The sequence below is a fragment of the Castanea sativa genome, chromosome 1 (genome assembly GCF_040712315.1).
Source record: "Castanea sativa cultivar Marrone di Chiusa Pesio chromosome 1, ASM4071231v1".
Taxonomy (NCBI): Eukaryota; Viridiplantae; Streptophyta; class Magnoliopsida; order Fagales; family Fagaceae; genus Castanea; species Castanea sativa.
Window position 1 is genome coordinate 14,909,909 of NC_134013.1, and position 116,453 is coordinate 15,026,361.

Sequence of the window (116,453 nt, forward strand, 5' to 3'; positions counted from 1 at the left end):
AGCTACTTCTTGTTATGTCCATAACATTATTCATGACTAATACCAATACTATAAGGCATGTAGTGGGCTTTCTAACTAATGGCAACGGGTACATTGTTGCTGGCATTAATCATGAAAGAGGAAGATTACTAAATGAGTTGGTGGCCAATTATGAATGCATATTCACAAAAGGTAAAGCAGTTTTTTGAGGGGCTCCATAACTAGCTAAAGAAGAAATCCTGTGGGAAATGAGAACTCTTTAAAATTCAATCCACAAACTCTTTGGATTATAATAGGTTATGTTTCATTTTGTTGATATATTCTACAATTTTTTTTAGTAAATTCTAGAAAGTTGAAGATTATCTTTATCTCATTGAAAAAACTCTAGGATTAGAATAAGTTTTGTTAGGCATTTTTATGTGTCTTATTGTTATTAGTGTTCTTCCCCCTTAGAAACAAATACACAGATGTAAGTAGAGAAAATAAAGTTTTAATACAAAAGCACACAACAAACTTCTCCAAAGAAAAATAAATATATATAATAAAAACGTTCTACCTAATCTTACTTATTTGAATCAACCCTAACAAAAAAATTGCCCAGCAAATATTTTGCCTTGCCCAGCAAATATTGAACAGCAAATCTACTTTCCATGTTTTAACTTTTATCCCAACAAAACCTCATAGTTGGCATAGCTGAATGAATCTTTGGTTCTCTATTCACTAAGTTTGCAAATACTCTAATCTAACTACTAATTGACTAATAAGTACATATATTACACTATTGTCTAGCAGCTTAACAGGTCATTTCATACAACAAAATATTGCCTTGTTAATTGCAGGCAAACATGGTAGTGAACAAAAATGTAGGCAGAGCAGCAAATGAGATAATCTCAGGTGCTCCCTCTGGTATCATAATCACCACAGGTCCCAGACCCTTACAATGACTCATGGGTTTTAAGACTAAGCACAGACAAGCTTGTAGAATTTTACAATGATAAGCTACCTCTTTCTGAGTAACCAAGAAGGTGAAGGTCATAGACTCATAGCTTGATGTTTAAAGTGGTTTTTAGAGAGAAAAAAAAAATGACTTAAAATAAGCCATCCAAAGAAATCCTAGAATTGGGAATGTTTCCTAAGCTTCAGCTGTAAATGACTTTAACATTCAAGAATATCACAGACAAGATTCATAATCCCCCTTAGTATTAAGATAACTGAGGGAAAAGAAACAAAAAAGTAATACTTAACTTCTAATAACCCAGAAAATTCCAGAATGCAAGTTCGATGAGCAGAATCTGAACTTACCAGTTTGAATTTGACCCAAAACCTGAAGCAGAGAAATCAAATAAAGCACAGAACCAAAAAAAATTTGGACCATTTCTCAATTTATGCGTGTCATCCTTGCGCAGGGGCCATGCTAATCTTCTCTGTATCGTTCCAATTTTATCGGATGTCCCCGAAGGGACACTCTTTACTTCCCTCGTTTTGTCTTATAAACACATCTAATTTTGTGTAACTAGACGGTGTGGGACTAGTTGGAACCCAACTAGAACGCCTTTGCGTCTTTAGTTTTTTACCAACGTGGCAAACCACGCCTAAGGCGTCCCGTCTGTGGACGAATCTGAACCGCTAGTTTGTGCCTTGTGGGACCTAGAGGCAGTAGATCATCTGAGGAGGTGGTGGATTTCGTAGGGTCTAGGTTCTAACTTAGAATGATTAGATTACAGACAGCTGATTTGACACAATATTTATCACATATTTGTCATAAACCACACGTATAATATTGTCTTTGAATTGTATTCTGGGCTTTCATTTAGGTATGGACTAATGAGATATGACCCATCTAGTATAATTCTCGCGTGGACCATCCTTCTACTGGTCTCAACTAATGGACCTTTGGGTTTGTGATACACGCATTAAGTCGAAGGATCAGAGGCCCATTATACTTGGGTAGTCCATCTCCATGCCATCTTCCAAAAATGGACAAGGCCCAGATATAACGAGTAAATATATGTGTAATAAAAGCTATAATTGATAGATGAAACTGATGGATTCATTTGAACTAATCACAACTAAAAAAAAAAAAAAAATTGTACCCAAACTTTTTAAAGAGCTCTTTCCAATAATTTAGTGACGAAAATAAAAACGAACTTTTTATATTGAAAATTGATAATTGTAGCATTTTTAATTGTTTAAGGACGAATAAAAACTTTTTAAAGCTTAGGAATGAAAATAGAAATTTATGCAAAGTTTAGGGAAGAAAAAAAAGTATTTTAACCTTATAATAAATATGATGTAAGACATAGTTTATATATATATATATGTATACATTATGAAAGTTTCAACCTATGGCATCTGCTCCTGATGATTGATCTTTATCATCAGACCAAGATATCAATCAGTTTTTTGTGTAGGCAGGGATTAAACCATTGATCTCTTATATAACCATTAAAGATTTTACCAGTTGAACTAACTGAAACCCACTAGTTTATATATGTGTGTGTGTAGGAGAAAATAACATATGTTAAATTATATTATAGACATATTTTATATATACTATATTACAAGTATGGTATTTTAGGATTAAGTTTTTTTTTAATATAACTTAACTTAATCCTACCTAAATCCTTTTTGACTATGTCATAGTTGGTTGGTGACCCATTAGTTGAACAAAAAATCTAATGACCCAAAGCCTATATTGCATCAAGTTTTGCCTCAAATTTAATAATTATAATGATAGATTTCAATAAAACAATAATAAAAAGTATTATGATGATAAGTATTGCCAACATTAAATATTCCAAAATGTCCCATTTTAATAATTTTATTTTTGAGTTCTTCTACCGGTAAAATAAAATTTCACAAGAAGTTGAGCTGTTAGCTTACCATATATTAAAATAAAATAAAAATATTATAGTGGAATTCATTACAACTCGAAAACAATGGTGTTATGAAAATGTTGTGAAATTTTGTTGTGACCTTAAATCTTCTCTTGCTTACACGACATAGGTATCAAAGATTAAGCTTCTCACCAAAAATATTTTGAAAGATGTTTGAGAATTAATTAATTTAAACATGATACAGTGACGATTTGATATGAGGTGTTGAGGTCGACTTCACAACAATTTAATTAATTATAATTAAATAATTTTTTATTATTTAAAATGTGTTCTTACATAGTAGACTTGCTGGTTGCTTCCCATATTCGAAGTCCAACGTCAATTGTAGAAGCTTGCACGATTACCTTTTGCCAAACAAATGCAAAGGCATCATATGCCGCAAACCCATTGGTGCAACATATCATTATCAGCAAGGTTATCAAAATCGGGATCCTACGTACGATCGTGAAAGATAGGTAGGATCGTAGATTGTAAGATCCTACCTATCTTCAGATTTTAAACAAAAAACCTATTGATAATGACTTTGTATGTTATATAATCACTTAAAATATGAATCCATCCATTAAAAAAAAATTGCAACATAAAATGTAATTTGCATACACTATATCGTTCTTATGTCATTCTAACGAAACAAAATATATTTAACTTTTGACATAATGTATCTAAAAAGTTCAGTACATGTTTAATTAGCAACTAAGTACTAAAATATTATCTGCATATATTGAAAATGTTTTCCAAATTCTAAGTTCCAAATCCAAAATAAGTTAGGCTAGTTAGCATATAAAAACTAGCAAACTACAAATTTACAATATGTAATCCAAAAGAGAATTATCAATCTAAGGTAAACTAGCTAATTACAAATATGAAATCCAAAAGAGAATTCACATTCTAAGGTTCTTCTAATCTAATACTGTTATTATCATATCTCATTTCATCATCTATATCCTTCCTAGTATCAACATCCAAAACGTTAAACTTAAGTACTATAGGTTTTTGGAGATTTTATATTGACATAGGGGTAAATTTGAGACTTCAATTTATTATTGGGCTTTTGATAACCAATTGGGCTTGTGGGTTTAGGTGGATTATCTTATCCAAATGGATCCCACTTAAAAAAAAAATCAAGCCAAATGGTAGGATCGCTAGGATCTCATACGATCCTACGATCCTATATGATTCTACACGACCCTACATACGATCCTATCATTTTTGCGATCCTGCTACAATTTTAAACTTTTTGGTGAGGTGGGATTGTAAAATCGTGCGATTTTAAGACCCGAATCGCGATTTTGACAACCATGATTACTAGCTTATGTTATCGTATTGGTCAGCTTCTAAGACCTAATTATATATAATATATACATGCATGATACATGATACACCAATTTCGTTTCATGGTGTTGAATTATCGTTTATTATTAAATCATAGTCTCTCTTCAATAACGTTGTTGAAAACAAAGGTTGACAAAAATGAAAGGACAATAGTAGTGACATTTGGTTCTACCATATTTTTCTATCCAAAAAACCTTATTAAGTACTGGTCATATTGATTAGTTAAATTTCGATTTTTTATTTATTTATAAGTGAGGTAATATTATTAATGCAAAGAAGGATCAGGGCTCTCTACCATCCAAAGCATATTTTTCTATCTAAATTCCTTGTCAACTGGTATATATTACTATTTAGCGTAGTATATTCTTATATATTAAATTAAAACATTGGACTCATTCATAATAATAATAAAACATTGTAACAATATTGGACCTGCACAGAGAGAGATGATACTATCTGTGTCAAAATTTTGACCTAGGGTAATGCAGGGTTTTCCTTGTTTGATATAAACTTTGCATGAGCAGTGCACTTCATGTTGATCAACCCCAGAAATGTGTTGCATGCGTCAGATAAAATAAGGAAAACTGAGTACTTTTTTAATTCAAATATGTTTAAATTTATCTTATTTCTCGTGGACTTTTTTTTGTGCTATACTTTGTTTTATACTAGTTTCATTGATTTTTTGGAAATATATTTACATAGTTTTCCTTTCAAAGTAAAACTGACATGATATTATGCAAAGAAAAAAAAAAAGCAGAATTTAATTAATTTGGGTGACTTCCTTGATCAATTTAATTTTTCTAGGCACCTTTCTCGATCATCTAACAGCTTTTTTCATAAGAAAAAAAATATATCATATAGGAAACTGGATAAAGTTACGTCTATCACATCACACGTGAGTTAACTTTCGAAACAATTAAAGGATGTAATCCCTTTCGTGAAATAGGCATAAAGTTTTTTTGGAATAAAACTTTGTGTGCAGTGGAAGGAGAATTTGACAAACCTTTTGCTTAAGTCTAAGAGAGAATGTGCGAAGCTTAAAAGCTGTAAAGCCATGACCCACGCAGCTCTCACAGTCTCACCTCCCCTGATCGCTTGCTTGCTGCGTATTTGATGTGATTTTGTCCAACACACTTGACTCTTCTCTCGTTTGTTAGTACAAAATCCGGTTTATAATTCTGTATTGAGAATCAAGATTTAATAAATAACTATATATTTCTCATTGCATTTCTTTTGATTCTGCTACCCATTGGTTGGATCAGCAACCCCATATAGTGTTAATTATTATTTTTGTTATTGTTAATAATAATTTCTGGTACGCAAAGAAATTATATTTTTCCTATCAAGAACTTTGTAGTCTAACTAGTTAATGAAAACATTCAAGATTTATGTCTCTCATTTCCCAACTAGTATTGAATTATAAAAACAAAAAAGAAAATTATCTTTTTCCTGGACAAATTGTTCAATACTTTCCTCAATAAAGTGTCTTCCTCGTTTTTGTAAAAGTGACTTTGCTTCTTAAAACCTTTCCTCTCATTTCCTATCCTCTTAGCTGAACTCTAAATTAACCTCATGCTTTATAGGGAGAAATATATTGTCCAATTGCAAAACTAATTGAAATCCTCATTATCAGGCAGACTAGTTTTCTTATGAACCTTTATGATGACCTTGATTTATATATTTTTTGGTTAAAAAATTCGAATTGGTACATCAAAAAGCTCATAAATAATTGAAATCCTCAATGAACTTATGTTAAATTTAAATTTGAATATTTTATAAAAGAGATAATTATTGTATACTACATATTTTACTACAAAATCTTACAAATTATTGTATTATCACTAAAAAATATAATTTTTATTTTATATTATTGAAGTGATACAAAACACAAAATAAAATTGATTGTATATTTAACATTTTCTTTATAATATTCACTTATTAGTCTATTATATACTTATATTTACTCATTTGATATGATTGTCACAAGAGATGCACGCTTTCTCTCCTATCATTTTGGCGTGGTACAAGTCTACAAAAGGGAACATTACCAAAGGGATGGATCGATGTTATTGAAAGAAAATCAATAGTAGTATTTTATTTTATAATTTTTGGATAATAAAATTAATAACAGGACTCTTTTTTAGGAGTTTTAATATATTAAGAAATTTTATTAATTGAGCTAATTGAAATTCACAATTAATAACAGGACTTGATCTTATTAATTACTCTAGAATAGGCAATAATTATGATGCCAAATGCATAAATGCTGACCAATCATTTACAAACAACAATAGGGCTTACATCACCTAGTAGCATTTTCATATTAATTTAATATTTACATTAATATTTTATATAATGAATTATTCAATCTAATAAAAAAAATTTAAAATATTCATAATTCAATAGTTGGAGGAAGGATATTTAAAGAGAGGTGTTATATCTACAACATTTTTACAACAATTTTACAACAAATCATAGGTGGTTAGTTGTTATAGGTTCAAATTTGAATCTAACACTAAGATTACTTTTTTGTCCCAACAATAACAACTAGTAACAACTTGCCACTTAGGATTTGTTGTAAAAATGTTGTAAAAATGTTGTAGACATATCATTTCTCATATTTAAACCCTAAATATTTTCATTGAAAACACTAAAAGTAAAAGTGCCAACCAGCTAAGCTAAGACCCTTGACAATTAATAACATTTTTTAACATACATAATAACAGTTTTTTCTATAATAACACTCATATGATGAATCAAGCCAAAATAAAAAGTGCATATTATGAAGATATTAAATTTATCAATGTTCTAATAAAAAATTACTAAATTATATATTCATGCCACAATATATTTTAGTTCTTTTTTCTTGGTGAATACATTAGATATATTCATTGATGAGCACTGATCGTCATATTTAAGTGGATTTTACTTTAAGTTAGCTCAACAGACCAATTATAAATAATCATAAATAGTTATTAATTTTTTTTATAAGCTGTTATAAGCTATTAATTAAGTTAGATAATACCTTCTAAAAAAAAAGGTTCGATAATAGAGTAGGCTAAATTAACTTTGTTTTGTAGCTCTTGTTAACAACAAAAATAACCAAATTAGTAAGTAACAGGGTATGTGCGTAATTTGATTGTGACGCATTTTCAATGCTAAACTATTATTTATATTAATGATTAATCACACATAACATTACTCGCAAAAAAAATTCATATATAATATAAATAATTTAGTTTCTTTTCCCCCCTTGTGGGTTTAGGTGTTCTAAGAACTAAGTGCAAATTGGTAATTGACTAATTGTCAATTTGTCATATACTACTTCGGTAAATAATATAAGATGGTTTTTTTTTCTTCAAGAATCTAGTAAATAATATGATGGCATGGGTGTATTTTATTGGAGTTTGACTTACCTCCAGTACTTTTTTAACTTTAATATTTTTTTATTTTAATGAAAAACTATCACATCACCCATTAACTAAATAAAATGTGAAGATTAAAACTCACTACCACTTGCTATTATTATGTATTTAAAACAAAAGTAGACATCCAATTAAAAAAGTTGTGGAAATAAGCCAAACTCATTTCATTGATCTATGTTAAGAATTAAGTGGACTTTATTTTTTATAGCCTTCAAAGAGATTAAGATCCTTTCCATTTCAAATAAAGATTCAAATGCATTATAAATTGGGCAAGCTATAGTTTGATCTCATTCTCAAGGTCCTCCTTAGGACTTATTAACTTCTTATTTTTAAAGATAAAACTAGGCAGTAATTCTTGTAATGTATGAGAAAATTTAATAAAATATGGTTTTTACCTCTTTTTTTTTAAATTTTTGTCTAAATTCAAATTTTTTATGATTATTATAATTATTAATAGTCATATATTATGATTTTTTTATGTGTTGATATGGAAAGATTATAATGGGCGGTCTAATTATAAATAAAATTTAAAACCATACAAAATATATATATTAGAAGAAATGAACCATAGGTTGAAACTCTCTCACTCTCTCTCTCTGCATATATTCTAGTATTAGACATTTATTGTGTCTCTGTGTGTATGAAATCCTATCTAAAAAAATTATATAAATATGAAATTTGATAATAATGGTATTTATTATAAGGATTTGGCTTATCTTTAGTACTTTTTAAACTAAAATTTCTTTTTGTTTTAATAAGAAACTATCAAATCATTCACTAACTAAATAAAATGTGGAGATTAAAACTCACTGCCACTTGTCATTGTATATTTAAAACAAAATGACATGTCCAATTAAAAAAATACGGAGGTAAGTCAAATCCTTATTATAATTGTGTATATATACAGAACTATTAAATATATAATTATGATAATCATTAATAATTATGACATTTATTAATAGGTATTTATTATAATTTTGTTTCATATGAAACTATTAAATATATAATTATGATAGTTATTAATAGATATTTATTATGATTGATAGTATAAATATATATAAAATAATTTAAGTTTAAATAAAGAATAAATATTAGAATATTATTTTTTATGCAAAATATATTGTAAGTGCACAATTGCACCTGGACCCAAAGACAATCACGGGCTCAGGCCCAATAAGCCTTAAACAATGAAATTTGTAGAGTGTGGGCTTGAAATCTAGATTAGAAGTACTGAGAACTTGATAACAGGCTAAAAGTTACAAACACTTGTAAATAATAAACGATAATTGCAAATAGACCTCCTCGGACGTGAGCCGAGGACTACTTCTGTATTATTTCTCTTTCTTTTTTAAAGGTTACAATTCTTCTTTTCTTTCTTTTGTTTCTTGGACCCCCCATTTCTTTGGCGTTCATCCCCCTTAAATACTTCTTTCCTGATGCTTTATCCACATGTTGCTCCAACCCCCTCTTCCCTAGATATTTCTTTTCTTAGTGCCTTTGAATAGTGACCAGAAGTTTCAGTTCTACTGTTTAGGGGTCACTTCCCCATTAATGCGGCCAGGGAGGTAGGTGCAGAGTCTTTAATGTGGAGGTGGCAACCTTTTCTTTTGGTATTTTTCTAGCACCGGTGTTCCTCGAAGGTTCAGGGTTTCCCCCTTTCTACCAACAGTCTTTCCGGAATATTGCCTTGACCTTCATAGTGAAACTTCGAGTTCTCCTGGGTCTATCCGAGGAGAAACTTACCCTCGGATGTGTCCTCGGACCCTCGGCGTGTGGACCGATTTGCAGTACTAACAGATTCTTAGCTTAAGAGCAGGTCGGCCCTCCTTGCTACAGCCCAAGGCCCATATGCCCACTTGGGTCTTTTTACTCCCCCACATATATATTAGAATATTGGTGTGTAAAATTGTGAGGATATAAAAGCTTATGTGAGAAAATATTATGAGTTCAACAAAAAATATAGAGTAAAATTTAAATTTAATAAAAATATAAATTAGAATAAATACATGTGAAATTGAGAGGTTTCCAAAATTTATATAGCTAAACAACACAAGATCAACCAAAAGTTAAGCATGTGTTTTTTAAATCATAGTAGACTACAATAATTAAGAAATATGGTCCAAGTAGTTTCCTCTATTCTCCTACAAAAAAATAAAGGTAATTCCCTCTATAACTTGCTCTACTCTCTTTTGAGTGAAGTTTATAGTTTGTCTTTTGTCCAAGTAGTTTCCTCTACTCTCTTCAGTATTTTTGTTTCTTGAAAAAGAGAAAAAGAAAAAGTAGTGCCCTTTACATTGATATTTACTTAAACAATTAAGTTTTTGAACATTTAAAATGAACACAGAGATGGTAAATAGTCCCTTTTCCTAATCTGAACCAGCCGTGCAACTAACAAGAAGTACATGAAATGATGAAAGGAAGCAAATCAAGATTGAGATATGTTCTCTAAAGAGTCACTTTAAACGTGCAATGATCAAATCTCTTGAATAGTTAGATAAAATGGAAAGTTTTTTATTTTATTTTTTTCCTTTGACTTTAAACAACAAATAAGGGCAGGTATTCTATTATGATTTTTGAGTCTTATTGATTTTTTTTAGTGACTTTTCGAATATTTGAAAGGATAAGATAGAGGATAAATTATAGTAGTCGTTTTTATTGAACATGTCAAGAAGTAGTAGTGAAGTACTAATTGCACAATAATAATAATTATTATTATTTTTAGAAACTGCAAAATTTTATTGAAGAACGAATATAATAGCTATTGCCTAGCTATTAGTAAAAATTATCATTAAACGAGATTGAATTAATTTTTTTTAGAGAATATTATTGATTTTATTAAAATAAATTCTTATGCTTACTATAATATCATGTTCAATTTAGGACACCACCCACCCATAAAAACACGCAAAAAACGAATTGACCCTACGAAAAAAAAAAAAAAGTGCTAAATTTAGATGGCTGTCAATAAGTTACACTTGGATATTCTACGCATGTCAGAATCGAATTTGTTAAGCACTCATAGCCAACGGATACCAACAACCATCAAATTAGGAAGAGGAATCAACACTAAAACAAAACAAAATGTTTTATTCTAATACCATAAATAAACTCACAATTTTTGTTTGCAGACTGTAATTAGTTGTCTATTATTTTCACATATATCTATAACTTTTTTATAGCTGTCTGTTACTTCCACATATATCTATAACTTTTTTATACACCAATTACGATTAGCCACGTTGACTTTTGGCAAAAATTCTATATTTTTTGTGTGGTACTAATTATTTTTGAGAAAACAAAACCCTTCACTACATACAAGTATAGGGTTATTGTGAGTTGTGACACAATCACACAAACACTTCCCCTCTCAAACTCTTCTTTATATGTGTGTATATATATATATACCAATAATGAAGCCTTCCTTTACCACAAACAAACCTTGATCAATAGTAGAACTACTCAGTAATAAATACAAGCCTAAACGCAGAGATGTTCTCTTTAAAGAAAAGTTTCCAATCAACACAAAACCCAAATTTTTGTATAACCCACCTCCCAATCTTTCTATATAAATCCAATCCCAATTCTGATACTCCCACCGCTTTGTTTTTCTATCTCCAAGAAAAAATGCGGCGGAGGGTCCGTACGGCCTTCCTATTTGCTCTGCTCGTCGTTTTGCTCTTCACTTTCGTTTCTGTCTATTTCGCTCGAAACTCTATTACCAAGAAACACGTTCTTAATTCCACGTCGGATCTCCGGACCCGATCCAAGGACCCGAGTTTTCCCAACCTCGTGATCCGAGATGACCGTGAAAAACTCGGCGGCCAGCTCCGGACTCGCCCCGTGTCCTCCATCGGAAACTTGGTCTCCACCGTAGCGATTCTGTTTCCGGATTGGGAGGTATTCGTGATTGTTTCTCCGGAGGCGGCGTTACCGTCTACGGATTCCGGCGACGCGGAGTACAAGTGTATGTTCGAGAACGGAGCCAAGTCGCCGGCGATATTTTCCGGCGTGTTGGCGTCCACGAATCGAAGCACGTTCAAGTGCGTTTTTCCGAACAGCCTTCATAGCCGCCGGCCGTTTATTCAGCCAACTCTTATAAGATCGTGGGAGACTGACGTGTCGCCGGGAAATAAACAGGTTTCGCCGGAGCTCATCAGGTGGACTACCATTGCGTACGAGTCGTTTTCGACTGAGAACAACGTCGTTCTATTCGTCAAAGGCATAAACCGTCAATTATCGAACAAGCCTCCGAGCGAGTTCAACTGCGTATTCGGCGACGACGGAGAAGAAAACGCCGCCGTTAGAACCGCCGTCACCAGCTCCAACCAAGAAGTATTCAGATGCCACCACCCGAATTTAACAGCGGCCGTTACCTCCGAGCGAATCAAAATCTCCCTCGAAATAGTTCCTAAAAACACGGTAGTCCCCTCGGTAGCGTACTACACGCCTCGGCGGCGCACGTTAGCGAGGCAGGAGCCGAAGTCGCTACTGTGCGCATGTACAATGGTTTACAACGTGGCGAAGTTTTTACGAGAGTGGGTAATGTACCACTCGAGAATTGGAGTCGAAAAGTTCATATTGTACGATAACGGTAGCGACGATGAATTGGCTAAGGTGGTTGATGAGCTCAACCAAGAGGGTTTTAACGTAACGACGTTGTTTTGGATTTGGCCTAAGACTCAGGAAGCTGGGTTCTCCCACGCTGCTCTCTACGCGAACCAATCGTGCACCTGGATGATGTACGTTGATGTTGATGAATTTGTTTTCAGTCCCACGTGGCAGAGCCCCAGTTCATCAAAACTTCTTACCTCACTCTTGCCAATATCAGACCGTTCGATTGGCCAACTTCAAATTAGATGCAACGAGTTTGGACCGTCGAATCAGACATCGCACCCGGTCGAGGGTGTCACACAAGGGTACACGTGTCGGAGAAAGGTTGACGAGAGACACAAGTCTATTGTGTTACTTGATGCAGTTAATTCGTCTTTGGAGAATGCGATACATCATTTTGAAGTGAAGAAGAGTTTTTATAGATCTATACTTGTGAGCACGGAGGATGTGGTGGTGAACCATTATAAGTACCAAGCTTGGTCCGAGTTTCGAACCAAGTTTCGGAGGCGGGTCTCGGCTTATGTGGTGGATTGGACACAGGCAGTGAACCCCACGTCGAAGGATAGGACCCCGGGATTAGGGTTCGAGCCGATTGAACCGGAAGGTTGGGCTAAGAAGTTTTGCGAGGTTAGGGATGACCGGTTGAAGTTGTTGACACAAGATTGGTTCGGGTCTAACACGTCTCATGGGTACCAAATGGCGTGGCAAAGATGATTATTTCAAGGTTTCACCTTTAAACCCTAAGGATGATTTTTTTTTTTTTATATTTTACTTAGGGTTTTACATGTGAAACTGTTCTATTGGGTTCATTTGGTGACTTAGATTTGTAGACAGAGGCTGTATGTATGTACATTAAAGAGTTAGTTTTTTTCTAGTTTGTGATTTGTTTTTATTTTTAATAGCTTTATAGGTTAGTAAAGAAGGAATTTGTTTTGTTATATGGTGTTGTTTTTGTTTTTTTGTTTTAAAAATCAGCACTTCTTTCGTTGAATGGTTATGATATTCGCTCCTTTTTAGTCGCGAAATAGAAAGGATATGCTTCATTTTGAATAAACAAAGAAATTATTTGTTTGTTACGTATATTCAGCCAGAATTTGATGAGAATTGAAACACAGGAAAATTTGGAGAGATATGTGCTGACTTTTCGTGCTTCTAAAACCAAAAGGGATTGGCACGGTGAGAAAATAGTGATTTAATCTCAATTGTAGCATCTTTCTCGCAGGAGAAAAAAAAAAAAAAAAACCCTCAATTGTAGCATACAATTGGGTGCCCATATATTTGGGCGTAAAGCTTGGGTACAGTGTGACATGGGTTTATTTTTTATCACATGTCATTATTTAAATTGACTTAATATATATATATTGGATGCATTGGACCCAAACCAAGTCATGTATTCAAACTGGGTCTAGCTTCTAAAAAAAAAATTACTCTATATATAATGTTTGTTCTATTAATAGGATCAACCTCAAAACTAATAGTCTTGACTCGATGCACTAAATAAAGTCTCTACTAAAGAAGATATTCTTAAAAAAGTAACAATCTGAAAAATTATAGATGGAATACCTAATAACTACTTCATATAATTAAGCTAGTTCTATTGATAGGGTCAAGAAGACATTCTTAAAAATGTAACAAGTATGCATGTATTGGTTGTATTGGTTTAGCCTATTATTGCAGGAGCTTCACTGGGAATTAATATGCATGTATTGGTTGAGCCTTTCTACCGAATCGATGTTATCTGCTATATAGTTCACTGCTTTTGGTTTGAACGGGCAAGTATCATGTTTTAAGGAAAGACCATTGTAGGAGCGTTGCCCTTGGTTCTCTGGATTACAACACTAAGCAAAACACGTGTTACAGTTAATTTGTGATATGGGTTGGTATTGATCCACAATGGGAAGTTTGGACAAGAAAACATAAAAATACCATAATCTCTTCTATTAATTTCAATCTCATATGTTACATGCCCCCCTCTTTGAGTGTTCTTTCCTTCCTTTTATATGAGACATCTTTCTCTTCATCTTTTGTTCCAGTCCACTTGGATTGCTTTTGGTTTTATCGGACTCTTCTTTTTATGGTTTTTACATCATGAACAGAGATTTCTGAGATATTCTTCATTGTCTGAACATTTACCTGGACAACTGTTGATCTTCTTTGACTCTTCTTTTGCAGGCTTTTCGTCATGAACAAAGACTTCTGGAGCTTCTCTTACTGTTCAGGCTTGTCCTTCTGCTTTGAATGTGATGATGTCAGGCAAGTGACCTATATTGATGTGGAAGCAGTTATGGAATCACCAAAACCTTTAGAAGATTTCCTTGGAGAAGTTTGGTCTTTTTGCAACTTATCTCGGTAGCTCAGATATACCTCAGAGGTGATCTCGGCGTACTGCCTGGGTGGATGTTGGGCCTAATCGAGGATCCAAGGTTTTACGTTGATTAAGAAGTGGGCTGGCCATCACGGGACTTAACCCCATTGCTTGGGCTGATACTCCAATTGCGCCAAGTGTTTACATTTATTATAATTAGGCCCAATACTTGTTTAGCATTCGCCCCACTACAACCATAATAAGATAAAAACATCCCAATGATTCCTGCAACAGCAATTGCAAATATCATATAAGTAGTAGTTCAATGTAATCTATGAATTATATATATATATATATATATATATATATATATATATATATATATATATATGTTTCCAAATTAAGTTCCTTCTTATACAGAATAAAGCAGAATTAGCATACAAATGTGTAAAAAGGACTAGCTAGCATTTGACTAATGAATTGCTTAACCGCTAATCCAAAAAAGGACCATCCAGAGCTAAAAGTATGTTTGCAATACTTGACTAAGTACCATTCCCAGAGTTGTGGAGTAGTAGAAAGACATGGATGCATGAAAAAGGAGTTTAAGAGTCTTTCTAACATCAGTATTTAACTTTTATCTTTTATGTATAGCCGGTTAAAACTGTACTTTGTTTTTCACTTTTTCTCATTTTTTTAAAAAATACAACTATATTTTAGAATATTTTTAGCAAAAACTAGAAAAAATGTTCCCAAACGGACACTAAATATCTTTCTTTTTTTATTCATTTTTTAAAAAGACAACTATATTTTAGCATATTTTCAGTAGAAGTTAAAAAAAATATTCCTAAACGGACACTAAATATCTAATAGTTGTGAAAACAAGGATTCCAAAAATTGGATATGAACATTATAAGGGGCAACCCAATCAAACACAAGGATTATCAATGTAGTAGCTAGCCATTCCCATTCATGAGTCCCATTCATGAGTTCTGATAGTTCTGTAATATCTGACCAACCGCAAATATAAGTTGTGAGAGAAAGAGCATGATAATGTGCAAGAACCCTTCGTTTTGATTGATCCAGATATAAGATACTGCAAGTAAGGTTTGAAGCCCGTGCGTGTCGCCTACTTCTTTATCTTCTTGCTTAATCAATTGTTTACATTCATGTGCTTTCAATTCTCATGTTCTCATCTATAGGTAAAACTAACAAGAAACCCTTTTCTCACGCCTATTAACAACTGATGATAAGGAGCTTTTTGTAGGATCGGCCTATCTTCTTCAAAATCAACTAACACAAAATTTCAGGACCTTGTTAATATGTGAAGGTCTTTTCTCTCATACAGACACAGTTGATGTCAGATACAGAAATCTTACAAGAAGCTCATTATCATCGGTTGTTAAGAGGCGCAAGAAAAGGCCCTTTCATCTTCACAAAGATAGCAGTTTGTACAAAAAGCAAGTATGCCAATAAGAGAAACCAATTCGGCATTAACTTCTAACTGTTTAGAAATATAAGCAATGCCAACTTTCGTTAACCATAAATTTCTGTGTCAAATTAATTAGAAAATAATATCAAAAATAATGAGGAGGATGATGAGGATGGTGGTGACAATAGATCTGTATGGGATACGAGTGAATCATAGAGAACAGATGAAAAGAGCAAGCATACTTAAAAGGTTAAACAACTGACTGATCATAACATTGTGAGAGAATCTCAATATATATATAAAATTGTGTGTGGCAATTCATTCAGGTTTATTATATATGTATTTGTTCGCGCTCACCCTTTGCGTGATCTTGGTGCTGTATAGCATTGAAATAAAGAAAGGCAACAACAAAAGAATGAGCCCTAAAAAATGGAACTTATGTTTTCATGCATCACTCACGTCTCTTTTCTCCTTTTATTTTTTATTTTTTATAAGACGTCTCTCATCCTGTTGTACAAAATTTCCCCCCCTAATAAGAGAGTTATTGTGACATTTATCTCAATTACATAGATGACTCTTGCGTATTTTTTATTATTTAATTTTTTATAGAGAAATCTGCCTTTTATAAGGGAAATAGTACATCCACAATACTTTTAACATTTTATAACAAATTTTAGGACATAAATTTTTATTGATTCTGATTTAAATCCACTATTGAAATTACTTTTTTGTTCACTTGTCAATAATAGCCAATAATAACCTGCTATTCAAAATTTATTGTGAAAATGTGTAAACTTAGAGTGTTTGTTTAAAAAATATCTTTAGAAGTTTTTTATGGAAAAATAAAAAAGTAATTTTTTACAACCTTTTATATTTCTTATAAAAGGAATATCATAACTATCATAAAATAATTTATCAACAAATATCCTAAGTTACTTGTTAACCATACCCATAAATAAATCAAAATTTATTTAGGGTTGATTGCACTTTATATTTTTTCTCTTTGGGAAAGGCCCACTTAGGTATAAAAATTTTCTTTTCTTTTCTTTTCTTCTTTCCGGGCAGGTCCGTTTGGGCTTGACCTCTTTGCTTCAGACCAGGCCCATTTGGATTTGGTCTCTTTTTGTTCGGATCAGGTCCGGAATTAAACACAATTGGGCTTTGCTCTTCTTCTTCTTCTTCTACTTTTTTTCTTTTCCTAACCGGGTCGACCCGGCTTAGTGTTTCAAAATTTCAGTATTGTCTCTCTCCTTTTGGTTTGTTTCTCCTCCATTTCTCTTCTTACCCGCGACTTCTATAACAGAAATTTTGATATTTTCTTGTGTTCCCTTTGATTTTGAATGGAACGTAATTGGTTTTGGGAGGATTGTTGAGTTTAGATTTAGGATTTTGAGAGTTTCCATACTTGAATCTGTCAACGGAGTGGGCACAGGTTCATGAACTACCAAGTGTTTGACAAATTTCTTTTACGAGGGAAATTTCACATGGGTTTGTGTTTAGGTCCAATGTATGAGAGTGGGTCTCTTGAAATTTTACTTGTCTTGCCATTTGTTTGCTTTTAAAGTTTATGAGCTTGACTTTGTTAAGAGACAAAATCATTTGATTTTGTTAATGTGTAATAGGTTGTGAGCTTTAGCCCACCTTATTTACTTGTCTAGTACACATAATTATACTACATACTCTGCCTCCTATATAATATACTCATGTATATTTTTATTTTGAAAAATACAATATATTGATTCAATATTTCTAACATAGTATCAGACTCATTGCTCTAACTCTCTTGTGTCTTGCAGTTTTGTCTTTGTTGGTATTTTCCGTTGCCTCGACTTCTTCGGTTAATAAACATTTTCTGTGCACTCTCCTAACTGCTCCACCGCCGACAGAGGCAGGGGCGGAGTTAGGATTTATTTTTTGGGCCAAATTTTGATATTAATATATTAGTTTTGAGTCAAGATAAACCATCGTACACATGCATAAACGTACATACGTAAAAATAAACATTAATATTTTGATACTAGAGTGGGTCATAATTTATAAATATATTGTGTATAAAATTAAAAACTTTCAAATATGTATATTTGCAAGATAATTTTTTAGGGGAACTTATCATTTTTTAAACTCCAATGAGTATACAAAAGCTGTCTAGTTTGATATTAAACATTTACAAAAAACGAATTAGAGAAAACAAAAACTACATTGTTTCTATAACTACTAGACCAATTGACAAATTCTATTGGTTTTTAAGAGCATTATTGGACTACCTCAAACATTTGGGGGGGCCAACTTCTATTTTTGTAGCTAAATATTTAAAGTTTTAACACTTATACATAATATAAAATAAATTTTTAAAATTTTGGGGGGGCCAAGCCATGTTATAGCTCTGCCTTGGTCAGAGGTGCCCAAGGTTGAATCTCCATCGCCAGAAGCTTGATCTTCACCACCAAGACCATTGCCTCCGTCGAATCTTTCACAACAGACCCCCTGATTAGGACATAAGACATATCATTGTGTAGATTTTCAACTGCTTTACACAACACTTCCGGAATCATCATCATCTGACCATTCACGCGCCGGTCAAATTTTCGGCAGTTTCTTCCTCGCTCCTCACGCGCCTTAGGTATTGCTCTGATCCTCTCACTACTGCCGCTATCGGAATCGTCTTTCTTCAATCTACATCATCGAAAAAGAATCGGCCTCATCAGACTTCCCACGTGCTCTCATGCGTTGCCTGAATATTCTGCGACGTCGTCTACACACCTCACGCGTTGCCCCTGCTACTACTAACATCATCTGTTATGTCACTCTGCCATGTCAACCCTAGCTAACATCATCTTCCAAGTTGCTGATGACGTCATCCTGTCGTCATTTGCTTATGTCATCACCATACTTTGTTGACGTCATCTGCTTACATCATCAATGATAGTAACCGTTGACTTGTCCTTGGGTTGACTTTTCTAGGGTTTACCATTGACTTTTTTGAGGGTTAACCATTGATTTTTTGTTAGGTTTGACTTTTCTACAATCTAGGTGCTCCTTATCTAGTTTTTCACGTAGATTTCGTTTTAGCAGTCATTTTTTGCATATTTTGCTTCTAAATGAAAAATAAGGATAACTCTTCTTCTTTGTGCAACAATCGTCGTTGACAATCCAACAAACGTTTTTGCAATTTTTGTAAACGTTTTGACCATAATATTAGGACTTGCTATCAACGCAACAAATCAGCTGTTTCCATTTCTGCTGCTACTGTTGCTAACACTGAGAGTATCCAACCAATGACTCCTGTCTCCGTAAAGTCCAAGTCTTTTGGATCCACTATCACCATTTCCACAGTTGACCTACAAAAAATCATCGCTACTACCATTTGTATAGTTGGTTATGCATCTTATTATTCTTTTCTCTCAGTTTCATTTGGTATGTCTCTTTCTCTTAGATTATGGATTCTGCTTGCTGCAAACATATGACACCTTACTCATCCTTATTTTCTCAACTTGAACATGCATCACACTCTCTTAATATTCGCACAGCTAATGGTTCCACAATGTTTGGTCATAATATAGGTCTATCTCGACCTCCAACCTCTCAGTTCATGGGGTCTTGAATGTTCCTAACCTTTCTTACAATTTATTTTTTGTGGAACAATTAGCTAAATTGGGTTATTGCATTACCTTTGATTATTCTGGGTATATTATGCAGGATCCGATGATAGGACAGGAGCTTAAGACTGGTCCCAGAGTTGGGCGTATATTTCCTGTGGACAACCTTCGTCTTCCACCTGTTACTCCTGTTTCTGTTGTTGCTGCAGCTGCTGCAGTTTCTTCTATTTATTCCCTTGCACTTTGGCATGCTCGACTTGGTCACGCATTTTTCTCTTGGGTACAACACTTGGCTTCTAAAGATTTTTTAGGTTCAGTATCCACCAAAATTTTGATTGTGTTTTATGTCAGTTAGGAAAACAACCAGCTTTGCCTTTCAATACTAGTGAATCAATGTCCATTGATATCTTTGACCTAATTCATTCTAATATCTAGGGGTCTTCCTCTGTCTCTAATATTGGCGAATCTCGATATTTTTTTGTCTTTATTGATAATTATTCCCACTATAATTGGATTTTTCATATGACACACCGTTCTGAATTATTGCAAGTATATTCTAATTTTGCAAAAATTGTTGAAACTCAAATTTTCAAACGTATCAAAATTTTTCAATCTGATAATGCTCTTGAATATACTCAATATGCTTTCCAAACTGTTTTGCATTCTTATGGCAGTGTTCATCAACTAACTTGTCCAGGTACCTCTCAGCAAAATGGTAGAGCCGAACGAAAATTTCGTCATATTCTTGACAGTGTTCATGCTTTCCTTCTTTCTGCCAAAGTTCCATCTCCTTTTGGGGCGAAGTTGCTCTACTGTTCATGCTATTAATCGCATTCCTAGTCCTGTCATCCAAAACCAGACTCCATATAAGCATCTTTTTGGGTCACCTCCAGACTATCATCACCTTTGCTCCTTCGGTACTGTCTGTTGCGCTCTTCTTCAACCACATGAACATAACAAATTTGAGCCTCGGTCTAGACTTTAATGTTTTCTTGGTTATGGTGAAATTCAAAAGGGGTATTGATGTTATGATCTTGTCTCTCATCGTCTTCGCATCTCCCACAATGTTGTCTTTTGGTAACATCGCTCCTTTGTCGAGCTCTCTCACTTCCATGCCTCCCTATCTCCCTATCTACCTCCTCTATCTTAGATCTTTTTCCAGATGAGCCACATATTCCTTCTATAGTTACTCTTAATCCTCTTATAGACTTCTTTGTCCAACCATCAGATATTTTTTATGCATCTCCTAGATCACCCTCTAATGAATAGGTGGAAGATGAACATGTCGAAGATGAGCCGCCCAACCCTGAACTTGGTTCCCCTACTCCTACTCCACCTAAAGATGTTACACAAGACATTCCACCTCATCACTCAACTCGGGTAAGATCCAATCCTACACATTTACTTGATTATCACTGTTATACTGCCCTTGCTACATTGCACGAGCCTTACACTATTATACTGCCCTTCCTCCATTGACCCTTTATGGCAGATTGCAATAAAAGAGGAACTTGATGCATTATCTTAAAACCATACTTGAGAATTGGTGACTCTTCCTCCTTGGAAATTTGTGGTTGGTTATAAGTGGATCTACAAGATCAAGACTCACTCTGATGGATCCATTGAAAGATATAAAGCTCGTTTTGTTGTAAAAGGTTTTACATAGAAGTATGAGATTGATTATAAAGAGACATTTGCTTAGGCTGCTCGAATCTCATCTGTTTGTGCCCTCTTAGCTGTTATTGCTGCTAGTAAATGAGACATTTTTCAAATGGATGTCAAAAGTGTCTTCCTTAATGGAAATTTAAGTGAAGAAGTTTATATGCAAACTTCTTCTGGTCTTTCTATTGAACCGAACAAGGTTTGTCACATTCGACATGCACTTTATGGCCTTAAACAAGCTCCACAAGTTTAGTATGCCAAGTTCAGCTCTACCATTTTTTGCTTGGGTTACATTGCTAGTTATTATGATTCTACATTATTTTTTCGTCGCATTGAGAAAGGCACTGTTTTGCTTCTCCTATATGTGCATGATATGATCATAACTGGTGATGACCTTAATGGCATTCAAGAACTCAATGATTTTCTCAGTCAGCGGTTTGAGATGAAAGATCTTGGACATCTCAGCTACTTCTTAGGTCTTGAAATTACTAATTCCATAGATGGTCTTTATATTACTCAAGCCAGGTATGCTTTTGAACTTTTGTCTCAAGCTAGACTCATTGATAGTAAAACTATTGACACTCCAGTTGAACTTAATGCACATCTGATTCCCTCGGAGGGGGGGGGGGAAACCACTGTCTAATCCCTCTCTTTACAGTCGATTGGTTGGTAGCCTAGTTTATCTCACTATCACTCATCCAAACATTTCCTATGTTGTTCACCAGGTGAGCCAGTATCTGTCTGCTACACAATCGACTCATTATGTTGCTATTCTGCACATTCTTCGATACCTGAAAGGCACTCTCTTCCGTGGCATTTTTTACTTTGCTCAGTCTCCTCTTATTCTCCGTGCATTATCTTATGCTGATTAGGCAAGAGATCCCACTAATTGCAGGTTCACCATTGGTTATTGCTTTCTTCTTGGTTTTTCTCTGATTTCCTGGCGAAGCAAGAAACAAACCCTTGTAGCCCAGTCCAGTACTGAAGTAGAATATCGTGCCCTTGCTGATACCACATTTGAGCTCATTTGGCTAAGATGACTTCTTAAGGACTTAGGTGTGTCCACATTCTCTGCTACTTCTCTTTATTGTGACAATCAGAGTGTCATTTATATTGCTCACAATGATGTCTTTCATGAACGGACTAAACACATCGAAATTGATTGTCATTTTATCTGTTATCATCTTATCCATGGTGCTTTCAAGTTGTTCTCGGTCTCCTCTAAAAAGCAACTTGCAAATATCTTCTCCAAGTCACATCCTAAGGGACGCCTTCGTGTTTTGGTTGACAACCTCAAGTTAATCTCACACCAACCTTGAGTTCGAGGGGGGCTGTTAATGTACTATAGGTTGTGGGCTTTAGGCCCACCTTATTTACTTGTATATCGCACATACTTGTACTACACACTCTGCCTTCTATATAAGACACTCATGTATATTTTATTATTTTGAGAAATACAATACATTAATTCAGTATTTCTAACAGATCTATGAGTTGCTTTGATCAAAAGGGTTATGTTTTATTATCCTTGAATTTTGTTTGTTTGATGTCTTTTATTGCCTTGGTGAGTTGCATCAATGAAATAAATTCATCATTTTGAAAACTTTGAAGTTACTTCTTGAACTTGGAGAAAAATCTTGTGTACAGGATCCATTCTTGATCTTAAGAGCTTTGAAGTTCCTTCTTCAGATTATTGGTCCATTGTTTTTGGTTCATTGCCTTGAGAGTGAATGAAATGAACGTGGATTTGAAAATTTTCTTTTGATGATTAGAATCAAGGCATATGTTGGTGGTTTAAATTGTTTCATTCTAATAAGTGTTTCAAATTTCAACTAGATGATATCAAGAATTTTTCCATGTCGTTTGAGTTTGAATTTAATGGATATATTTCAACATTTTTTTGAATTCTGAATGAGATTTTGAAGAGTGTTATGTTGAATGTCTTGATCATGTGAGGGTGGGGGTTTATTTTCATGGGAGCTGTGAGCAGGGTGGTCGATACCGTACTGGTACCGGCCAGTGCACTGGTCCCGGTACACTTCTATTTTGTACCGAAAAAATACCGGCCGTACCGGCCATACCGGGCAATTTCGGGCAATACTGGCCGATACAGAAAAAAGCTTTTTTTTATTTATTTTAGTTTTGTACTTTTTGAATTTTTGTAAGGGCATAATGGTAACTTATTTACATTAACTTATTAGTATTATTTGTTTTCTTAGTATGCAATGAACAACTAAGCTTTCTATTTTTTATATTGTGTTTTTTTTTCTTTTTAATTGATACTAAAGTCTAAAACCATGAATAATTTGTTCTGAATTGAGGTAATGTTTTATGATAAACTTTTATATTTACTATAATATAAGTGAAATATTATATGCTTATAAACATGGTTCTAGAGATTTTGGTGTGTGTATATAATATATATATATATATAATAGCGGTAAACCCAAAACGGTACACCAGTATTGACCGGTATCTGAAATATATCGTACCAGTGACTAAACCGGTACAGCCTCCGATACAGTATTGACTTCCTTGGCTGTGAGGCTTTTGACTCTTTGAGTGGTTTTAGAACGAAAGCCCATAGCACGTGTGAGTGTGAGTTCCAAGTTGTTTGCATTGGTGCTTTATGTTTGAATGCAATTGGATGTGATTTGTGCGTTGATTGATGGTGAGAATGGAAATTTTAAATTCCTTGGGTTGGTTTTGGAAGTGATGTGTTGCGATGGCATTTGATTTTTGCCCAAACTTGCGGCGGATGTGTTTTGCAGCTTTTGCTTGATAAAAAGCTATAAGAGCCAACTCATTCATGATTTAGAGTTTTTGAATTTTGGAATTTCTTTGCTTGGAGACTTGTTTGGCTCATTTTGTGCTTAACAATTGTTCATTGATCTCACTTTGCCCCGAATTTTGATGCTAAGCTAGAATTTATTTGAGGCACTTGTGTGCATAGAATGCCTTGGAAGCCTTTTACCTTTTTTTTTTTTTTTTTTTTTTGAGAAAGAAAGCTTTTCACCTTCTTTTCGAGAAATTATACAGTCTTCTGGTGTACCATGTCACTTGTCCACCATTCCACTAAAAAACTCCCACTTGTTTAAAATTGCTAAGTCAGTAATCAGTTTCTAGTAAAAAAAAATTTCTAACTCAGCAATTTTAAACAATTGTAAGTTTTTTAATGGAATGGTAGACCACGTCACTTGTCTACTATGTGGACCTTATAATTTCTCCTTGTTTTTATGGTATGGTATTTCCAAATGTCATTAATTACATTCTTGACTTTAAGCTTCAATGTGTTCATATGAATAACTTTAGAATTAAGTACTCGATAAATTTATTCATCCTTTTTAAAAAATAATAAATAAATAAACAATGGCACCGTCCGTTCTTTTTCTTACATGAATGCGACCTTGATGTCGTGGAGATTTGGTGTATTCATGCATTTCTTCTTTTTCTTTATCTTTGCCAATTATGGCAGCTTTGGTATAAAAAGATATTAGTATATGGAAAGGCAAGAAATGCCATCTTGTTTAATAATGCAACAGTTGAACTTATGGAAGCCTCTCGTGGAGTGCAGAATGCCCTAATAGAATATTAGACACATACATACACTAGCATTGGCAAAGCCACACTTTTTTTTTTTTTGAAAAACTAGAGCCACTAATAAGTGTTGATATTTAAAGAAGAGGTAAAAATAAAAATAAAGCTAAACAAATGCCATGCCTATATGTCTGCCATAACCTGCTATTACTAATTGACTTGAGCCAATTCATGATAGGCAGGTTATGATATCAGTTTTTTTTTTTTTTTTTTAAAAATTAGAAGAGGTTATGATATAAGTGAAAAACGTATTATTACTAAATGGCATTATTCAACGTATGGATACTTGGGTAGCATCAAATAGGCAATGAATATACATTGATCATATATTCAATATTTAAAATAAAATAATATTTTTTATAAGAATACTCCAACACTTCACAACTAGCTGTGAATGATCAAAGAAGTAGTAAGCCAAATAAGGAAGTTGCATTTTGGCAACATATTATAAGCTAGTTTTTTACTTAAATTATCATCTCACATTATTTTTTATCCCAATTTTATTTTAAATAATCTAATTTTTTGCTTTTAAAAAATGAAATAGTTTTTAACCTCTTTTATATATATATATAGAAAATAATAAGCAAATTGTAACATACAAATATGTTTTCCATACATTCATCACTATTGCATTGACCGAGTCAGCACGCCTGACGAGGTTGCGAGTAAGACAGGGAGCATCAAGAAAGTCATCACAGTTTCCAACCAACACTCCCCTCAAGTTGTGCAAATTGATGAAATTCAAAGAATCCAACCATGGTTTAATGTCTTCCAAATCTTGTACCGTACTTTTTTTGGGTACAAAAAAATTAGTTAACAAAAGTGAAGTTTGTATGAACCAAAATAGTTGCTCAATGGCTCAGGAAATGGAATGGAAACTCTCCCTCAATGAGAAACTGCAAGAAATTCTCTTACCAAAAAGTCACTATAATATTAAACAGTTGATATGACGAAATCCATTGCTATGAAACAAAGATATAGAGCAAGAATTGCATAAATTAAATACCTATATGCATGAAGAAAAGGTGACATTTTTATATATTAAAAATAAGAAAAGGGTAGATAATAAGAGATTATTGAGAAGGTGATTATATTAGAAACCACCAACAAGAGGAAAATAATATGAGCAAAGACTAAAGAGATTCAAGCAAGGTCCAATCGAGCCGTTTTGTTACCATGTAGAAATCAAAATGAAATAGAGAATATTGTAGAGAAGGCGTAAGCAAAGAAAGGGACAAATAAAGTATGAAGGAATTATGTGGTTCGGCCTACATCCACATGACAAGAGCCCAAAGAGCTAGATTTTTTCATACACCTTTCTTGATAAAACATTACAATGAAATCCATATTTATAATGAAAATTATGTTGTATATATAGTATATACAAGGATAAGGTGTAATAATGATATAAGGTTGAAGAGTATTCATTTATACAATGAATAAAGTGAAAATTCAAGTTTTGGAATTTTCTAAGTGAAATTCGAAATTCAATATGTTTAATCGGTCGAAATTTTTGTTCAATCGATCGAAGTGGTAAGGGAAATTATCTTGGAGTCTTTGCCTGTTTTGATTGGTACTCAATTCATGTTTGATCGATCAAAAAGAGTTTTCAATCGATGCTCGATTCCTCTCGATCGATCGAGACTCATGAAAACTGAATATCTGCAAAATTTTCAGATAACTGTTCTGAACATTTGAAAATGTTTCAATCCTTGTGAATGGTTTTATGAAATATTATAACTCTCCATACATACATTTGGAAGGGTTATAACCCTATGAGTATAAATAGAGATTTATATTCAAGGAAACACAAGAAATACTGCGGGTATTCTCCAAAATTGTTATTTGTAGAACCCAATAACTTGATTGTATCCTGAGGACAAGTTTTAGAAACCTTTTAGCAATTTGTGTATGGGGAGAAATATTGTCTAAGGATAACATTCAATTATGCCTCTAAGTCAATCATTAATTTATATTTACTTGATGTGTTTATTTTGTTCTTTCACTATTACAGTATTACTCCTTGGTTTAGTGAAATCCCCAACAAATTATACTCGAAAATTTTATAAAAAAAAAAAAATTGAAATTGAACTGTATATTAATTATTTCAATCCCACGATTTTCTCTGGTAATTTTTTTAGAAGAATTTTATTTAGTAATCAATTTAATAATTTTATCTAGTAATTAATTCCATAATTTTCTCTTGAAATCAATTTCTTGATTTGGTATTCACTTTCGTAGAAACTAAAAAGTGAAACTATATTGTTGGTCTTTAAAGTTTGCTACATAAGCACTTTTGGTCTCTTATTCAAATGAGGACTATTAGTTCCCGAGGTTTTAAAAATGAGTACTATTGGTCTTTTTGTTAACTACTGTTAGTCTCAATGCCTATGTGACTAACGGAACATTGATTTTACATCTTTTCTAAGTGAAGTGTAAAAATTTTAATTAAAAAATTACACCTGTAACAGTTGAATGGACAACCCATCTTAATATGAGTTTTCCCAAATTATATTTGGTAGTTTGAATATGATGCTCAACCCAATGGAGAGTGATAGAGAGATAAGCCCTATTTCACACAGACTCCACTCCACTCGATGGCTCTACCTCACAAATCACATGTTCCAGTTGACTCTTTGAGTAATTAATATAACATATAGAAGCACATGTTAACTCAAAAGGCTAAGCTCAATGGGTATATATTCAATTATGTTATATTAACTACTTATTTTTTTCAACATTATTCAATGTGCGACTTTACTCACAAGTGTAACCCAACATAAGTAAGTCGAGTTGGTGGCTCTATTCACAACTCCAATTTAAGTCCAAGTTGCTACTTTTACTAAAGACTAGCCATCAAATCTATTGGACAAAGATCTTGGATCACAAGTCCAACATGATTGGAATCAAATCTATCACTAAAACCATCCATAATGAAATTGCAACTGAAGCCCACCATCTATGATTCTAAATAAATTGAAAAAAAATAGTCCCCATCGATCACACAAACACGTCAAGGTATAAAAAATGATACAAACCAACGTAATTTTTCTGTCTTTATACATAAATAGTGTAATCCTCAACTTCAGTTTTGAAATTATGGTTGTGTTTGTATAAATTGTTAGAAAATTATGTTTTGAGTTTAAAATGTTGTCTGTAAAAAAAAGTTATGAGGAGTTGTGGTTGCAAAACAAAGTTTTGGGTTTTAAAAACTTTCTTCTAAACTCTCAAAGCATCTAACCAATAGACCTTATATGTTCAACAAGGCCAAACGATTTGTGAGGTAGAGCTGTCATATGTATTAAGGCTCTCTCTCTCTCTCTCTCTGGGGGAAACCCAAATAGAAACGAGTTGCCCATTAGATCTAGTAGAGAATTGTAATTTTTCAATTAAAAAAATTTGTCACATCATTATTCTATTAGCAACATAGGCATAAAGGACAAACAATGCTCATTCTTGAAACCTCATGGATTAATAACGCTAATTTGAAACTTGAGAAACTAAAAGCATTCACATAGTACTTTCCAAAAAAGGAATTCTCTCAAAACTCAACATTGAACATTTCATCATCTCCTATGTTTTTGTGTTGTGGTGGGCATAATCAAATACTAGGTCAAATTCTTGTGAATGAAATGTGATTAATGTCGGTGATTTTTTTTTCTTGTGTCTCTAGCAGTAGAGTACTCGTTTTCGATTCCTTTCCAAGAATAAAGACATGCCATTAATTCAAGAAAATTGCAATATTCACAAAATTTTCACAACACTCTTACAACAAATCTTAGGTAGTAAGTTGTTACTAGTTCTAATTTGAATCCACAATTGAAATTACATTTTTACCTACCAATAACAACCAACCATATATTATTTGTTGCGAAAGTGTTAAAGACATAGAATTTCTCTTAATTGAAAAAAAAAAGAAAAAAAAGATACACTGTATCAATCATCCCTTAAAATAACGACAAATAAAAGTTTTTTTGAAATAAAAATGATTGTTCTTACAAAATTAAAATAAGGAAATATTTTTCTTGGGACTATAAAGAAATATATTCTTAGGGTTTCGTCAAGTGACTCCCATGAGATGACATGTGAATATATGTAATATAGAATACAAATAATCTACCCTAATTTTTTATGTTCAACTTTTGGCACTAGCTATTTAGCTTAGCTTTATGTTGAAATTAAAAGTGTACTAAAGTGAGATTTTAAAAAATTGTAAATAAAAGTTAAAAGCAAAAAAAAAACATAATTTTTTTTCTTCTTGTGTCTCTAGCAGCAGAGTACTCGTCTTAGATTCCTTTCCAAGAATAAAGACATGCCATTAATTCAAGAAAATCCACAACATTTTCACAACACTCTCACAATAAATTAATCTTAGGTAGTAAATTATAACTAGTTCTAATTTAAATCCACAATTGAAATTACTTTTTTACTCACCAATAACAACTAGCCATATTGTATTTGTTGTGAAAGTGTAATAGACATAGAATTTCTCTTAATTCGAAGAAGAAAAAAATGATACACTATATCAGTCATCCCTTAAAACAACGGCAAAAAAAAAAAAAAATTTGAAAGACTAATAAAAATTATTGTTCTTACAAAATTCAAATAAGGAAATATTTTTCTTGAGACAATAAAGAAATATATTCCTAAGGTTTTGTCAAGTGACTCCCACGAGATGCCGTGTGAATGTCTGTAATATAGAATACAAATTATTTGTACTATATTTTTATGTTCAACTTTTTGTGCATTCGGCACTAGCTATTTAGCTTAGCTTTATGTTGAAATTAAAAGTGAGCTAAAGTGGGTTATAAAAAAATTGTACATAAAAGCTAAAAACCAAAAAAAAAAAAAAAAAAACCTAACTTATAATCCAATGGCAAATAGAAACTTTATGTTCCACTAATCATAACTTGCCATATATTTGGTTTTTATTTTTCATTTTAAACTTTGGTTATTTTACATGGAATCATATTGGGATTTTTTAGGGTTATTTTACTAGCTCTAGGGTGCTTGGAGCCTAAAGAAAAGGCGTGATGGAAGGAGAGTGGAAGAAAAGTTGGATAGTGAATAGTATATATATATTGAAAGCTCGGATTTGTGTAAAAACCACAAGAGTTTGTTTAAACCCCCAATTTATAAAATACGGCTAGATTGCTTTTACTCTAACTTATCTAAGTGCGGAACAAGAGTAAATGAAGCGTAATAATTGATAACTACTTTAGTGCATAAACATGAATAACCAAACAATAAAAGTAAAGCACAAGAGTAAGAGAAGAGAGATGCAAACACAAGAAAACACGCCGATGTGTTATTGAAGAGGAAGCCGAAGAGCTCGGCGAAAAACCTCTCCGCCGCCCTCCAAGCGGTAAATTGATCCACTAGACAATAAGTTGAAATTTTGAACCACAAGAGCTTGTTTAGGCCCCTAATTTATAATATACGGCTAGATTGTTTTTACTCTAACTTATCTAACTGCGAAACAAGAGTAAATGAAGCACAATAATCGATAACTACTCTGTGCATAAACATGATTAACCAAACAATAAAAGTAAAGCACAAGAGTAAAGGAAGAGAGATGCAAACACAAGATAACACACCGATGTGTTATCAAAGAGGAAACTGAGGAACTCGGCGAAAAACCACTCCGTCGCCCTCCAAGCGGTAAATCAATCCACTAGACAATAAGTTAGGATACACGAATAGCAAGAGACCCTCGAAGCCTAATCTACCTAATGTACCTAAGCCCTCCAAGCTCCTACTCCAACAAGGCTTTACAGAACTGTGTCTTATCTAACTTTTCGGATCCTGCAATATGCCCGATTACACCCACCAAGCCTCACCAGCTTCTTTTGGCAAATCCCCAAAACTTCCTAAGCTCCAAAAAACTCTCTACACTCTGAAAATGTGTGGGTTGTGTTTGGGTACAAATCTCCTCTCAAGGTATGACAATGGAAGAGGGAAAGAGAAGAGGTTATAATGATTTCTCGCTAAAGATGAGTAGCTCTCTCTCTAAAAAATGGGTGTGTGTGTGTATTGTAAAAAACCTATCTAGGGTTTTACTCTCTGAATGGTCTCCTATACTTTTGTGGGTAATGAGGGTATATATAGTATGGGTGAAGGGTAAGAAAGTCACACTTAAAATTCCTCCAGGCAGAGAGTTTTGTGGGTATTTTGCGGGAAAGCCTTACCCGTGAGACACTCAAGAAATCCTCCAGGCTGGCATGACTCTTCAGCTTCCAACATGTGCTTCTCACGTGGCTCTTTCTCGGGTTAGCTTCTAGCAAGGCACTCGCGAAATCTACTAATTATTCATTTTATACTCGATTTTTCACTAACTTAATACTAAACCCAATATAATAAAATCCCACAAAATACAAGGAACAAATTAAAGCAAATACAACATTTTTTGTCATGGAATAAAGCCAACATAAAACATAGTTGTAAATCACAACTTTACATATATATATATTAGAACATTTTAATCGAATGCATAAAAAAAAGGGTGAGGTTTGGGTCCAGTGTCCAGTTGCACTGGACCCGTTGAGATTATAACAAGTGTCCACTTTTGAACACATGTCACCACCTACGTGCACTGGATCTAAACCTCACCCTAAAAAACTGATATTTAAAGAAAAGGTTAACCAAAATTAGAGTTTTTTTTTTTCTTTAAATTCAAGGTGTGGATCATAGCTGATTGATTTGTCTCCCCCAAGACAAATACACAAGACAAAATTATGGGATCTATGCATAATGCGTTTAGGAATGGCAACAGACTGGGTATCATTACTTTTTTGCAATGAAAGAGAAAATGAAACCCAAAAAGAAAAAGAGAAAAGATAAAGGATTAAAAAAAATCCAAGTTAGTGAGTCACAGTGAGTCAGTGACAAAGGGGGAGGAGAACATGTGGCGTTAACGGTCTGGTGGAGATTTGGCTGCTAAGAGTAAGAGTGAGGGAGGCAAAGGTGACTATTAATGCACTGAAAAGTTGAAAAGTGAAGAGTGAGACTAGGGTTTGGAATTTTAGAGAAAGTGTGATATATATATATATATATATAGAGAGAGAGAGAGAGAGAGAGAGAGAGAGAGAGAGAGAGAGAGAGAGGTACTTAGAGCATCACCATTATGGTGTGTTAAAATTATGCCATATTAACACATCAAAACACATACTGTATTATTTTACCACATCATTTTACAATACACCATTCATCACATGTTCTATTCTTTGATTCTAAACGTTAAAATAATATATTCAACACATTAAATAATATATTATCTCAAATCACAGCCAATATACAAACACCCAACTCAGTGGCAGTTGCCACCAACCAACCAACAACCATTGCTACAACCACCACCAACAGCAAATCAACCGCCACAAACTACAACCACAATCATTGGATCTTCTAACAAATTCCAAATCAAAAAACCTCAACAAAAAAAAAAAAAAAAAACTCAACCAACCAACAAAATAGAGAATAAAACGCCGACCCAAACTCAATCAACGATCGGTGACGGCTGTGGAGGTCGACGGCGTGGTCAGCGGCGAGGACTAGCGAGATTAGCGGCGAGGACTGGCGAGATCGGCGGCGGCACTGGTGAGACCCAAGGAGTAATCGACGGCAAGTTCAGAGGAGAGATCGATGGTGAAATTGGAGGCGAGATCAGACTTTAGGGGACGAGCAGGGAGGATGGTGGCGGAACTTGATTGGACGCTGGCATGGTTTTGGTTCTTGATTGTCAATGTCTGATTGGAAGGATTGATGGAGAGAATGAGAGGCTGAGAGAGTGAATCAGAGGTTGGGAGGATTGATGGAGAGGAAGAGAGGATGAGAGAGTGAATCAGATGTCACAAAAGTAATGCCTGCAGGGTTAATACCAGTGACCCTCCTCTTCATGCATAGTGAATAGTGACTTCTAGTAATGCCTGCAGGGTTGCATTTTAGTTTATAGTGACCTATACCAAATCACATTTAGATCTTACAGATAACAGAGGCAACTAAAATAAATTGATATCTTCAATATTCTTAAAAGGTATTGACAGAGGTACATGATGTCGTGAACCCAGAAATAATGCAGAATTGGAAAGTCATGGGGGCATAGCTATGAAATGCTTCCCTATCTCTGCTTGAATTGGTCCTCTCTCTTCTTTCTTTTTTCTTTTTTTTCATGTGGTCTGTAGTGCAATCTCATTAACTGCTGTGTTGGAAAATAGACAGGGAGTCATGCCCTGTGTTTTGAGGTTGTATTTTTTAGGTGTGGCAAGTGGCAACTGTCTGCTCTATTTTTGCAGCTTATATTACATGTCACTTTTTCTTATTAATAATATATTTCTAACCTTTTTATCCCAAAAAAGGGTTATCAGTCATATTGTTTTACTTAGAAAATTGTTAAATCCGATACAATTGTAAGGGACGAGAGTTGTAGTCATCCCACTGTAACGGTTTGTGTCCTGCTCAATGGCGATGGGATTTTCCGTGAGGCCCAGCAAAGTTGAAGGGAAAGAATGGACAAAGATCTTGAGGAATTGTGGTGAAAATAATCTAAAACAGCGGAAGAGCATGAAGAAATTAGGGGTGAGAAGAACCTGGTGGAAGAATTAAAACACAAACGCTAGTTGGCCAGTGTGCTTTACTGAAAAATTGCTCACGCAAAAGAATTTCAACGTTCAAGGCGTCAAGAAACTTCTCTTGCGTGGTCTTAGATAAGTGGAGGTCTCCCAGAACAGAAGATTATTAATACTATTACACCAATGTCTGTGTCCGTTGCCTCTCAGATCAAACTTGAATCAATGAGCACTCAATACCTCAACATTTTGCAGTATTATAACTAGTTAAAGTAAGCTAATCGGTTGCAAGGAGGTTTTTTTCCTTTTTCTTTTTTCTCCTCCCCTAAAAAAAATTGAGTACCTTGGCGTATTTACACACCAAACATAAGAATCAGCATAAAGAATCTTAAAAAAGTATCTCGACCTTGGATTAATTTGTCACAAATATGATCCCCTATCATTTAAACCTAAAAATTGGATATATTAATCTATACAAAAATTTCTCCATAGTCAATCTGTAATGACTCCTTGAGGCACCCATGATGGAACCACCCTCATCAGATAGCACCACAATTTATTTCTCTATATTTTTGGGAGCTCCAACTCCCAGAGCAATTGACAGAAAAAAAAAAAAAAAAAAAACCAGCCCATCCTCAGAGCTGCAATGCTAAATCTGGCTGCTGAGGTGAACCAATCTGGACAATAGAACTAGGTGAACCCATTTGCCGAAATCTTACATTTAGATCAGGAGAAAACGGAAAAGAATCATGCTTATGGTGCATTGACAATCTCTGCCAAGATGCTTGCCCATCAGGTACTTCTGATGTTCCATGTGTCTTGAGGCCAGAGCCCAGGCCTGATAGATTTCCAGAGTCTGTTCTCGCAATTTCAGAGAACCTGGCTTCATTCGATTCAATGTCATTTTGGGTCATTTGGTAGATGTTAGTCTCGCCACTTGAAATTATGCCACGCATTTGAGAACGCGCTGAAGTATAATCAGAATCAGACGTTCCAGTTAATGAGGCAAGTCTAACCATCCTAATTTGCGATGAAAAATCAGACCCAAAACCATCATTTAAGCCATTGATATCAGTGGTAATTATGGGTTTCTGCTGAACCCGAAAAGGAGACACGGATTTTAGTCCACCAACACTGCTGTTCAGTGAAATCAACTCACAATGGGAATCTATGTCTGTACTTTCAAGGTCTTCTTGACTTGCGACAAGAATCCATTTGCAACAACAGAGTTTAAGCTGGATGTGCGGTGATGTGATGCCTTGCTTGTATCATTATCTGGTATTGAGCCATCTGAAAATTTCTCCTCATTAAATAAAAACTGCTGCTGCTTTGATGCCTCATTTTCTACTACCCATCAGGACCAAACTTGAGTCCAGTGGGCAAAAGAGAAACCAATTTGGCATTAAGTTCAAACTGTTTAGAAATATAAGCAATGCCAACTTTCGTTAACCATAATTTTCTGTCACATTAATTAGAAAATAATAGCAAAAATAATGAGGATGATGAGAATGGTGGTGACAATAGATCTGTATGGGATACGATTGAATCATAGAGAACAGAAGAAAGAGCTATCTTACCTAGCTAAAAGGTTAAACAACTGACTGATCATAAAATTGTGAGAGAATCTCAATATATATTACAAGATTTGTAGGGAAATAGCGTAGTAGTAGAAATTCTAGAGAGAAAATTCTAAAGAAGAGAAGTATGCCTAAAGAAAGTTCTGGCTTTAGAGAATTTTGAGTTTAACATAAGGGACATCCCCTTAAATAGGCAGAAAAAGTGTAATGAACAATAAAAGTGAACAGTAAATTTTCATTTTTTTTACTTAAATCAACACGAGTAAGAGCAGAGTAGAACTTCAGTTTAGTCTTCATCATTTGACATTTTATGCCAAAAGTAACTAAGTGACATCATGAGGAATCCATTTCATCAAAAGCAACATCATCTATGGGGAGCAAGCAATACAATAATTGAAACTTTCACCAAGGGTAAACATTATAGCATTTTGGTCGTTGTGCAGGCCAGACAATCAGTAGAGCATAAGTCAATAAAGCATTAATATTAGCATTAATATATATATATATATATATATATATATATATATATATATATATATATTCCTAGCCAGATGAAGTTGTGTATGGCAATTCATTCAGGTTTATTATATATGTATTTGTTTTGCGCTCACCCTTTGCGTGATCTTGGTGCTGTATAGCATTGAAATAAAGAAAGGCAACAGCAAAAGAATGAGCCCTAAAAAATGGAACTTATGTTTTCATGCATCACTTACGTCTCTTTTTTCCTTTATTTTTCTTAGGCGTAAATGCATTATTAGTCCCTACATTTTGGCCCTATTTCTATTTTAGTTCCTACATTTTCATTTTACTACTTTTAGTTCCTAAACCAATTAACGCGTGATATTTAAGTCTTTACCGTCACCCAATTAACAGAAAATGCTGACGTGGCTAACGGCACAGTAAAATAATAATTAAAAAATCAAATTTGTTATTAAAAAATTGCCAAGTCACCCTCTAAATTAATTTTAATTAAATAAAAAAATTTAAAAACAAAAAACAATTCATCTAAGAACATAAGAACTTGTTCATCAATGTTCTCCTTAAATCAAGAAATAAACCCAGCAACAACATCAAACCCAGAATCAAAGAACACGAACATCAAACCTACAGGAAAAAAAATTGTGAAGAAGATCTGCAAGCCCAAAGAAAACCCACATAAGAAAATGAACCAAAAATACACAAAAAATCGAAAAAAGCTTAACCACACAGTACCACAAAGAACCCACATAAGAAAATGAATCAACAACACACAGAAAATTGAAAAAAGTGAAACAGCACGCAGTATCATATAAAAACCCACATAACAAAATGATCAACCAAACGGAGGCGCCACGAAGCATGAAGAAGATACCAGAGGAGCCCTTTGGGTAAGCGAAATCGGCCTTGCCGACGACATTGACGTTCTGGGCAGCTTTGAAAATGGGGATAGATTGGACCAAAAGAGCGAGACCATCACGCTCAGATTGTGGAGCAGTGAGGTCAAGGTGTAGGAGGTACTGGGTTTTGGGGGTGGTAGTTGGCTAAGAGAAGACGAAGGATCCGACCCGAGTCGCCGGCGGATCCGGAGATGAAGTAGGCGATGGAGGGAGGGGAAAGGTCAAACCCACCAACGAGAAAAAGAGATAGAGATAGAGATTTTGATCTGAGGGGAAGGGTCAAACCCACCCGAGTCACCGGCGGATCCAGAGACGAAGGATCTCTTTCTCTAAACCCAGATCTAAAGAGAAAGCCGAAAGAGAGATAGAGATAGAGATTTTGATCTGAGAGAGAGAGCTTTAGATGAAAGAGAACTTCATTTTAGACAAGAGAGAGCTTTAGTAAGTTGAATCTAGTGTATGAGCAATGACCAAAATGTTTTTTATTTGGATTTCAAATAAAGGAAAATGTCGTTGTTGGGTTTGCTCTTTGATTTTGGGTTTGATGTCGTGGTGGCTGTGATGTCGTTGCTGGATTTGATGTCCTTGATATTCGATCTGGGTTCTCTTTAATTCTGGGTTTGATGTCTTTGCTGGGTTTATTTCTTGATTTAAGAAGAACATTGAAGAACAAGTTTTAGATCTCAATTCATGTAATTTTTTGTTTTTTAATTTTGTTTTTAATTTTTTTATTTAATTAAAATTAATTTAGATGCTGACGTGGCAATTTTTTAATGACAAAATAGATTTTTTAATTATTATTTTACTGTGCCGTTAGCCACGTCAGCATTTTCTGTTAGTTGGGTGACGGTAAGGACTTAAATGTCACGCGTTAATTAGTTTAGGGACTAAAAGTGGTAAAATAAAAATGTAGAGACCAAAATAGAAATAGGGTCAAAATGTAGGGACTAAAAGTGTATTTACGCCTTTCTCTTAAAGACATCTCTCATCCTGATGCACACAATTTTTCCCCCTAATAAGTGAATTATTGTGACATTTATCTCAATTAGATAGATAACTTGTGGGTTTTTTTATTATTTAATTTTTATAGAGAAATCTGTCTTTTGTTTTAATGTTCTCTTAAACCATTTTTCAAAGGGAAGTGTTACATCCACAATACCTTTAGTGTTTTATAACAAATTTTAGGAGATATGTTATTATTAGTTCTAATTCAAACTCATTACTGAAGGTACATTTGGTACATTGAATGGAAATTACGACAGGAATTGTAATCTTTATTACTAGGAATAAAATGTGTTGTAATGTAATAACTAAACCTATTCAAAAATTATTTTTTTACCCACCTGTTAATAACAGCCAATAATAACTTGCTATTCAGGATTTGTTGTGAAAATGTGTAAACTTTTAGAGTATTGGTTTAAGAAATTTTTTTAGAAGTTTATTATGAGAAAAGAAAAAAGTAATTTTTTTTCAACTTTTTATATTTCTTATAAAAGAAATATGAACTATCATAAAATAAATTATAAACAAATATTTAAGGTTACCTGTTAACTAGACACATAAATAAATCAAAATTTATATTTTTCTTGTTGGAAAAGGCCCACTTACGTATAAGATTCTTTTTTTCTCTTCTTTTCTTCTTTCCGGGCACGTCCATTTGGGCTTGATCTCTTTGCTTCAGACCAGGCCCATTTGGATTTGGTCTCTTTTTATTCGGGTCAGTTCCGGAGTTAAACACTATTGGGCTTTCTTCTTCTTCTTCTTCTTCTTCTGCTTTTTTATTTTCTTTTCCTAACTGGGTCGACCCGGCTTAGTGTTTCAAAATTTCAGTTTGTTGTCTCTCTCCTTTTGGTTTGTTTCTTACCCGCGACTTCTATAACAGAAATTTTGATGTTTTCTTGTGTTCTCTTTGATTTTGAATGGAACGTAATTGGTTTTGTTAAGATTGTTTAGAGTCTAGATTTAGGATTTGGTGAGTTTCCATACTTGAATCTGTCAATGGCGTGGGCACAAGAAGTTCATGAACTACCAAGTGTTTGAAATTTTTTTTTTATGAGGGAAATTTCACACGGGTAAGTTTAGGTACAAAGTATGTGAGTGGGTCTCTTGAAATTTTACTTGTCTTGCCATTTCTTTGCTGTTTTTTTTTTTTTAATTTTTTTTTTTATAAGATAAAAATTCTATTTTAATATAATGTTAGGGTATATGTGTGTGAAGTTTTTTCTAGGAGACTTGAACTTTAGCTCTTACCCAAGAAGTTTATTTAGTTTCACTTGTTAGCATGTGTTCAAAAAAAAAAACTATTTTGACACATCAAAAACTTACTTTATTTATTTTAACACACCACTTTACAATATATTCTACATCACATCTTCTATTTTTTTACCATTTTATTATATAAATATTCTTTCTTAATTATTTCCTTTTGCTTTCCTAAGTCCAACGGTCATTAAAGACTACCAAAAAAAGAGAAATGATGACCATTTGACATAAGAAAGAGAAAAAAGAAAGTATTAACAAAATATAATCAAAATATTTATAGCATACTTGTCCATGCACTTCTATTATTTAGGATTCTATTGTAGCAAATGCCAAGTAAATTTGATATTTGACATATTAAATGAAAGTGATTTTTTGTGTTTAGTATGACAAATGCTAAATTTTAACATTTAGCAGACATGATGCATGATGCTAGTGCTCTTTTTAGAGGAAAAAATCATTTGGTTTATGGGTTGCTTTGATCAAGAGGATTTTTATTATTTTTCAATTTTGTTTGCTTGATGTCTTTTACTGTCTTGGTGAGTGGTGTCTAGTGTCAATGAAATTTCATGATTTTGAAAACTTTGAAGTAACTTCTTGAACTTTGAGAAAAAGATCTTGAGAGTGCAAGACCCATTCTTAAGACCCTAGGAGTACTAAAGTTCCTTCTTTGAAGTCATGGGTGATTATTGGTCCACGTTTTTCTTTGGTTCTTTGCCTTGAGTGTGAATGAAATGAACGTGGATTTGGAATTTTCTTTTGATGATTAGGTGTATGTATGTTGGTGGTTTAGATTATTGCATTCTAAAGTGTTCCAAATTTTAACAAAATGGTTTCAAGAATTTTCTAATAAAAATGTTGGAATTTTCTGAGAACAGTGTCGTTTTTTAAATATAAAAACTATTCTGATAATTGAGTACCTTTACGTATTTACACACCAAACATAAGATTCGGCGTAAGAATCTTAAAAAGTTATCTCAATGTCGGATTAATTTGTCACAAATATGATCCCCTATCACTTAAACCTAAAAATTGGATATATTAATCTATACAAAAATTCTCCATAGTCAACCTGTAATGACTCCTTGAGACACCCATGATGGAACCACCCTCATCAGATGGCACGACAATTTATTTCTCTATATTTTTGGGAGCTCCAACTCCCAGAGCAATTGACAGGAAAAAAATAACTAGTCCATCCTCAAAGCTGCAATGCTAAATCTGGCTGCTGAGGTGAACCAATCTGGACACTAGAACTAGGTGAACCCGTTTGCCGAAATCTTACATTTAGATCGGGAGGAAACGGAAAAGAATCATGCTTATGGTGCATTGACAATCTCTGCCAAGATGCTTGCCCATCAGGTACTTCTGATGTTCCATGCGACTTGAGGCTAGAGCCCAGGCCTAACAGATTTCCAGAGTCTGTTCTCGCAATTTCAGAGAATCTGGCTTCATTCGACTCAATACCATTTTGGGTCATTTGGTACATGGTAGTCTTGCCACTTGAATTTATGCCAGGCATTTGAGAACGCACATAAGTATAATCAGAATCAGACGTTCCAGTTAATGAGGCAAGTCTAACCATCCTAATTTGCGATGAAAAATCAGACCCAAAACCATCATTTAAACCATTGATATCAGTGGTAATTATGGGTTTCTGCTGAACCCGAAAAGGAGGCACGGATTTTAGCCCACCAACACTGCTGTTCACTGAAATCAACTCACAATGGGAATCTATGTTTGTACTTTCAAAGTCTTCTTTACCTTGCGACAAGAATCCATTTGCAACAACAGTGTTTAAGCTGGATGCGCGGTGATGTAATGCCTTGCTTGTATCATTATCTGGTATTGAGCCATCTGAAAATTTCTCCTCATTAAATAAAGACTGCTGCTGCTTTGATGCCTCATTTTCTCCTACCCATCCAGGACCAAACTTGAGTCCAGTGGGCAAAACCCTTTCAATTTTCTGAGAGGCAATCTTCCACACTACAGGCCCAAGACCTGCAGCAAATCGAGTTAGGCTTCTTGCATAACCATGCTCCAAGTGTAAACCTACCTGATTTAGACATTTACATTAGAAAAAATTGTTACAAACAGACAATGATATAAAGCAGGTCCACAAACAACAATCACACATTAAATTGAGACAAGTAAACATCATTCTTCTTATTGTTTTCTTTTTCTTTTTTTTGGGTACAAGTGGCAATCAGACCATCTTTGCAATATACAAAACCAAAAACTTGCCAACTTCATGCTCTTTTCAGCAATCAAATTTTGCTATAGCATTCAGAAAAAGACATTTGCACATATTACAAATCTTTGTTATAGCATTCGGCAAGCAAATCCTTTTACTTCTTTCTAATAAAAGCATCCCCCCCCCCTCCTCTCCCCAGCAGCAAGGACACGAAAAATAAAGAAAGAAAAAACAACAAACCCTTGTACATACCGCCATCAGTTGCTTCAATTCTCCTTCAAGGGTGGCCAAGACAGATGGCCCATGCCCAGAATCCAAGGAATGCTGATAGGTGTCACGCCTATTCTCATCTACTACAAATTGCTTCTTCCCGTACTTCAATACACTTTTCAAAACAGAAGCTGCAATCCAAGAGAAAATTAGCTTGGCAATTGACAGAGAAGCTAGAATTTTGAAACATTAGAGAAGTATAGATAGTATACCGTGTATATTTATAAACCAATAAAAACCAATTCAAAGCTTACCTGGAAATTCATTCTCCCATTCAGACCACCAACTAGTGCCTGTTTCACTGTTCAAAGACCCATGGGAGGCCCTGACCAATGCATCAACAGGAGGGGACTTGTATGGAGTCAGCCCTTTTCTTAAATTGTAAGTATTGGAACTCCCTGCATTACCTCCTCCTGATGCAAGAGTTGCATCTGGGGAAGGCTCTGGACAAACAAGCTCATAGGGAGATCCACTAAGGGACTTCTTCAGGTTCTTGCCTGGAGGCCTGCCTCTCCGAACAACTTTGGGTTGTGGCTCATTATCATCACTCTCTTGCCTCAAATTTTCAAAGTCCTTTTTTGCCAACTCTTGCATAGACCGTGCCTAAGAAAACAGTAAACTTTTAATAATGCAATAAAGAGAAACCCAAACCAGAAATGAGAATACAAGTTCAGACATGACCAAACCTGTCTAAAAAATACAGTATCTGGAGCATTGTACTGCATTGCATTTGTACAAATTAGGAGCACGTCTTTCTGCACAAATTAAATAGGAAAGAATTTCAGATTCTGCTGAGTTGACGAAGAAAACAAGTCTTCACTATAACCAAGAGTAAAAAAAATTAACTTCCCGTTGTACAGGATTAAGGTACAAGGACATTTCATTACATTTTTAATGTCTGGAATCACAAAACAGCAAAATACCATGTGGTCGATGCACTTTTGTTCACTGATACCAGACGAAAGCCATTTATAATCATAGTTCTGCACTAGAAAATACCACACAAAAACCACTAGCTACAACACTATAAGCCAGTTATCAGAGTTGTTGGACTATATGATCCATGATGTACAAGAACATTCGATTAAGACAGCCTGTGCAATCCATGGAGCCCGGACCATTTCATATATTAATCAGGTTTCACTTTATATTTTTCCAGTAGTTAGTGTAACGCAATACAGCAAGTTCTAATGAAATAACAATTGTGGGTTATCCTTAAGTTTCCTAGTTGCAGGTTCCTTTTGCCGTCTTTGCAGCCTAAAGTTGAATCAAATTAGTTCCTCCTTGTTTTTCCAGTTCTCAATCATACAAAAAAATATACAATAATTTGTTCCAAATAATGATTCTTGAAGACAATGAAATTAGCACATAATATATGTTACAGTGCATTTAAAACTACTACTAGAGAATTTTACAGGACCAATCAACACCTAAAGGCCAAAAGAACACAACTGAAAAATTAATCTAGAGAAAAACAAGATGAAGTATATTTGCAGTATTCCAATAATAATCAATGTCAAAATGACCGAGAAAACATGATATGTTGGCAAAGAATTAATTGACTGTTAAAGATCATTCAACCAATAGTGAAATGGGACAAAAAGCATTGAAGAGTTTGTGATGCGTAGTTGGATGGTTTAGGTGTTGCCATATCACATTCCCAGAAAAAACAGACAAATTCACATTGACAGTTTTTTTTTTTTTTTTTAAATCTCAATACATAACTTCTTTGCATTGGCAAGTCTAAGTCTTGGTCTCTACAATTCACATATAAATTTACCCTGGGGAGCTTTATGACACAAACTAATATAACTTTTAATCATTACACCCGAAAGTAGTCTTTCATGGGACAACTACAATCAACAGATCAATAAATTGATTCTTTCTTCCACCTCCTTAGCCTGTTTATTTGCTACTCCTTTCCCATTGCTTCTAAGATAATACAGTACAAAAGCAACACTTTCAAGACTCATGATAGGAAGCCCTGTTCTTGAAGTAATGATGTGTTTGACAATTCTTTCATGCTAGAAAATCCAAACTAGTCTTTATCAAAAAAATAAACAAATTTAAATAAATATATACAAAATTTCAAGTGAGCTGAATGCATGAAATTGAAGGTCATAATAGAGGATATTTTTGATAACTCGATGGTTAGGGGAGGGGGATTTGGACTTTGGATGTCTCAACCAGAAACACCCTACAAGGCATACTCGCAAGAAAAATCTTTTTTTTTTTTTGGGTTTTGTTAATTCATGACTTGATAAACAAACTGAGGAGCGAAGGCATGCAAGCCCATGCGTTCAGTGGACAAACACAGTCAAGAACATAAAATAACTTAAAGAAAATCTATGATCTATATAATAATCAAAACTGAATTATAAGTAAGGGATTAATTTTTATGCAACTCTGATAAAATGTCACCCAAAACCAAAAACAAAAAGAGTGAAGGTCAATAGTTCAAAATTTTAAAAATCTCCCCTTTCCCCTCCCCTTGGCACCAAAACTTACTTATCTGAAAAATAAACAACTTACACAAACGCACACATATTTGTGTGTGTGTTTGCAGAAAATGCTTTTCTAAAACCAACCTCAAACTGTTCCAAGTTGGCATAAGCTCCACCATCTAGTTTCTTCCTCACGGTTCCAAAATCCATTGGGTTCTCAATGATGTCATGGTAATCAGGAAGCTATAAAGAAACAAATTTACAACAAATCAACAAAAGGGTATTCAACTATCACACGGAACTCCCAAAATTACCCAATAAAAATGCATCACCTCTTCAGGATCCACAGGCTCCGAGAATACTCCATGAGTGTCCTTTCTACAACATAGTTAAAACAAACCCAGTTAGAAACTTAAACCAAAAAATTCAAAACTAAAAATAAAAAATAAAAAACACAGAAGCTATAGTAAAAACACACACTTTTGAAGCCTGTCAAGGATGAACACCAACAACTTTTTGTCTGGCAAAGGTGTCGTGGGACCAGACTCCACCTGCGACCCTGTCCATATAAAAAATCTGACCATTATTATTAAATTTACTCTCACTAGTTTTAACAAAAGACAAAAAAATAATAATAAAGAAAATTCAATCACTACAAAAAAAATTCCAAACAATGCCTTTTTAGCAAGGAACTAAGATTGATTGACAGTTCGATACCATGAATGGTGTCTGTCGCTTTCCAAACCTTTTCTTCCTGCAAAAAAACCAATCCCAATATCAATGGTGGAAAATACCCACAACAAGAAAATTAAACCCAAAATAAAAAATCATTGCATAAAATTGATAAATACTTTCTGTCATTATTACCAACAAAAAAAATTAATAATTGAATGGAAAGTTCAAAGTTACATAAAAAAGTTAACAAGTAGCAGAGAAAGTACAGGTGTGGAAAAAAAAAACTGAAATTAATTAAAGAAAAGACAAATTCAAGCTCTCTTTTTTTCTTTTCTTTTTTTCAGACATGGGTAGTGTTTGTATGTCTTTGTGTATTAATATTAATACAGACAATATATAAGAATATAAAATTAAATTAGGGAATGAAATTGAAAAAAAAGAAAAGGAAAAAAAAAAGTGAAAGGGCACCCAGATTTCAATAAAAATTAAAGAATAATAGTACTAAATAAATTTAGACCAAGTCAAACTCAAAAACTCATCTATCCACTCACCGATTCAAAGAGCCCACCAACCCACCAAAAAAGATAAATCTACGAATTTGCGCGCGGAATCCAAAAACAACAAACGGTAACAGAAACAAACAAACACTTGCTCTTTTTTTTTTTTTTTTTTTTGGTTTTTAAAAAACGTTTTTTGTTTTTGTTTTTTTGATTTTTGAGGTTTGAAATAAATAATAAAAATTGAAAATTGATTTATTAATATGCAAAATTGATCAATCACCATTGGATCAGATCCGAGATTGACGGCGGTGATCTTGCGGCGTTTGATGTCGGCCTCGAGATTGTCGTCGAAATTCGAATTCGGGAGATCAGAGCCGTAAGGGTTCAAAGTAAAGGACAAGGAGTTCGGCAACAATGTCGGGTATTGAGGATGAGAATTCAAACCGTGAAGGAGCTTGTGCTTCTTTTCTTTGCGCTCGTCGTCGTCGTCGTCGTTGTTGTTATCGTCGTCGTCGGAAACAGAATCAGAGTTAGGGTTCCGGCGAGAGGCGCGACGGCGAGGGTTAGAGCTTAAATTGAAGGAATTAGGGTTTCGTTGTTGTTGATGTTGATGTTGTTGTTGTTGTTTGAGAGAGCGCTTTTGGAGATCTAAGAGAGAAGGGCGACCCTTCTTCTTCTTCTTCGTCTGATTGTTCTGTTGTTGCTGTTGCATCGTCATCGTTGTTCCTGATGATACTTCGCCCATTTTCGTTGCTCTTCTTTTCTTTTCTTTCTTTTTCTTTTTTTTCTCTTTTGCTTTTTTTTTTCTTTATCCCCAAACAGACCGTTCAAATATTTTTTATTATTTTTTCGGTTTTTTTTTTAAAAATAATAATGATAAAAACTCAATAAGGTGTGTTTGGGGATATTGGGAATTGGGATTGGGATTTGGAAGACTCAGCATGTGTGAGTTACGCGACGTGGTGTGAAGGTCATGTGATATGAACGCTTTGGCACGTGTCGAGGTTTGCCTTACTATATACTGGTTAATAACAAACATGACCCTGGGCACCCTTAGTATAATAGTCAACCCACTTATACTGCTTGAAGGGTGTTACCGGCAAAGGTTAGGATTCAAGTCTTCAAAAGGAAATTTTACACATATATACACTTAAATAATTCTAGAGTAGAATTTCTATCTTGTATAAAAAATAAAAATAAAAAGCATTTTTTTTTTTTGAAAAAAAAAATTTTCATTACAAACTTAATTAGACTAACATAACCATATTTTGAAAGTTTGTTGGATTGCATGGTTTTTATGTTCTTGACAAGTGTATCAAATTTACTGTCAATCATATATTATTTACTATTTCATTTATAATTTTATGTTTATGTATAATTTTATACTATAACAGCTTGAAATTTAAATATTTTTTTAATTGATAACATAGCCGTTGGTTTTTTATGTTTTATAAATTTTGCAAGTACGGAGAATATTAAAAATAAAATTAATCCATGTATTTGTTAAATTCACATCTAATAAAAATATATTGAGCGAAACTGTAGGCTACAATCAAGTTTGTAGACAAACTTTTGTCCTTATATTTTTACTTCATTTTTTTTTTTATCAAAGTTTATTAGGACACTCTTCTGCCTTTGGATTTGTATAAATATAACAGTTAAAATCTATTCCTCTTTCTTAAAAAAAAAATGTTTATACTCTCTTTTATTAACAAAATATTCTATTTATAGAAAAATATATTACCCAAATTATAAAAAAAATAACACTCATTTTTTACTGTAATAGATATTGTAATGTAATATAGTTATTCCTGTGATTTAGCTATTTAGTAGTTTGGTTATATTTTTATTACAATGAATATACATTTTTTATGAATAGCTATTCTTTAATATGAGGAATAATTATTTATCTCTAAAAAAATGTAATTCGTGTATTTGTTTAATTCACATTCAATAAAAATATATTAAACGAAAACGTAGGCTACAATCAAATTTATAGACAAACTTTTGTCCTTATTTTTACTTCATTTTTTTTTATCAAAGTTTATTACGACACTCCTTTTCCTTTGGATTTGTATAAATATAATAGTTAAAATCTATTCCTCTTTCTTAAAAAAAAAAAAAGTTTATACTCTCTTTTACTAACAAAATATTCTATTTATAGAAAAATATATTACCCACTAAATGAGGATTACGACAGAAATTATAATCTTTATTACTAGTAATAAAGTGTGTTATACTATAATAACAAAACATATTCATTAGTTTGGTTGTGAGTTATAACATTAGAATGAAATTTAACATTTATTTTAGAAAATATCTTACTCATATAATTATATCTCCTTAAAAATTTTCATTTTTAAATTTAAGAGAGATATGTGTTATTTTTTATGATTTTTTATTTTTATAATTGTTAGACCTATATGGAAAGTTTGTTTATTTGGAAATATATTAAGTTTTGAAATTATTGCACTTACTAAAGAATAGCTAATACAACATTTTAAAGAGAAATAGTTATTCCTCATTTTAAAGAATAGTTTTTCATAAGGAATGACTAATTCTTGTAATAAAAATATAACCAAATTAAAGAATGATTAAACCATAAAAATAACTATTACATTATAGCGGCTGTTACAGTCTATCAACACATGCTCTCATTTTTTTACTGTAATAGACACTGTAATGTAATAGTTATTCATATAGTTTAGGATTTGTTTGGCATACTGAATAGGGATTACGAATGAATTTTAATATTTATTACTAATAATAAAATGTGTTGTAATGTAATAACTAAACATATTCATAAGTTTGGTTGTGAGTTATAATATTAGAATAAAACTTAAGATTTATTTTAATAAATATCTTACTCATACAATTATATCTCCTTTCAAATTGTTATTTTTTAAATTTAAGAGAGATATATGTTATTTTTTATAATTTATAATTTATAATTTTTAGATGTACATGGAAAGTTTATTTATTTAGAAATATATTAAATTTTGAAATTATTGCACTTACTAAGGAATAGCTAATACAGTCATTTTAAAGATGAATAGTTATTCCTCATTTTGAAAAATAACCATTCATAATTGAAGAATAAGCGAATAGCTATTCATAAGGACTGACTACTCCTTGTAATAAAAATATAACCAAATTAAAGAATAGTTAAACTATAAGAACAACTATTACATTACAGTACCTATTACAGTCTACCAAACATGTCATTAGTTATTCAGTAGTTTGGTTATATTTTTATTACAATAAATAGTAATTCCTTATGAATAAGAATAACTATTCTTTAAAATGAGGAATATTCATCTTTAAAAATGATGTAATAACTATTCCTTAGTAAGTGTATTAATTTCTAAAAATTTTATATTTATAAATAAAACAACTTTCCATATGCACATAATAATTATAAAAATAAAGAATCATAAAAATTAACTAATATCTCTTTCAAATTTAAAAAATATTATTTTTAGAAAATATAATTATATGTTTAAGATATTTCTTAAAATATATCTTAAGGTTGTTTCAAAATACTTTCATTACATTGTTTTTAGAGCTTTATTATTGTGTTGTCACTATACAAATTAATAATAATAAATATTATATTACAGCATCTTACGTTACATTAAAGATCGGCATAATATTTTGTGTTTAGGAGCGTGTATTTTCTTAAATGTGAAATCAAAAATATATTTAATTATTGTTAATTTTTCTTTCTCACACAAAAAAATTATTGTTAATTTTCAAAATTTTTTTTTATCATATAGTTTTAAGATCAAATCATAATATAAGAGGCCGAATTGATTGATTTGATGTCAAAATAAAAGACGTGTTGACCCGCACAAAAGTGGGCCGCTAATGGTAGCAATAACCCAAAATATCTACATAATTGATGGGCCTTTAAAAGGAAAGGGACAAAGCAACAATAAACGTGATAAGTGTGCTGGAGCATGCGTGGCCATTTGTTTTACCAATCTTACACTCTATCAGGCCACTTTCTTTTTTTCTTTTTTTAAGAAGACTATTATCAGCCCACTTTGACTTTCATTATGAGATTCTTCAAGATGGGAAGATTTGAAAACGTGGATATCTATCTTTTCAAAAAATAGAAAAAAAAAAAAAAAACGTGGATATCTATGAGAAAAAGAGATTATCCCATGTTGCTATCTTTTTTTTAAATTATATTGTGAGTTATAATTAATTTAATTGGTAAAGTTTCTGATAATTGAATAAGAGATCTAGGGTTAATAAATGAATTCACTGCTTATTGACTTGGGCGAGCATAACGGGGATAGAAATGACAATTTTTCCCCACCCTGCTTAACCCGCCCCTTCCCGCTCCGCCCCGCAAAGGTGGTGGGTGGGGGATGGGGCAAGATTTTAGCCCCGCATCACGGGGCAAGGCAGGGATGAGTTTAGACTTTTTAAACCCACTCCGCCCCGCCCCGCCCCGCGTTGCTAAGGGTTATAATTGTAAATTTTTCATACTTTAAAACCCTATTATTTAAACAAACATATCAATGTTAACTTATTTTATTCTACCTAATGTGGTTCTTTGTCTTTATTTTGTTATGTGTTATACTATGAGTTTTTATTTTTATTTTTTTGATTGTCTTGTTCAACACTTGGAAATATTATTCAATTTTTTCTAAAAATTGATTTGATTTGATGGGATAAATTTAGTTGTAATTTCATATTTTTTTAATGAAATAAATTTTATTAAAAAAATTGTACTAGTTGTAGGACAAATTAACAAAAAGTAGAGTTTTACGAGGTGAGACGGGGCTTTGCGGGGTCTCAAGGGGTGGGGATGGGGTGAGAAAGTTTTCCCCGTCATGCGGGGCGGGGCGGAGACAGAATAAGACAAAACTATGCGGGGCGCGGCGGAGACAGGATAAGGCCCCGCCCCACCCCATTGCCATCCCTAAACGGGGAATACAAATTAGGCCATAGTTGGTTGCCTTAATGTCCAAAATGATTTGCAAAATCGGCCCTATTTCAATATCACATTTTTAAGTCACCACCATAGTATACGCCCATTCTGCTTAGGAAAATAGATGAAAACTGTTTTAAAATATAATATATTTCTCCGTATGATTGTTTGTTACCCTGCATGATTTATATACAAAATAATAAGGTAAACCTAGCATGGTTATTAGAATGGTCATAGGTGGCTAACCTTTAAAAATAATAAGTGCTAAAGGAATAAGATATGAGTATAATAATTAAATAATAATTCACCTGGTGCAATATAACTGTAGGTTCCAACAACTAAAGTTTGGTTGGAGGAATTAAGATCAAGGAGTCTAGCTATGCCAAAATCAAAGACAAAAGCCTCTAGCTTAGAGTTCAATAGAATATTGTTGCTTGATATATCATGATGAAAAACTACTGGTATGCATTCATGATGCATGTAAGATAAGACATGTGCTATGCTTTTGATGATGTTCATCCTCTTAGTCCAATCCAATTCCATTGCTTCAACATCGTTGCTTAAGATACAAAATGAGCTTTCCCTTTTCACGTATTAATAAACCAAAAACATACATTGTTTATGCAAGCAATAACCATGAAGTTTCACAATATTTCGATGCCGAAGTTCTATTAACATCTTTACCTCGTTCTTGAAACTCTTGTCAAAAGTTGGGTTCTCAGCCTCTAAGCGATGAAGTTTTTTCAAAGCAACAACTTTTCCTCTAGGCAATTGTGCCTTGTAAACACTACCATAACCACCTATTCCAATGCAATATCTAATGTCAAAGTCCTTTGTGACCTTGATGATGTCTTCATATGCAATTTTTCCATCATAATTCCATATTAAGAACATGTCCCCATTTTTTGCACTCCTTGTCTCTGATTGTGTTTTCTTAACCCAATATCGAGAGTGAAAAATATACCCAATAAGTAAAAGTGCAAAGAAAATGGTAACAGGAACCAACATTTTTACTTGGAGCATGGTTTGAGAAGTTGAGGGCAATGAGTAAAACCTTTGATGTCACCACATAAATCCTTATTGCCAAAAAATCGTTCAAATGCATAATTTTGGAAAATATCTGGGATTCGAGTATTTGACCCTCCAAAGAATTGTATGACAAGTTAAATTGAGCTATGTTAATGAGAAAAAAGGGAATGTTGCCTGTAAGGTTATTGTAGCTAAGGTTAACATAAATTAGGAGGGACCAGTCTCTAATCCCAAAGGGAACAGTTCTAGTTAAGTAGTTATGGCTTAAAGATAAGAAGTTTAACAATGAGTGATTAGCCAAAGTGGAGGGGATTTGACCAACTATCTTGTCATTGCTAAGGTTCAACTCAATCAAACTCTTCATATTGCCTGATTCTAGACGAATGGAACAATTGATATGATTTGAATCAAGAAGCAAATATGACAAATTCTTTAGCAATCTTATTTTTGATACTATAAAACCACTAATCCCATTAAAAGAAAAATTCAAATACAAGAGATTTTTTGCGTCTATCCTATGGAGCACGCCTCTCAAATTGTCTCTCATATAACAGACCAGTTGATCTTTAAAAAAAAAAAATCTAAATCTAAATCCAAAAAGAAAATAAGAATTAAGTAAAACTATCCTCATCACCCAATTATTCTTCCGCAGTTCTTAAATCATAAAGGCCCAGCTCTATACAAATTTCAACTTTAATTGTTCAATTATGTCTAATACACTGGAAAAAAAAAAATCCTATTTTTGAACCAATTGTGAGAAGAGCGCAAAAAGTGGTTTGTTGAGACTAATATAAACAAGATCAAAGGGCCAAAATGGGCTTTTACCCATTTCTCACAAATTTTCCAACAAAATGCCCCATGTTTGAAACTAATTAGGGAAATGCCCCTATTTTGAAACTCAATTTTCTAAAAATCGAGTTCCAAATGTAAAACTCGATTTTTGGAATATCGAGTTATAGTAAACGTGGACTTAGGGGATTTTTTTTTTTTTTGAAACTTGAGTACCATGTAAAGTACTCAAATTCATGGAACTCGAGTACTTTATATGAAACTCAAGTTCCATGAACTCGAGTTCTAGAATTTTTTTTAAAATTTTTCAGTTTGCTATAATTCGATTGTCCAAAAATCTAAAATCCGAGTTTCAAAACAGGGACATTTTCCTAATTAGTTTCAGATATGGAGCATTTTGCTGAAAAGTTTTGGCGAAAGGGGCAAATGTCCATTTTCTCCATCTCAAAGTTTGAAACATGACAAATCCCTATCAATCATCCCGCAAAATTTCCTCAACAAAGGACATGTTAATCCAAACATTAGAAAAAGTACCTAAGGCCTAAGGGAACAAAGTTTTCCAATACATTACGAGACATTGCAAGCAATTTACAAGCCTCAAAATTGGTTACATATTCTTCATCACGTAAAATTATTGGTAGGAATTAAAGTTCGTGAGAGTATTACTACACAACAAATAGAGAATAAAGTTTACAGTTTGCTCTTGAAGTCTTGAACTATTTAGCCTCTAACCTAAACGACTATTAAATGGTTTCAACTATTAAGGTTCAAATTTTATGGATTAGATTTGGCCCCGTATTGATCTAACCTAAATTATTTAATGATAACGCATACACCTTTTATAGGCTTTATGCCCAGCAGCTAGGTTTGCGATTATAGTATATTTTTCTAAAACATGTGGCATTTGGTTTGAGTCAACCTAAAAATTAAAACTGAGATGTACTATTTGGCATTAGCAAATGTAATTATATGTCGCTTTGAATTGACAAACTACTATATTTGATTTAATTTTAAGCATGTTTTCGGCTTGGATATATAATTACATATTAGTTGTTGATATGGAATATTTGTTTTAACATGTAGAGTTATTATAAATGGCTTAGACAATTGATTCAAATATCCTAATTCGGTATATTTTTTCACAGAATGCAACAAGTCCATTTAAATTTATATTTTACAAATATGATATTTTTCTAGGCATTTATAAATATGTTAATATCAAGTGTTGTGATGAATTGGGAATGAAACTAATGGGGGACGTCTAGTTCCAATTTCGAGTTTGATATTATATGTGCTTGCTCCATTTCTTTTTTTTTTTTTTTTTTTTTTTGAATTGAAACCGTTTTTCAGGCCATTAGTTTGGACTTTGGATGGCTTGGATAGTTTTATATCACATCAAGATATAAAACAAGACGGTGAATCATCAAATCTAACCCTACTCCTATAAGATGGTCCTCTTCCTTTTCTTTTTTAACCAAGGAGGATACTATTTTATATATATATATATATATATATATATATAGAGAGAGAGAGAGAGAGAGAGAGAGAGAGAGAGAGTTTGCCTAATATAATTTTTTATGAATTTTTTTGCTAACCAATAAATTTTTTTTATGAATGTTACACCACTCAATATAACTTTTAATTAAATATCTCTCTCCTATCATTAGATTGCATATTTTCATTCTTCTTAATATATATGTCAAATTTTGTATTATTTTGAATACTATTTATGATTCGATAAATAAAATCATTTTTTGTGTATATTTTTTAAATTTCACAAGTACAAAGGGCATTTGGCAAAACGTAATATAATTGCAAACTTGTCAAAATACATATTAAAAAAAAAAATTCTATAGTTACAATGATGAAAGATGAGGTTTTGAACATTGATTCATTTAATTAAGGAAAACAGGTTATAGTATTACTAAGTGAAGACTCTTTATATCCAATAACATTAACAAAAGTTATATTAAGGATAACTTAGACTAAAACCTATTAGGTATAACTTAGACTAAAATCTATGTATATATATATATATATATATATATACTATTTTTTGATGAACTATTGTGTATATCTATGTAGGTATATATATACTATTGTTTTTTTTAAATAAAATATTAAAATGAAATGGATTTGCATGAACCATAGCAAAATGAAGTTGTCACATCACATCATGACGCAGTGCTGCATTTCATATGAAACCTTACCGATTGGCTTAGCTTGTACGTGTACGTGTAAATTTGCATCAACTATGTGCTTTGAACGTTCCCAAACAATTAATTAATTAAAGCAACCGTAGGTCCGTAGCACCGTTTAGTTGGGGAAGAAATTATTAGGATTTTGAACCAAATGAAGATGAGTGCATGGATGGATTTTTTAAAAAAAAATTTGAATGAATTTTTTGAAGTATTTTTTTTTGGATGTACTTAATTATAGTGAGTATGAATTAGTGATTTTATTTATTTATTAAGTTTAGTAGCTTCTTTATTTATGTATGTATTTTCTTAAAATTAAAATTTTTAAGTGCAATTTTTATCCCCGTGGATAATTAATTTTTTAAGTGCAATTTTTATCCAACTTTTATCAAATAATCAAATAAATTTTAATAAAAAAAATCCAAGTGCACACTTAACACGAGCACTTCAAAATTAAATGCATGGTGATGAAGGGTCATTAATTAATTAATAAATAGGATTAACTTTCTATGCTTAAATTTACTATAAGGGCTGTCGTGCCTATTAAGGATTTCAACTTAAGGACAAAGATAAATTAAAATTAATTAAGTCACGAGTGGAAGAAAAGTTAATTCTATAAATATTATCACCGTGCACCCTTGATGTGGTGGTCACTCTACAAGTATAAATGCTTATGGAACATAGGGGCAATGACCGGATTCAAGTTTCCAGGAGAGAGTTTCACACGCATATACACTTATATTATGCTAGAGTAGATATTCTATCTTATATATAAAAAAATTTATAAATATTAATATATACTGATAAATTATAAATTATAAATTATAATAAATAAATAAAAACCCAAATCATAGCATATCAATCAACTTAAGAAATTAATCTAAAAAACAAAAAATTAAACATGTAATTTGCTTACTCAAAATAAATTAGAAAATAAATCAATATAATGTGTTAAGAGTGTGGCAATTTACACAAGATGAATTAAAACAATGCAACATAAAATTAAAGAAAAGGAAAAATAGAAGAAGTTCCCCCTCACAAAAAAAAAAAAAAAATAGAAGAAAAGGAAAAATAGAAGAAGATAGAGAATTCAGTGGTTAACACCTAGTCTTGTTTGGTGTCAACGCCAAATGAAAGAAAACCACAATGTATCAGCACGTAAGGTTGGTATTGAGTTGGCATCATGACCATTGAGACGATATCGTTAAAAATAAAAACTTCCTTCAGCTTCCCACATCAATAATATATCCAGAAAGTTGCCTTGATTACATTTGTTAAAAGAATTATCTAGAATTCACTTTCTGGTCCGTTTGGGATCCTTCTATTTTGCTAAAATTAAATTTTTTTTATTAAAAATATTGTAAATAAAGATAAAAATTAGTTAAAATGGTACAATTAAACCTAAAAATAATACCAAAAAATTACAATGAGATTCATAAAAATTAATAAAAATAAACTAAATCATCAAGTAAGTTAACAAAAATAATTTTTGACAAACGGATAACTAGGAGGCAAATTTTTAACGCAAATCAAGGTTTTTTTTTGGGTTTAAGAATCACTTTATAATCGAGACAACCATTTCATCGCGTCCAAAAAACCATACATCAACACTCGGATTACAAAAATGGCAGCTTGGATAACTCTGGACGCATTAAATATTTTAGTGTCGGCGCCTCTGGTTTCTGAAAGTGAATGCCAACTTTACCCACCACGTCCATCACAAGTTTGGCGGTTTCCTTTAATGCTTATCACTTATCAGTTATCATTTAAAAACAAAAAAACAAAACTAGGTTAACCCCCGCTGGGGCAACCCTTTACCCTTATCTTAATAGGGCATTGAATTTGAGGATATATTAGTACTTTACACGAATAACATACGGAGTTAGTTTAGTACCATGGTTGTCGATCAAGTACCTTAGAAAATTGTTGTAAGTTTTCATTGCTATGGACCTCACTATATTCCCTACAAATCATTTAGCCACCAAAGGATTAATTTATCGCATCCTATGTTGTTAATTGCATTTAAGTATTAAATATTAAAAAAAACTCTTTTTTTTTAGAATACAATTTTTTAACACACGGAAAGATGAGAGAATGTCTTAAAAAAACTCACAATGGTGTATTACATCTTTTAAAACTTTATGCAATATTATACCATTAATATATTTTTTTTTTATTGAACACAAATTTTGACAAATCCACAATTTAGGCTACATTTTCCTCTTATTGATTATTGTCCATTTCAAGCTTGCAAAATTTCAAGATGATGGAAATTAATAACTATCTCATCTATGAAAGTTTAAATTTTTAAGTTTTTATATTTTAAAAATCTGCATAAAGGTTGAGTTTATAAATCAAATAGTAAATAACATTTTATTCATGTGATATTTGACATTCGTTTTACTAACGTAGAAAACATATAATTTAATAATGTGATTTTCAAAATATTAGTTCTTTAAAAGTTATCAAATGATAAAAAAAATGTTTAAAATTATACTAGATGTAACTTGATCTAACAAAAGTCAAATACTTGCCGTGTAGATGATTTCGGAGTATTTTTAATTTGTAGATTTTATTTTATAAACGGTAAAATGGTTTTAGACCGTCCCACGAATGAGAATTTTTTAACAGGCCATGGCCACTTGTTTTGTATAAAGTATAAGCCACGATAACTCAGAGATGCGGCAGTACCCAATTCAATAGCCTATAAAGTCAGTACAACGTGTAATTGTGGTTAAAGCCGAAACGCATGCAAAAGCAGTTGATGGTCAAGAGTGAACGTTCTTCTTCCACGTTCTTATAACACCATAAGGTTTCTTCAATTTCAGTAGTGAGTCTAGTGACTAAAGGCCAAGCTTTCAAACTCTATCAAAACTCAGAATAAGCTTCATAGTTTAGAACAATGTGTATAGCTGCGTTTGCTTGGCAAGCCCACCCGCTATACCCCTTTCTTCTCTTGCAAAATAGAGATGAATATCACAACAGGCAAGCTTATTAATTTTGATTTATCATTTATTTTTCTTTCTATACTTTGGTTTAAATATCAGTATAATGAGATCGGTATTTTATTTGTGCTTGAAGGCCTACAGAACCATTGGCTTGGTGGGAAGGTTGTGAGATACTAGGAGGCAGAGATGAGGTTGCAGGTGGCACATGGTTGGCTTGTTCAAGAGGAGGGAGGGTGGCTTTTATAACAAACGTGTTGGAGCTTCATACTCTCCCCGAGGCCAAGAGTCGTGGAGACCTGCCTGTGCTTTTCTTAGAGGTATACATGTGGCCGACCTTCGTTGTGACTCGTGATTAGTTTGTTAAGAATCCATAACATACTCCTAAGTTTTGGATTTAAGAGTTTTGGGTGTAATAAAACAAAAGATACTCCTACAGCTAAATAAACCTAATGACCAGTCATTTTATCTACTAATCTTGACTTTAAAAACAAGGAATCCTTATCCACTTCTTACAAAGGGAAATTGCTAAATAGTAAATTCTGACTTCTTGACATTCACTCGAGGGGAAAAAACTTGGCTGCCCCTTTGTTATTGACTCAATTTCGTAGTTGGTTCACTTTTTATTTCTAACATGTAATGATTGCAGAGCACAAAGACTCCCAAGGAGTTTGCAGCGGAACTGATTAAAGAGGCCCATCAATACAATGGATTTAACCTTATTGTGGCTGATATCTCTTCCAAAACCATGTTTTATGTCTCCAACAGGCCGAAAGGAGAACCCACTCTCATGCAGGAGGTTTCTCCGGGCATTCACGTGCTTTCAAATGCAAAGCTCGACTCCCCATGGCATAAGGTAAGAACAGAACATGCACTCTTTTTATTCAAAATAGAACAAACACAATGGAAAAAGAAAAATACATACTGCCAAATTGGCTACTAAGACTATCGTTTTTCATAATAACATTATAGGATGGACAAGACAAGGAGAAGAAAAAAAATTCAACGTAGTTTAGGCAAATTAAAACACAAGTTATATGCAGAAAATGAAGAATGATTTAAGAAGCCTCAATAAGTTAAACAACACAAAAAATGTAGCTTAAATATGAAGATATTTCTTCCCTACGTACCATGGATTGTTGCTTCTTATAGCATGGTTTGAAAATAAGATTTGCAACGTGTTTCATTCTTAATCTCCAACACACCAGAACAAAAGAACACTTCCTATATCTGGATCAGTATATGTCAGCAGATTCATCCAGCAGAGCCAGAGTATCACCCTGCACACTACATTGTTTAACCCTAAAATAACACGTATAACCAAATAAACAATCAAGTTTTGCCTTTTTCTTTTTTAAATTCTGCAGGCTCAACGCTTAGGGCTGAGTTTTAAGGAATGGCTAGCTAAGCATGGCAAAGGTGAGATACCTTTGAAGGAGATGGTTGAGAAGCTAATGAGGGACACAGTTAAAGCTGATGAAAGCAAATTACCTCATATTTGTTCCCTAGACTGGGAGTTCAACCTAAGCTCCATATTTGTTGAAGTTGACACCCCACTGGTAAATATTGTTAGCTTATATACAATTCCCACCCAGGGAATTTCTAAGTTTTACTCATCCCTCTATCTTCTGATGTACAGGGACCTTATGGCACTAGGAGCACTGCCGCATTTACCATAAAAGCCAGTGGGGAAGTTAGCTTTTATGAGATGCATCTTGACAAGGACACATGGAAGGAAAAAACTGTAAATTACCATATTCAGAGGCTGAAGTCATAAATGGAGAGAAAGCAACTGAAAGCCAGCGCCTGAATAAGAGATTGCCCATCTATTTACTCACATGTATGCAGTAAGCCACTTGGTTGATGTATTTTGTAAATGCATAAATAAAGGCCTAACATAGGCATATTTATATCATAACATACTCCCAAAACCAATAATCAAATTAAGAAGGCAATTAACTACTAACAATAATCAAATTAGAATACAATCAATCATGGATCTTGTGTTCAAAAACTTAGCTATGGAAGTGCCTTTTCCGTGGGGTGGGGGGGGGGGAGGGGTGGGAACCCTAGGGGAATTGCACATATGGAAACACTGAGTCAAGCAGACAAGTTGATTGATTGTGTCTATGGTAGGAATATTTTGCACCAAGAAACCAGAAACTTGAACAATGAAAATGAATTGCATAAATGCAGTAATCCAATTTAGCCATCACTGTTCTGGTGATACAAGCTGTTCCATAAGTGTGGGTGCATTTGATAGTCTCTGCCATTACTGACAAACTAATGATATGGGCACCATTTGATTGGAATATGAGAATCTGGAAGTTATTAGAGGTACCCAGTGTAACACAGAATATGAAGATAAAATAGAGAAAGAAAAGCAATAGTTTTTTTCCTTCCTGAGTAAAAGAAAAATTCCCATCTCTAAATTACCATTTTGAAAGATTAGACACCGTAATAAATATATAAATTATCAGAACATGTGTAGTAAATTGGTATAAAACAAAAGAAATTTTTAGAATTATCCAAATTTTATGAATACGGTTTAGGGGAAACTGAAGAAACTAAGCATTCCCTAGAAAGAAACAATTACTAGATATATATATTCCTCATAACAGTCAATGTAATTATAGAAACACAGGCGTTCATAAAAAAGCCAAAACATAAACTAGCAAATAGCAATCTACAATCCTACGTGTGCAATGAAACACGTAGTTGATAAACTCAACTTATATACTGTATGAAATTACAATGACATCGTTTTACTTCACCTTAGTTGTTCTTATATTGTAAACTATATGGTGTAAATGTAACTGTAGTTGTGTTCTTCTCATGCTTAAATGTGTTTATTGCATCAATTAATTAAATTGTAATTCTTAAATTAAGACTTTGTGATGTCTTATCTTTGAAAGAAAGATGCAAATATATATGGTATCATTCATCGAAAACAAAAATATCCATGGTCTCATTTTGATACAGATAACATCTCAACCCCTACCCCCTTCAAAACAAAGAAATTAAACCAAAAAACAAAAAAAACAAAAAAAGAAAAAGAAGAAGAAGAAGAAGAAGAAGAAGAGTGGATAAGGAGCATAAACAATTACAGTAGAAGCCACAGTGATTTTAAAAACCTAACCTTTTATCTCTTTCAAATTGCAAAAACCATGATGTTGTTTCTCTATCCAACTTGAATCCTGCCAGCTCAGCCTCCTTACAGACCTCCTTACACTTGGCCAGCCTCCCAGAAATCATGTAAATTTTAATCAAGTCCCGGTATATGTCATATGTGGGCGAGAAGCCAGCTTCCTTAAGCTTTGAAAAATATCTTACAGCTCTTGAGAGATCATTCAAAGCAACAAAAAGCCTAATTACCACACGATAAGCAGGAAGATCAATGGGACAGTTAGAAGCCTCCATTTCCCAAACCACAGCCAATGCCTCCCTGTACTTGTTCTCTGAATAACGGCTATGAATCAAAGTAGTGTACATAACGACACTTGGATCACGCCCAGATTGTTTGAACCAATTAAACAGACTCTCCACAATTTCAAATTTCCTAAGCCTAATGCAAACTTTCATGATAGCTGTACAGTCCTGTTGGCTTAAACTGAAATCCTCTCTTTCCCCAAGTTCATCCAGTAAGGCCACAACAAGCATTTTTTTATCCGGGTGCTTCCCAAGCTCCAATATTAACTTTGCATAAACACTAGAATCCAACATTCTTTTACCATCCTTGGCTACCAAAAGAACCTTCCTAGCAAGACGCAAGCTTCCTCCTCTAATGAACCCTCTCACCATTGCCTCAATCACACCCCGACTCGCCAAAGAAGTGAACTTTTCTAAATTGAATGGCATCTTCAGCTCATGATTCCTTGCCAGGACCTCAACTGTCGAAGCCAATACCCGATCATCCGGGAAAAGCTGAGGTTGTTTCTGAGCCCAACAGAATGTCTGTAAAGCTCTCTCAGGAAGACCCATGTGACCCAATTCCCGAATTGTTAATGACAAGGACCCTTTCCTTAAAAATCTAGCCCACTTGTTGAGAATGACAGACACATCTGCCTCTGAACTAAGGCTTCTAATTTCTCTGGCTACACCAATAAGAACAGCAGGATTTTTGTACACTTTGTTGGATAAAGATACACGTGAAGAAACTGCCATTGGAGAAACTAATTTAACATTATTCTTTGGTGTAGGAAGTCCCATAGGTCTAAGCTTATGGGGAAGTGGGAGTGGAAGTGGCCTTTCTCTATTCAACTTTCCAGGTTTCTGAGGTATTCTCCCTTGGAAAAGGGATGAAATAGCTTCAATCTCATCTGAATCCCAAACAATACCATCTTCTCCTTCTCCTTCTTGGTTCTGTTCTTCTTCTTCTTGGGTATCTTCTTCTATTGCCAAGTGAGGTTTTTGACTATTTATCAAATCAGTTAGAGATGGGTCAGTGGTGCTTTTGCTTTTGTTGGCCTTCTTCAAGAATAAATTAACACCAAAGTCCGGAGGAAGCTTGGTGCGCCGTGGATACTGAAGGTTCTTGGGCAATCTTCTCCTAGTACTTGAATGGGCAGAGGCCATCAAGGCTACCCTGCCATTTCTTCCCCATGGGATGGGATATAGACTAATGGTCGAGAATGAGCAATCCATTGTTTGGAAAGTTGGAGGTGTGTGTGTGCGTGAGAGTTTGAAGATGTGTTGGTGTTAAACTACTTAGACGCATTTCGATGTCACTGAGAAATTTCAGCAAACACCTGGTGTGCTTGGAGAGGTTTATCGTAAGCAAATACCAACAAGGGAATCATTCCAGTGCTTTTCTGTTTTCTCTTTCCTAAAACACTGTTGCTTGTTACTTTTTGTTTTGGGTACAGTGTTGCTTGTTTCTTATTTGTTACTGGATCGTCCCCAAATGCTAATTTCCTAACCACATCACATCAGGAAGCCCATAAAAGCCCATCAGGCTAATCACTTTTTGTTCATTTGTCAATCAGGTAAAGAAGGCCCTGAAGATTTAGTCTTACACTCCGCAAGCCCGATGGACCAAAATACAAAGTAAAATAAAGGTTATCCTGTCTCTTCTTTCTTAAGCGTTTAGGGTCACTATGACAATCTCACGTCCGTGAAAAAATGGAGTCCAAATTTTTTGTCTCATTTTTCCTGTTCCATTCTATACTCTACCAATAAAAACTTGCCACGTATTCACTTAATTAATTAAATACTACTATTAATTAATAACGGTAGAATTAATAAGTCAATAATGATATTATTTAATTACTTAAGTGAACACGTAGCAAGATTTTATTGGTGGAGTATAGAGTGGAGCAAGAAAAGTGGGACAGAAAATTTGGACTCGAAAAAATGTTGTAGGTTAAATAGTACGTGTATTATTTAAAAGAATATAATGTAAAATTTAGGGTCCAATTAATCCAAAATAGACTGAATTGACTTAAGTAGACCAAGCTAGATCAAATAGACTGAATTAGACCGATGTGGACCAAAATGTTACGCTGATGTGACTCAAATGAAGCATAACAATAATAAATATTACACTCCAGCTTTTAGGTTTGCCATACTTTATATTAAAATAAAAGTTAATTAAGAGAACACCATGATGAACACTAGATGCAGAGCACTCAAGCAATGGGGAAGTGCAATTGTACACAACTGTAACAATGTAATTAGTCATGCTTAAAGTTCATACTTCATAACACTCTTCACCTTCTCATTATTTCAGAATGGCAAAAAGTAAACTGTAGGAGTCAATCGTGTTTTCTCAAGCTCATGTTCATCAACCGAAAGGGCAAGAGGGGAGAAATATGCCTCATCTCTGTGTGCATTTCTTTATTTTCTGGGCTCTTATGACTTTGTAAAATTCATCAGCATCACCACCAAAGACCATCTATTAAATACAGACCATGACCCTCTAATTTGCCACAACACTAGTGCTAGTCACAACCATCACATCACGGTTGCAGCCATGACACATCCATCTTAAATGATGAGAAAGTTTATAAATTGCTCAACATTCTAATTCCTGGCAGGCTTATGCAGGTCATTACTTCTTATGGCGAGCAGACACATACAAATTCTCTGAAAATATGTTGTACTTGCCTGGTTTATAAATTAACATTCAACAAGAAATGGGAAGAAAATTTTATTAACAACCTCAACAACTGTGAACCCTGTTTATCATGATCACATTAAGCAGACAACACAAACCTCACCATCGATTCTTCTCATTGATCCCCCCAAGTAATCCTATTAGAAAAAAGAAGTTATAAGCACATTCAGCAATACATTTAATTTTATAAAGAAGAGGAAAACTTAAAGCAGTTTGACACCAGCTTCTGTCAAAGAATCAATGACAGCTTTGACCTTCCCATGATATCTCTGTTCTCTTTTCAAGTGGACAGCAACAGCTGGGATGTTTTTAAGCAGTAGGCGCTCCCCCAATATTTTTCCAATCTTTGCAGCAGCAGCCACATCCCGGGTAGTTTCCAAGCTTGGCCTCAAGGCCTTCTCCTGTGAGCTTGCAGCAGAGGCAACAGTGGCAGTTGGTGAATGTATCACCTGGGCACTCACGTACTTGTTTGTAAAGTGCATCTTCAGGACATAAGGCTTAAGATACTGTGTAATTCTTGGAGGCCTAACAGGTGGAGGAATAACCATTCTGTTTCACACATAAATCATAAGTTGAATCATAATATAGAACCGAGAACTTTTAATTACCTCAATTGCATACTCAAGAACATTATATAGATCCTTTAAAAAATGAACATCATATGGATAAAATATCACAAATGAATTTTTTTTTTTCCCTTTTGCTGGAATATATTACAACCAGTAACTTGATAAAACATGTTCAGAAAGCTAAAGAAGAATAACTTAAATCAAGAGAATAATAATTAAAAAAGTAAAAAAAGGTTACATTATCCAATTATATGACCAACCCAACTTACACGAAGTCAATGATCAACTGCTTTCCAGATTTAAGCCAAATAAATGGGAAAACATCTGAATTTTATATGGGAAGTGATTTAAGGGCCCTTAGACACCGCACTCCTGGTAACTGAGCCTAAAATCACTGGCTTGAGGTGGGGTATTAACATGATCTTAAAATGCCTCCTCATTCAGTGGAGAAACAAATGATTTCAGACCTAAGGAAACCATGATATTACATTCAGATACACTACTTCAATTTTCCTTCCTATTTTAAGTTTTATGAATTGTTTCTTCAATTTTGGACTAAAATGCTGATAGACTGTCTTTCCCTTTCTGTAGAACAGAACACCAGACATGAAAGCTTTTACATCTACTATACCCAGATTAAAGACAGGAACCTCCAGTGAAGAAAGGAAAACAATTTTAAGCAAAACTCACATGATGAACAAGAGAAGCCTATTGAGCTCTAAACTTACACACACAAACTCTCCCCCATCCAATATAATTGTTAAGAAGAGAAGGAAAATAAAAATAAGTACACTTCATGGCCTTATAGGCATTATATCTAGATAAGAGATTGCATGCCATTATACTCTAATGAACTTCACCTTATAGGAAAAACCTTCTCACCAAACCACATGCCAAATTCAATGCAATGTTCAAGCCCTTACACAATAATCCTTCTATCCAGATTCTTTTCTGTTACCACAATTCTCTTGCAGCAATCAAATAAAAATGCTTACTGCTACTGCAAAAGATAAATGAACAGCTGTTCTTGCCAAAATTACCAACATATTGTGAAACATGAAACATGATTTTTTTTTATAAGAATCAAACAATGAAATTTGAATGTGAGATCTTCTGACTTCATATCTCCAAAGTCCATAATCAAGACATTATACAAAGAACTGCCTTTTCCTCATAAATTTAAAAAACTCCTAAAGTATCAGTCTAATATAAAAGCTAACGTCTTCATCTTTTTTTCCATTTCTCACCAAACCCATACTATTTTTAACAACCAAACATCAATAATAGCCTTAGACTAACCCAAAGCTCTAAATATTTTTTCCTTTCTAAATATCATTTCCTATTTATAGTGTATAACAAAAGGTTATATCATAATTCACCAAAAAAAAAAAGTTATATCATACAGTCGATTGGCCCAAATTTTTTTTTTGAAAAACAAGATCTTTTAATCATTGCACATCAAGAAGACAAATTAAGGAAATGAATGTGCACAACCAGGGTTTTTTTTTAAAAGAAAAAGCTAATTAAAGATGGTGGGGATCCTAGTCCATCGAAGACCATGCCTAGGTGCGACCATAGCAGCAGCTTTCCGCTGATGACCAATGCCTAAGGGGCCGAAACGAGTGAGAAACTAATTGAGATGGGTTCAATTACAGTTTAACTTAAGTCCTAATGGGGTCCAAGTAACATCAGATAATACTCTTTCATGGGTTACTGTGAGTTTAAGAGATTTATATCTGTTGGATCCTATACTTCCTGTCATCAAAATTTTGAACCCTTTTCCCTACATTATCTCACAACCAAAAGGACAAGAGAGAATACTGAAATGGTGTATATCACAGAAAGTATATTAAATGCTAATTTTTTGTTGGTTGAGATTCAATACCCAAATCTCACTATTATGATTGATTTCTCACTATTAAAAAAAAACTTTTAATCATTCTTGTTGGGTTGCCACAGAGAACAAGCCCCCACATAATTCAACCAGTACGAAAAACATAAGATTTTCTCAAAAACATTTTCTAAACTAAAAACTTCCACCAACTAATATATTCTTATAGCATCAATTATCAATATTCATCAGAAACCAACAGCCAAAGAATAATGAAAAACACCTTGTTCTTTTCATATAGAATAAGAAGTTAAAATAAGAAAAAAACTTTGAAGAGTTTTTGTACCTGATGGGATGACAAAAAGGTAAGGAAGATCAGTTCAAACTTCAGAGTGAATACTGAGGCTGTAACCCGGTGCTTAGATCAATTCCTGGGGTTTTTCGTTGGACCCTGCTATAAGTTTTTACCTAAAAAAGAAAAAAGAGAAAAAAAATCTAAAACCTCGATTAGTAAGAATGCGAGATAATGGGTATGGGTATGGGTATGGCGGAATCTGAGTCTGGTCCATGTGTTTGAGTTGTTTGGGCTGGGAAACTAGTTACCTGGGCTTTATAGTTTATACGCTTTTGAGAAATGATTATGCTCACGAGAGGCTTTTTTTTATTTTTTATTTTTATTTTTTTAGTAGTCTTATTTTGTAGGAAAAAAATTATATTGTTTTTATTTTGAAAATTTAATTTATAAATGAATAAAGTAATTTGAAAATTAACAAGAAAGTAATCCTATTTTTTAGGCAATATTTTAGTAGGAGTTAGATACATTTTTACCAAATTGTTCTTGAGTTTTATCTCTACTTAGATATAGAGGTATAAATGCATTTTTGAGCTAAAAAAAATGAGAAATCCAAATAGAAGAAGCCTCTTAAATAATAATATAGATAACTAGCCTCATCCCACGCTTAAAACGCGTGTGATGAAGTTTTTTTTTTTTAGTGGTCTTATTTTGTAGGAAAAAAAACTGTATTTAGTTATTTTATATACATATAATTTTTACTTTAAAAATCTAATTTAAAAGTAAATAAATTAATTTAAAAATTAATAAGAGAATGGTCCTATTTTTTAGGCAATGTTTTAGTGGGAGTGAAGAGCTGCATTTTTACCGAATTGTTCTTTAATTTTATTTCTACTTAAACATAGGACTGTAAGGGCATTTTTGAACAAATAATGAAGAATCTAAACAAGAGGAACCCCTTAAATAGTAGTATAGATGACACAAATCAGTGTATTCAATGCTTCTGAGTTTGAATTTTTTTTAAATGTATTTTTAAATTGCACACAAATATTGTAAAAACAAATACAAGCACTTTGACCTTGTGGGAGCACAACCAGTGAATTTTTTACAATTAATTTGGGAGTGATTTGAAACAATACTTTGATTATTGGTAGACAGATTATTTCTAATTTTTTTACCATTGGTTTGAAGTTAATTGGTGAGACACTAAAAATGCTGAAGATTACATTGAATCACTATAAGTTTTTATTTGATAGGAAAAGTTTAATATTCTTTAATACCAGGAAATTTGAACCATATACATCTTACTAAAAGCACCAAAAATTACCAGTTGAGCTGCAAAGCTAACTAAAAGTACCGAATTATCTTCAATAACTGACAAGTTCTAAAGAAACGTATGTGAGTTCAAGATTCATCTATTTGCCCATATTACTATACTGTCACAATTTGCTTCAGCAGGCATATCACTACACCGTCACAATTTGCTTAACTTCTGCAGAATGAATATTTTTGGTACAAGGAATACCATAAACATACAGAGAGAGAGAGAGAGAGAGAGAGAGAGAGAAAGAGGTTTTAATTTATAGCGGACTTGATAAATAACATGCTTTAATTTTATCTAATCCAATGTCTGGTAGGGACATCATTTGAACATATAAACCAAAATACTACTTATGAACATATATTTCCACACTGAGAAATATAAACAAAAGACAACCCTAACCTATATTAGTGAGTTCTAAAGTCATCAAAGGCCATACACCAGCCATTCCAGTGCCTACAAAAGCCCCATCAACAACAATGAAAACTACCAAGATTATGGGGGACTATACATCAGCTGGAGCAAAAAATCCTTACGTTCCTCAGCTGGGCAACCAAAGAATGCCCTCACCCTTCCAGCATTTGCAACAAGGAAAGTGTAGGCCTTATAGCGCAATTGCACATCAACACCAATCTTCACCAATTCTGTGAAAACTTCTTGTTCTGAGTACACACGTGGTCGGCCTCTTTCTGCAATAACATTTCCCTCCCTAATTGCCCGTGCAACGTCTTTTATTGCTTCCCTTATACTTTCAAACTCCCTCTCAAAAACATCTGTTTTCCTTTGATAAACATTTCCCTCACATACATCCCTTGGAGCCTTTCGTTTCTTGCCTTTCAACGATGTAGCTGACTGAGAAGGTGGTTGAGAATCTGCCTGAGAATTTGCTTCAATAGGAGGAGGTAACTGATTAGTACCATCATTCATATCATTCAAGTCCTCCAGAGTAAGAGTAATTTCATTCTGTGACATCACTTGATTAATATCATAAGGTAAGCTTCCATTTCGTGAGGTACCATGCTGGTGCGCATCCACCTTTGAACCCCTTGCAAAATCCCTTTCTTTTGCAAAGAGCAACAACAGCTTATCGTAGTTGGCAATGGGTGTAGTCATCCACTTTTTTGCCCCAGGTTTTACCTATGAACAAAAAAAATAGTTCCTTTACATATGAATTTCATAGATTTTTAAGTTATCATGTTTTGATAAGCAAGTTTTGCCGACAGGGGGAGGGGGGAGGAGTTTCAAACTAGTGATCTTTGCCTCATGAGGCGTGGTCCCCAGTTGATTGTGCCACCCCTGAGGGTTTTCATACAAGTTAAATTATGACGAGGAAACAAACCTTTATCAATGCCTTCCACACCTCAGGTTTAGCAGTCCACATTTTTGTTTCTGAACTCCAGGTAAAACCATTTGTATCCTTAAAAAGGTCATAACACTCATTGAAATTATGTTTAAGAGTTTTCATTCGATTCTTCAAGTGATCTTTTTCAAATGGCTTGCCAATCTTTTCACGCAGTTCTTTCACTATATTATCATATGCTTTCGTAGTGAAAACCTTGTCAATTCTGTTTCCCATGCTTTGTTGGCGAACAAGTGCTTCAACAAAAAAGTCATCCCAACGTTCTGTCCACTTTACTATGTCCCTTTTATCAACATTAGTCCTTTTTTTGTTTCCCATTTGTATTGTCTGCATATCAAAAGAAATAGGAGATGAATAACAAATATTTATCAAAAGATAAGCAGGGATCATAATCAAACCCATTATGTATTACTTGATGGAAGGTAATGAAATGAAATAAAATAAAACACATTTGTAGGGAAGCATTTGGATGCTAGAAAAGAAACGAGAGGACGTAATTACTTCTATTTGATTAGCCAATTAGAAACAGAGACATGTTATATATGCTTGTCTCAAAAACAATGGTTGGAAGAATTTCACCACGCGGTGTCATTCTGTTTAAACATTTTCCATTATCGGCATCACCATAAATGAGTGCATGGTTTGAATTGAAACATTATGAAAGTGTAAGGTTTAATTTGAAACTTCTAAAAATCTGGGATTTGATTTGAAACTATCCCTAAATAATGGCTTTAAATTTAATTTGTCCAAACATAGTTGGAGAAATAGGAATGAACATAATGGGAAGACAAGGAATGAAGTAGAAATACAGAAGTCGATTATGCAGGATTTTAAGGGTAGGCTCACAGTGAAGAAGTTCAGAATTTTCACACAGAATTGAGTCCTTTGCATATTGCAGTATTTGTAGAATTCCTATAGACGTGATTGTTAAGTAGTCCCTAGTGTATTAAGTTACTGTTAGTGATTGTGAGGTCTGCTGTCTGGGTTTTTTTTTTTTTTTTTTTTGGGATAGGTAAGTTACACACACGCACACGCCTATGAAGCACGGGTGCAGGAGCGGGTGCGGGACTCGGCAATTTTTAAAAAAGTAGGGTGCGGGTGTGGCAGGGTGCGGCGATTAAAAAATTATTAAAAATATTTTTATTTATATTTTTAACATATTGCTAAACATACTTTTTTCACATTATATAAATATATACCAAATTTAAGAGTAATAGTAAATAATAACTAGAATACAGAGAATGGGAGAGAGCCTAACTGAAGAGCAATATATATTTTTTAAAATTTCAGCCGGTATCGGCCGATTTCGCCGCGCCCGATACGTACCGATTCGGGGCCGAATCGGCCCGATTTCGCATGCGTCGGCCTGAATCGACGCGAATCACGCTGAAAAAATTAGTTTTTTAATGCCCGACGCGGCACGGACGCGCAGGCAGCAGCGTTGCCTGCGCGTTGGGCCGCATCAGACGCGGGTGCGGCGGCCCAAACGCCGCACCCATGCTTCCCAGGCACACGCACATAATGGGTTTTGAATCCATGACCTCACCCTCCACACACACTTATAAGAGGAGGAAATGCCATCTGTACCACAACCCATTGTCCTTCTGTCTCTGGTTTTGTTCTTTTTGGATACTCTCACTCTAACCGCTTTCTTTATCATGGGCAGAATTGAGAATTAGACAAAATAACAGGACTAGTCTAACTTCAAAAAAAATTATGACATCTTCCTCCCTCCATTTCTCTTACCTTATCTTCAGTTTTATACATAGAACAGATATACAAATAAATGTGTGTGTGTAGAAATATTCAAACAAAAGGTACAAGGAGAGAGCATCAGCACATGTACTTGTCAACAAGAACTTACCTGAAGTTCAGAGATCAAGTGTAAACCATCATTTGCAATATCCAAAACAAATGCATACAAGTATTTGCATGTGTGTGTGTGCGTGTGTTCAAACACACGGTGCAAGGACAGAGCATCAGTACATGTATTTCTCAACAATTGAACTTACCTGAAGTTCAGAGATCAAGTGTAAACCATCATATGCAATATCTTTTTTGATAAGTATGCATACACGTATATGCATTCAAGTGTGCACGAGTGTGTGTATTCAAACAAAAGGCGCAAGGAAAGAGCATCAGTACATGAATTTCTCAACAAGCGAACTTACCTGAAGTTCAGAGATCAAGTGTAAACCATCATTGCAAAATCTTTGCACCAAAACAAATGCTTATGTGTATATGCATGCAAGTGTGTGTGTGCGTGTGAATTCAAACAAAAGGTGCAAAGGAAAGAGCATCAGTACATGAATTTCTCAACAAGTGAACTTAATTGAAATTCAGAGATCAAGTGTAAACCATCATTGCAATATCTTTGCACCAAAACAAATGCATATGTATATAAGTGTGCGCGTGGGTGCAGAAACAAAAGGTGCAGAGGAAGAGCATCAGTACATTTACTTGTCAACAAGCAAACTTACCTGAAGTTCAGAGATCAAGTGTAAACCATCATGCGCACTAACTTTGCACCAAAACAACAAAAACATTTAGAAACAGCATAGCAATTAGCAATGCCATTATGATATTAATTGTTAATAACTATCAAAACTACACATATATACCTATGTCTAATATATATATTATTGAACCTTAACATAAATAATAGTAAAATTTTAGAGCATAATGAGATACCAACAAAATAGTGATTAATTTTCACACAATCTTGGCATTAATCAACAAAGAAAGATGGCAAACATTTCAGACCCAGCCAAAAATAATAATAATAATAATAAAAAAAATAATAATAATAATAATAATAATCACATCATTAATAAAGAATATACTAATTATTTCGAATGTGAAAAAAAAATTAAATTTAAACACAAGCAGGATTTTTAGGGTAGTTGTGGTGTTACGCCTAAAATTAAAATTAAAACGAAACGTGCATATTATATATTTTTACCAAAGATTACTAGCAGGAATGGGGTAATTTACAAAACCCTAAGATAAAACAGCGAGAACGACGTCGCAGTGAACTAGTGAGGCTCTCGTGCTAATCGTACTGTAGGGAAACCCTAAATTCGAATTTGGAAACTGTTTGTAGGTCACGTATACATGTAGAGTAATCTAAGAAATAGAAGAAGAAAAAAAAGAAAGGAGTAGGAGAAATGAGAAATGAGAAATGGCTATACCTGATGATGAAACGGTATAAGCAAAAGTTGAGAAAGATGAAGGTTTTCCTTAGCAGCGAGTGGCAGCCATTCTGACTCTGATTCTGATTCTAGTAGCAGAGCGGTGAGTAGTAGTAGGAGTTAAGAGTCCGTAAACTCCCTTCTCCTCCAAAAGTTCTTTGGGGGTGGACCATAGTCCATGTTGTGTTTTTGTGTTTAGTTAGGAAAGAAGGAACAATGAACACAAGCTTTGGGCTTTTGACTGGTGTGAAATTTTGTGAATCCCTTCAACCCTAGCCTTCTCCTTCTTTCTTTCTGTCTATTTTACATTTTTGGGTTGTGGCCCAAGGTGACTTGAGTCCGACGGTAAACAGACCCGGTATTCGTTTGAAAATAATTTATTTAATTTTTTTCCTTTTTGACGAAAAGGACTTGACATTTTAAGGAAAAACCACAGAGTGAGACTCACAAATAGTTAATTGTTTTTTGACCTTTTGACCAAAAATGTTTGAGTGGGGACGAGCAAAGGTACCTATTTGGTTAAGCAATAAGCTAACCGAAGAAGCAGCAGCAGCAGTAGCAGCAGCAACCAAAACAAAAAAAAAAAGCTTTGTTTTTTTAGGACACAAAAAAAAAAAAACAAAAAACAAAAACAAAAACAAAAGGATCCCTTGTATCAGCTTATAATCATGTCACAAATGCACACCCAATCAAGTCAAATATTAAAAAGTTCAGAACTTAAATTATTTTATTTTATTTTATTTTAAATATGAGATGAGTTTGGGCTCATATTATTTTTTTTTTATTAAAGAAAAATGAGTAAAAGGGAGCGACCAGTGTGGCTTCCCTACATGTGCGTGACCATAGTAGCACCCTACCCGCTTCCGGGCGAGATCCCATACTCCCAGTCTGTGAGAAACTCACTTATTATCGTTTTGGATGGAATGAAGATGGGGTATAAGGAGCACCAACAACTAGTTGTTGAGGCTCGAACTCAAGTCCTGAGACTTGTTGGCTCGGTATCTAACCAACTAGGCCACCCAAATGTTGGCAATTTAAATGTATTAATTATTTGTTGGGATTTGTATCTAATCACTTTTTTTAATTAATAAAAGTGTTTTATTTTATGTGAATTACATGAACATTAGTCATCATTCATTTGATGAATAGTCTATGAGATGATTGTATGTGATTTGCCTATAGAAGATATAAATTTCAATTAATTATAAACTCATAAATCTTAGTTTGTAGTTTGTGATGAAATTAAGCATTTCATCTTTTAAGATTATGACATATCAATCTTGATGACCGTCTTAATCATAGAAGTGAAGATTTCTAATTGATATATTGGTGTATTTGGAAGGCATTGAATCAGACCATCGTACACAAATTTTCTATAACTACTATCACTTGAACAAATAATCTCATGAGAGGCGTACATTAATAATTTAGATAAAGGTGGAGACTTTGTAAATTGTAATTAAAAAAAACAGGGTTAAAATCAATTTGGCCCTTAGGAGTTTACAAAGGTTAGTATGTTTGACAATTATTTTTGTAGGGGGCAGATCTGGATACCAGGTCCAATCCGCTAAGAATGGGCTTGGATGGGGGCCCAATATAATTAATTTGTAGAGATGGGTAGTTAAAGCCAATACTTTGATTCCTAAGGACTACAACTTGTTAATTAAAGAGATGAATTAGCAAGAAAAACAACACTTGATAGAAATGAAGCAAGAAAAAGAGAGATTACTATTTAGTTCCTTCCTCGGGCTAGCCGAGGAATCATTGTTCTTAAGAAATACACTTCTTGGTATTACACTAATATCTTTCTCTCTCTATCTCGTTGTCTCTCTCTCTCTCTCTCTCCTTTTTCTGATCCCCCCTCAAGTATGACCTTCCTTCCTATTTATAATCGTTTAAATGCTGGTATCTATCTAAGAGTCAATATCTGTGAGAAGCTTCCTTCTCATACACATCCGAAGCAACGTTTGATCATCAGCACTATAGAGTTTTGCCGGTCCTTGAAAGAGCGTCATTAGTCTAGCTCGTCATGACTCAATCATGGCCTTAAGGTGGAATTGGTCCTGGCCGGAAGAATGAAAGATACCGACAAGCACAGAGCAGTCGTCCAAAGGGGTTTCGTAGAGTAGTCTAACCTCGGGTCAATCCTTGGAGCTTTCTCCATGTCCAACAGAGAAAACTTGGTGCGAATCGGGGTGATGTAATCCACTGCTTGTCTAACTAATGTACTTATGTAGTTCCACGCAAATATGGCAGCCTTCCACTTGGAGGGCTCTTATTCTTTCTTTGGATACTTATCACATCACTGCCTTGTTGGTGGTGGTAAAGTATGTTACAAGCTGCGAGGGCACTGTTCAGGAGTTATTCTGTCATTAATGCGGCAAAGTGAGTTATTATAGGGCATTTAATGCAAAGGTGATGGATGCTTGATCTGGAAGTTTCCTTTCTCTTTTGTTTGTGCATCATCATGGTCTTCCTCGGCCTCTCAAACTCTGCTCTTGTGGTCCTCTTCTTGTTTCCCAAAGAGCAGTTGTTCCTTGAACTCCTCGGGTGGGCTGAAACCCTCGGCCTTCCTAGTCTGCCAAGTACTTAAGTTGTCTAGATTGGGTGGGGCTAAATCTGATGAACAATTGGGCCCAATTATACCTTAGGTGGGTCTTGTTGGGCTTCCTCCCCCCCCCCCCCCACTTGTTTTTAAAGTTTTAGTTTGGTCCTCACGTTTACAAACACAATCAATTTAGTCCTTTTGTTGGTTGCCATTATAATTTTGCATCAAGTTCGTATAATGAACCCATTTTTAGTATTAAATTTAGGTTTTCTTTCCCTTTTCAATTTTTTTAATCTTTCTCTCTTCTCTGCTTTGGCACCACTCCTTTCTTTGGTTGCTACTACCACTCCTTTATCTGATGAAGTGCCAATTTAATTTAATGGGTTTAAGTTTGAAATTTACCATTGAAGGGTTTCTACTATAGAATTGGTTTACTCCTCTTGCGTTTTTTTGTTTTTTTTTTTGGTGGTGAATTTCGGTGAAGTGTGTTTGTTTCAGGATTTAATTGTAATTGTTTTGTTGGTAATTTTGATGAGCAATTTGGTTTATAATGTAAGGTATTAAGATATGAAATTTGGATGTAGGAGCGAATGTCTAATTCTCAATTGTCTATTTATTGTTTAGGAGTGGATCTATCATGCTCCAAACTCAGCTGTACGAGTCAATGACTTGAGAAAAGTTTCACATGCAGCACATTAATCGTCTATTTATTGTTTAGGAGTAGATCTATCATGCTCCAAACTCAACCGCATGAGTCAACCACTTGACAAAACCTGCACATCAATTGTCTATTGATTGTGTAGGAGTAGATGAGATCTATCATGCTCCAAATTCAACCGTATGAGTCAATCACTTGACAAAAGTTGCACATCAATTGTCTATGAAAGCTCAGATTTGTGTTAAAACACAAGAGCTTGTTTAGACCCCAAATTAAAAAATTACAGCTCAGTTAATTTTACTCTAACTTATCTAAGTGCGAAAACAAGAGTAAATGAAGTGCAATCAACCGATACTACTCTAGTGCATAAACATGAGCAACAAAAAATAAAAGTAAAGCACAAGAGTAAAGAAAGAGAGATGCAAACACAAGATAACACGGCGATGTGTTATTGAAGAAGAAATCGAAGGACTCGGTGAAAAACCTCTCCGCCGCTCTCCAAGCAGTAAATCGATCCACTAGACAATAAGTTGGGATACACGAATAGCAAGAGACCCTCCAAGCCTAATCTACTCAATGTACCTAAGCCCTCCAAGCTTCTACTCCAACAAGGCTTCTCGGAACCATGTCTTGTCTAGTTTTCCAGATCTCGCAATATGCCCGATTGCATCCACCAAGCCTCACCGACTTCTTTTGGTAAATCCCCAAAGTTTCTCAAGCTTCAAAACACTCTCTACACTCTGAAAATGTGTGGGTTGTATTTGGGTACAAATCTCCTCTCAAGGTATGACAATGGGAGAGGGAAAGAGAAGAGGCTACAATAATTTTTCACTAAGGATGAGTAGCGCTCTCTCTCTAAAAGATGAGTGTGTGTATGTTGTAGAAAACGTATCTAGGGTTTTTCTCTCTAAATAGCTTCTTTTACTTTTGTGGGTAATGAGGGTATATATAGTATGGGTGAAGAGTAAGAAAGTCATACTTAAAAATCTTTCAGGCAGAGAGTTTCACGGGTATCTCGTAGGAAGGCCTTACTTGCGAGACACTCGCAAAATCTTCCAGGCTGGCACGACTCTTCAACTTCTAGTATGTGCTTCTCACGTGGCTCTTTTGCGGATTAACTTCTCGCGAAATTTACTTGTTCTTTAATTCATGCTCGATTCTTTACCAACTTAATACTAAACCCAATACAATGAAATCCCATAAAATACAAAGAACAAAATAAAGCAATTACAATAGTGTGCAAGACCGTAGTAAAGGATTGTGTTTGTTTTACACAATGTTTTTTTTTAAAACTTGAATACGTGACTTTAAATGACATTTATAAATCACAGTTACACACATTGTCTTGTTGGGTGCTTGGCACCTAGCGTGTCCAACCCACTTGCTTGCCACTCTTGTCAAAGTTCATTTATGAGCATGTCTTCTCAAGCCCCCACAAAATCAGCTTTTGGTTTAATGCCAAGCTGATGCAAGGCATTTCTAACGCGCTGAAGGAAGAAAGAAAAGAAAGAATCCAAAGGCAAGGATCATTTGGCTAAGGGAGAGTTGAAGAAAAGAAATTGGTTGAAACAAAGTCAAGATAAGTTAGAATACACGAATAGCAAGAGACCCTCCAAGCCTAATCTACTCAATGTACCTAAGCCCTCCAAGCTCCTACTCCAACAAAGCTTCTCGAAACCGTGTTTTGTCTAGCTTTTCGAATCCCGCAATATACCCGATTGCATCCACCAAGTATCACCGGCTTCTTTTGGCAAATCCCCAAAGCTTTCCAAGCTCCAAAACACTCTCTACACTCTGAAAAGGTGTGAGTTGTGTTTAGATACAAATCTCCTCTCATGGCATGTCAATGGGAGAGGGAAAGAGAAGAGGCTACAATGATTTTTTACTAAGGATGAGTAGCTCTCTCTCTAAAAGATGGGTGTGTGTGTTGTAGAAAACTTATCTAGGGTTTTTCTCTCTGAATAGCTTCTCTTACTTTTGTGGGTAATGAGGGTATATATAGTATAGGTGAAGGGTAAGAAAGTCACTTAAAAATCCTCCAAGCAGAGAGTTTCGCGGGTGTCTCGCGAGAAGGCCTTACTCGCGAGACACTCGTGAAATCCTCCAGGCTGGCACGACTCTCTAGCTTCTAGTATGTTATTCTCACGTGGTTCTTTAGCGGGTTAACTTCTCGCGAGCTTCTCGCAAAATCCACTTGTTTTTCAATTCATACTCAATTCTTCACCAACTTAGTACTAAACTTAATACAATAAAATCTCACAAAATATAAGGAACAAAATAAAGCAATTACAACAGCGTGCAAGACCGTATTAAAGGATTGCATTTGTTTTACACAATGTTTTTTTTTAAACGTGAATATGCAACTTTAAATGACATTTATAAATCACAGTTACACACATTGTCTTGTTGGGTGCTTGGCACCTAGCGTGTCCAACCCACTTGCTTGCCACTCTTGTCAAAGTTCATTTATGAGCATGTCTTCTCAAGCCCCCACAAAATCAGCTTTTGGTTTAATGCCAAGCTGATGCAAGGCATTTCTAACGCGCTGAAGGAAGAAAGAAAAGAAAGAATCCAAAGGCAAGGATCATTTGGCTAAGGGAGAGTTGAAGAAAAGAAATTGGTTGAAACAAAGTCAAGATAAGTTGGCATGCATTTATTGTGATTTGATGTGAAGATGTGAAAGGGAGAAAAGAAAGAAAAGATGAAGAAATAAAGGAAGAGGCCATTCGGCCATTTGAAAGCATGAAGAAAAGAAGCGAAGTCCTAGAATGTGAGGACTGGTGTAGTCTTGAAGAACTGCGTGAGAGCACTTGTAACAGTGTAGGTAAAAATGTCTATAGTTATTTTAGTTCCACAAAAACACAAAAAATTACCATTCAGCAGTGAAGTTATAATTATTTTTTCTAGCTTCATTGCTACAGTGCACATCTATTTAAAGATGTGCACTGTAGCTTAGAGTTAAAAAAAACAATTTTTTATTCCCTGCCTGGTTGTGTGTGTAGCTGTGATGGTTGTGTGTAGTGAATATATTATTTAATTGTAGTAGATATCTTATTTTATTGTGATATTTATATTATTTTATTGTATTGAAAGGTAAAATAGATCCACTTCTGCAGCATGTATCGGTAAAATAGATAAAATAACTTTTTGTTGTGCTAAACAGCTAAATTTTTAGCTCCATTGCTATGGATACTCTAAGTGAGAGCAAGCAAAAGAGAAGAAAAAATATAGACAGTAAGAGAAAATTGTGAGAGATACACAGTGAAGAAGAGAGCAATGAGTAAAAAGAAAAAGAGAGTTTTTTTTTTTTGCTTAAGTTGTATCCCTCAGTGTTGTAATCTCTATTTAATATAGTGAAATTATTCTGAATTTGTCCCATGATTTTTCCCTTTCAAGGAGAAAGAGTTTCCACGGAAGTATTTGTGTTCTTATGTGGTTGTGCTTCTGCTGTAATTGCTGAAATTTATTTCCACTTATATAGAATTTTCCCAACATGTCTAGAATAAGTTTTTGTCATTCTAATTAAAAAGAGTCATAACTATCTCCAAAAATGGTGTAAATAATAGCTAATAAAATACCATTAACATTTCCAAGAATAATTCCATAATAAAAAAGATATATATATATATATATATATATATATATATATATATTTTGACATGATCCAGAGTACGTACTGTGATAAAGAATAATAAAGAAAAGTTGGTAGATTTAAGTTGCATTGGGTAATTTCAATAAATTTTACATGAAATAGCAAATTAGAATAGGGTTTTTCAATTTGTAAACTTCAATTCTACTGTGCAGATTTGTTTTCCTTGGAATTGATAGTTAAGCCGTCTCAGTGGTTTTTCCTTTAGTATAGTTTTTCATTGGATTTCTTCAGCTCACCATATTACGCATGCTTTTGGTTCTGATGTTATTCCTACTAGTACGTAACTCGTGCTACTGCACGGGAATAGATATAATTTAATAAAATAATAAAAAAATTACATTTTATTATTTAAGTGATGCTATTGGTTTTGTTTTATTTATTTATTAATCATGAGTTTATTCATGTTTAAAAGGCTTAGTTAAGTCTAAATTTATGTTTAAATATTAAACAGGAATGGATATCATTTAATAAAACAATGAAAAAAAATTATTGCATTTTATTATTTAAGTGATACTATTGGTTTTGTTTTTGTTTTTGTTTTTGTTTTTTATATTTATTAATCATGAGTTTATTCATGTTTAAAAGGCTTATTTAATTCTAAATTCATATTATTAACCAGAAAATTTCATTAACAAAACTTAGCATTATGTAATTTTTTTTACAATTGCATGGATATACTTAAAAAATACACCTTAAGATGCATAGTATAATTCTTATATATATATATATATATATATATATATATATATATATATATATATATATAATGTAAATACTATTGATAAATAGTCATTCTTATATTTTGTTAAGTCCTTAAAAAATGATGTAAGGATATTATTAGGTAGATTTATTCATGTTTAAAAGGTTTAGTTAAGTCTAAATTTATATTATTAACCAGAAAATTTTGATTAACAAAACTTTGCATTATGAAATTTTTTTACAATTGCATGGATATACTGAAAAATATACATTAAGATGCATAGTATAATTCTTATATATATAATTTAAATACTATTGATAACCACACGGGAAATGGTTAATTGTAGTGATAGTATTGATCAAATTTTTTTTTTTTTTTTTTTTGTCTTTTTGGGTTTATCACAAAGATGATAGAATTAGATAAAAAATTAAAAATATATATTGCATTTAACTACAAATTTTTGATAATCACAAGGATAAGGTTGATTACACTTTGAATTTTTCACAATCGATAATCATTGACGTGGGGGTAAAATGGTCAAAATATGCATTTGGGCCTTGAGCCTGATTTGGTGGTGTAAGCATGTTCGAGCAAAGCCTTCGAGGCCCACAAGTCGACTTGTGCTAGATAGATTGGTGAGGCTGTCTGAGGAGAGGCGTCTCCTCGGCCAGGTCAGCTAAAGATCGTGTGACGTGTCATGGTGTATAGGAAGAGAATTCTGGAAGGCCTGATGAGTAAAGATGTGTTCCATGCTGTTGTAAAGAGAAAAAACGTATTTGAAATATCGAGGAAAAAGGCTGCTACCACCGCATTAAAGACCCTACACCTACCTCCTTGGCCGCATTAAAGGAGAAATGACCCCTGAACAGTAATATTCAGTCTTCCAGCTATTGTTTGAAGACTTCAAGAAGGTGGTGGATTGGACAAGTATCTATTTGGAAGATTTGTGCTACACGTTGAAGAAAAAGGGGAGAAGAATATGGATATAAGAAAATGAGAGAGGTATGAAGAGGAAAAAAAATGAGAGGAAAGAGATCAAGAGAGAGAAGGAATTGAAGACTTTAACTTCAATTGTAATCTTTTGCTTAAAGAAAGAAAGACAATACAAGTGGTTCTCGGCTTACGTCCGATGAGAGTTTTTTGTCATATTCATCTTTTATTTTCATAAGATAGCAAGAATCTAGCCCATTTATTATTTCTTCAACATCCATGACCTATGTTTCAAATCCATACTCTACAAATTTCATTGTATAAGGCTCTATGGGCCTGAGTGCATCTAGTGATTGGACCGGGTACAAATTGTGCACTTACAATTGATTTTGGCAAACCATTAAGGAAATCATAATTGTAAAACTTTTGCAAAGCTTAACAAACAATTAACAATGGAACAAAATATTGCATCTTTTGCACATCACTACAAATTCTTCATAATCGTAAGGATAAGGTTCATCTCGGTTCCAATGTCCCATTTCAATTTTGTGGCATGCTTGAAAGTTTGGAATTTTATACATGTTGGTTCTTGCAGTAAGTAGTTGAAACATTTTTTGGCATTTGACAAGCCAATGCTTCCCATATTCATCATTTAAAATTTCCAAAAGGTTGTCAATGCCTTCATTATTTGACTTACAAAGTAGCATGATTCCATAAATATAAGGTGCAATAAAATTGTCACATGGAAGAGTTTTTTCAATTATTTTTTTTCCCTACAACGACTGATTCATTCAAAAAATATTGGTAGCTTCCCACTATCAGTAGCGCATAAGGATTTTCTGCTTCATAACATGAAAATATTAAGCTTTTTCTTTGTCATGTAGTAGAGATGGATGATTGAAATACGGAGTCAAGCTCAATTTGTTGAAGAACTAATTTCTTTTCTGTTAACTTCTTGAAGCATTTGCAACTAATTAAGACAAAAGAAAATTTTAAATTAATAGACTGAATTATTTATATAGAGGGAAATGAATAAGTAGATACAAATTGAAGAAATAGTTTTTTTTACCTTAACTTAATTTTTCCTAAGAGTGTTGCCTAATCTTTGCCCACTTTCGAAAAGATTTCAACCCATATGTCATTAGGAAGGTTTTTTAAAGTTTTCATATTGTTGTTTTGTTTGAAATAGTGTTATAACATTTCATCTACTATTTATAATAAAATCATTTTTTTAGGTTCATAGTATGATATTAAATAACAATACATAATAATCATGTGTTCAAGAATTTTGAAATGATTATACATGAATTTGATGATGAAATGGTTCAATTAATATAGAATTTTGTATTGCAGCTGGTTCTTAATGAATTTAATTGTTTCTATCCGTTAATATTAATACTTTACAGTTAATGTTAGTGGTTAATTAGGTTCATTGAATTGCCGTTTTAGTCCCCTAACGATTCATAGTATTAGAAAGTGGGCAATAATTTGGATCCCAGGAACATAACACAAACCAGTTCAATGAATCAACAAAAACGAAAATCAATGTAAAACATAAAGGAATTGAATTTTCTTAGAAGGAAAGGAAAAAAGTCATAACATAGAGAAGAAAATTGATCAAACTTATTAATTATTACTTATTGAACCGTACAATGAGAAGAATCCGGAAACAACTATAAAGATAGATTCAGAATTGGGTCACTGCTTTCTTCAAATTTATATTCAAATATTGGTAAATTATTAAAGAGTGACAAGAAATGTGATTCATTTAAATCACTCAACTTATTATGTATTTAATTTTAATTAGTATATATCTAGTCATTATGAGTTTAGTCATGGATGTTTATGTGTGATCTTATTATTATATGTTTAAAGTAACAAAAAAAATGAAAAAGACAATAAATACGAGTTATTATCATGTGATGTGGTGAAACCTCCTATCGAATTTGACTCTTGTTATAGTTTATAGTTTTGAAAAAAAATTATCAAAGAGTTGTGGGGATACTGTTCAATGTGACATGAATTATTAATTGATATGATATAATTCTTGTCATGTATAAGTCAGTATAACCTTGTTAGTTTCTGTTTAAGGTAACAAAAATGAAATGAAAGAAAATAAGAAATCTAGCTTTTTACAATGCAACATGGCAAACCTAATTAATTTCTATGTAACCATGTCATGGTCTAACTTAAAATATAACTACGAAAAAATTGGTGGAATTATTACTTGATTTGTAATGTTATAGTCCAACATGAAATAGAAAATATAAATAAATAAATAAACTAAAAAAAGTTGTTTAGTTACCCACTTGATTTAAGGTTATCAACAAATATAACAAATTAAGTTACTGTTACCTTTTATTAATTAACTATTTAAATACAATATGATTGGAATATATAATATTTACTTTATAATGATTATTTTTTATCATTAGACCAAGATATTAATGAATTAAAATAATTTGTTTATTTATTTAATCGGGGCTTTCATGCACTAAGAAAAATCATAGAAGTACTATCTAATAATGCTACCATTTTATACTTGAAGAATAGGTTTAAATTAACCATTCTTTAAGGTCAATCTTTGACCTAACTTAACTCCATTTCATATTTCAAATGGAGAAAAAATCCATATCATCCTTTTTAAAAAGAGGGATCCGTTTTATTCCTCTTCCTCGAATACATAGGAATCCAAGCCCTTTTCCTTCCCGTATTTTTTTTACTCAAGATATCTTTTGCTATACGAAGAGCTTTTTTGAAGTAGGGGCTCTCGTCTTGCTTTTGGGAGATATCTTGATAGATCTCTAAAAAATCTTGGGCTGAGGAAGCGCCCAAGAGTTCCATAATTCTACAATATTTGTTATTCTCCTTTTTCTTCGTTTGCTTTACTCCATCTCAGTTTGTTCATCCATCTTCACTTTCTCTTAGTAATTGAGTTTGATTGGACCCGGGTAGAGGCTCTGTATCTGGGAGTTCCAAAAGCTGAGGCTTTTTTAGGGATTATGGGAGCAAAGATATGGATTATAAATGTAAAGGACATTGATGATTATTTTTTTGATTGTTCATTGTTTTTTTTTTCCTTTCATTTTTTGAAATGGGAGGTTCATTGATTTTGGCCTCTTTGATTTTAGCAGTAAATCAATTGGCCTCTCTCTCTCTCTCTCTCTCTCTCTCTCTCTCTCTCTCTCTCTCTCTCTCTCTCCCCCTCTCTCTCTCTTAGATGCTAATTTAATTAAAATATAATCTAGATCTAATGCAACTTCACTCCAACATGGGTTATATTTTAATCATAAAAGAAAATAATCTTTCTGAACATAAATCTTTTCTACAATTTTTTTTTAAAAATATAACCCGTTAAAACAAAAATGTTCAAGGCTCTAACGAAAAGTGTATTAACAGGAAGTCATATAATTTATCGGTAATTTTAACAACACTGTCAGTAAAAAAGTAGCTAACCTTTTTCACGATAATAAGCAATTATTTATACATTATCAGGGTTAAATTCTAACCATATTTTTTTTGTAATCACAACATAAATAGGGAAAAAAAACTGACATTTGTTAACAAAATAAGCAGATACTATGGAATATCACAGCTAATTACTTTTCATATTTTTTAATGATTTAAGAATAGATTCAAGAGATAATAGGAAGTTTTGGTACAATTGTGACTACCGTTCAAATAAGAACATCAAAAGCTTTAATAAATTGAATATCAACAGCCTATCAAATAATTCACCAATAATAATAACAACATAAACAATAAAAATAGAGCTGACCTTTGGTAAGGAAATCAGTAGTTCTAAAGCCTCAGTTCGTTGGCAACAAAGTTTCCAATATTATGACAATCTCCTGTGGGGGAAGAAAACACAGCAAATAAGGACATAAACTGTGAAAACATAAATGACCTTTGACAAGACAATAAGCTGTTTACAACATATATTATTACGCAATTAGGGGAAACCTGATTAACATATGGAAACAAAAAAACTTTTATGAAACATGAAATAGGAAATAAACATGTAACATCAATCATAGGCAAACAAAAAAACTTTTATAATTAAAGAATAAAAATTGTTCACAAAAAGGACGGAAACAATAGACAAATGAAAGAAAGGAGTAATCAAATCTTAGGAATAGTTGGAATTCGTTTTGCAGACCATAAACTAGGACCATTAAAATTCTGAGTTTCCTTGCAGCTTGTTATGAAACAGAAAATAAACATGCAACATCAATGATAGGAAAACAAAAAAAAAATTATAATTAAACAATAACAATTATTCACAAAAACGAATGAAAATTTAGGCAAATGAAAGAAAGAAGTAATTAAACCTTAAGAAGCATAAACCAGGACCATTAAAATGGTGAGTACAATTTGAATCTATGGAAAACCTCTTCTTATATAAGATATAGAAATACTCAAATACATGCATCATTGATAGGAGATGAAGGTTTTTACGTTTTGATTATTAGAGAATGGGAGATGAACCTTGAAATACGCAGGTGTGGAAAAAAATACAAAAAAAAGGAGCATACCAGAATTACAACTGATCCACTTAAATTTAGATAAATGGAACCACATGAATCTTGACACATGGCACAAAATTAGGATTCTAATTTAGAATTGCAATTGGAGTTTCTCTCTGCTTCACCTATTATATATATAGATAGATTAGCGCAATATTGTGCTTGAATGCTTTAATCAAAGCCCTTATATAATTGGACTAAATAATTAACTCGACATAATTGGCACAATCGGAGTCTCTGCCTCTCTTTTTGTTTAATAAATACGAATTTATTCAATAAAACGGTGATACAATTGGAACATTTTGCAAACAAACACACATTATTAACAGATCTTTCGAAATTGACAAATATTATAAGTGAGAACACATCAGATGGATCCTTAGATTCTATCTGTGATCATAGCTGACATAGTAAACAAGTATCATGTGTATGAATGAAAATCCAAAATCAGACTTGACTTGAGGGAAGGACCAGGGCTGAACCATTGAAATTGATTGTAGTGGTAAAATTCAAAGTGAATAAACTTTACTGATGTCCGAAAAGCCCATTGCCGTCATTCTTGAGGACTTGAGAAGTAATGATCTTGTATGCTCTTTCTGTGGGATGAAAACTATCCCAAAAAACATAATCATTCACATCTGTACAGATTGCAGACGATGGGTTACATATTGGAGCTACCTCTATTACTCCTGTACCACAGCACCCTTTCTCCGCTATCTTAAAGCCTGTATATGTAATATACAGAAAAATTATTATTATATTATTATTTTATAAAGAAAATAGCAAAGATCAATTGATGAAACAGGAGGCTATTTGCTATTTATTTGATTTTCAAAAACAATTACTTAAGTAGCCTCATTTGGAACTTGAGTATATGAGAGTCGAGTTCCAAGGGGTAACTTAAGTCTCAATAACTCGAGTTTCATAGAGAAAAACACCTAGATTGAGATTTTTTAAAAGTTTTTGGTGGAACTCAAATTTCAAAGAGTTGAGTTCTTCACATTGCTAAATAGCCTCATTTGGAACTAACTCTCAACTACTAGAGTTCCAAATGAAGCTACTTAGCAAACTAGTTTCATTTGAGGATACTTAATGAAATTGTTTGTGAAATTTAAATAAATAGCAAAAGAGGCTAGTGAAACATGATGATGGTAATGGTTGATGACAAAGTCATTAAGATAACAACAAATGATTAAAAAAAAAAACTGCTGTAAAATATTCTTTGGGTTCCTAAAATAAAGGTTAAGTTTTAGGAATTTATAATGTTTACATTTTGTGATTTTCACCATTCATTTTAAACTTCAATGACAAAAATAGAACAAATATAGTTTAGGTTCCATTTTTGTCACTAAAATATGTATTCTATTAAATATATTACAAAAAAAATTAATGAAAGTGACGAAGTTTTCCTTTAAACCAATTTTGAATAAATCATTTTTGATGCATAATTAGTTTTATAAACTGCCATGTCCAAAATAGTATAAATACCATAGTCAAGGACAAAAAAAAAAAAATGTGACAATTTTGTGAGTTACCATTCTCTTCAGGGTGTTCAATGAGATCAAGAAGAGGGTTGTAAATATCAAGATAGGCCATTCTGCTATCGGGCATGTCTTTGTTAAGGGAATCCAACAAGATAGTCAGTTTAGCATTGAACAACGTTGCTAGCTGATTGTGGCCTTCTCCACATTGTCTGCGTAATCCTCCGGCAATAGTTCTTTGTGATGGCACACATCCGATCGGCGGAGCTCCGAGTACTGCAATCCTCCGTGCTCCTAGTGAATAAATTTCCTTGAAAACATAATGAGGGACGTCAAGTATTATTATTGTTTTTGCCAGTTTATTTTTAAAAATGAGGGTATTCAGACCTTATGGCTACTATAAGGACCCATTATTCTTGTCAATGTCATTCTTTTTTGGTTCTTTGGTAATAGGGATCATAGGAAAGCAACACTATTGCTACAATAATGAGCTTGAGTGTGACCAAGAAAGTTGTGTCATTGAAATTTGAAATTTAATTGATAGGATGGAATCTTACCTTCAAGAATTGGGTAGCATACTTGAGCATAAGGTCAGTGTAGGAAGCAAAATCGTACTCGTATCTTCGTGAAGTAGGTCCAAAATATACATTGGCAATGTCGCAGCTACTCAATGAAATGACATATAGGCTTCTGGTTAAGATGAAGTTTGTCCTGTTTGCTCCAACAATTCCTTGAAGCCTCACAATATATTCTTTCAACATTCCAAGTTGATCGGACAACGACCAAGTTGACTTTGATAAAAAAATAAAAAAATAAAAAAGAGAAAAGAATGATGAAAAGGGAAATACATATTATACACAAAATGTGCGTGCATCCAAAAAAAAAGAAGGAACAAAAGTATTGTGCGTGTACCGCTAGTTTGGATGTCAAGGGATCATATCCAGCGCCACCAGAAGCGAAGCAAACACCTGTAATGAGGTCTTGTGGTTGCAGGTTTGGATCCATATATGCAGGTAAAAGATCTTTAATTTCCAATTCCTCCACTAAAAGTTGAAATGGAATTAGAAAGTGAACTTTGGGCACGGATTAAGGAAATTTTTAAAAAGAATGAAAATTTTTATTTTGACTTGTATGTATTCTAAAAGTTCAAGTGCTTTTGGAATAACTTATTTGTAGTAGCTTATTTGTATAAACTTTGAATTTTGTTTTTTAGTGTGAGTTAAAAATATAACTCAAATAAAAAGTAGAAAGAAAAAAAAGGAAATTACATTTTTTTCCAACTTAAAACTATATCACATTTACACTTACTCTTCTTAAACTACGAAAATGCACAATTAGCACTCTAAAACCAAAACCTTGAAATGCTTAAACCCCTTATGACACTTTCCCAATTAAGTTGGACAAAGAACATAGTCACATGAGTTGTGCATGACACCAACTGGGATGGAACCCACTAATCCCAGCTAAAATGATTGAAATTCCTCCCCCCCCCCCCCCCCCCCCCAAAAAACCCGAAACAAATCCCCACTTTTTTCTTGAAATCTTGTATGGCTAGAGAGAAAAGAAAATGAACAGAAATATGAATTCAAAAAACAGTGCCACTAAGATGAACAACAATTGTGAGGGGTATTTCGATCATTCTAGGTAAGCTCAGAGGGTTCCATTTTAGCGGGTGTTACTTAAACTCATATAACTCAAGTGACTACATAGATATTTGGTAGTAGTATTTAAATATTGTTATTTAAAATGAAGTAAAATTATGATTTAAAATGTGTTATAAAAATATGTATTTAAACTATTCATAATATAAAAAATGTATTTAATACAATATTTCACATAACATATTTTAAAATATAAAAAAAAAATAATTGTAAGTTTAGTTTGAGTATATGTTTTTGGGAAATGTTATCGATTCCCGGTGCTTGTTAACTTTCCTTTGTTGTGTTTCACTTAAAAAAAAATTGTTAAAAAATTTGCCAAATAAAAAAGAAAAAAAAAATTACCAAAAATTAAAAGGCTGTCAAAAATGAAGAAAATTACCAAAATAGGTACTCAAAAAGTGTGTTGTTAACGGGCAATGCCCATTAACACAACCCTATGTTTCTTATTGCCCCCTATGTTTCTTTAGAAGTAAAAAGTATCGGACTTGAATAGTACAGTTAGTACTATTTTATTTTATGAGCCTGCTCACTCGCCCTTTCTTTTTTCCTTCTCTTCGTCTCTCTCAGTAGTAAGTGCTCTATCCCTTGGAAGTTGGAACCCCAGGGCCTAGCATCTTTGCTTTTCTTTTGTTGTTTCTTTCTTTTGTTTACTCTAAATGTTTTATTTGGTTTGTCTTTTGTGGGTGAGGGTCAAACTCAAACGGGTTTTGTTTTCTGGGTTTGAGGTTCTGTTTCTATGGGTTTTGTTTTGTTGGTGGGGTTAAATTCAACTGGGTTTTACTTTAGTTGAAAGAAGAAGACCACCAAAACAACAAAACAGCAAAGACCACCCCCCCAAAAAAATAAGGAATGAAGAAGAAGACCTTCGAACACCAGTTTGGGTTCGTGCAAGAGAGGAAAAAAAGAAAGAAAAAAGAAGACAACCAGTGGGTTTCGTGGGGGAAGAAAAGAAAAATAAAAAATCATTTAGGAGAGAAGAAAAAGTTGTATGTTCGCATTAGTGGATCCCACAAATTTTAATATATTTACAGCCAAGGTGGAGCCGGAAATTTTTGTTTGGAGAAAGTTGCAATATTAATATATTTATCAAGACAACTCTACATACACATATTCACACACTTTTTTATTATATACACATGATTTTTTATTTGATAAGTTATATATATACACGCCTAACCAAAAAAAAATTAGTATTTTCAATTAAAATTATGTTTGATAGCGATTTTTCATAAAATAAAATTTATTTTTACCATTTTTATAGTGAAATTCTTAAAAATTTTCATTTTTGATACAAATTATCAAATTTTAGACTAAAGTAAGTAAAAAATCTTTCAATTGAACTAATGAAAATTTTGAAAACATGAATGATCCAAAACTTGAAGAAATAAATTAAGCTCCAAACATATTTGAAGTTATCTTACTCTAACCCATTATATGGCAATTAAAGAAACATTTCACGTGTAGTTTTAGTGACATTATTTTTTTAATAAGTCAATGACTTGTTAATTGCCACATAATTATTTGAAAATAATATAAATTCAAACATGTATGGTGCCAAATTTTATCAAATATTTAACAAATATAAGAATACATTTTACATTTAAAAATAAAATTGCAAAAATAATGTTATATCCCTATAACTATTTGACCAATTATTTTTTTAAGAGCATCATTGGACTAAATCTAATATTTAGGGGTCAACTCATATTTTTGTAAACTAAATCTTGAAAACATTAAAATAATTATATATATTTTAAAAAATTCAAAATTTTGGGGGCATGGCCCCCACCCTTACACATGACTACGCCCCTGTTTACAACAAAGCGATCGAGTAACGTTGATTGCAACTTCAAAACTGGTAAGTTTTAGTGGACAACTTTTTTATTTATTTTTTGATGACAAGTTTTAGGGGCAATTGTGCATTATTTTAGTATATATAAAATAAGATATAGTTTATGATGCGATTTTCCCAAAAATAACAGACAAAAAGAAAGTAATACCACGTGAGAGAGAGAGAGATCATGAATTAATACCTATCATGTCCGAGGGTACCTTGCCGTTGCTGAATCTGCCTGTTGCAACTTTTCCTTTAAAGTCATTCCCATACGGAGGGTAGTTAGACCTAGATGGAGTTACTCGATTGTTGTTGTTGCCTGTATCCACTGTTGAATCTCCAAAGACAAAAAGTGCAGGATAGGTTTCATCTGGTGGTAGCTTTATGGCAGCCGTGGAGTTGTAAAAGAGAATAAACAAAATGAGATTGAACAATAATATAGAACAAGGATGGGAGTTCACAATGGGAGAGTGCATTTTCTTTCTTCGCTTCCTTGCTCTGAGACTCACAGTGAAAGACGTATAGCCTGTGGGGGAGTACAGTTTCCTTTGAATGTGATATAAATAATTGGTTCAACCATTGTTTTACTCCTCCACCTAACCTTCGTCTTTGTATTAATTCTATCCCTAGCTCCGACAGTGAGGGGAATATAATGTGACATGTCTTAATTCATAAAACTAAATAAATAAATGTGACATGTCTCGTACACTTAAGTATGGTGATTTTAATAATATGATATAAAATCAACAATTTAAATGTTGAATAGTTTTAGGAATTTTAGTCTTTGATCGTATAAATTATAAAGTATAGGAGACCGACCATAAGAGCTACCATAGTGAATTTTTTTTTTGACAAATTTTCAATTCATTGATGATTGTGTTTTTTATCTTCAAATCAAGATATCAATTAGTTTCTGGTGTACATAAGGATTAAACATCAAATCTCTTATTTAACCATTAGAAATTTTATTAATTTAGCTAACTGGAACCCATTATAGCAATTTTTTTTTTAATTCACTCAATTTGGATATTTTTCAAAATGAAAAAAATTATTCAACTTAGCATCATTGAAATTTTTGGACAAACATTCACTTATTGAAAGACCAAGAACTTTTAGAAATATCTTAATTTTAGGGGAGACCATGAACCCCACCTCATCTATATGTATAGTTCTAACTCTATCATCCATCTCAACCACCAAATCCCATTAGCCAATTGCAAATTAACATATATTATATACGGATTAGGTTTCGAAATAGAGCCCAATGCCAGTCTAATCATAAAACCACAAATAGCAACAATTGGAATTACCCATAATGTAGAGCTTCTGAAGGTTCATGCTTTCATTATTTCTTGTAAATCTTTAGATTATAAGCATATTTGACCTGTTGATACCTGATTCTCATATTCAAAAAAAAATTAATAATAGGTGCTGTGGCAGGATTGATTTATTATTATTATTATTATTATTATTATTATTATTATTCTACTAAGAATAATTGACAATTCTTAATATTTACAATATGTCCAGGTTTCAAGTCTTCAATCTCTTATTGTAAGTGTGGGGGGCAAAAAGATCCTGATGGGAACGTGGGCCTTTTGGGCCGTGTTAAGGAAGGCCGACCTGATCCTGGGGTTAGAAATTGTTAGTACTATGGGTCGGCCCATACGCCGAGGATCCGAGGATACAGCCGAGGGTGACCTTATCCTCGGATGAACACCGAAGAATTCGGGATTTCATAGTAAAGATTAGGGGATGACATGGTTAAGGCCAATGGTTAAAAGGGGGGAACCCTAGAACGCCCCAGAAGTACCGATGTTGAAGAAATGTCAAAGATAAAGGCTGCTACCTCCACATTAAAGACCCTGCACCTACCACCCTGGCCGCATTTATGGGGAAGTGACACCTGAACAGTAGAAGAGAAACTTCTGGTTACTATTCAAAGGCACTGAGAGGGGAAATATCTAGGCTAAGGGGGAGGTGGGGCAACACGTGTACAAAGTATTCAAAAGAGTAGTATTTAAAGAGCAATCTAAGACAGAAAAAGGGGGCTCCCTCTTTGTAACCTAAAGGAAAGAGAAAAAGAGAGAGAGAAATTATATAAGAACAGTTCTCGGCTTACGTCCGAGCAGATTGACTTATAGCATTCTTTGTTGTTTTTAAGTGTTTATAATCTTTGGCTTGCTATTTAATTCTCAAACACTTCTAACCTGGGTTTCAAGCCCACACTCTACAAATTACATTGTTTAAGGCTCGTTGGGCCTGAGCCCGTAACTGTTCTTGGGGCCAGGTGCAATTGTGCACTTACAGTAAGTTTGTAACTATCTAATTACTCACCAAAAAAAAATCCTTTATTTTATTTAATTTTTTAGAGTCTTTATTTTTGTGATTAGGGAGCAGAGTTACAGATGATTTGACTAAGCCGTTAGATTTCTTTTATTATTTTTCTATAAATACTTGAATAGGATAGGACTAAGAGTACAAAGTAAAAGAAAGAATAACAAATTTAAATTTTTTTTAAAAAGAGGGTAAATTGCAAATTACATCCCTAAATTTTGGAGGTGTTTGGATTTTCACTTTAAAGTTTCAGAATTTGGATTTTACCTCCTAAAATTTGGAAGTATTTGGAATTTACATTCTAAGGTTTCAGAATTTGGATTTTACCTTCTAAAGTTTGGAAGTGTTTGGATTTTACACCCTCAAATTTTGAAATTTTAGAGTGTAAAATCTAAACACCCTAAAATTTAGAAAGTAAAATCCAAATTATGAAATGCAAAAGAAAGATAATGAGTCAGTCTATTAGTTTGGTAGATGATACCAGGAAAATGACCCTACATCATAAAATAGTATTGTTGGTTGTGAATATTATTAATACTAACTTGTCATCTTATGCATATGCATAAATACATTTAAAGATATACAATAAAATGCCTAGTATAATTCTTATATATATATAATTTAAATACTATTGACAGTCATTCTTATATTTTGTTAATTCTTTAAAAAGTATTGTAAGAATATTATTAGGTATAAAAGGTAAACTATTCATGTTTATTTATTTATTTATATTTTTCTATTACTTCTTAATTTTTATTATTAGGTAGCACTTTTTTTGTACTCAATAACTCACTTGAATGAATATTTATGATGTAGTCCTATATTTAATTCTAAAATAAAAAAATAAAACTCTCTTTAAAAATAAATAATTTATGACACATGACACGAAATTTAACTCTAATTTGAAATTCTAATTAAACTTCCTTTGAATTTTTCCTATAATATATATATATATATATATATATATATATTAATAATATATGGCATGGTTTGCAATTTTAAATCTCCTATAAATGGGCAATTAATGTCTATTTCGGAAAAGGCAACTAAAAATAGTAAAGACTACTAATAATTCTGAAAATTTTAGGTGGGAGTTTGGATCCATAATAAGTTCGGGGGTCTGGATTAGTTCGGTGTATTGAACCGGTCAGATTGTACTGACACTGGACCCAAAATGCTGCCTAAATTCAGAGATTCACAATATCAGACCGCTAGCTGATGGATGAGACCGTTCAATTAATAATTACTATAGGACCCCAACAAAAAATGAAAATTAATATCAGACCGCTAGCTTTTAACGATTGCATCCCTTTATTTTAGCCAAAAAAAGAAAAGAAAAAGAGATTGCATCCCTTTATGTCCCTCGCTGATACATAGAATACAACAAGTACTAGTAGCGATAAATAGCGATTGAATTATCTTTTTCAAGTATCCTGTAGTGTATGGTTTTAGAAGAACTCATATATGCATCACCTAGATGATGAGACAAATGTACAGCTTCATAAAAAATTTGTTGTTTGATGTACAAATAAATTACAAATTATATGTAAATAATAATTATGATATACCTTAAATAATAATTTTTAAAACTAATAATTATGATATATCATAAAATAATTTGAAATTTATAATAAAATTCTTTATAAATATTTTGAAATTTTTTTATAATTGAAATTTAAAAAAGTAATTTTTTATAAAAAAAATTGCAGTTTTACTTATAATAATAACTAGTCGCTAACCTGTGCCATGCATGAGAATTTACCTATTTGTGAGGTAGACTAAATAATTTTATAAAATCTTAAACTGATTAAGAAACTACACCATTGCATGATTTGCTCTTATATGACTTTAATTTGTGTTACAATTTGATGATGAAGTCATTGCTTGAACTTGCAATGGCTTACAAAAAATTTGTTAGACAATTTCAGATACTGCAAAAAAATAACTCAAAAATTCAGATATTAAAACTTTTGAAAGAACAAAAAATATTAAAGAATCAGATGATTCACTGCTTAGAAATTATTGAAACTATTATGGACATATTTTTATGTAATTGGAATATCCTTGGACAAAACGTATTTTACTTGTATTTGGGTAAATCTAAGTAAGTTCAAGATGATCATTACAAGTAGTTAAATTGAAGATATGAAGATTACTCAAGAACTGCTCAAGAAAAGTGCAATTTGCAGGTCTTGATACCTCCTCGAAAGAAGCTCGATCTGTCGAGATTCATTAAAATTTGACACATATCTCAATCTATCGAGCTTACGGGATTCAGACTATAGCTAACAACGTTTTTACTCTAAAAGGCTAATTGTTTATGGGTTTGTATAATCCTCACAGGACTAGGAAAACTCAAGGTTTGTAGGTTTGTATAATTCTTATTGGACTAGGAAAGCCCAAGGTTTGTGTAAACCTATTTGGAATAGGAGAGCCCATTAAGCTCCTATATAAAGAAGGTAGAAAAAGAAAAACCTAACCCTAGAGAGTTTCATAAAATTTTCTTTTTGAAACACTAGCCTCCTCCTATAGAAGAAAGAGTTCTTGTTGCGTTTCTTGTACGCATTTGGGTTCTATAACCAAGTAAAGTCTTTTGCACCAATATTGAAGATTTTCACGGTGTTTGTATGTGAAACTGCTGTAAATCAACTACAACAATCAAAGGGTTGCTGTGGAGTTAGTCACGTATTAGGATTCGTGCAAAGGAGTAAGCCACGTACTGAGATACACGCATCTATTAGTTAGTCACGTATTGGGAGTTGTGCATTAAAATGAGAGATTGTCACTACAGAACAAGTCCAATTGGGTATTGGGGTAAGGATTCAACTGTAAGTTGGTATAAAGTACTAGGATTCATTTACTTGTAATCACTTGTTTTGATAATAGTGGATTCTCGGGAGTGGTGACCTTAAATTCTCCTGGTGGGGTTTTGTCTCGGTGGTTTTTCTCATTCGTAAACAAATCACCTGTGTTAAATCTAATTTTCGATGCATTTTACTTTAGTTGGTGATTTGTTTGTGCTCCCACGCATGTTGCATGTTAAATTGACTTAATTAATTCACTTGACTAATTATTTGGTTAATTTATCACAATGGGTCAATACATTTTTGGCCTATCAGAAAAAAAAAAATATATATATATATATATAACTAAACAATAGAAAAATATAAAAGAAAAATGAATTACATTCAAAAGAATAATTTTAATTATTGCAAGCTTTTTTATATTGTAAAAAACAACTAAAGAGAGTTTGGTGATTTATGTACAAAAATTACTTTTTAAAAAATACATGAAAAATCATAAAATAAATTTTTTTTTAACAAAGTAGAGGAGAAGAAAATAGCATAAGAAGAACTAATACCTCTACTCGGCTTTAAAACAAAAAATTGGGGTTTGCATTGCTTTTATAGTGCTCATGAATTTGAGTTTAAGTTGGATTTGTTAAAGAGATAGAGTTTCATTCTTTGTTATGTTTGGATTAAAAAAAAATAATTTTGTTTAAAAAAAATAATAAGTTTGAGTTTAAGCTGGACTTGTTAGAGAGATAGAGTTTCATTCCTTGTTAAGTTTGGACTAAACAAAAATAAAATGATAATTTTATTTAAATTTTGTGTTGACGTGGAAAATTGTAAGAGTTTCAGAGGCTTCGATTATATATATATATATATATATATATATATAAATCATATATGTTGTTTTTAAAAATAAAAAAAAACTATATATGCTATAGTTTTAATGTAATTATAATATGTCTCATGGTAAAATTATGTTGCAACTTGTATTACTTATATTCAATCACATAGGGTAAGCACTACATGTACAACCTTATTTTTAATTATTAAAATAGATAATTAAATTTTTTTTTTAAATCTAAAAAACCTTTTTAGAAACTCATCGTAGTGGAATTTTAATCATAGTAGTATTTTAAAATTTTTTTGAAACTTGACACTGGACCCAAATCTCACCCAAGTTTCGGTTAAAACAATTATTTTCACCAATATATATGTGTGTGTGTATATATATATATATATATATATATTTTTTTTTTTTTATTAATAAAAAAATGTTCATCATTTTAATGTACTTGTCTTATAGTGTATTATATGTGTTGAGTTTATAGTTATAGGTTGGCAAACCATGAATAAATGTAAGACTAGTAACCATGAATAAACTTGCCAATCTTGCCTGTTTAACCAAACAAAAGTTATTAAGGATTCGTTTGGTTGGGGTGATTGAAAAGTAGGAGGATAGAAAATAGTGAAAATATGAAAATAGAAAAGATTTAGTTTTCTCTTATGTATGTTTGGTTGGAGGGATGAAAAACTATTTTATTTGATTAGGAGAAAATTAAGTGGGATGATGGAAAATATAATTTATATAAATTAACTCATATATCCTTATTAAAAAAACCTAATAAAATAAAATAAAAATAATCAACAAAAAAGCAATCACTCCAATTTTATTAAAACAAAAATCATGCCCAAATAAAAGAAAAAGAAAAAAATTTAACCAAAAAAACCCAATCTTGCCCAATTAAAAAGGGAAAAGCAAATCAACAAAAAATAAAAATCAATCATGCCTAGTTTTTTTTTTTTTTAATTTTAATTTTTGTTTGGGGGGGCCGATTTGTGTTGCTAATTTATTAATCTATACAAACTTCCATACACATACACAAACATATGCATCTATACACATACACAAAAATTAAAATATTCCATAATGAATCCTTAAAATTAAATGTTTCATAGATAAAAATCAACAAAAAATAAAAATGAATCATGCCCAGTTTTTTTTTTAAACCCGAAACAGGGGTAGGGCCAAAAAAATTTGTTTGGGGGGGCCGATTTGTGTTGCTAATTTATTAGTCTATACAAACTTTCTTACACATACACAAATATATGCATCTATCCACATACACAAAAATTAGTGTCTTTCAAGATGAATCCTTAAAATTAAATGTTTCATAGAATTAAATTAATCTTTCACCATCTTCCATAGTGAAATCCTTACAATTTTTATTTTCAATATAAGTTACCAAATTGTCTACCATTGTGAGTAAAAGAAATTCAATTGAATTAATGAAAGACATGAATGATCCAAAACTTTAAAGAAATACAAGAACACATTTTACCATCAAAAATGAATTTGAGAAACAATATGTTCTCTATAACTACTAGACAAATTGGATAATTTTTTTAAGAACATTATTGGACCAACTCAAATAGTTGGGGGGGCAAGTCCCATTTTTGAGGGCTAATTATTAAAATATTAAATATTTCTATATAGTAAAAAGAAATTTTTAAAAATTTAGGGGGGGCCACCCTAACATGTAGCTTTGCCCCTAACTCAAAATCAAGGCAACAGGCAACCAAAGGAAACGAGCATTTGCGCCCAATTAGGGAAAAAAAAAAGGAAATAGCTAACCAAAACAAAAAACAAAGGCGGCATAGTAGAAAATAGTGGTGTAGACAATTCATTTTGTATCCCAGTTAATAAACTTTAGTACCCAGTCTTAACAATGAGCTTGCCATGTCTACAAAAAGTAATTAACCACAAAAATTCTAAGTTGTAAATTTCATTTAGCAAAATAAACTATGATCATAAAAACTTAACACAATTTTTTATGAATTGTATTATTAATTTGTTCTTTACTTTGTTATTATCAAATTATAGGAAACTTAATAATAACATATTGCAAAATATATTTTTTATCATATATTAAAAATAATGTAAATATGACTCATCAATTATTTATTATTATTATTATTATTAGGAGAAATTACATTTTACTACCCTAAATTAGATTAATAAATCCTTTTATTTGAGTTTATTTCAATTTCATTATAGTTATGACTACAAGCATTGTAAGTTATATTTGATATTTACCATAATAAATTGTAATAGTCACCATAAATGAATTTGATTATTTTGTGTTATTTTTCTTTTGTCTTTATTTATTATTATTTGGTTGTGCTTTTTTTTTTTTTTTACAAGTATCACTCTACAATTCTTGCAATCTTTAAGTTGGTATTACAATTGTAGTATGCATTTCAACTTTCTAATTTTTATTATGTTTGTGTTTTGTTAATTTGAAATTATTTATTCTTATTATGACCACAAATATTGTAAGTTTATACTTCATTTATCATAATAAACCAGGAGATCTAGTAAGTTTTTCTATAATTCAACTCTCTATAATTTGTAGTATTGTGATTTTTTAAATCATTTTTTACTTTGTTATTATCAATTGTTACATCTATGACGTGAAAATAATATATTGCATAATATAATTGTTATTTTATAATTAAAAATAATGTAAAAATGACTTGTCAATTATATTATAGTTATTGTTACATGTGTATGAGTATGTGTATTATTTTTATTTTTATTATTTAGTATAGTAAATCATACATTTGTATTTCTATCGATATCATTAAAGTTTAGTTGGTATAAAAAACATAGTACGCTTTTTGAACCTTTATTATGTAGGGTCGTATTGGTTGAAAAACAAATTGTTGTATATATGGTTTGTGTATATTATAAGCTAATATCTTGTAAATATTATATATGATTACACTATAGTTAATATTGTTTGTATGATTATTTTTATTATTAATATTACTATTATTTGAGATTTATCTTGATAACTCCTTTATTTGAGTTTCTTTCAATTTCATCATGGACTCGAAGCATTGTAATTTATATTTAATATTTAGTATAAAAAATTGCAGTAGTCACTATATATGAATTTTATTATTTTGTATTTTTGTTCTTTTGTGTTTATTTATGATTATCTTCTTTTTGAGAAAATTTTTATGATTATATGATTGTGTTTTTTTTTTCTTTCTTCTCTTGCAAGTATCACTCTATACTTCCCACAATCTTTCACTTTGTATCACGATTGTGGTAAGTTTCCCAACCCTCTAATTTAATTGGAAATTATTTTCTTGTATAGATGGTTTGTAGAAATATACCTTGAGATATTGTAATGTTTGAATGTCAATGTCTATATATTAAAGATATTGTAAAAATGCTTCTTCACTTACATTATAGTTTTTATTATGTGTGTATGAATTTAAGAATATGATAATTAGAATTCTAAGTATGATTATGTTTAATTTCTTATATTATTTTTAATTTAGCTTAATTTATGTACATGTATATGATTTTTATTACTATGTATTTATGTTCCTTCTTGTTTGTTTTTGATCATGTAATGGGTTTTTCTATTTTCATTTTCAACTATCACTCCCTACCTTCTCAAAAAAAAAAAAAAAAAACTATCACTCCCTAAAGCTAGTATGCATAGTTTAATATGACAATTATTGTAGGTTTGTTATTACATTAAATCCATATGATGACGTTTATTAATTGTACAATGATATATGGTTGGCGCAAGACATGAAACTCAAATTGGTTTACAGAATTTAATGACGAGGGGAAAACAGGAAGTAAGCAAAGGAAAAACGACATGCAAGTCAATGTGTATTATTAAATTTTTTGTTGTTGCTGGTGTTATTATTATTACTTACATTGTTATTATCTTTGGCGCCATTGTTGTTGGAAGACATATATTATCGTACATGTATGACCCAATTATGAGTATGATTATAATTAATTTCTTATATTATTTTTAATTTAACTTAATTAATTAACATGTATATGATTTTTATTACTATGCATTCATGTTCCTTTTTGTTTATTTTTTATTGTGTAATGTGTTTTTTTATATTTCATTTTCAACTATCACTTCCTAAAGCTAGTATGTAGAATTTAATATGACAATTGTAGTAGGTTTGTTATTACGTTAAACCCATATGATGACTTTTATTAATTGTACAATAATATATGGTTGGCGTGAGAAATGAAAGTCAAACTGGTTTACAAAATTTAGTAACTTATAATTCATACAGGGTCCATTTGGTTGGAGGAATGGAAAAGTAGGAGGATGAAAGATTAGTGGGAGAATGGAAAAGTGGGAGGATAGAAAAGATTTGGTTTTCCTTCATGTGTGCTTGGTTGAAGGGGTGAAAAAGTGGGAAGGTAAAAAACTTTTTTGTTTGGTTGGAAAGAAAAAGGAGAGGATAGAAAATGTAATTTATATAAATTGACTATTATGTCTGTGTGGGGCAAAAGGATCCTGGTGGGAATGTGGGCCTTTTGGGCCTTGTTAAAGAAGGCCGACCTGACCCTGGGGTTAGAGATTGTTGGTGCTATGGGTCGGCCTATACGCCGAGGATCCTAGGATCCAGCCGAGGATGGTTTTCCCCTCGGACTGACATCAAAGAACCTGAGACTTCATGGTAAAGATTAGGGAATGATACGGTCAAGACCAACGGTTAAAGGGAGAGAACCCTTGAATGTCCTAGAAGCGCCGATGTTGGAAGAATATCAAAGGTAAAGGCTGCTACCTCCACATTAAAGACCCTGCACCTACCACCCTGGCCGCATTAATGAGGAAGTGACACTTAAACAGTGGAAGGGAAACTTCTAGTTCGTTCAAAGGCACTAAGAAAAGAAATATCTAGGCTAAGGGAGGAATTGGGGGGCAACACGTGGATAAAGTATTAAAAAGAGGAGTATTTAAGGAGGGACCGGGAACAGAAACAAGACGGAACTTTTTGTAACCTAAAAAGAAGAAGGAAAAAGAGAGAGATATAATATAAGAACAGCTTTCGGCTTACGTCCGAGGAGGTCTATTTACATTACTCCTTTTTGTCTCTAAGTACTTGGAATCTTTAGTTTGTCATTTCATCCCCATACACTTCTAACCTGGGTTTCAAGCCCACACTCTACAAATTCTTATTGTTTAAGGCTCATTGGGTCTGAGCCCATAACTATTCTTGGGTCCAGGTGCAATTGTGCGCTTACAATGTCATTGTTATATAATAGTAGGAAAGTGAGAGGGGTAGGTGAGTGTAATAAAGTGGGAGTGTTTGTGTAAAATGCATTTCGTATCACTCTTCCCTCCTCATTTTCCTCCAAATTTGGGAGGATAAAAAAAGTGGGTATAGGGGGGAAAATTTTCTCCCCTATTTTCTGTTTCTCATATTTTCTTTCCATAACCAAACAGTGAAAAACAACATTTTTTCACTCTATTTTCCATCCTTCATGTTTTTCCCCAACTAAACACACCCAAACTGTTAGAAACCCGGTGGTTCCTAATAGGGATAGATAGGAATTGTAAGAAAATTGATTTAATTTGAGGTAGTCACCCTCCATAAAGAAATATTGAGAGAGAGATTAAGGGTATGTCTGTTTAAAAGTGAAATAAGGTGGATGAAAAACTTTGGAGAGAAAATGGGAAGAAAAGCTTTTTGGAGTGTGTTTGGTTGGGTGGGGAGGAAGGAAAATATATGATAAGGTCCACGTGTTTTCTCTCCGGGCCTACCAAAAAGTTTTTTCTCCAAATTAGAGAGAAAACTGAAAGGAGAAAATGGAGTTCCTTAATGGACAAAAATATGCATGTGCAACCAATTTTTTTTTTTTTGGTACTGTCTTGGGGACGTTGCCTCCCTTTTTTCTTTTTTTTTTGTCTATTTTTTTCTTTTCCTATCCTTGGCTGGGCGTTGCCTTCTTCTTCTACTTCTGCTCTTCTTCTTTTTTTTTTTCTTTTTTTTTTCCTTCTTTTTCTTTTCTTTTTCTTTGTTTAACACTTTAACTAAACATGATTTTTTTATTTTTTTAATGAATTGGGTGATTTTTTTTATTGTTTGTCATTTATTTGTTTTAATTGGCCATTATTTTTTTAGCAAGGGTATATGAGTAAATTTATACAAATTCACTTTTTTTATCCCTTCACTTTTTCACTCCCAATCAAACAAAAAGGAGAGAAATTAAAATCTTTTCTATACACCAACTTTTTTATCTTTTCACTATTTTCTATCCTCCTACTTTTTCACTCCTCCAACCAAACGAACCTTAAGAAAGAAAGAGAGAGATGCACTTAGCAATGAGTTGGTTTATTCTTCAATTGATATTTAATGTTGAATCATAATTATGTATTTATAGGAGACTAACTCTAATGTCATTAACCCACATGGCTCAAGATAATTGGCTAATTAATTCAACATGTGCTCTATGAATTAAGTTATGTGTTAAATGAGCTACATGCTAATTCAATATGTGCTCTATGAATTAAGCCATGTGTTAAATGAGCTACATGTACTCGAATTCTAATTAACTCATCCTAATTTCAACCAACTAGCTAACTACCTAACTAACAAATTACAACAATTATTTTATATTCCTAATATTTCAATATGTTCTTTATGAATTAAGCCATGTGTTAAATGAGTTACATATATTCAAATCCTAATTAACTCATCCTAATCTCAACCAAGTAGCTAACTACTTAACTAAATGAATTATAACAATTATTTCATATTCATAACATATAGATACCTAATTCTATTACACTTAGAGGGTAAAACGGCAAGTAAACAAAGGGAAAATGACATTGCAAGTCAATGTATATTATTAAAATTATTGTTGTTGCTGGTGTTATTATTATTACTTACATTGTTATTATCTTTGACATGTAGGACCCAATTATGAGTATGATTAATTTCTTATATTATTTTTAATTTAGCTCAATTAATTAACATGTATATGATTTTTATTACTATGTATTTATGTTCTTTTTTTTTTTAGATTGTGTAATGGGGTTTTTTTTTTTTTTTTTTCATTTTCAACTATCACTCCCTAAAGCTAGTATGTAGAGTTTAATATGACAATTATAGTAGGTTTGTTATTACATTAAATCCATATGATGACTTTTATTAATTGTACAATATTATATGGTTGGCGCTAGATATGAAAGTCAAATTGGTTTACAAAATTTAGGAACTTATAATTCACATAGATACCTAATTCTATTACACTTAAAGAGGGGAAGGCGGAAAGTAAGCAAAGGAAAAATGACTTGCATGTTAATGTGTATTATTAAAACTAGTATGTAATTGTAGTAGTGTTATTGATTTTAGTTTGAGTTATTAAACATATATAACATAGTTTGACCAGGACATTTGAATGTATCAAAATAGTTTTTCCTTGCAATTTTCTTGATATTAGTTACGCCAAATTTCTTATTACATTGCTATTACATATATAATTTTGAAAATCATTATTAAATACTACATATACAATATCAATTCACAATTATTTTTTGTAGAATTCTATTAAATACAACACAAAGTAAAATAATAAATTGGTCAAATAGTATCCTCTAAATTGAATGAAGATAGGTACATGAAATTGTTTAGCTCAATTACAGTTTGTTATGTTCAATATCTTCTAATACAAAATATCTTAATAGAAACTGTATAAAAAATATGCTCATTAGTTCAGAGAAAAAATAACAGCAAAAATTTAAACAATTTAGTTTGTATGGAAAGCTAATAAAAGCAAAATCCAATTTTGATTTTAATTGATTTTTTTTTTCTAAACTTTGGTTTATATATATATATATATATATAGATATATATATATATATATAAATATATATAACTTAATTATTAATGGACCATATATAGTCATGGTATATTACATAAATTACTTATAAATTTGAATTGTTTTTAGTTACATGATTAGGTTTTTTATGGTTTATTTATATTGAACTCCTCATTTTCTACACTAAATTAACTCATTTTACATAAAAATTAAAAAAATTTAGATTAAATGGGACACATAGCACAAAATTATTGAAAATTCAATTTTTATATTGAATTAACTCACTTGGTACAAAATTTTAAAATTTTTATTAGATGGAACACATGGCACAAAATTAGATTCTAATTGAATTCAAATTTGAAACCTAATTGGATTTTCTCTCAATTTTACTTATCAATATATATAATATATAGATTATTGTTGTTGCTGGTATTATTATTATTACTTACATTATTATTATCTTTGTTGTTGTTGTTGTTGTTGGAAAACATTTATTACCTTATATGTATGACCCAATTATGAGAATGATTATGATTAATATCTTATATTAATTTTAATTTAGCCTAATAAATTAACATGTGTATGATTTATATTACTATGTATTTATGTTCATTTATTTTATTTTTTATCATGTAATGGCTTTTTTATTTTTATTTTCATTTTCAATTATCACTCCCTAAAGCTAGTATGCAGAGTTTTTTTTTTTGAGAAGCCAGACCTCATGCCTAGGAATTTATTGAATAAACAAAAACCAAACATAATGAACATCAAAGTTGACTAAAGCAGCAATATCCGAAGGCAATGCATCCATCCAAACATGACAGCCAACAATGGATGAAGCCTTTTTTGCTAGAGCATCCGCTACTAAATTACCAGTGCGGTTAACGTGACTAAATAAAACTGATGAAAAATTAGGTAGTAAACTCTGAACATCGTCCAAGGTATTTCCAAAGGAGGATAGTAAGGAACGCCACTGGGAGACTGTAGCTATGATAGTGGCTGAATCACCTTCAATTATCACTTTCTAAAGCTCAAGTTCAGTAGCAAATTGGATCACTTTGAGGCAGGCAAGAGCTTCCACGTTAGCTACTGATGAGGCTAGTAGAGTGTGCGTTGACAGAGCACCAAGAGAGACGCCTCGCCAGTCACGCACAATAACACCAAGTCCAGCAGAGTTTGAGTGATTAAAGAGGGCAGTATCAAAGTTCACTTTCACAAAGCTTGGATTAGGGGAGCGCCATTGATGCCGAGCAGAGTGTTGAGGCTGAGATTCTCTGAAAACTGGCTAGCAATGAACTCTTGGAGCAAAGCACCAGCGACAACACTGACATTCGAGAGGGGCTGAGCTAGGCGGCCAAAGTGGAGTGCATTTCATCTTTTCCATAAGCACCATGTGATAGTTGTGAACATCTCCATTCTTAGCTCATCACAGACTTGCATAAATTTGTTAATTAAATCACAAAAATTCAGGGGAGGGGGAGATGTCATGGTTTGAAACCATTGGAAAGGCTGCCACACAGGAGCTATGTTACAATAGAAGTAGAGCGCATGAAGGGAGTCTTCTGGAGCAACCTTGCACAGCTCACATAGGTCCAAATTTGTTATATGCCTTCGCTTCAGATTGCACATGGTGGGCAGAGCATTATTAAATCTGTATGATGACGTTTATTAATTGTACAATAATATATGGTTGGCCCTAGACACTAAAGTCAAACTAGTTTACAAAATTTAGTGACTTGTAATTCATATAGATACCTAATTCTATTACACTTAGAGGGAAAGTTGTAAGGCTTCGTTTGGAGGTTTATAAGGGAATATAATGATCATAAGGGAATGGAATGAAGTGTATTTAAGTAAGGGAAAGGAATGGAAAAAAATGGAATTAAGTAACCTTGATAGGATGTTTTAAAATTAAGGAATGAAAATGAATAAAGATGAATGGAATGTAAGTAATCTCGTTTGGGAGTGACATGGAGGGAATGGAATGGAATCATTTTATAATAATATTACTATTACACCTCTATTTTAAAACAAAATGGTTGGATAAATTGTTAGGATTAGTGCTTTTAAATCCTATTGTATGATGTTATGTATGTTATTATGTATGACATTATGTATGACTTAATGTTGTATTTAATAAAGTTGTTTTATTATTATCTGAAATAATGGTAATATAAATATTGGGACATTATCATATAGTCCATGAGATACATAGTATGTGATTTATGTGAAAAGTCACAGAAGATATAAATCACAAGTTCTTTGTAAATTTAGAATTGTAGTTCGTAGTCGGTGATGAAATTGAGTTTTTCATATGCGAAGACTATAACATATCAAATAAGATGATTTTTCTTGATCATGGAAATGGAGATTTCTAGTTGGTATGTTGATATGTTTTAAGAGTTAAAATATATTGAACTGGACCGGTATGAGATTTATTATTCTCCTAATGACTGTCAAATGAATAATAAACTCACGACTTATATTTGTATGAACTCTTAATCTTGAGAGAATAATGAACTTGATCATGAAATGTGAGTTGCTCTAATATATTAGGAGTGATGTCTAAAGAAACGATCAAAATCTCAGTATGTTGGGTAACCACATTTAGTGTTGATGGAACATATATTCTCAAGATGGAATTCATAGTCTCTTAACGGAGATACAAAATATTCCGTTAAGATAAGTTTAATGGTTTTGTTATTCAGAATGTTAGGTCTAACTACTTTAGTAAATTGTTGCTAGAGTATATATTTATGAAATTGAATTTCATAAATATATGATGAATATTATGTATGACATTATGTATGACGTAATGTTGTATTTAATAAAGTTGTTTTATTATTATCTGAAATAATAGTAACATGAATATTGGAACATTATCATATAATCCATGAGATGCATAGTATGTGATTTATTTGAAAAGTTATAGAAGATATAAATCACAAGTTCTTTGTAAATTCAGAATTGTAGTTCGTAGTCGGTGATGAAATTGAGATTTTCATCTGCGAAGACTATAATATATCAACTAAGATGATTTGTTTTGATCATGGAAATGGAGATTTCTAGTTGGTATGTTGATATGTTTTAAGAGTTAAAACATATTGAACTGGACTGGTGTGAGATTTATTATTCTCCTAACGACTATCAAATGAATAATAAACTCATGACTTATATTTGCATAAACTCTTAATCCTGAGAGAATAATGGACTTGATCATGAAATGTGGGTTGCTCTAATATATCAGGAGTGAGGTCTAAAGAAACGATCAAAACTTCAGTATGTTGGGCAACCACATTTAGTATTGATGGAACATATATTCTTAAGATGGAATTCATAGTCTCTTAACGGAGATACAAAATATTCCCTTGAGATAAGTTTAATGGTTTTGTTATTCAGAATGTTAGGCCTAACTACTTTAGTAAATTGTTGCTAGAGTATATATTTATGAAATTAGATTTCATAAATATATGATGAATAACTTAAAGGATTAAACCGGGTACTCAAGGATAAGATGTAGTAATTTACAAAGTGGCAGTCTACATTCATGACTTTGTATTACTACAAATATTTTATGAAGGGGTTGCATGTACAATAAAGTCTTGGGATATAATTTATAAATAAGGCCTAGAGTGCAACTATATTTATATAGTGGTATTAAATATAGTTAATGGTAACTTTGGACTTGTCAAGAGTTGACAGAAAAGCCCAAGACTCATTGGAGCTAGTGTCTTATTGGTCCCACTCTAAGCCACATACTGAAACCCAATTGAAAAGGCCCAAAAGGTCAGTTCAATTAGATAATCAGTTAGATACAAAGGGAGAAACATACAGAAATTTCTGTAGAGAATTGAAAAAACATTATTGCGAAGTGGTGTAAGAAGTGTTAGACACTTTGACATTCTCCCTTTGGAACTGATTGAGAGACTACACATCTTGGGCGTTAGTGGAATTGGAGTGAAGATCAAAAGTATTTCTAAGTGCTTCTGATCTTTGTTTTGAAATTCAACACACCAAGGTACGCTCTCTTATTCTTGAATTCTGAAACTTACATAGTGCATGTTATCGATTGTAAATGAAGTGGATCCGTTAAATTTCCGCTGCGTATTTTTATATGAGATTCAAACCATGTTTAATCCTATTATCCTACATAAATAGGGGTATTTTGGGAGTTTAAGTAAAGAAATCATTAAATCTAATTTCATTCCCTCCTATTCCTCCCAATTTCGGGGGGAATGAAAATTTGAGATTTTAAGGGAATACAGAGGAATGAGTGTTCCCTCCTACCCATTCCATTCCCTCCTACTTAAACTCCCAAACAAGGGAATGGACTTCCCATTCCCTCCATTAAAACTCCCAAATAAGGGAAAGGAAGAGTATTTTAAAATTATTCTTTTCATTCATTTCCATTCCATTCCATTTCATTCCATTTCATTCCCTTCTTCCAAATGAGGCCTAAGTAAACAAAGAAAAAATGACATGCAAGTCAATGACTATTAATAACATTATTGTTGTTGTTAGTGTTATTATTGTTACTTACATTATTATTATTATCTTTGTTGTCATTGTTGTTGGAAGATATGTATTATCATACATGCATGACCTAATTTTTTTACAATTTTAATTATGTTCATATTGTAGGATATATTCGAAAAGGAGGAAAAGGCAATTGCCTCTTGCTTTTACCATGGTAAGATGTGAATGTGAATGGGGATAGATGGTATACGCAGGTGTGTGCACGCGCACGCACACACATATATAGGGTTGGATTCAAGTTACACATGATGTAACTCTAAGTAATGTTACACCACTCAATAATTTGTTATAGAATTCATATTTTAAAAATCCCACAATTGAATTACATGTTCTATATGTTTTTAACATTTATACCAATTTTCATGTCACTTAGATGTTATTTACCATTCGATCCATAAACTCATCTTTTATGTATTATTTTAAACTACAAAAACTTGAATTTAAACAATTGATTGATGACATGACTATTAATCTTCGATCACCTTGATATTTTGCAAGCATGAAGAATATACAAAAATAATATAATATAATGGTGGATTTTTCAAAATTTACATTCAATTAAAAAATATTGAATGGTGTAACATTGCTTAAAGTTATATCAGGTGTACAAAAAAAAAAAATTCTCTTTCCTCTCTCCAATTTCGGCATTTGTATTGCCACAATCCAAATTTTTTAAAGTTTTCTCTCTCCTATTTCAGCAGTGGGATTGCCTAAATACAAAATTTTCACTTCTTTTTCCTCTCTCCTATTTCGGGAGTGGTATTGTAACAATTCAAAATTTTCTCTCTTTTCTTTTAGATCAGTCGGTCAGTTGGACAGTTAGGCACGAGCACAAAAATTGGGCAATAACAATTTCGGCAATGGTGCTGTATTGCCAAAATTTCTTTTTCTCTCTCCTCCATTTGGTTAGATTAGTTCTCTCTCCTCTCTCCTACTTTTTGTCACAATTTCGGTAACACCATTACTGAAATTTACCTTTCTCCTCACACAACTAAATAACTTTGAATAGTACACATATCACAAATAAACTCGCATTTAATCAATATTTAGCCAAAAGACTCCAATGGAGCTAGTAATATCTAATATGGGAATTTTGGTCCAAACATTTTTGCATCATTTTCTCCCCAATTTTGGGAGATTGAGTTTTGGTGGGTTTAGGGAGAAAGCACCCGGGCCCCACTAGTTTTCATTTTTCAAATTACTCCTACCAAACACCCCAAAACATATTTTTCTCTCTCCTTTTTCCACCCCTAAAATCCCTCTGACCAAACGGACTTTAAGGCTCAAAATAGGGTATTTGTAACTTCAAAGAGACAAGAATGATGGAAATGGTGTGATGTGTGATAGCGATAGTTGAGACCCATGTTTCAAATCCTATTTTGTTCTAGTGGAACGGCTGAAATTTTTAGATATGGTTCACTTACCCCCCCTGTTCTGTTTTGGTATAAATTTTGGTCCATTCCGTACCAATTCTGGTTGTTTCTATCTCTCAATTCTAGACTATTCTAGGTTGTGCAAGATTTTTTTAAACTTAGAAGCCCATATTTGTCATTTGACTCATTTTATTCCCATATCATATATAAAATTTTGTGTTAGTTAATTAGATATAATCAAATATGAAGTTATATAGGTGCACTAATACCAGAATATTCTATTCTAGTCCTTAATTCGGAATGGAATTCAAAACTTTGGTTGAGGCTAGTGATAATTGGGACTAGTGAGTGAGAGACTAATTTTTCAATAGTGAACTCTAACAAAACTAATCCAAGATTTCAAAAGCCTTTTCCTATCTCTTTGGCACTAAACCTATAGTAAAACCAACAAAGTTTTGGCATAGAAACTTTTAAATCCTTGAAATACCAATGAATGATATTATTTATACACTTAGAGGGGCAATTGGGAGTTGGTGGACGTTCTGGTCAGTTGGTTGGCCAAACTAGCTAACCAAAATCGATCTTTGAACTGAAATGAGTGATTTTTGGTTTTCGTCTCAAACTTGTGTACACTACTATTGCAAGGCACTCAAACTTGCGTGCGGCATATGCTACTTATGTAAAGAAGTGGTAAGATCCTGCAAAACCAGAACCTATGATAGAGCAGCTAACTTCGAGGGTAGCTAGCACTGTTTTAAAAACCGGACCGGACCGGACCGGCCGGTCTAACCGGTTCAATTGGGAAAATCGGTGCAGTCCTGTCCGGTTAAATACCTCAAAATTGGTCAACAACTGGTCAAAAACCGGGAAAAACCGGTCAAAAACTGAAAATTTTGAAAAAAACGGTTTGATTCTCGGTTCGGTTTTTAAAACCATGGTAGCTAGCCTCCAAGAATAGGGGAAAAGAGAGAGAGAGAGAGAGAGAGGAATAAAATGTAACTGACAAAAGAGGTTATGGCTTAATTCCCTCATACATCAAGTACTCTCTATATACTAGTACATGTCTATCCCACTAACAAACAGAATAGGAATCTCAACTAACTACTAACAGTTTAGCAATTATATGGTACAGTAGCTCACTATACAATTTCCTGCACTCACTCACTTAGCCAATGATCCTAATAATATCCCCCCTTTAAAGCACCTTGCCCACAAGGTGAGGGAATTGTTGCTATAAACTGTGTAAGTTCTCCCAAGTTGCATCATCTTAATTGTTTCCTTTCCATTGGATTAATACCTGAGTGATGGTTCTATTTTGAAGCATGTGAGACCTCTCTTGCAGCACTGTAACTGGTTCAGGGTTAACAATTCATTCTACAGTAATATCTGGTAAGGTAGTAATGGGAATGACTTGCTATCCTAGTTTGGACTTAAGGTAGGACACATGAAATACTAGATGAATTAAGGCATTGGAGGGTAGGTTCAGCTTGTAAGCTACTTCACCTATCTTCTATAGAACTTGGAATGGCCCATAGTACTTAGGAGCTAGGTTGCCAAGAGTTTTATGATTAATTGACTTTTGTCTGCAAGGTTGCACCTTTAAATACACCCACTCCCTCACTTCAAATGATTTTTCGAACCTATGCCTATCAGTTTCTAGCTTCATTCTTTCTTGAGTTGAACCAAATTATGCTTTAGCAATGACAATATCTGCTATCTAGACATGAGATGCAAATTAACTGCCCCCACTCTAGTAGTTCTAGGAACATAATCCATTAATCTTGGTGGTGGATAACCATATAGGGCTTCAAAATGAGTTGTTTTAGTGAAGGTGTGAAAATTGGTATTGAACTAATATTCAACTAAAGGCAACCAATCAACCCAAGGAGTAGGCTTATCAACTGTAAATGCCCTCAGATACTACTCCAAGCTCTTGTTCACCACTTCAGTTTGCCCATTATGTCAATGGATGTTAGGTTGAAGACATGGCCAGTTCTATTCCTTGCGGCTACATCAATTTCTTTCAGAATTGTGAAGTGAAAGTAGGATCCTTGTAGTTTACAATAGAAGCTGGCATTCCATGTAACTTAAGAACATTCTACACATAAAATTTTGCCACCTTGGAAGCTATGTAAGGATGTGATAAAGGAATGAAATGAACATATTTGGTCAACCTATCCACAACTACCAAAACCACATTCTTCAAGTAGGATTTAGGAAGACTCTCAATAAAGTCCATACTTACATCTGACCAAGGCGTAGAAGAAATGGGCAAAGGTCGAAGTAACCTAGCTGGCTTACACCTCTCATGCTTAATTCTCTAACAAATGTCACACTCTCTGATATGCTGCCTTAAGTCCTTACTTAATCTAGGCCAGTGAAAATCTTGTTGAATTCTGTGCAAGGTCTTCAGATAGCCTGAATGTCCTCCTAAAGGACTGTTGTGCATATAGTGCAAGATAGAAGATTTGAGATGGCTATTAGGCCCTAAATAGATTTGACCCTTGTATAATAGGTGTCCATTCTGCAATGTGAACCCTTTTGGAATCCCCCCTAGTTTGAAAAGCTTAAAGCAGTTGATATAGGTCAGGATCAGACTAATAACTATCCTTACGTTCAGCAATCCAAGTAGGAGTGAGAAAAGAGATAATGCATAAAGTACAAGCACTAGAGGAAACACCCTCCTCACCCTTATTCTTGGACAATGCATCAGCTACCAAGTTGTCCTTACCCTTCTTGTATTCAATTATGTAAGCATACCCCACAAGCTTGGAAATCCATTCTCGCTGAGCTAGAGTGCCAACCCTCTGATCCAGCTAAAGCTTGAGACTCTCCTAATTAGTCTTGATAAGAAAGGGCCTTCCCACCAAATATGGCCTCCATATTTTGACAGTTGTCACCAAAGCAAGGAGTTCCTTTTCATAAGTGGAGAAAGTAAGAGCCTTTCCCTTCAAAGCTTGGCTATGAAAAGTAATGAGCCTGATATTTTGCATTAAGACAACACCCAACCCAAGACCAGAGGCATCACATTCCATTGTGAAGGTTTGTGAAAAATTTGGTAAAGCTAGCATTGAAGGATTGGAAATAGCTAACTTGAGATTGTTGAAGACCTATTCAGCCTTGTCAATCCATGAAAATAAATTCTTCTTCAACAGAGCAGTTAACAGTGCTGCTATTTGACTGTACCCCTTGACAAATTTTCTTTAGTAGCCAGTTAGACCAAGGAAGCCCCTTAAAGCCATAATATCTTTAGGTATAGGCCACTATTGCATAGCAGCTATCTTTCTAAGGCCAATTTTAACACCCTCCCTTGAGATAATATGGCCTAGATACTTCACTTCCTCACAAGCAATCATGCACTTGGATTTTTTTGCAAACAAGTGATGCTTAGCTAGCAATGCCAATACAATCCTCAAGTGCTCAACATGGTCAGACAGTGATTGACAATAAACTAGAATATCATAAAAAAATATTAACACAAACTTCCTTAAATAAGGTTTAAAAACCTCATTCATCAAATTTGAAATGTGGAAGGGGCATTAGTCAAACCAAATGGTATTACAAGGAACTCATAATGTCCTTCATGAGTTCTAAAGGAAGTTTTAGGGACATTATGTTCTTGCATTCTAATTTGGTGATAACTTGAACTTAGATCAAGTTTAGAAAAAAGGCTAGCTCCATGCAATTCATCTAAGAGTTCATCAACGATAGGGATTACGTATTTATCTTTAATTGTAGCTTGATTCAAGGTCCTATAGTCAACACACATACGCCTAGAACCATCTACTTTTCTTACTAAGAGGACAGAGGAAGCAAAAGAACTTTGGCTATTCCTATAAGACCCCACCTCTAATAATTCTTATACTATTTTTTTAATTTCAGTTTTTTGGTAATAAGGATACTTGTAAGGTCTTTAGTAGATTGGTTGGGTGCCCTTCTTGAGATTAATTTGGTGTTCATGACCTCTTAGAGGTGGTAAACCTATTGATGTAGCAAATACCCTATCAAACTCTTGCAACAAAGATTGAATAGTAGATGGGCATTGGTTCTGATAAACTATTGCATACTACATTGCCATGTGAACAAGTAGACCTTTCTTAGTAGGTTCCTTAAGGAATTGGGTAGCATCTTGCAAGCTAGTACTTGCTACCTTAATTCCTTGTAAGGGTAGAACTCACCCTTGAAAACCGGCTTGCAAAGGGAGCGCCCCCAAGAGTTTATAAACACATGGTTAAACTTACACTTAATCCATGTGGGATACTAGAATCATAACATACTACCATGCTTGTGGGCGCAAAGGAGAGTATGCCCCAACCTAGTGAACCGTAACGGAGAAAAATGGAGTCGCCATCTAGTTTTGGTCTAGGAACCATATTAGGCATTTTGGGCCAATCACTTACATACATGGGTCCACGTACCAGATTGTGGGGCTGGAGTTTAGGTGCGGCTTGGGAAGGCATGAGGCACCCAAGACTGCCCGGCTTGTGGACCGGCCTCCATTATGTGTTACTAGGCCATATTTAATTAAAGAGTTTATTAAGAGAGCCTTAATCCTTAACCTAAACATATATCATGCACTTAAGGAAATAACACACACAACATATTAAAGATCACAATATAAAAGGAAACAAGTAAAACATAATCAAACAAAATAAATTAAACATAGCAAATTAACAATTAAATATAAACACACAAGGAAAAGATATTAAATAGACCAAACATGGCAAAAGACTCAAACAAATATGGAAAATAATCAAACACAACATTTTAACCTAAATAGTGTCAAACAGAATCAAATAACATGTTAAAAAGTGATTAAAATAATAAAAATAATATTTTGCCCTAATCTGGGTTCGGGGTGCATACGCATACTCAAAGATGCATATACATCCTTTGCATAGATTCAAAAAAAATTAATTTTTTACAGATTTGAACATTCAAAGATATTAAAACAGAAATCAAACAATCATGTTAGAACCCTAAACACTTAAACTAATATGAAGCAAATAAAACAAACAACAATATAAAAAAATAAACATGAAACAAAACAAATAATGACACTAAACTAACATAAAATAAACATACATGTTGTACTTTACATGAAACCAAAGCAATGAAACAAGAACAACCTAAAACATATTATAAACAACCTAAAATCATATTCAAACATAATCATGAACATCAAACAAACAAATATAACAAATGGGGAAACTATACCAAGAAAATCATGTGAATCATATTAAGCAAAGTAGGAAACCATGGAAAAGAGGCTCACCTTGCTTTGGAATCATAGGTTTGAAATTGTTTAATCGACTCCTCAATGCCTACAACACAAAAATTAGATGGAGAAGACAAAGATAATCAAAGAACACCGCAATTGTTAGTAATCACAACTCAAGAACAAAAAGTTTGAAAAAGGTTTTGAGAAATCAATTTTGGAAAATAGTTTTTGTCTTAGAAATAACTAAAGACTGGTTTTTAATTTGTAAAAAACGTGCTAAGGGGCTGTGTGTGATTTTTAGAAAAGAGAATGAGGGTTTTAAAGAAGATGAAGGCCAAAATATAACTCTTTCTAGCTTGGATTTTGATTGGAGACATAAGATGAGTATTTATAAGTTAATATTATGGTTTTGAGGGCTTTTTAATGATCTTTGGACGTTCTCAAGGGTTTATGGGCTAGCCCACTTCAAAGCACGATGTTTTGGGCCCTAAAAATGAAGTTTTAAAACTCAGGAAATTGGACTGCCTAATTGGCCCAACTTCAAATGGTCATAACTTACTCAATATAAGTCCAAATTAGGCAAAATTTGTGTCAAATTGAAGCACATGATTTCTACTTTCCAATGAAACAAATCTCACTATCAAAATAGTGAGTAAAGGTCATTTTTCAATATCAACTTCAAAGCCATTTGAGCAATTTTGAGTTGTGATTACTTCTAAACTATTATGAACTCTTTAATTACCCTTGGTTGACATATTTCAAGCTCGTCATTGGCGCTGGGGACCAAAATTTATTAACAGATACAAAATGCGGTGTCTACAACGCTTCGCAGCCGATGTCCACGATAACTCACTCTAGCGATATTGACCTGATGGTAGCCCTTTCTTTTCGTTGGTGGCTCCACTCACCTATTAGTAATTTTAATCTAGCCTCTAGGTCACCCCCTCCGAGATCCGACTATAAAGCCGCAACTTATTTGATCCCATACTTAATAAGCTACACCTAATTATTTGGAGTGGTAGTTGGCTATAAAACCAAATGTTACAAACTCATTGGTAGAACTCACTCTTGAAAATCGGTTTGTAAGGTGATAGGCCAAAAACGTATTGACCCCTTGTGATGAATCAAGTTGATTAATTAGCCAAGTTATTAATTAATCAAATTAATATGCAAAGTGTGGTAGCACAAACAAATCACCAATTAAACTAAGTATGAAGCGGAAAATAAATAACACGGTGATTTGTTTACGAATAGGGAAAACCTACATGGCAAAAACCCCACCGGGTAAATTTAAGGTCACCACTCCTGAAACTCCACTATTATCACAACAAGCGGTTACAAGTAAAGGAATCCCAAGTACCTTACCAACCTACAGTTGAACCCTTACCCCAATACCCAATTAGACTTGTTCTGTAGTGACAGTTTCTCCTTTCAATGCACGGCTCCCAAGTACGTGACTAACCAATGCGCGGATCCTAGTACGCGACTTCAATCACCAACTAGAGAAGATTGTTGGCTGCAAAGTTCTTCAATTCATCTATACGATGAAGATCAAGAAAATGCTTAATTACAAAACTCTACGGTGCAAAGACACAACAACTTCTTCACAAAAGAGATGAACTAGGGCAAGAACTTTGTCTTAAGTTACAATTTGCATGAACAAGGATTTCTCAAATGCTTGTGCAACTTGCCACACTTCGACGGCCCTTAGAATAATCCTTTTATATGTTTACGGTTAGGAAAAAAGAAGGCCCAAAGACACATCCACGAATTCGAATTAAAACAGAACTAGGAATCTGTTTTTCTTAAATCTCGACAGCTACAGGTGTCGAGGTGCTGTCGAGCAGCTGTTGAGCCTCGGGGCCTAGAACAGCTTCTTGAAGCTCGATAGATGCAGCTATCGAGCTTTAATGAAGAGCACTTCTCAACTTGTTTCTTGGACAAACTTGCATGGCTTTAACACTTGATCTTGAAACCTTGTTTCTTGAAGCATTAACATCATCCTAAATCTACCCAATTACAAGTAAAGTGCGTTTTGACAAAGGATTAGCCAATTACATAAATAATGAATGGCATATGTTATAAACAAGTGAAACACATATGTCCTAACAATCTCCCCCTTTGACAATTCGTGACAAAACCACGACAATCCGTGACGAAACCAGAACAAACAAATGAACATATGAGAGAAGTTATAAATCACTTAACTCATACTCACTTGTTGAATACAATAAAATCTATCCTAACACAAACTCTTGAAAAACTTTGCAA

At 33.0% G+C, this 116,453-nt stretch overlaps 7 protein-coding genes, 6 non-coding genes and 1 pseudogene across 16 annotated transcripts; 2 read left to right on the plus strand and 12 right to left on the minus strand.

Moving 5' to 3' along the window:
- Window positions 1-1,339: 1,339 nt before the first annotated feature.
- Window positions 1,340-1,442, minus strand: LOC142623003 (U6 spliceosomal RNA). The gene has a single exon (XR_012842029.1). It is a non-coding gene; the product is annotated as a U6 spliceosomal RNA (small nuclear RNA).
- A 9,645-nt stretch (window positions 1,443-11,087) lies between these two features.
- LOC142622134 (glycosyltransferase family 92 protein RCOM_0530710) lies at window positions 11,088-14,833 on the plus strand. Its single transcript, XM_075795568.1, has 2 exons — window positions 11,088-12,968; window positions 14,417-14,833. The coding sequence occupies exon 1, from the start codon at window positions 11,123-11,125 to the stop codon at window positions 12,956-12,958; it is 1,836 nt and encodes a 611-aa protein (XP_075651683.1). The 5' UTR covers window positions 11,088-11,122; the 3' UTR covers window positions 12,959-12,968; window positions 14,417-14,833.
- Window positions 14,834-39,538: 24,705 nt separating this feature from the next.
- LOC142621500 (uncharacterized) lies at window positions 39,539-45,542 on the minus strand. Its single transcript, XM_075794766.1, has 9 exons — window positions 44,973-45,542; window positions 44,235-44,271; window positions 43,998-44,076; window positions 43,850-43,895; window positions 43,662-43,760; window positions 41,760-41,828; window positions 41,328-41,676; window positions 41,056-41,204; window positions 39,539-40,665 (listed from the first exon to the last, which is right to left on the minus strand). Exons 1-9 carry the CDS (start codon window positions 45,435-45,437, stop codon window positions 39,811-39,813), a joined length of 2,148 nt encoding a protein of 715 aa, XP_075650881.1. The 5' UTR covers window positions 45,438-45,542; the 3' UTR covers window positions 39,539-39,810.
- A 4,263-nt stretch (window positions 45,543-49,805) lies between these two features.
- On the minus strand, window positions 49,806-50,642 carry LOC142617432 (MDIS1-interacting receptor like kinase 2-like; annotated as a pseudogene).
- A 5,667-nt stretch (window positions 50,643-56,309) lies between these two features.
- Window positions 56,310-60,811, plus strand: LOC142613120 (uncharacterized). 2 transcript variants are annotated; one of them, XR_012840236.1, is made up of 6 exons: window positions 56,310-56,635; window positions 56,732-56,915; window positions 57,245-57,451; window positions 57,963-58,154; window positions 58,235-58,435; window positions 60,795-60,811. XR_012840236.1 is itself a non-coding variant. In XM_075785321.1 (5 exons), the coding sequence occupies exons 1-5, from the start codon at window positions 56,553-56,555 to the stop codon at window positions 58,370-58,372; spliced, it is 804 nt and encodes a 267-aa protein (XP_075641436.1). In that variant the 5' UTR covers window positions 56,311-56,552; the 3' UTR covers window positions 58,373-58,510. The 2 variants fall into 2 exon arrangements, 1 of the variants encoding a protein (XP_075641436.1); XM_075785321.1 differs by lacking the exon at window positions 60,795-60,811 and having other exon boundaries at window positions 56,311-56,635; window positions 58,235-58,510.
- Window positions 58,684-61,501, minus strand: LOC142613142 (pentatricopeptide repeat-containing protein At2g01860). Its single transcript, XM_075785358.1, has 2 exons — window positions 59,735-61,501; window positions 58,684-58,870 (listed from the first exon to the last, which is right to left on the minus strand). Exons 1-2 carry the CDS (start codon window positions 61,237-61,239, stop codon window positions 58,801-58,803), a joined length of 1,575 nt encoding a protein of 524 aa, XP_075641473.1. The 5' UTR covers window positions 61,240-61,501; the 3' UTR covers window positions 58,684-58,800.
- Window positions 61,502-62,718: 1,217 nt separating this feature from the next.
- LOC142613131 (uncharacterized) lies at window positions 62,719-65,630 on the minus strand. Of its 2 annotated transcripts, XM_075785339.1 has the most exons (3): window positions 65,457-65,630; window positions 62,965-63,259; window positions 62,719-62,847 (listed from the first exon to the last, which is right to left on the minus strand). In XM_075785339.1, the coding sequence occupies exons 2-3, from the start codon at window positions 63,256-63,258 to the stop codon at window positions 62,785-62,787; spliced, it is 357 nt and encodes a 118-aa protein (XP_075641454.1). In that variant the 5' UTR covers window position 63,259; window positions 65,457-65,630; the 3' UTR covers window positions 62,719-62,784. The 2 variants fall into 2 exon arrangements, with proteins under 2 accessions (XP_075641454.1, XP_075641463.1); XM_075785348.1 differs by having other exon boundaries at window positions 62,719-63,259; window positions 65,457-65,626.
- Window positions 65,631-66,965: 1,335 nt separating this feature from the next.
- LOC142627608 (uncharacterized) lies at window positions 66,966-71,613 on the minus strand. 2 transcript variants are annotated; one of them, XM_075801564.1, is made up of 4 exons: window positions 71,275-71,541; window positions 70,564-70,604; window positions 68,063-68,410; window positions 66,966-67,860 (listed from the first exon to the last, which is right to left on the minus strand). In XM_075801564.1, the coding sequence occupies exons 3-4, from the start codon at window positions 68,399-68,401 to the stop codon at window positions 67,219-67,221; spliced, it is 981 nt and encodes a 326-aa protein (XP_075657679.1). In that variant the 5' UTR covers window positions 68,402-68,410; window positions 70,564-70,604; window positions 71,275-71,541; the 3' UTR covers window positions 66,966-67,218. The 2 variants fall into 2 exon arrangements, with proteins under 2 accessions (XP_075657679.1, XP_075657630.1); XM_075801515.1 differs by lacking the exon at window positions 70,564-70,604 and having other exon boundaries at window positions 71,275-71,613.
- On the minus strand, window positions 69,913-69,974 carry LOC142622974 (small nucleolar RNA snoR101). The gene has a single exon (XR_012842008.1). It is a non-coding gene; the product is annotated as a small nucleolar RNA snoR101 (small nucleolar RNA).
- Window positions 70,059-70,122, minus strand: LOC142622973 (small nucleolar RNA snoR101). Its single transcript, XR_012842007.1, has one exon. It is a non-coding gene; the product is annotated as a small nucleolar RNA snoR101 (small nucleolar RNA).
- On the minus strand, window positions 70,218-70,281 carry LOC142622972 (small nucleolar RNA snoR101). The gene has a single exon (XR_012842006.1). It is a non-coding gene; the product is annotated as a small nucleolar RNA snoR101 (small nucleolar RNA).
- On the minus strand, window positions 70,379-70,442 carry LOC142622975 (small nucleolar RNA snoR101). Its single transcript, XR_012842009.1, has one exon. It is a non-coding gene; the product is annotated as a small nucleolar RNA snoR101 (small nucleolar RNA).
- LOC142622971 (small nucleolar RNA snoR101) lies at window positions 70,527-70,590 on the minus strand. The gene has a single exon (XR_012842005.1). It is a non-coding gene; the product is annotated as a small nucleolar RNA snoR101 (small nucleolar RNA).
- A 12,921-nt stretch (window positions 71,614-84,534) lies between the features above and the next one.
- Window positions 84,535-89,823, minus strand: LOC142644171 (GDSL esterase/lipase EXL3-like). The gene is made up of 5 exons (XM_075818844.1): window positions 89,464-89,823; window positions 86,682-86,812; window positions 86,327-86,560; window positions 85,824-86,079; window positions 84,535-85,013 (listed from the first exon to the last, which is right to left on the minus strand). The coding sequence occupies exons 1-5, from the start codon at window positions 89,738-89,740 to the stop codon at window positions 84,814-84,816; spliced, it is 1,098 nt and encodes a 365-aa protein (XP_075674959.1). The 5' UTR covers window positions 89,741-89,823; the 3' UTR covers window positions 84,535-84,813.
- Window positions 89,824-116,453: the final 26,630 nt, after the last annotated feature.

Excerpts from the sequence above, each read along its gene's own strand:
- LOC142644171 (XM_075818844.1), bottom strand. The coding sequence starts at position 89,740 with ATGCACTCTCCCATTGTGAACTCCCATCCTTGTTCTATATTATTGTTC. Across the intron at positions 86,080-86,326 it reads ATGCTACCCAATTCTTGAAG|GAAATTTATTCACTAGGAGC; the intron begins GTAAGATTCCAT and ends TATGTTTTCAAG. Across the intron at positions 85,014-85,823 it reads TGAACACCCTGAAGAGAATG|GCTTTAAGATAGCGGAGAAA; the intron begins GTAACTCACAAA and ends TTACATATACAG.
- LOC142613131 (XM_075785339.1), bottom strand. The coding sequence starts at position 63,258 with ATGGTTATTCCTCCACCTGTTAGGCCTCCAAGAATTACACAGTATCTT. Across the intron at positions 62,848-62,964 it reads AACAGAGATATCATGGGAAG|GATTACTTGGGGGGATCAAT; the intron begins GTCAAAGCTGTC and ends TTTTTCTAATAG.
- LOC142613120 (XM_075785321.1), top strand. The coding sequence starts at position 56,553 with ATGTGTATAGCTGCGTTTGCTTGGCAAGCCCACCCGCTATACCCCTTT. Across the intron at positions 57,452-57,962 it reads TCGACTCCCCATGGCATAAG|GCTCAACGCTTAGGGCTGAG; the intron begins GTAAGAACAGAA and ends TAAATTCTGCAG. Across the intron at positions 58,155-58,234 it reads TTGAAGTTGACACCCCACTG|GGACCTTATGGCACTAGGAG; the intron begins GTAAATATTGTT and ends TCTGATGTACAG.
- LOC142622134 (XM_075795568.1), top strand. The coding sequence starts at position 11,123 with ATGTTCTCTTTAAAGAAAAGTTTCCAATCAACACAAAACCCAAATTTT.
- LOC142613142 (XM_075785358.1), bottom strand. The coding sequence starts at position 61,239 with ATGGATTGCTCATTCTCGACCATTAGTCTATATCCCATCCCATGGGGA. Across the intron at positions 58,871-59,734 it reads CAATTTGAAAGAGATAAAAG|TAATGGCAGAGACTATCAAA; the intron begins GTTAGGTTTTTA and ends TTAGTTTGTCAG.
- LOC142621500 (XM_075794766.1), bottom strand. The coding sequence starts at position 45,437 with ATGGGCGAAGTATCATCAGGAACAACGATGACGATGCAACAGCAACAA. Across the intron at positions 43,761-43,849 it reads AGCCTGTGGATCCTGAAGAG|CTTCCTGATTACCATGACAT; the intron begins GTGATGCATTTT and ends GTTTCTTTATAG. Across the intron at positions 40,666-41,055 it reads AATTGAAGCAACTGATGGCG|GTAGGTTTACACTTGGAGCA; the intron begins GTATGTACAAGG and ends TGTCTAAATCAG.
- LOC142627608 (XM_075801515.1), bottom strand. The coding sequence starts at position 68,401 with ATGGGAAACAAAAAAAGGACTAATGTTGATAAAAGGGACATAGTAAAG. Across the intron at positions 67,861-68,062 it reads TGTGGAAGGCATTGATAAAG|GTAAAACCTGGGGCAAAAAA; the intron begins GTTTGTTTCCTC and ends TTTTGTTCATAG.